This window comes from Coturnix japonica, chromosome 3 (genome assembly GCF_001577835.2).
Source record: "Coturnix japonica isolate 7356 chromosome 3, Coturnix japonica 2.1, whole genome shotgun sequence".
In the NCBI taxonomy this organism is placed as follows: Eukaryota; Metazoa; Chordata; class Aves; order Galliformes; family Phasianidae; genus Coturnix; species Coturnix japonica.
This window is the reverse complement of record NC_029518.1, coordinates 88,347,942-88,492,120: the sequence shown is the minus strand read 5'-3', so window position 1 is coordinate 88,492,120 and position 144,179 is coordinate 88,347,942. Positions and strand designations below refer to the sequence as shown.

General features: G+C 41.2%; 4 protein-coding genes across 6 annotated transcripts; 2 read left to right on the top strand and 2 right to left on the bottom strand.

The window, feature by feature from the left end:
• Positions 1-1,430: 1,430 nt before the first annotated feature.
• Positions 1,431-5,832, bottom strand: KCNF1 (potassium voltage-gated channel modifier subfamily F member 1). The gene has a single exon (XM_015859480.2). It carries the CDS (start codon positions 5,159-5,161, stop codon positions 3,698-3,700), a length of 1,464 nt encoding a protein of 487 aa, XP_015714966.1. The 5' UTR covers positions 5,162-5,832; the 3' UTR covers positions 1,431-3,697.
• A 53,108-nt stretch (positions 5,833-58,940) lies between these two features.
• PDIA6 (protein disulfide isomerase family A member 6) lies at positions 58,941-71,416 on the top strand. The gene is made up of 13 exons (XM_015859422.2): positions 58,941-59,066; positions 60,290-60,431; positions 61,755-61,812; positions 62,498-62,624; positions 63,108-63,214; positions 64,980-65,113; positions 65,525-65,639; positions 66,489-66,629; positions 67,593-67,677; positions 67,766-67,838; positions 68,227-68,385; positions 68,923-69,019; positions 69,807-71,416. The coding sequence occupies exons 1-13, from the start codon at positions 59,033-59,035 to the stop codon at positions 69,876-69,878; spliced, it is 1,344 nt and encodes a 447-aa protein (XP_015714908.1). The 5' UTR covers positions 58,941-59,032; the 3' UTR covers positions 69,879-71,416.
• ATP6V1C2 (ATPase H+ transporting V1 subunit C2) lies at positions 71,336-83,889 on the bottom strand. 3 transcript variants are annotated; one of them, XM_015859424.2, is made up of 13 exons: positions 83,811-83,889; positions 83,217-83,375; positions 81,631-81,698; positions 79,104-79,189; positions 76,040-76,134; positions 75,499-75,590; positions 75,078-75,176; positions 74,073-74,141; positions 73,585-73,677; positions 73,263-73,356; positions 72,868-72,965; positions 72,392-72,521; positions 71,336-71,700 (listed from the first exon to the last, which is right to left on the bottom strand). In XM_015859424.2, the coding sequence occupies exons 2-13, from the start codon at positions 83,343-83,345 to the stop codon at positions 71,605-71,607; spliced, it is 1,149 nt and encodes a 382-aa protein (XP_015714910.1). In that variant the 5' UTR covers positions 83,346-83,375; positions 83,811-83,889; the 3' UTR covers positions 71,336-71,604. The 3 variants fall into 3 exon arrangements, with proteins under 3 accessions (XP_015714910.1, XP_015714911.1, XP_015714909.1); XM_015859425.2 differs by lacking the exon at positions 83,811-83,889 and adding an exon at positions 83,466-83,625; XM_015859423.2 differs by lacking the exon at positions 83,811-83,889 and adding an exon at positions 83,489-83,625.
• Positions 83,890-87,204: 3,315 nt separating this feature from the next.
• Positions 87,205-133,574, top strand: NOL10 (nucleolar protein 10). Its single transcript, XM_015859421.2, has 21 exons — positions 87,205-87,338; positions 87,749-87,794; positions 88,855-88,953; positions 89,785-89,862; positions 91,378-91,415; positions 94,847-94,983; positions 95,507-95,572; positions 97,070-97,130; positions 97,644-97,729; positions 97,998-98,076; positions 99,290-99,439; positions 101,729-101,795; positions 105,311-105,363; positions 119,221-119,347; positions 120,156-120,235; positions 120,335-120,433; positions 120,786-120,875; positions 122,491-122,664; positions 123,032-123,279; positions 127,229-127,331; positions 129,637-133,574. Exons 1-21 carry the CDS (start codon positions 87,273-87,275, stop codon positions 129,754-129,756), a joined length of 2,067 nt encoding a protein of 688 aa, XP_015714907.1. The 5' UTR covers positions 87,205-87,272; the 3' UTR covers positions 129,757-133,574.
• The last annotated feature ends 10,605 nt before the right edge of the window (positions 133,575-144,179 follow it).

Here is a 144,179-nt window from a genome sequence, read left to right as displayed (position 1 = left end):
GGTAAAATGCTATGTGAAATCTGGTGTGGAAAGAAATGCTGATAGTCATAGAAATCATAGAATCACTGAGCTTGGAAAAGATGCCTAAGATCATCAAGTTCAACCACCAACCCATCCTCACTGTGCCCACCGACCAAGTCCCTCAGTGCCACATCATTCTTGAACAGCTCCAGGAACAGTGACTCCACCACCTCCTAATTTCCAACCTAAACCTCTCCTGGTGCAACCTGAGGCCATTATCTCTTGCCCTATCATGAGCATTTTGAGGCAAAACACAGTAATATTGGATGGACAGGCAGACAGATCTGCATGTCCCCAGTAACTTCATGTAGCAGTGTGGGCAGGAAACACTGGGGTTTGTCAGGGGTTGCAGCACTGATGGCCATGTTGGCAGATGAAGCACTTCTCCCAGCATAACTCATAAAGAATTCTGATCCATTTATTCTAACACATCTGAGAATGAAAATATAATGGTTTTGTGGTCCTTCCTCTTAGGCTTTTTGACCAGGGAGATTCAAGGACAACATGAGGTGTAAAGAAAGCTGCCTAAGGGTTGCTGAGGTTGCATCATTGTCACATTCAGCTAAAAGCCCAGCAACAAAACCCTTCCTGTAGGTGTTTTTTATCTGAGTGTCCCCAAAGCCAAGGTGGCATGTCAGCTGTGACGTGCCTCAGCACACAGCACACATTGGTTGCTCTGTGACTGCTACCTCCCTGAGATTAATGCCGTGTGTCACCAATCACTGCAGCCATCTCCCACACATCTGAAAGCAATTTCCACTCCATTAAGCTCTATCCCGTGTGATGCCCAGAAGGCTGGAAATAGGCTTCATTTTACCTACAGCCTTAAAAATTGCCACCAATCTACCGTAGGGTAGCTCATTAAGCTAAAACTATTGAATCAGATTCTGCTGGCAGCTAATCCCAAATTTACAGCTGAGGTTGGTGTTAGTTAGTTAGGAGATAAAAGCAATCCCTTCAAGGTTTCACTCTAGAGTTTATGTACAAGAAGGGGACTGATGGCAGCTAAAATCACAGTAGCTCTGCTTTCCACATTTCTGTTCACTGTTTTCTTTGGAGAGTTAATGTTTTCTCCCCAGCCCTCCCAGTTCCTTACAGAAAGGGTAGGCCATTTGCTTTGTCTACTGGGAGTCCAGAGCCTCTGGATGGTCCCAGGGCCAGCATGCCCTGTCCCTTGCCAACACCTTCATTTCCCCAAGGGCTCCTGCAGTGTGGGCAAGGCAAACAGGTAGAGATCTGTGCTGCCCATCCACATACATGTAAAATATGCATATGTCTTACCAATATATACCTTACATAATCAGCTCCCACCAATACAGTGCATGCAGCCTGGCTGAGATGCATCAAGGTCACCCCAAAGCTCTTCTCAGTCTTAGGCAGACCCCGGTGCTTAAAGGCATAATGCAATGGGGAAATACAGCAATACATTTATTTCTGATAAGAGAGGTTCTTTTTTTTATTTAATGTCACATTAAATAAATGGGAAAGCACAGCATTGAAGATTTGGTACTGAGAGTGCTAAACATATCACTTAGCATTTATACAGTGCTTTCCTCACTCAGGAAAGCACTTTCTCTAACTTAATTCACTCTCAGCCACCCTCTGCATGTCATGAGGGAAGTCAAGAAGATTTAATATCTCCATGACAGATGAAGCATACCACTAGGGCTGGCTCAACTCCCTTCCTCTTACTCGTCTCCCACCCTTGGTATCCCAACCAAGCTGACTTTTGGTGGCTGCAAACCACATCTATATCCTGGAATACCCCAGAGGTTGGACTAGATGATCCGAATGGTCTTCCCAACCTTGATGATTCTATGAGGGACAGGATTGTGCCCCTCTGGTGAGAGCCAGGGAGTGAAAAAGACTGGTGGTGGGATTCTGGTAGAGAAAGGGTTGCTTTGAGCAAGGTTGGGGTGTTTAAGACAGGACATGATGAAGAGATGGTTTAAAAGCAAGGTCATGGGAGGAAAAAGGTCTTGGGACTCTACCACTGCTCCAGAGGAGGGCTACAGGTAGATGCTAAGGACCAGCCAATGTCACCCTGCATGGTCCACCACTTGCCTTTGTGCCCTTGATGCCACTGGAGAGAGCAGCCATTGACAGCAGACAGGTTCTCCTTCACCAGAGCCCAGGGGTCAGCGAGGTGTTAGGAGAGGATGCAGAGCCCACCCTGCACCTCTGCACCCCTCCTGTTGCCACAGCCCCATCACATGCCCAGATACCAGGAGAAGAGTCTCAGGGGTCTGCGTGGGGTCTCAGGTATAAGCTGCTCAGGGACAGGTCATGGCTCACACTACTGTTTTCCACCTGAACACAGGGCTGCTTGACACAAAAGGGAAGAAATAAGGACAGCCACTTTCATCCTTTAATACTCTGGGATCTTACTTTCAGTGTACACAAACATCTGTACCCCTGGGTCTCCCCTCCCCTTTAAGCTAGCATCATTCCAATGGATTGATTTCAATTGATCTCTCTAGTAAAGAGCCATGTTTTGCATTCTTTATTCACGCCAAATGAATGCACACGTAGACAGCACCTGCTTTTGGGAAGGATAGTAGCTACACAGTGGTGTTGATTAATATGCTGATTAATGATTATAAAGGCACTGATTAGTGCCTACTACCTCTGTAAACTGACATTCACAAAACCATACAGTTACTGTAGGGATGGGACAGGTTGAGTTGATTATTTTCTTCCTTAATAACCTAGTAATATGCTCATTCAGATAGACAGTCCTGCCCTGAATCCTTTGGAGATGACACCATTTCCTGAAACTTCCCTTACACTTACTTTCAAAGACCTAAACTTTTTATTGAGCGGTTCCTTCTCATTCAACTTCTCTTGCTTTAATGGTGAAGTAAAAATATTGCAAAGTAACTTACATTTCTCAAACTGACTGGATTATAAAGCCTTCCTGAAAGATACCTGCAACTATCGACTGTAATGTTGTAATTAAGATAGAACAGATGTTTATTTCATTTGTTTCTTAAAATACATTTGATTCTGTTTTGCATCACTGCCCAAAAAATAGCTTCAGGTGCTATTTAAAGTAATATATTTCTCTTGAAAGAGGAACAGATACGTATCCAGAAAGTTAACCCCAAGGTACATAGTACAAAAATGAACCCATTCATTGCCTTTAATATTCAGCACAAGATACATGCTCATGCTTTCAATATCTTTAGGCTGAGAGTGTTTGCAACATTTTGCTATAAACCTGAATCCATGATGAGTGAAATATTGCTTTAATCTTTGAGAATGATTTTCCTAGCTGCAAAGCCACTGATCACAGCCTGGAAGACACACTCAGTGTGATGTTGCTCTTTATTGTTATAGGTACAGAGCTCTGATTTGGCAATGCTGCACACTCAGATCATCAAACATTTACGGGTCAGGAAGAACTTTTCAGTCTTTAACATGGTTACAAATGGTTGTTGTCTGAATGCAATCATTATAAGCAGTCTGATCTCAATGGAGTCCTATGGTTTTACTTTGGATAATAACAGCAAAGTCTTACCAACTGCTGATGGAGGTACCACGGGTTAGTTTATGTTCACGTTGGAAAAGCAAAGCAGTGCTCCCTCCCAGCACCGACAGATCCCTCATGTCCTTTCCAAAGCTGTTTGTCAGGTTGTCCCCATCTATAGGCTTAGCGCAGACAACAGCTCACAGTTTATTTGCAGCTTTGAAGCCTGGTCCTATAGTGTTTCTCTTCTGACAGGAGATGAATAAAGGTGTCACTGTGGGAGACTTTTAGCCGGCTGCTATAAAAAGGGCCCTCCTTGCCCTCACTTGCAAGGTCCCCTAGTTCACTCTTGGAGCTTGCAGCTTTCCCCTCAGCTGAGTTTAGTTCCATCAGCTCCAATTCGTGCTTGGCAGCCGTTTCTAAAACCCTCTGTTTGTTATAGTACCTGACAAAGTTGTTAATGATAGGGTGGATGGGAAGGGCAATAGCTATCACTCCGCAAAGAAAACTGATGGCAGCATTCAGTTTTCCTAGAGTTGTTTTGGGGTATATATCTCCATACCCAACTGTGGTCATGGTGATGATTGCCCACCAGAATGACTGAGGGATGCTTTTAAATAAGGTATCAGGGTGACTTTGCTCCATGGTATAACCCAGGGCAGAAAAGACAAAGATCCCAACAGCTAAGTACATGAGGAGCAGCCCCAGCTCCTTAAAGCTGCGTTTCAGAGCATAGGTCAGGGTCTGGAGCCCCGAGGAGTGCCGTGCAAGCTTGAAAATCCTCGCAATCCTCATGATGCGCAGTGCCTGGACCGCCTGCTGGACATTGCTCAGCTCCATCAGCTTGGCTCCCAGGTGAGTCAAGGTGAGGCTGACATAGAAAGGAAGTATAGCTAGTACATCGACTATGTTCATGAATGACAGGGCAAAGTGGAGTTTATTTGGAGAGGAGATGAGCCTCAGCACGTACTCCATGGTGAACCAGCCTATGCAGGCTGTCTCGATGCTGTCCAGGGTTGGGTGCTCCACACGGTTCCCCTCCGCATCTACCACCTGCATGTCTGGGATGGTCCCCACGCACATCACAACCGAGGAGATCAAAATAAACAAGAAAGACAGAACAGCAATCACTCGAGCTGGGTACGATGATTCTGGCTTCTCCAAGAATTTCCAGATGTACTTTTGACATCTTTTCCAGCGGCTTTCGGAGGCATCCACTCCCAAGTCATCTAGGATCAGTTGCACCCTTCGGGCTATTTCCTCCAGTTCCTCCTTTTTCTCACTCAGATGAGTTTTGCAGCAGTCATCCAAAAATTTAAGATCCACTTTCCAAAATTCCATCTCATTCTTGAAACAGATGGGGCATATTCCTTTCTTCATGTGAATTTCCCCAAAGTAGTACACATCAATAATGCATTTGAAAGCATCTGGATCTCTGTCAAAGTAAAACTCTCTCTTTCCAGGATCGTAGTCATCGCAGAGGGAGAATATGCTGTCGTATCCCCCTGACAAGCAGTTGAGCAGCTCTGCCAGCCGTGTTTCTGGGTACTGGTTCAGACTATCACTGTAGAACACCTGCCTCACCCCACCGACATTGACTACGATCTCAGTTTCTTCGTTTCTCTCTGTCATGTCAGTGTCCGCATCTGGAAACCTAAAGTCACCTGCCATTTTAATGGTATTGGATTCTAGCTGATTTTTAGGCTGCCGTTTGTTTTCAAAGCCTTGTGGATTTAGTTTCTCATGAAAGCAAATCGGCAGCAAATCAGCTCTGCTGCAAATGCCACCAGACCGCCTGTAGCGGTGGGGGAAAAGGCTACGGACACAGACCTGCACTCGGGGAAGCCTGGTGAGGGATGCAACAAGCTGCAGTGAAAAGACAAGTCATTGGGCTGCCGTGCCTGAAAGCAGGAGGTTAGAAAGCTCCAGCGGATCGGAAAGAGAAGAAGCCATTCAATAAAACTCACCCCTCTGCTCAGTGCTTGAGAGTCTTTTCGGGTCCCATTCTCTCTCTAAAGTGCTATTTATTCACAGGTTGGAAGTCACGGCCGAGAAATCAATCCTGTGCTCTGCTTACTGCAAAGTGGCTGACAGTTCTCGGGGAGGGCGAGCCCGCAGAAAACTGTTGCCGTTTCCCTCTTCGATGTTTCCCTAGAAAGATGCTTTTTGATTGGGCTTTCTCTTTCCGTTCTCTTTTTACTTTAAGGTCCTCCCGAGTTTCCCCGCTGACTCCCGCACACGGTCGGTGCGAGTGTGCAGAGCAGAAACTTGGGCTTGTTTTCCCGTCGCTGTTTCCCAACGCAATGGGGCTGAGCTCCTTTCCCAACCCTACCCTCTTCTGGCGAAACCCAGCAAAGCACCAGCTGCAGCTGCTCCCGGCTATTTATACACCCGCACGCCTGCAAGAGGAAGGCTTTCCAAGATGCCATGCACCTGAGTGATATTGTTTTTACATATATTAAACACAGTACACGATAATCTATAAAGGAGTTCAGAGCTGCAGTACAGTGCTTCTATGGGAAATACAGTCAGGCAATTTGTTTGGTGGCAGAAGTCAGAGGGGAAAAAAAACTGTTTTGGAATAAATACCCAATGTAAATCTTGCTGTGATGTGAGAGAAGAGTGATTCCCTGCCAGTACTTTGAGTTACTGTCAGCGTTGCAGAATCATAGAGTCATAGCATTATTTGAGTTGGAAGGGACCCTTAAAGGCCATCCAGCCCAGCTCCCCTGCAATGAACAGGGACACCCACAGCTCCATCAGGTGCTCAGAGTCCTGTCCAGCCTGATCTTGAATGTCTCGAGGGATGGGGACCTACCACCTCCCTAAGCAACCTGTGCCAGTGCCTCACCACCCTTACTGTAAAAGCTTTTTCCTTATACCCAATCTTAACCTCCAATCCTTCAGTTTGAAGCCATTTCCCCTCATCCTGTCACCACAGACCCTGCTAAAGAGTCTGTCCTTCCCTCTTACAGCCCCTCTTTAGATACTAAAAGGCCACTCTCAGGTCTCCCTGGAGCCTTCTGTTCTCCACATTGAACTACCCCAGCTCTCAGCCTGTCCCTGATTTGTACCCATGTTACTGAGAACCAAACAGAGACCACAAAGCTTTCACTGTAGCTGTAGAGAAAGACTTTTCCTGCACTCTGTGCACACTCCCCAAAGGTCTGTGCCTTCAATAAGTTCTGACCTCTTTCCATTCACTGTCCTCTGAAACTGGTAAGATGAGGAGAGCACTGAGGGGCAAATCAAGCAACAGCTTACTTCTCCAAACTCATGTTGGTCCTGGGACAGAAAAGAGGGCTTTGATCTGCTCACTGTCATCATATCACTCTGTGATAGGGGAGTCCAGGACACAACTTGCACCCCATTTCTACTGATGGGGGATGAATGAGACATTGTGCACCAGACCTCTTAGAATCATAGAATCCTAAAATCACAAGGTTGGAAAGGACCTACAAGATCATCTAGTCCAACCATTACCATTGTTACCACATGCTACTAAAACATGTCTCGTAGCTCCTCGTCCAGGCATGGAGAGTGCACATTGCCTAAGTTCTTTATGGTACCATGGAGATAAGTCATGACTCCCAGGGAAGCACAGGCCAGGATTTACATTGCTGCTCCGGGCCCTTTCAGAACTTGCAGTGACCATCCTTGTCCCTGAGCTCTCACATGAGGAAGGAGTGAGAACTTGCTGATGAAGAGATGGATTGAAGAAACCTGTGAAGCAGAGGAACACAGTCCTTTGTCTTTCACACATCCGTGCACCAATTTATAGAGCAAAGCCTAAAGCCAAGTGGAAGTGGGTTCTTGCTGCTCTGTTCTTGCCATTCAAAACCCAGTTACCCGGGGAGGAATAAGACATGAATGAACCACAGCTCTATCGCTTTCATTGAATGCCTGGCTTGGATCACTCATGTCCATGCTGCAGAATGGCAGAGGGCAAGGAGCAGTATAGCAGGGTTTGAACACCTTATTCAAGTGACAGCCCAGGAAACTGTAATACCCATCAGCTTGCACCTGAGCCACACCATCAGTCTTTGCAGGTCACTGCCACCTCTCGTGTTCCCCAGGGTATGACATAAGGTAGAAGTAAAACAAGATGTAACTTGAATTTTGTTCCACATATATATTTACTGAGACCTGCAAACTTTTTGAGACAAGAGAAATATCTGGTAGACCTGGAAAAAGATTAGAGGCTCAGCAATAAATATTTACCCATCTATCCATGCACTGAAATGAGACTTCTTTGCTTACCACCGTGAATGGCTATCTAGATTTTAGCAAAATAAATGTGAAGGTGCCAATACTACTGACATGCTTGCACAGATGACAGATGCAGTTGAGGTTACAGACAGCCAATTTGTTAAAAATAAATTTGAGACCTGAGATAGTTAATTTAAAACACTGACAGGCTGAATTAGTGCAAAGAAACGGGTTTCTGGGCTCTCAACCCCGTATCTGACTGCCTCAGACACCTACTCATTGATTCATTGCAGTGATCTTTTGGCTTTTCTCCAGGTAGCAGTACCAAATCAAGGTATCAGTCCAACACCACTGACCCAAAAAGCACCACCTGCACTTCCAAAAATTCTCTTTTCCCTGCCCTGTAATTTTGCAGAACAAAAAAAAAAAAAAAACTCCTGCAAGATTAGTATGCACATTGTTCAGTTTGAAAGGTGAAATCATTTCCTCTCAAATGAGAAATCTCAGCACATTCTCAAAAGGTTGGGAAGAAACTATTTTTGAAATGCCAGATTGGTCCTTATGAAGACTTTACTTATGCAGCTGCTAAAATCCTGGTGCTTTATTCTCCTGTCTTGCACCTTTTCAGAGCTCTTTACACCTTTCAGCCTGACTGTCAAATATCAGCGATCTGATTGCATTTTAAATCCACATGGACAAATGTAAATGATCCAGAGAGAGGGTCAAGGAAAATCATAACGTACTAAGATTTTGTTTCTTAGTAGCAAAGACTGAGACAACCTTACTTGACAATTATTTTTAGTCAGACTTATCGCACAGCAGCAAACGACAGCAGAATGAATTACAACTAATAATTTATTTCACTAATTTAATTCATTTTTCATCCATGAAAAGAGAGATTCTCTGATCTAATAATTTCAGTAGATAATTGGTGCCCTGCAACTCATTTAGGAGTAGTTTGCTGCAATTATTAAGGATTCAAAATTCAACTTCTGCTGATTTATTGGGACTGGACAAGCAGGTCAGGCTGGAAGCAAGGAGAGCTGGGAATGAACTCCTACAGATAATAAGAAACAGGGAGATAGCTTCTTTCAGCATCAAAGAACAACTCATACAGATGTGTTAAGTTTTGGCTGGGGTTCTGACTGGTTCCTTCAGGAAGGTGAAGGATGGTCATCTGGATCTCAAGCCTTACAGACTGATGGAAGGGCTCAGAAGAGCAACATCCTGGGTTGCTGGGATCTCCTGGAGGGCTTAGATCACCATGGGGTGGTCCACAAGGTGTAGCAGCACCTCTGGGATATACAAAGTGCTTGGAGTTGTGTCTGCACTCCCAAGTTCAAGAAAGATTAAGGCCCTCGCTATGACTGTCCAACAGAGAGAAAGTAGAATATGTCTAATGCCATCCAGTTGATGTGGATGATTTCCAACCCCTGTTTGGCACCCAGGAACCATTCCTAATAGGCAGGTTTCAGGCAGCTACCTATGCTGAACACTACAAAGGGTGTCCTAGACTACATGGAGACAAGTCACCAGTTGGCTTCGGTACCCAGAAGCACCCTTGGGCTGGTCTAGATCATACTGAGGTGAGCTGAGTCACCTGCTGCCATTGGTATCTTTTGCTAGCATCTACTTTTTAGTTCTTCTTATGATTTCCAAGTAGTTCTTATGATTTCCAAGCTAGATGCAATTGTGCAGCTCTCAGAGACTGCAGAACTAACAGTAGATTTGGATGACAGTGGATCCTAAACAATATAGCCCCCAGATATCTGCTCAGTATAACTGCTTTCTATTCAATACAACCACACATTTCTGCTTCATCACATAAGGCTTTTATGTGACACCCCCAAGACTGGAACTGTGATGGATCCAGCAAGAAATCTCAGCACCTAACATGCAACTTATTTTCAGACAGAATCATTTAGGTTGAAAAAGATAATTAATATCATCAAGTCAGTCCAGTCGCATAACACTAAAAGTCCACAGCTAAGCTCTATCCTTAGACACCAAATCCATACCTTTTAAATTCCTCTGAGTTTGGCATCATCTCCCTGAGCATCCCATTGCTCTGAGGAGACCTTATAGTGGCCTTCCAGTACCTGAAGGGGATGTACAGAAAGCTGGGGAGGGACTTCTTATAAGGGTGTGTAGAGACAGAATGAGGGGATGTGGATTAAAACTGGAAGGGGGTAGATTTAGACTAGACGTTAGGAAGAAGTTCTATACTGTGAAGGTGGTGAGACACTGGAATTGAAGCATGCCTACCACTAGCTGATATTTCTGGCTATAGGTGACTCTTTCCAGTCCCTTGATATGGAAAAAGAAGGGCTCACCCAAATGCAGATGTTGTGAAACTAAATTTCTACATTCTTTTGTACACCAGTCTGTATCTTTAGGATTGATATTTCATAAATAATAGGTTATGAAATGTCTGAACAAAGATGGGTATCTCAGAATAACTTCAATTTGTGAATCTGGTTCTATGTCTCTATCTGTGGCATACTCACGTATTTTCCCATGGCTATTATTTCAGAACAAGCCCCTTCCTAGTTTATTTTCACCACTCTTAGGCACATTGGCTCTTTTTTCAAGTTCAGAATTATACATAACCAGTCAATTTGTTCTAGAAGATCTTGTAATTAAATCCTTATTAAAAGATGGGTAATAACTTGTTATACATTTTAATTGGCCTTACTTTCCATTTGACATTAATGACTCTATTTTCCCATACAATTAAACCTGCTTTAAGTGGCCACTCAGGGGACAAGCCAAATCTCTGACTTAATGTAAATGGCTTGAAATAAATAGGATGTAGCCTCCACTGCAAAAACCTAACAGCTGGGTTCAAATTAAGCAGATTAGTGAATCATGACTAGGATGTGAGATGGAGATGCTGTAAAACTTTTTAAGACCCTGTCTTGTTTTCAGTCTCTCTGTTTTGAGAGAGGACTGGAAATCTGCTTTCTAATTCAACATGCAGCCCTCCACAGTGGTTGGAGTTGAAGTAGTGTTTAATAATACTCTGCCCAAGCTATGACTTAATTCTGTGCAAGAGCATGAGTAGAAGTTTAATTTGCGCTGTTTCACAATGGAAGGGTTTTAATATGAACTGGTATTTTTATTGTGGGCAACCAAAATAAAGGACATGATTAAATCATTCACATAAAACATAGTCAAAAGCACTCCTGTTTGTGCGTTATGAGAGCAAGGAAAAATAGGAAAGTATTTTCTGGTGTGAAAAGGCTGCAAAGGAAAGCAGTAATATAAATATATATATGTATGTGCCATCAATACGCCGTAATAAAAATAAAATACATTCATTTATCCTAGAAAATATTGCAGTGCTGAGGAAAATATAGGCTTCACCAGAGCTTCTGTTCTCACAGGCTCTTGTAAATATAATTTTCCATCTTTCAGTGAGCAGAGTGTGTTGTGGGACACAGAAGAGGAAGGTGTGTAGGCAGTTGTAGAGGTGCAGTTCATATCCTCACAAATATGAAATTAATCTTATGGCACCCATGGAGGATTCTATGAATGTTTCACTTCATTAAATCCCATAGGACTGAGAGATATTGCAGGAGGCCTTGAGCACTTTGTCGATGCTGTCCTGCTGCCAGTAGGCAAAGCAAAGAGGCAAAGCAAACTCGGTTTCGTATTGTACTCAGTGTCTGCATTGGAAGCTGTAGGGAAGCATTTATGTACTCTTGTTGCCTTTGAAATAAAATCCACAATAAAACTTACCCTGAAAAAGTGATTTTAGCATCTCCATTTTTTTCTCTTTAGCTTCAGTTAGCAAAACTTGTTAATTCAAGCCGGATTCTGAAGATGCATTAAGTCAATCAGAACTACAGTTTCTGAATGTAAATGATGTATCAGAAATAATTTTCTGGTCTTCCTCTGGACACTGGTGGTCAGACAAGTTATTTGCACATCATATTTCCTCACAGCTTGCAAAAACACTTCTAATTTGGCAAACATATTACAAATAAGTTTATACATTATCTGAATGGCTCTAAAGGCAACTCATGTTCCTGAGTGAGTTGTCTAGACAATGGGTGAGTCAAGCCTTTCATCCGTTCTGTTTTATACAACCATCAGTTCTGCTCAGTTAAGATTTCATTTTACTTTACTAAAAATGAATGTCTTTCATTACTACGTGCTCTTTAATTTAACATTTTGCATACTAACTCACTTTGTTCTGGATAGAGCCTGTTTGAACAATGTGATGCATACAATATGGGTTCATTGTGCGTACGCCCAGTGTCCTCAAAGACAAGATTATAGAATATCCCATTCAGAGGAAAAAAAAAAAGAAAGAAAGAAAGAAAAAGGCTAAGGAGATGAAAGGAAGTTCAGTGATGAATGGAAAATGCTGCTGCTCAGCCCTTTCTTTATTGCCATTCTGTGACATTTGCAATTGTTCTGTCTGGATGAGTAACGAAGAGTTCATTGCTTTTGCTCAGCTTCACTGTGAATTGCTGCTGCTGACACCACTTAATCTCAGGACAGCCAGAGTTTCTGGTTCTGGGAGTGGGTACATTTCAGCTGCCCTCTGTATCTACACTTCTCTTGGGTGTAAAAAAAAAAACCTCAATCCGCGATTTTCAGTCCTTTATCTCTGGATTCTCCCCACCGCCAAACCTGGTCGCAGGGTTTGCGCGTTATTTGCGTTCAAATATAATCAAGCAATCGGTTTCGCACTAGGGACAGAGCTGGGAGGGGGGAGGGAGGGAGAAGTGTAGATACACTTGAGAAAAGAGTCCCTGCCTGGCATCTACTACATGCTCTGGCCTCATTTTTTTTTTTTTCTCCACGTCCTTCAGCTTCTGTGCAATTAGTGAGACTGTAATACCAGAGCTGAGGAAGAATGACCCACCAGATCAGCCTGCCCCCTCTACGTTTTGCTGTAAATCACTGGACACATGCTACGTACAGACAGAAATTCTTGTGCTAATGGTAATTACACTGAATATAAGAGTCATAGCATCATCTAGGTTGGAAAAGTCCTTTACAATCATCAAGTCCATCTGCTAGCTTGACCTACTAAGTTTCATCACTCAAGAGTGTCTATTAGTGCCACAGCACATGGATTATCCTCCAGGAGTGAGGACTCCATCTGCTCCATTTCAGTGCTTGACCACAATCTCCATGAAGAAATCCTTCCTAAAATTCATCTACATTAGGATAGAAACAGCAATGCAACCTGCTTGTCAAAACTAAAATCTTAGCCTATTTGTGCTAAATACTCCAGTATTTATATGGTATTATTAAAATAATTGCTCAAATCTCTCAACAGTTTCCCCTGACTCCTTTTAGTTGGCAATAAGCATGGATGTTGTCACATTTGAAGACAGGTGCTAGTTGCAAACAACCCCACAAATGTGACAAACATGCATTATTATTGGTTCCCACACAACACAACAATATGGCAATTAATTACCTATGCCTAGAAATGGGCTTTACAGATTATGAATGAGATTTTAAAAGCAATTTTCAATGGCTCATCATGGAGGTTTGACCTTTGGTTCATTTGAGAACAGAGCAAGATACAGTTACACCACTATAAATATTCAAAATAATTTATTATTAATTATACAGGTCCAGTTTCTTCTCTTATCTTGTTTTTACACCAGTGTACTGAAGGCAGAATCAGATCCTACATGTTTTATACATTTTGCAATAAATTCCTAATGTACTCGAGGGCGGAAATAAATCAGATCTTTACACAGCTATGTCCTGGTTCCCCAGCTCCACATTCTGTTTGAGATTTCCATTTCAGAGCTTGTGACAAACCATTTACTGATCAACCATTCCGAGTTCCTACTTCACACAGTTCTTGAAGTACACTTCTTCCTTGTCAGGGCTGATAAGTATTAATTAATTGTAAAGAAAGCTATACAGAAAACAGAAATCTAGGAATTTTCAGTGTTCTGACAGTTCATTGAGATACACGAGACAGAAAAAGTAATCTGGATTGTAAAATTTTTGCTTATGTTGGCATGTCAAAGAAATCTAAATATCAAAAATTTCAGTTGGCAACACTGACATTTTACACTGTAAAAATACTTGTATTCCATATACTAGATATAGCATGCTAATATTGGGCTTTAAATACAACACGGTTCGTGCAGTACAGTTTATAAGTAAAAAGAATTAAACTGAAAACTGAAATTAAATGTTTTCTCTCCCATGATAAAAATATCATGGCACTATGAAAACAGTTTGTCTCCACATGAGGGTACGTCTCAATTAAGCGATTTTATTGTAAATCTTGGCAACTTTCAATTTCACTCAGATGTGTTTTCTGACATCAGTTTCCTCTGTCAAAATAATTATCAGTTCTATTTCCAGTGTGCGTCACCAGTAATTCTGATGCTGACGACATTCTTCACTTCTCTTTGCCAGACCCCTTCTTAGAAATTGGAAATGACAGATGGGAGTTGTAAGAGGAAAAGGATCTTTTCTGTACATACAGCCACGGGGCAAGAATAAAAGTCGACATCCTCTACATAGATATTTACTCACTGTCGCCTTTATTTACTCTGTAGCCCCCCTTGTCCTATTAAACCTGAATCCTCTGCAGTTGCTCTCCATGTGCACATTTTTCAAGAGGAAAGAATGTCCTTAACAAAAGCCCTGGGGTGTTTGTTAATGAAGTGCTCTTCACATCGATCAAAGAGTAACAAAGCTGATCCTATGTGTGGATGCAGATCTCCGGAGCAGCTCAAAGTCAATAAAACACCAGAGGAAATAATTTCTATTGTGTCAGTATATGAATGCAACAAAAATTCAAATCAGGATCTTAGGAAAAAATCTTCTTTTGGTTCTACCACAATCACTTTTCAACTGCAACGCTGCGATATTAGTACAGAAATCTATAGTATGTAACAGACAAAACAACAAGTCCAGTGATAGAGATACCTCACATGTGCCGTATCTCTATATTTTACAGATTTTTCTATGTTTGTTTGACTATTTGTTTGCTTGATTGATTGCTTTATTTTGCTTTGTTTTTATAGGAACACTTGAATTTCATCTACTGAAAACTAACTTCTGCAGAACTGTGGTTCCATTTGGGGCACAATGGCCCACCAACCCTGCATATCAGCTTAATAGCATGAATCAGATGTGAGGTGTATCATAAGCTCTATCTGTATTAATTCCATCATGTACACTTTGAGTACTAGCAATGGTACATCCAAATTATGCTGTTAATACCACATGTTTTTTGGGCAAGCAAAAAATATGTAATTACTGAACACACATATAGGAAAAAATTGTTTTCTGAGTCACTATTAAGTTACTAATGAACTTGACGTATTCTGATGGAATCCTGTATTGGGTTATTTACTGATAATCCTCGGCTGGTTTTCAAGTCCTCCCAAAGCATCAAAGCCAGTGTTTCATAAACTGAGTGTAGACAGAAAATACAAACACAAACATGTATCTACCATTCTGGCAGAGAAACACCCAGACTTGCTGGTAATGTTCTCTACCCTGTCTTCCATGAACTCACTACAAGGATGTCTTAGTTTAAAGGCATAAAATTATTGCAGTCGTTTTTCTTTTTGTCCCACTTGGAAATTGCTTGCAAGATGATCCTACTTTCCTTCAAATGTTTTCATTATCACTGCTTATTATTGATTGGTATTACAAATGTGCAGGTAGGTACCACTGGCCACTGCGAAATTATTCCATAAATGAGCAAAAAGCAATAAAGAATGAATAGCAATCAAGAACAAAGGCGGTACATCCATATGCTAATACTTTTTACCCACATAAACACATGCAATATTCTTTATGTGAATAAATATCTCTTCTTCCCACAATGAAGCAATGGGGATACCAATGGGTGATTCCAGTGGATCTTCAGAGTCAAGAACACGTGGACTTTTTTTAAGTGAAAGGACTGATGTTTACTGTCAGTTGTGGGATGTTTCAGTTGAATAGTGTAGGTTTTTTTTGGTCTAAATCTATAAATTAGTTTACCTATTATATAAAGAACATCGTGTATACTTTCTGTCATTCCAAAATAAGTGTATTTCTTCCCTTAGATGGAAAAATTTGTTCTATCTGAGATTACTCATCAATTTCCTATGGTGTGTGTGGTGTCTGGTGGAGAAAATCAGAAAATAAAGTTTGCTGAAATTTCTCTTGCTCCAGACTGAGCTTAAAGTTTTTCTCCCCTAAGAATATAAAACTATTTGTTTGGTAATTGCCTCAGTTATTTTTTTTCAGGTTTTCCATCTTGATCTTAGCAGCATATTGGAAGAAAACCTGATGGTACATTGACATCCACACAAAGCAAAGCTTTATCTCCTATATCCTCATAGAAAATTCAGGCTCTGTGGTCTCAGCATTTCCATAGAATTGCAAATTCCCCAAGAGCACCACAGGGTTTCATGTACCCTCTCCTTACCAGGAAAACAGCATTGAGACCTCAGTGTTGAGGGCAATCAAAAAGCAATTGGTGAGGCACTGAGTGCTAAACTTGTTTTGAGAAAGTACCGGGATGCTTTCAACTTCTTATACAGAATATTCTCTTTATACTGACACAATTGCAGACAGGGAGAAATAGTACTACCTTATTTCTATTTATTAATAGTGAAAGAAGATAAATTTCCTGAGTTGCTGATTATACCAGATCTTAATCCTAAAAAACACTGATGTCCGGTAATTAAATGTCTATAATGTTTTTAGAAAGTAACACAGTAGTGATTAAAAACCCTACTGTTGTGTGATGAAACCTCATTTTTATTTGAGGTGATTTGCGGTTTTCTCTCAAGTGCAGCTACTTTGATCCCAAATCAGCACTTAGGCAAAGCATCTATCTATCTGCTCACTATCCCTACCATAACATTCAACGTGTTAAATATGCTGAGTTCTTCTGAAGCACTTATGGAAGTTTCTCCTCTTGGTACTTTCCTACCTCCTGTTTCTGATGAACCACATCATCCCTTTTTTTCTCAGGCTTTCTCTCCCTTCCCTCTGCCATGATACGGGCACCATTTTTCTGCAAAGCTTCATCTTTGGCTCCTGTATCCTGTTTCATTTTTCATGAAGTGGCCAAATTTGCAGGCTTGAGGACTGAGCATAGAAAGTGATGATGAGGTGCCCAATCGTGCTTGTTCAGAGTCTTGGTGGAAGGCAGAGGATAGGAGAAGCAAAACAGCAAGAAACTGGCAGCTATCTGCAACTTTGCCACACCATTTCCACGGGGAAAAAAAAAAAAAAAAAAAAGCATTCATTTACCCCATTTTTTCTTTCAGAATCAGCTTTACAGTCTCCAGAAGCCAGTGGAAGAGATCAATGGACATTCGCTGACAAATGAGATTCTCTTAACTCACCAACAAATGGCTTTGTACTGAGATCACATCTTCATGCTGGTCTGTAGTCATAAAGGAAGAGGTCAGCATTCAGGAACTGCAACAGAAGGGTGCAATGAACAAAGACTATTTTCACCACACTGTTGGAAGGGACCATTCCATACAATAAAAAAAGATTTCCCAATTGTTTATCTGCAACTCTTATCCATTTGGATAGCACATGCCTTCTTATATTGGATGCAAATTTCCACTAATCCTACATTAGAAGGAAACTGCTAATAACTCACGGAAAACCCAAGCCCATGAGAAGTGTTGGTTACTTTTGTCCAAAGCATCTGACTATGGTCATGATAAACAGATTAGATTCCCAGCTGGAACGTGAGGGAAAAAGAAAAAAAACTCATCTCATGTTTTTAAACCATTCCCCTGATGAATGTGTCTCATCTCTTCTCTACTCAAAAATCTCATTCTAGACAAAAGAGCATGAAAACATATAGTTGTGTCAGATTCACAGTCAAGATACAAGCAATAAAATCTGATGAAAGCTTTTGAGACTCTGACCCAAAACACTGGGCCTGTTTCACTCAGCCATCCCTTAAAGCCATGCTTTGTGACTCTGTATTTTTCAGGCATCAGTCACTGTGATATGGTGGGCTGGCCAAAAACCAAAGGCAAGGAGCATTTGGTCTCGTTATTCCCATTAAAATGAAAAGTTGTTTTGTTTGTCATCCCAGCTGGCTCCTGCAGTCTTAGCAGGCTCCCTCATCTGTAATACCTCTGCTTTAATTCTGGGACTTTAGATACACTGAACATTATTATTATTATTATTATTATTATTATTATTATTATTATTATTATTATTATTATTATTATTATTATTATTTTGCTAGAATTTTCAGGTTCTGAGGCATGCTGCCATTTTCTGCACAAATACCTCTACAAAAACCTTGGTCACCAATCTCAACACTCCTCAGTTGCTTTAAGAGAACTTTCATTCCAAATTTCTGATTTCAGGTACTACACAAATCTGATGAATTATTCAGAACTATATGTAACCAATATACATGCTCTAGATGCTATCTAGTTTAACTGAGGATGAATCCCAACAGAAACTGCAATTAAAATGAGAGAAGTAAATAGGAAGAGTTAAACAACCTGTAAATTGGAGATAAATCTAAAAAATCTCTATCTTGCCCAACATTAATCAAAAAGCATTCGCTGCTGGCTATCACTTTATGGCTACCTGAATTCTTACTATTAATTCAGAACAGCCCATGTCACTACATGAGGAACTGATTTTTACAATGACAGAGAGAAGGGAGATGATAGTTAATGCACAGCTAGCTTGACAGAGCAGAAAAACCAGTGAGCTATTGTCTATCTGATGCATAATGATCCCTGTGGCATACAAAAGCTTGGAGTACCTGTCCTGGGATGTGTTCTCAGTACATTTGTGTTGGGATAAACCTACCCCAGGAAAATAGCAATGAGCCAAGACATGCATAGGCATCTGGATTTGGGTGACTGGGTCTCAGAAGGAATCCAACCACTTTTGGCAACATCAGGAAGAAATGCAGAACATTCCTCTGCAGCTGGTCAGGTCCAGGTTGAATATTTAGCTCCTGAAGCTGAAATCTCAAAGAAGGCTGAGAGGTACAGCTGCCTGCGAGGAACAACTATGAGGGCAATCATCAGAATATTCCTTGTACAAATAAAACATTTAACAGCTGTCATAAGCAGATGCTAGAAGCAGAATCTCTTCAAAAATGCAAAGCAAATGTTACCCACAGTATACTGACTGAAATGAAACATCCATTCATGAGCAATCTGTGGCTAAGTACTCCATAAGACAGAGTTGAGCAATCATGGAAAGCAGTTGTGCAGGAACATTCCCCTCTTACCTGTAATAAGATCTCCTCTGATTCCATTTCTAGGGTGGGATGTTAGCATGTGTGATGGCTTATTTGTTCAATTCCTGTACACTCAAAAGAAAACTTTTTCTTTTTTTTTTTTTTTAAAACTACTAGGTTAAATGTTCAGTTGTTCATACACATTTGGGTATGAAGGATTTGGCTTCTGGGAGTTTGATTCCTTTCCATGCAAGCAAACAGCTTTACCTCAGTGTGTAAATTTATGTAAGTACTAAGAGGTGAAAGAAAAACAAAGGTGCCAAGCTGATGATTAAAGAGTTAGTTGAGTAACATATCTATCCTGATAGCTTTTTAAAACCACATATGAACATTTCCCCTTCCAATTTTCCTATCTAAATTAGTATATTTATGTTTAAGAACAAGTATCTGCTTTTGTAAATACACATTCTCTCATCTTGTAGGAGGGCTAGAAATGCTCCCATACATCACAAAGAAATACAGTATGTGGGTGGTAATTTTCTCCAAACATTTTATCAGACAATTCTCAGACAGCTTGGATTACAGATTTTCTTGCCTAGTTAAAGAAGAATAACAATAGTGCTATTAAAGCTATTGAAAGATAATAGCTGATACCTACAGAGCTAGAGCAGGTTGGGAATGTGGGAGAAAAATGGTTCTTGTTTAGACGATGGAACCTAATCCTGTAATGTGCTGAGCTACCTCAATTCTTCTTTCAGCCAGTGGAAAGAGCTCAGCCTAGGCTACCTGCTGTAGGTAAATTTTGGTTTCTTGGTACCTGATCTGTGAAACATGGACGATTGAAAAACCTAGGGAATTCCAGATTAAGGATCTCCAAAACCCAGGCTTTAACTGCACAGTTAAGTCAAGGGAGGCCTGGTGGGCGCAGAAGGGTTGGAGATGATGGCTGCGCCCACAGATCTGCATCTCAGCAAGGTTGAATATGGAGCCAATCAGCTGCAGAGCCTGAAGCAAGCACAGCTACATTACCTCAATCAGCAAGCAGCTTCTATCTGGTGCACCTGCAGGGCACACAGCACAACATGAACCTGGCCTTTCAATGTAAGGCTCCACTACACTCACCCCTCATCTTGACCTACTGTCAGTTGTTGAAATACAGATAAAAATGGTTCACCCACAATGATAAAGGAAAGTAGTTGTGATCACCTAAGAAAGAATGAGATGAACTAGATCACTATCTCACAGTCTTTTGGCTTATCCAGGTGCTGTCCCTATTTCTAAAATGCTCGTGTTATGACCAATTAATAAAGATACCTAGTTATACCTAAGGAGTGAAAAAAAAAAGCATAAAATTGACAGTAAGTGTAGTATAAAAAAACAAATACATTCCTGTATACATTCCTTGTGATGATTTTCAAACATGTCACAATAATTTCCTACATTTTATTGTTAAAATAATGAACACTGCAGATCTAAGGAAGTAGAGGCATAAAGCGAGAAAAAGTATTACGAATAGAGCTTGATCAAGAGGGAAAGAAGAAGGTCCTGCATCAGGTCCTGCAGCTAATACAGCCATTATACACTTCAAACTAAAAGCAGTTTGCCTGTGTATTCTCAAATTCAACATTTCAAACTAGAACCTTCATGCAGTTCCTTGCATAAACGCATTTATGATTATGAGAAGACCAATGTGGTAATGACCTCTTCTTAAGCCTGTCCAGACGTACCTAAACATCATGTCTTGGTCACACCTACCAATACATGCATAGGTCTCAGACATCACTAGTCATCTTGCTAGGAGCCAGATGCCAAGGCCCGACAATAGAGGTAGCCCTAAGAATGGGCCTGATGAATTCTAATTCTAGCTCCACTACACACTTTCTCTGGGATCTGGTTGAACTCCTAAACTAATGCCTCTAAAGACAAACAGTTTCCCATAAACTTACATGGGAGCGATGATTTTTGAAGAAGAGTGTGTACGATGGGACTGAGCTACCCTGATTTAGATACCTTATCTGTGCCTGCAATTTAGATACTTAAATGAGGACTGAATCAGTCGTGCAGAAATCCAGGCAGACAGGATCTTCCTTTGAAGATATATCACTACTGACTGTATAGGAAATATCAGATCTTTTTTTAGGATGACTGGCTTGCTTTGGCATTTAAGATGTAGCACTTTAGATGTCTGCAGTTAGATAGACCGGATTTCATAGTTTACGTACCTCAGTGAATGTGAATTGTATAATTAAGTTCTAGCAAGGCTCACAGACTCTGTGGTATAGCTTGCTTGTGCATTTCTGGGCAGGCTATACATAACTATGGTAGTTGTGTGTCCATGTGTCTATCTCAGAAAATCCAGCCATTTGGCTGTGCAGAAACCAAGATTACAGTCTATCTGTCAGTGACTGGAATCTATGGTGGGCCACCAAAGTCCTTAACATTAAATTGCACAATCTGTTTAGCCGATATGATGACATCCACATGATTCAATTGCAAGATAAACAAATGTTTAGGAAGTATGCGGATATTAAGATGGAAAGTGAGCTGTTTTCTTTGAACTAATATTGTAATTTAAAAGCACCATCTGCATAACATCAAAATAATGTGGTTTTTTTTTTCTTTTATTGTCCTAATTCAGAAAAATGCTGTATGCTTCCATGTCTGACAGAAACAACATGAACTTTTCATCTTGCAAAAAGACCTGTTCATGAGCAAAGTGCAGACTGAGGGAATTCAGCCAAAATAACTCAGTGGATTACACCAAATAAATACACGGGAGAGAACCGCCATCTTCCTTCAGGAACATACAAAATCAATAGTGAACTGGTCTCCTCACTGCACTTGGAAGTCCAAAAAGGTACAAAGTAGAATCAGTAGTATCTCATGGAAAGATCCTCAAATGTAAGAAAAGATACGGGCATTTTATTCTCAGTCTTTCACTAAAAGTTGTTGTTCAGCGTATGCAAGTACAATGGTCTTCAAAATCTGTGAGTGGGATAGACCTCACCTAGCTTTAGATGTTTGCAGTGCTGACAGCTACATCTGAGCCCATTGCCTTTGGCTCACTTTGTAGTTAAAGAAGAGCAATAGGCAATCTAGGGTGCAATTCAGCTGTCCTATTTAGGAGGCCTAATTTTAGGTTAAGATGAATCACATTCCAGAAGTGTCTATGTCTCCCCATCAACTAGAAAGGGAGCTGAGATATGAGGTTTCTGCAGCTTATTTTTTCTCAGTGAACACTGCTTTAGAAATCCTGAATCTTAATGCTCACAGATATGGTTTTAAACTGTGTAAACAGAGAAAGAATAAGTTAAATATATATATATATATTCTTGAGGAGGCTGGAACAGCTTCAGAAGACTGAAGGCTACTTTGAAACTGGCCGGATCCAAAGCTAGGCTGGTGTTTAGAGTCACAGTGGCAGAAAAGAGAACTCCAACTAAAGAACCATCAAGAGGATTGGTTTACGCAAAGGCTTCTCACCTGGCTGGGAATCCCTTTCCATCCCCACACCCTTGATATCTGAGCTCCCAGCACTGCCAGCAGCAATTTCCGCTTCTCCCTTTGTGAGAGAAAACTATTTGGGGTGAGGCATCGTCTAATAGGAGAACAAAGGGCATAAGCAATCAAAGTATTTCAAGAGCTCTCCTTGCAAGCTTCATGTAAATCATTTTCTGATTCTTCAGTCTAATTTTATTGGCCCAATTTTTGTCCCCAAGTTGCTCCTATCTTAAATAGGAGGAAAACATGGCCTATTTTAAAGTTTTTCATGCATGAATTTTGCATTATATACTGGAAAAAATTCCAGTATCTTTCCCTTCTTTAGGTATACAGTAGAGGGGAAAATTGTAGTTAAATGAAAAGAGTTGAGTACGTTCTGTCCTGCAGAGGGCCAAGCATTGCCAGCAGCAGGCCAAGGGAGATGATTCTTCCCCTCTACTCAACACTGGTGAGACTGCAACTGGAGCAGTGTCGAGTTCTGGGCTCCCAAGTACAAGAGTGACTTGGACATACTGGAGTGAGTCCAGCAGAAGACCACCAAGATTGTGAAGGGTCTGAAGAGCCTCTTATATGGAGAGATGCTGAAGGAGCTGAGACTGCTCAGGTGGAGAATGTTCTAGGGATCTCATTAGTGTACATAAATATCTGAGAGTGCAGAGAGGATGGGGCCAGGACAAGAGGCAATGGGTACAAGTAAGAGCACGGAAGGTTAGTTAGCATGGGAGGTTACTTCTGGGCACCAGGAGCACTTCCATGCAATGCGTGTGATGGAGCACGGGCTACCCAGAGGCTTTGGAGATTTCCAAAAGCCCCTGGCCATGGTGCTGAGCACTGTGCTCTACGTGCGACTGTTGGAGCAAGGCTGGGCCTGATGGACACAGAGGGCACTGCCCACCTCATCGTCTGTAAAGAACACAAAAGTACTCTTAGGCTGTAAGGGGAACCAATGTCCTGCTGATGACTGATATGTTTTCAAGTGGCAGTTCTGCTCCTGTCGTTACCAGGCTATGTACTTTTCATGAGAAATGGGCAAATAAAATTGAGTTTTACAAACCCAGGGATGTGTTTACATCAGCTGTCAGTGTTGTAGTTCCAGATTTTTCAGCCTAGTAATGATGAATGTGAGGCCTGATGTGAAAAATGGATACTACAACCCTGCCAAAGTCAGGAGAACTGAGGCATGCACAGGAATAAGCCCAGAACCGCAAAGAAGCAATTTACAGTTTCTAAAAGAATTTGCTACATGTTTTTCGTTCTTCTGCAGTCAAACCAAACAGAAACTTTGTTCATCAGATACAGCAAATACCACTGTCAGTGACAAATGTCACTCCACTTACCTTGTTTTCATCTTATCTTCTAAATAGCCTATTATATTTTATGACCTTCCAATTACAAGTTCCTGTTATCATTTGAATTGCTGTAAAACTGAACAACCTCCGTATGCTCAGAGCAGCTTGTAATTAGTGTTCCTTGAACTTGGAAGATGAAGTCTATTAAAAACATGGAAATATTAAAGCATAGCATCCGGGAACTCGCATATGTTTGTCTCACTAGGTGGCCTACAGATGCCAGGGTCAAAAAGAGACTCTCAGCTATCAGATAGAAGAGTTTATGTGGTCACAATGAAGCTGTAGGATTTCAGAGAACTTTTATACTTTCTTGGGAACTGTTTCACGCTTAGCTTTTATTCTGTGTTTAGAGTAAGAACTAATATTAAAAAAAAAAAAGAAGAAAAAAAAAAAGAAATAAAAAATAAAAGAGCTAAAGGAAAAATCCCTAAGGTTTCTAAGTTATAGCCACTCACATTGAGTTTTCAATTAGGTTTATAGCCACAGCATCAATAAAACTATGAAAATATGAACATGAAAGCTTTAATCTGAACTCAAGATGTTTTTTACTATGCCAACTGTCTCATTTTGTGAAGACTCCATTATACTAAGGGGCCTGCTGGAGAGCCATTTCTGCTTAAACATGGTTTTGTTCCAACTCATAAGAAATATAAAGAGTTCTTGCAGGAAGAGAAGTAGAATAAAAGCTGGGGCTTATCTCTCTTCCAAAACTGAAGAGTCCTGAAGTGGACTACATCGTTTTCCTCTCTACATAGCTGTAAGACACAGGTTTCTGCTCTACCCAGATTCCCATTTGAACGAATATACTACACTAGCTAAGGGCTGTTTTCCACTTTAATAACAAATATTCTGTCAGTAACAATCTTGTATATGAAACAGGAGCTTTTGAGTATGTGTTACATGAACAAGAGTAATTGGAGCATAACAATTGCTGTTAACAAGTAGCAGCAGACCTGAAATGTTTTTTGGAGGTGGCACTTCTGAAGAAAAGAAATCTAAATGGCATGTACTGCTGCATACAGTGCTTATACACTGCACTGGGTAAGGCAACAAAGTGAGCCCAGTGCGTTCCTTGGCTACTGGAGGGGTGAGGTTGGCACAAAGCCTGGGATTCAACTCCATGTGTACAGCTCTACTTCAAGTAGAGCTATTCTACTTCAAGTCTAGGTGTTCAGAGGAAGGGCATGAGGTTAAGCAGTAGAGTCAGGTGGGATTTAAGATAGCTGCATCATGCCCATGGGCCTGGCAGATAAGGAAAATGAGCTGAGAGAGACATGCTCACGTCTGCAAGAGTTGCCAAGGCCAGGGGGATACACCAGGGCACCTCAAGCAACACTTACAGCCTATGTTTAAGCAAACAAATGCAGTTTCTTTGTCAAAACAGTCAGCAATTATACTGTAATAGTCATCATTCCACTGTGTTAGGCAAAACATAGACCCATAGTCCATTTTTCTTGTGATCATAAACACTGCTATAACAAGACCATTTGCTATGATGAAAGACCTCCAAAAGAGCGTAACAAGACCATTTGCTATGATGAAATACCTCCAAAAGAGTACTTTGTTTAACATGATTTTGAGCACTGGAGAGGATCAGCAAAACTTGCAAGATTTGTTACCTGCCATCTTGATTTGAATTATTTCCCCTGTACTGCATTCACTCTCCGATGGAGCTGACCCAATAAGAATGCATCTGGATGCCAAAACTTTACAGAAGGCCAAAGAAAGCTTGTTTTCTAAGGGGCTGGCAACAAAACTGGTTGGATCTCAGTGACTCTGCAATTTGCTGATTGCAAACAAGCAGCCTGAGTGGCAATGTGCCCTCTCCATACCCCATCTAACTTTGTAAAATCACTTTAGTCTTCCTTTGCAATCTTCAGCAATAATTCTCTGACGCTTCAGCTGAACTTTTTCCATGTCATAAATATATTGACAATATCCTTGAGTATCTCAGTCTCAGATCTTATCTAGATTTGTCTGTCATTTCCAGGGGTGTGTGGCTCATTTGCTTAAAATGAATGGGTTGTGTCCTTCCAATAACAGGAGTCATTAAAAACAGATACGATCAGAAAGCAAAGAGAAGGTAGAGAAAGAACATGAAAGACATGAATGAAGGGCCCCATCCAACCTGGTCTTGAAGGCCTCTAAGGACAGAGTATTCATAGCCTCTCTAGGCAGCCTGTTCCAGCACCCCACCACTCTCTCTGTAAAGAACTTCCATATGTTTAAGTATTGCATGTGGTTCAGGAAAAGCATGAGCACAATAACTGTTTCAGCAGAAAACAGGAGATAAAGCAGTAATGACACCTTCACAGGTGCACAGTGCTGGCTGATGTGCACGGTGTACCGCCTTAAGGATATAGATGTTTTTTTCTTCTTCACCCTATTTACTGTTACTACAGCCAGGGGCATGCCAAAGAACAAGGAAAATAAAACCCGTTTTGAAACAATCCTCTGGAGCCTGCAATCATCCACATCACTGACGAACAACTCATCTGGGAGCTCAAAACATTCCTGCTCCTTGCGGCACTGCTGTAGACACAGATGCAGCCTTTGCAATCTATTTGTTTTCCGGTATGGGGCTGTTGCTTTTTATCTGGCCAATGGCATTGCATTAAAGAAAATAAAAATGAATCTCCTTCTCGACTGATTGCTGAAAATATTACAGAGGACTACGTTTTGTGCTCACTTCTGTAGGGAACTATGTGAAAACAAATTTTTCTTCCTCTGGATTTTCTGCTACAGCTCTCGAGCTCCTCAGCAGAATAATGCAAAAATGTGCAAAGCTGACCCATTCCCAGAATAGGAAAGAGGGCATGATATAGAACAGAGCTCTGTATCCATGCTTTGACTCCTAGCTCTAAGACATGCACCAGCAAAAGTCATATTTACTTACTGCACTCTCTATTTATTCCCTCTGCCTCGTGTAACAAGGAGGGATTAGGGTGCTGTGCATCAAAGGGAATGAGAATATCTCTGGGGCCAGAGAGCAGATACTTTGTGCTCCTGCTCCATGCTATGACTGAAGCCTGAATGCAGATTACTGCAAGTGGTTTGCCATTGCCAGATATGGTGAACAAGCAGTGTCTGAGTTCCATGCCTGCTTTTAGCAGCCATGTTTAAGCAATTATAATATTAAGTGAAGACTATTCAATCCAATTAATTAAAGACTAAATATATATGCACATATGAATCCGTGACACCGGGTGTTGTGTGCTATTAGTAACTGCTTACTTCAGCTGGAAAACAGTTGATTGGAATAACCATTGATTGCAGTGGGAGGATTGTATTAATATCCCCAAGGAAAAAGAAATTGATACACTTGTAACCATGAGACTTTTGAAACTGGAAGAAATGAAACTAAAGGAATGTACAAAATTTTGGAGACAGAGACAAGCCTATGAGTTGATCTGAGCTATCTGAATTAAAGATATATATTTATGTTTACATATTGATCCAGGTGGAAAGAAATCACCTTTGACTATAAAATCCTTTCCTGTCTATCTCTGGCATGACTAAGGGATGGGTAATGATAGCTTCATACTCATGAGATGTGAAGACAAAAGGGGATGATGAAACGTGATGCACTAATTAAATACACTTGAAATTACAATGTAGTGGTCATATGGAGTCATATTTTATATCACTTTCTGAACAAAAACTATGTTATAGAAAGAAAAAATTATATAACCACAGGTTTATTTTTAAAATGTATTAAAATATAAAATAAATTATTATTGAAAACATGAACACCGTGTCCCAAGAAATTAATGACCAAAGAAAAAGTTTAAAAGAATGTCTTGAGTTGTTTTCATTTCATTATTGTGTGATTAAATAAGTCATAAATAAACATTACCTCACTGCAAATATAGATCAGAGACAATAACTGTCGAGCATTCGATGCATCATAAATACATGTTTGCACAGACTGTGACAAATGAGAGCACACTGTGTTACAGCCCAGAGAAAAACATTGGCCTTGGATACAATGCTATGGAAGGCTTCTGCAGGCAAACTAGCAAAACCATCTACATCCCAGCAATCAATATTTCTGTTTTTAGATCTCTGAATCAATTTAATTGTGCATTTGTTTAGCAAATCAATGCACTGCAATACAAATTCAATATATCTTGAATTGTAACAGCGGTCCAGCACTAGAGATAGTAGCCCAGTCTTTACAATATATATATAAGAATATCTTTGTTCATCTGAAAATCTGAATGGTATGTATGGAATTGGTTTTCTTATGAGCCTGAACTCTTCTATATATAAAAAAGTCAAACTGCAACAGTGCAACTTCCCAGAATTACTGTACTATTATAATTTATATTGCTATTGTTAAGGATGTGCTTCAGCTGCACTAGGTAAAACAAATATATGATTCATTGGAAAGAGAAAGAATTGGACTCAGAACTCTGCTGCTCCTACGGATGGCTGTGATCCAGTGCTGGACTGAGCAGCTCTGCTGGGGCAAGTGGCTGGATGCTGACCTGTTTCTTGCTTCCAGAACAAAAAAGTGCTGAGATCTACCCAGCTGCAAGTTCATGCAGCTGGTCCTAGGAACACCTGATCAAAGACATCTTCTCCCAGAGATACTTCCACGTTCTCCACAGAGAAATCAGTGGAGAGAGAGTATCAGGGCCCAGGCTCTTATACCTTCAAAGCCAGGTTGGATGGGGCCCTGGGCAGCCTGGTCTAGTACCAGATCTGGAGGTTGGTGACCATGCATGTGGTGCAGACTGGAACCTGATGATCACTGGGGTCACTTCCAACCCAAGTCATTCCATAATTCTGTTATTTCAAAAGCACAAAGCTGGGTTTGAGAAATCCCATCTCTAGCTTCACCAGCAAATCTAAATATTTTACAACTTCACACCAATGGTGAGACCACGTAAATGCTACTCCTTGGTGCAACATGAGTAACAGGTTTTAGCCTTCCCTTACAAACAAAACTATTGCTAAAACCTACGCACCTACAGAGATGCAAGATTCATTCATGTCATTACCACCATGACTGTTTTTAGTAGGAATGTGAGCTGGGCTGAGACAACGGTGGTTATTCAACTTTTTCTTTTTCAAAACATGCAAAACATGACATCCATTTCACAAGCCTGTGCGCAATAAATACTGTACTGTTAGAAAATTTTGCACTTAGGAATGCAAAAGTTGGTTGAAGGAGATTGTCACATGTGGGGCTTTGATTATAGTGTTTCATCGCTCAGCTGAACATCTAATGCTTAGCACAGTTGTTGGAGTGCTTCTTTTCATGTCATAACAAAGGTTGCCCTCAGAAAGGAAGGAAGGAAGGAAGGAAGGAAGGAAGGAAGGAAAGAGAAGGAAGGGAAGGAAGGAAGGAAGGAAGGAAGGAAGGAAGAAGGAAGGAAGGAAGGAAGGAAGGAAGGAAGGAAGGAAGGAAGGAAGAAGGAAGGAAGGAAGGAAGGAAGGGAAGGAAGGAAGGAAGGAAGAAGACGACAGGGGAAAAAGTAAGTCCCAAGGACTGCAAAAAAATCACAATAAAGTCAATGTCTCTGAAAAAGGAAGCAAAACCAATCTCAAGATGCAGTGCAAAAGAGATGTAGTGAAATTTGGATGCCCAGCCAGAAATACACTGGGAGCCAGTCCACCTCCTTTTCTTTGGGCTGCAGCTATGTCTTGAAATTAGGGTTTCAGATTTTGACCCATTCCTACAAGAATAAACAGGACTTCTCTTTCCTCTGGTGTTCCCATTTTATGATCTGAGCATTCCCACAGCAGTGAGGAATCTTGCTAATCTCTAAGCATTTGCCTGTTGTCCTGCAGATTCCTATCCCACCTCCAAGTGATGAACCAGACATCAGAAAGCTGGCTGGCTTGGAGGATTCTTAGTAACAATTAAACCAATCACTACTGACACAATTTCTGATCAAGATACTGTGAGTTTGGACAGAATAGATAAATCTGAGAAGAGAGAAGAGAAACGATATGTTTTATGGCTGTCCTTGTGCATGCTGAAATATCACAAGAGGTAATTCACCAGCACGGTTTATCTAATCCAACATGGAATGATAACCATTTAAATAAGTTTTATTATAGGGGTCATATTGATGGGGCTTTGCCAACAAGCTCAGCAGGCTTTGCAAGGTCTGTGCTGAAAAGCCCCACATACTTGCCCCTAGGCAAGTATTACTAATATTCCCAAACACCTGTAGGTTCTATTTCATGTCTGCAAGCCTCACCAATGTTTTAAAGTCACTCAAGTCCAAAGAAAGAGAGAAATTATTGCAAGCATGTTCTCCTTCCCATCAGAGATATAATTTCCAAAGCAGCAGTAGGGATTCGGGATTTGCTGTACTTCTGTCCCTTGAGTTCCACTCAGTCTCACAAAGAGCTTTACAGATATTATGGCTGAGGTACATCACCCCCAGCTGTAGGTGTTCAGCACAGTTACCTCAATGAGGAGAAAGCTGACCCTGGCTAACTCCGTACTCATAGAAAGAAGGTGGGAAAGCTGGAGACTGTACATATCATAGGGACTTGAGTCACCTCTGGTGCTGCCAGTCCCACCATGCCCTCACAAGGAAAGTGCTTTAGTGCCAGGATGGCATGGCTTGTCAAAAAAGAATTGATCGTGGATAAGGGCGTTATAGCAAGGAGCCAATTTCTAGAAGTCTAAACACTTAGTTTTCCCACCCTGTAGGCATAGAATCATTGAATCATCAGTGTTAGAAAAGACCCCCAAGATTATCAAGACCAGCCATCAAATGATCACCACCGTACCCTCTAAACTACTTCACTCTGTTGTGGTTTAAGCTATTAGACTACAAGCTATACTAGACTTCATCTATGCTAGACTATTCCCATAGTCTATGGGTCATCCCTGTAAACTGTCCATGGTGTTCATTTAGTTCATAACTTTGGGCTCCATCTGTCATAACAGTCCTTCAGTGCAGGAAGGATGATTCACAGTGTTGGGTTACTGCATGCAGAACCTAGTTCTGATTCCATCGGAGTTCATTCATCAGCTTGGATGACTGTTACTGTAACACTGCTAACAAAGCATATAAAACCATAGTAATTATGACATGTAGTATTATGTATTAATTGACGTCATACAACTTAAATTATTAGCTGTTCTCACCCAGAATCAAATCACCCTGAAGTACGTAACAGAGATTCCCATCCTATGTATCAACTGCACCATCGTATTACATTCACATCAAACAGAGCTGGAAGAGCTTTTGGGAACTCCAAATCTGTAGGACTACCAGCTCACCCTAAACCCCTTCAACATGAAAGCCCAACATGTTCCTTAATCAGTTTAAGCCTGTTAAGAGAAGTTTATTAGCAAATGGAAAACATCTCTCAGTTTATCTTCTAAAGCAGATAGGAATAAATTCCTGGGCTTATCTGTCACTTATCTCTGATAATACTGTAATACTTAGGAATTGCTCCCATTTCCCATAGCCATCACTGCTGGCTCTTGAAATGCTGCAGGGCCACTGTGTGCCATGCTTTGGAACACATTGCTGCTGGAGCTGTGGCAATGTGCAAAGCCCTTACCAGCCCACGGTGCTTTTGGAATTGCCTCCAGGCTTACATGAGGAGAGATTTATGGCCACAGGGCCTGGCACTCACTGAGGTCATTTAAAAAAAGAAGGAAAGAAGTCAGACTGGGACTGACAGCTGCACCTGCTCTCCCTGCTGCTTCTCTGTGCCATGTCTTTAGCCAGGTGGTGGAAACAGCTGAAAAGAAAGAAAACTCATCCCCTAAGCAAAGCAGTGCAGGCAAAGCAATCTCCCCCAGGGCTGCACATCACCCCTCAGAGGGCAGGCAGTCCTTGCAGTACCATGGCTCAGAAACCCCCCTCAAACCATCCCAATAACCCCAATGACACACGTTATCTGTAGCCCATCCATCATGCCACGCTGAGGTTTGATCTATATTTTCCCTCACACTGCCCTTTCCAGTGCCTTCTCTGGCCTTTGTCTCTCCCTCACAGCACAGGAGAGGTCACCAGCTCCTGGCAGAGCACTCCTGCTGATCCCTGTCAGCACTAACTTCCTCTGCTTCTCCTTAGGCAGTGATGACCTCATGACGTTGGAATCCTATGAGCACCTCTTCGTGCCTGAAATCCGTCTCCCCAGGCCATCAGCTCTGCTGTATTCAACGGGATCAACTTGTGGCTTTCACTACTAAAGGTATCCCAGTGAGGGATCAGGCAGATGCTTAACCTGATTTTAAAAGATCTGCAGCGGACTGAAGGAATTTCACTTTCAGAAGCAACACAGCAAGGATCCAACAGAACAACAGAAAGGCAATACTTTGCTGAAAGCAAACAACTGCTACTGTGAATTATGCTGTAAGTGCCAGACCTTTAATATGTTCCCTTTTCACTTCTGCACATAAAACTGTCTCTGGGTATTCCCAGGCTGTGGGCAGCCCTCACTTGACTTAGAAACACAGAATCATAGAATCTTTATGGTTGAAAAAGACCACTACGATCATCTAGTCAAACAGTTGACCCATCAACCATCAACTCATTCCACTTTTTTGAGGTAATCCTACAGGATATAGGCAACATCTCTGATTTCCAGCAGAAACAGAAGCCAAGATTGCAACCATCAGGGGTGTAAAAATGAACGTAACTCCTCAATGAAAAGTTTAAATTCTCCAGAGAGCCTCCTCAGTGCAGCAGTTGAGAGGCCCAGAGCTAAGGATGCTGCTGAACAAGAACACATTCTCATATGGTCCCATCTGCAGTTCTGGGGCCCATCTGCATCTCTGAGGCCCCCAGCACAAGGAGAACATGGACCTGTTGGAGTGGATCAGGGGCTGGAGCACCTCACCTATGAAAAAAGGCTGAGGAAGCTGGACTTGGTGAGCCTGTAGAAGAGAAGACTTTAAAATGGCCTTCAAGGAGTAATGGTTTTAAACCAAAAATGATAGTTGTAGATTAAACATTAGGAACAAATTCTTCACCATGAGAGTGGTGAGGCACTGGCACAGGCTGCCCTGAGAGGCTGTGGATGCCTCATCCCTGGAGGTGTTGGATGAGTGCTGGGCAGTCTGATATGGTGGGTTGTAGCTCTGCCCCTGGTAGGGGTGGGAACCAGTCAATCTTTGAGGTCTCTTCCAGCCAAAACCATTCCATCGCTCTATGAAAGGCTCTAGATTTAAAGCAGTTCTATAATGAATAGTGGGATATTTTGGTTTCCAAGTGCAGTGATGTCTGAACAGCAGTTACTGTGTGATCCAGCACTTTTCTTTGAGGCAGCTTAGCATAATATTTCCTGTTTGGGAAAATTAGACAAACTCAGAGGTTCTTCATCAATTTACAGGTCTTTAACTGACCAAAGGTGCTTCCTACAGACTTCTCATTCTGCAGTAGTGGTTCACAACTCCAGTGAATCTAGATGTGATGTCCTTCTAGGTGTATCATCTTGTAAAGAGCTATCCACTGGAAACTTGTCACATTTACAAAGCCATCATTCTCAGAGATCCTGGTGTATCTTCTCCTCCAGACTAAAGTGGTGAGTGAGGTTCGGGGTTAATAAGGCATCAACTGAAATTGCACTGAACCAGACACGCTGGTCACTGTGTTTGTAGCAGTCCAGCTTCAGCCCAGCATGGCTGTCCAGCATCTGTTAGTACTTGCCTTGGAATAACAGTGCTTCACTGGGTGAAAACTCAGACACACAGCAAGTCCACTCCAATGGGAAGAAGCAAGGAGTTCTGCTGCATTGTGTGACACAGCAAACACTCCTCAGACTGTCTCACCCTCTCATCCAGATTGTAAAAAATAGCATTAATTTTAACTCTACTGTTATGTTGCGCTTATTGAGGAGCTGGGACTTGTGGAACACTCTTTGTTCTGTTTATTCCCATTTTCTCATTAAAAATTGAAGCCAGGATGCACGCTAGAATTAAGCATGTTGCTCTGAAAGGCCACATCAAGCTCTGCTTTCTGGCAAGGACAAAATTCCCATTAGTTTTATTAGCACAGTACCGAGCCCTAAAACTAAAAGTAGCTCTATGAGTGACAGATCCATTGCATCGAAGATTAAATACTTTTCCTGATGCAGAGCTGGGCTTCTTTCTGTGCTGTCATTTGTGAAAAATAATGATGATCTCTGCAGACGTCATCCCTGGAGGTCTGTGCTGTCTCAAAAAAACCCTTTGTGACTTTGATTGCTTGGCCACCATCACAGACGTGCTGATAAGCTGACAGTGGCACATCCAAGCCACAGGCAGTCAGAGCTAGATGGGGAAGGAGGAGCTCAAGGTCATCCGAAATTCTGCCTGTGCAGGGAGAAGATATACAATGGAATCCTCCTATCAGGAGTCCTGGAACTGGAAGATTTTCCCTTTGAACTGAAAGATAGGAAGGTTTGCAGTGCATTTTTCTGGCTATTTCATGCATCTTTTCCTGCAAAAACAAGTTCATATACACAGATAGGGCTTGAGGACAGGAACTTTGTGGTGGTTTTTTGTTGCTTTTTTTTCATCTGGACCATTTAATTGGTATAAAAAGAAAAAATCATAACTCCATGACAACTCCTATGAGTTTGCCACGCACGCTGTAATTCAGCGTCTCTTAGAAGGACCCAGCTGACAAAACGCAGACACTGCTCTGTGCAGTCAGCCTGCACTTTTAAAGGAACATTTGGAGCTTCGTTTTTCAAATAAAATCTCTTGATTTGGGAGCTGCAGATGCACTTTTTGGTGCTGGTAAATCATCAACATGCAAATAAAGTAATCGCAGCATCTGCTTTTCAGTTGCATCGGCTCTCCATTATTTTGTAAAACTCTCTTTAGTAATCAACACTCATATATCAGTGTATTTCCTCCCTAGCAAATATGCAGACAGGATAACATGTACTGAAGTAGTAATCCAAAGGTTTGTGTTATGTACTGCATTTAGCTCTTGCAGAGCAGCTGGCTGGACAACAAGTCTTGGACAGCAAAGCCTGCTCCCCACCGATGCAGCTAATGTCTGTGAAGCTATTTTGATCCATTTCATGCTAAGGTTTTGGTGGCCTTAGCTCTTGGACCAGATGAGAGATAGAGCACTCAGAGCGTGTCTACCACATCACGGTACTGTATGTCCATACAACTTCTTTCTGTTTTATAGGATGTATCTCTGTGTTTTATGCCCATTGTTTTATCTCAGAGCTGGATTGCACAGCAGATCGATCTGTGGCCAAAGAAAGAGTGGCTTTTGCTAATGCTTCAGGGCATCTCCAGATGTGAAGGTGCAGCAGCAGAGCTAAGCTATTTCCCATCATCATCACATCTGCTGGTGCTGTCTCCTCCAGAGAAAGTCCCCACAGAAAAGTTCTCCCTGCAAAGTCCACTCTTTCCCTCTACTTTCCTCTCTTCCTGAAGGGAATCCCCTTTGTCCTTGCTTCTGTCAGCTTCAGTAGCAGGTGACAAAAGTTGGCAAACTTCTCTGCTGATAAAAATCTCCCTCTCTTGCCTTGCATGGGGCATTGATTGGGCTGCAAACTAACCAGCCAAGACTGAGCAAGGAAAGCCTATAGCCAACACCTCACTGGTGTGTGAAGGTTTATTTATACCACAGCTCTGTGCAGAGAACTGCTTGAAACCTACAGGTAAGCTCTAGCCCTGTAGTTTGCTTTCCAGTATCTAATTATCTCTTTTTCAACCTCCTTCTGAAATACTTTATTTCTAAATCAAGAACTGGTTTAATAACAGCTTTCAGCTTCATTAACTGTTTTCTATACCTGAAATTATGAAAGAAAGAAAAAAGTATTGATTAATTTCCCGGCAGCCCAGCCTAATGCAGCAGAGGATTTACACTGGTGTTAAATTTCTAAGAAATCAAATTTTACAGTGCAATGAAAGGCCTATATCAAGTCAGCATCTACTTTGCGAGGAGAGAGAATAAAAATCACATGTTGTTTTCCTCATGTTACTTCGTTTCTAAAAGCTTTAGAGTCGCAATTTTGTTCAAGGGTGCAGTGTTGATTTCAGTTGAAGGAGAACCTTTTAAAATTGTATGAAAATGGTAACCTTGAAGCAATGTATTTCAAACATATCTATTCCCAATCAGAATTTATCCTCACAGCCATTTAGCGTGTCTTCGTTTCAGCTGGGATGGAATTGTTTCCTGCAGAGTACCTGGTATGATGTTACATTATGGTTCTAGGAGATAACACTCCATTGTTTACAGTTGCTGCCAGGCAGCGTTGTACAGAGCCACAGTCAATCTCAGCTGAGAGCCCAAGGAAGTGAGAAGGAACAGAACTAGGACAGCTGACTTAAACTGGCCAAGGGGTTATCCCATACCATATGACATCACGCTGGAGATGTTTTGGAGGAGATGGGAGTTCATTTCTTTCTTTTGCTGCCCAGAGGACCAGCTGGGCTTTGGTCAGGGGGTAGTGAACAATCACTTGTACATCACTTGTTATATATATTCATATACGTATAATCATAGCTACTTAGATGATCTCTAAGGTCCCTTCCAACCCACACGAGACTATGATACTATGATACTATGATACCCTTTTGCTTTTCTCTATCTTAGTAAACAGCTTTATCTCAACCCATGAGTTCTGCTGGGTTAAACTAATAGCATATTGTTAGCTAACAATTCTTCCAATGTGGAAAGAACATTAGTTGAGTTGGCGTAGTGGCCACATAAGTGGCTTCTACAGATTCTTGTTACCACACATCACCTCTCCATTTTCAAGCGTTCAGTACAGCCTGGATTCCTTCTCAAGTAGTCTACACTACATGGATAAATCTGAATTTTTCACATTCCAAAGCCTCCCTCAACTCAACATGCATTTTGGTGCTTAAGGAATGGAAAATGAGCAATTTTTTCACTGCCATTTACCATATAGCCAGAATGACTGATCCCTTTCGGAGTAGGGCTGGCTTTTAAGGATGCTCAGCACAGTATTATTGTTGTGTGTGAACCACATCAGATTTTGTCACTTTCTTTGACAAGAAAATGAAGATAAGAGTAGCAAGACATCAAAATGCGTGAACAGTGCATTACAGTTTAATATTCCAGTGAAGCAATTGTGAATAAAGATAAGGGTGCCTGGCTGCTAAAAATAACCCCTTGTTTTTAGTGTTGATCTGCAGCTGTAATTAGTGTGTTCAGCAGTTCTCTAGTCTACTAGTTTTTAACTCTAGTAAGTTGGGTCAACTTCAGATGAGAAAGACTCACTCTGACTTTTAGACAGACTGTACTTTTTTCCTAACATAGTTCTGCTTGATTTTGGAACTAAGTATACTCCCCAGACCAAAAGCAGACCAAAGGCACACTGTCACCTTGGCATTAAGCAAAGTGTGAAATCACATTGCATTAAGGAGAGCCCCAGGGAGATAAAGCTGTGCTTAGCGTCACGACCACTTCAAACAGTTTGGGATAATCATCTCGCAGTATTATACAAGAAGTGGGCTTTCACAAGTAAACACTTGCTATGATTTAATTAATATTCCAGAGCATAATTCTGATTCATTCTCCCTGGCTTAATGAAGGATTAATTACACGGAAGCCAAAGGAATTACATTTATGTGACTGAACCCAAAATCAGGATATGTGCGTGGTTTAGGATGATTTGTAGGTTATGGGGGGGTTCATCAGAGCCAACCCTCCCAAATTCCTCTCTTCCTCCTCAGAAGTCCTGGCAACTTCCAAAGTGAGCTTAAAGTGAATGTAGCCATGGGCAAACAAGCACTTACACCCTGTAGGAGAGAGAGGGAGGCAGTTGACTCAGGAGCTACAAGCATAATGAACTCACATTTCTAAGATGGCACGGCCATTTCCTGAGTTTTCAGCACAAGGTGGAGTAGTTTTCAAATCACTTGTCACTGATATGCAGCCTGATTCAGAAGAGGTTTTAAAAATGAGAAAAATGATAGGCAATGAAATGAGAAAGAAGAATACCACTCAGAATGAAGCACAAGTAAAAGGAAGGGAATTGTTCTAGGGATATTTTGTTTGAATGACGACTAAACTTTACCACTCACCAGGAAGATGCAAGAAATTGACTCTTGCCAGTCTTATTTGTTCTTTCTGTTTGTTTGGTTGGGTTTTTTTTACACCTCACTTTTTCCTGCACCCATGCTGTAAATAAACAAGAGAAAATGACACAGAAATTAGCATGATATATATAATTATATTTAATTATACATAATATTGACAAGATTTAATTTCAAAACACAACAGTCTCAGAAGAAGAAATCCTCTTGTTCTCCAAATGACCAGTTCAAGATGATCAAGGTATGAAGACAGTCCAGAACATTCTGGAAAAATATATATTGTCCTATGATCAAAGGATCGCTTCTGTATCCAAAAAGCTGTTCACACCCACCAGGACCACAATTACAGCTCTGACAGAGATTTTTATGACCAATTGGAAATATTTCCAGGAATTAGGAATTTAAGGCACTTCAGGCTTCAAAGTGATCAACAAACACCTACAACAAAGCAAGTGAGGGAAGACTTTATCCTATTCTGCACATCTATAGCTGTATCTGCCCAAGAGTTTCAGCAGTCCTAGGGTGTCTCAAATCACATTAGATCCATAATTTTGGACAACTGAACCAACTCTAGATCTTCCTTGACTATAAGTGTTGTTTATGCACTTTAGACTCCTGTAAATATCTGTATGCAAACATGTAAAGATAGTTATCTCAGTCTTGAACTGAATCCTATCCCAACTCTGTTAACTCTGTACCTGGCTGACTTCTAGCACTAACATAAAGGTGAAAACCTACAGCTGATAGTTAAAAAAATAATCAACTTAGTTACAACTTGTTTTAACTTACTTTCAGCCTATTTACCTCAATTTATGGTCAAACAAGGACCTTCAAATAGCTGAAATGCATTGATAGTTTTACTAGGCACAAGTTTTGAGTACATCGCTGTAGCTTAAGCAATTGTTAGTCTAAACCATCCTCTGACATCTGTTACTAAATGCTCAATTTGCACCTGGATGAACCCCCCCATATGCTGTGCAGACCTCCCATTAATCCTGTTCTAGACCTTGTTGTGTTGTCTTGTCCATGCAGTTCAATGTTGAATGCTTCTGAACCTCATCTGGGGGTATCAAGCTCTACCCCTCTCAAAGTAGTGGCAAAAGCTTTTGGGTAGCTGTATTAAATATCTTTATATCACATCATACATTTATGACCCTACTGACTGCTAGAATGCAGCATAGTGTGCCATAGCTTAATGAAATGCTACATTGTGGATTTTTTTACATGTCTTGAAGGTTGTGAGACCTTTACGTGAGGTACTATTCAGTCACTGAAATGGTAGTAGTTGCTTAGTTGAAATGGAGGCACAATTTGTGTGGGTTTTCTGAGAAAAAGGCATACAAACCTCTCAGCTTTCATCACAGAAGGGCTAGAAAGGAGATCCAATGATGCTTGATAGGTGGCTTTGGGAACCACAGGCTTTGATTCCTTAAAACTTCTGTTGCCATTCAGCACACACTGCTGGGGGTCCTTTAGGGAAGGCACTGAGGTCATTTCACCCATCCAAATCACAACACTGGCACATAAATAGTGTTGGATAAGGTCTGGCATGTCCCACATACTCATAGCACAAACCATCTCTTGTCTGGACATAGGTGATCTGGACCACGTATGTAAGCAGTTGTCTTTACCGTTCACTTCTTGTTACTGCCACATTCTTAAAATACAGCTTTGCTGTTCTAAGTGAGCTAAGGAGCCTGCTTAGCCCTAAGCAAACCACTGTGTATTTCCCAGATGCAGAAAAGGTAAAACTGAGTGATTTCAAATCACCTACAGAAGCATCAGCAAAATATGAATTTCTTGTTATTGAAATGATTTACTTTAGCTGAATGTCATTTCCCCCCATGTTAATTTTGATGCAGCTGGGAAAGTGAGTGGTTATTGAGGCTATTAAGCAAACATTCCCCAAATCAAAATAATAGGCTAATTACTTCTAGAAGCACATGTTTTTTATTGTAAATGAATTAGTTACTAATTCACCCATTCTACATTTTAATATTCCGCTGGGAAGTGCAGTTTGGTTTTACAGGAATTTTATGCTTCACAAATGTGAAAACTTTGCCACTTACTGAAGGGTTCTAAACAGTAAATAAATGTTTCATGAGATTGTGGAAAAAGCATCTCTTTTCAGACATTTTTTAAGAAAACAGTTTATTGAGCAGTGGAATGAAATTGAGAAATGAACCATGTTATCCTCAAAACCAAACTGGAGCCTAGGGGTAAAATGAAAAAAGAGATCTTGCTTTACTACATAGTATAATTTGTTGGTGTCAGAAGTTGAAGAGCTGCAGAGCCTCAAGGCAACTAACTCTGATTGCTTTTCCCTGCAGAGAAGGGCATGCAGTCAGTGGTGACTCAGAGAGTACATGCCAAGGAAATGAGCCATGGTTGTAGCCAGGAGGAAGAGGAGGAGGAGGAGGAGGAGGAAAGGGAAGGAGGTTAAGGGGAATCCGGTCTTCTTCCATCTAGGGGAAGAAACCAAAGCTATGGGGCTGTGAAATTCCAAGAGAAAAGCTGGATCTGGTGAAGCAGGGGAGGGAATGACTTGGAACCGTAATCACCATTTGCTTTTACACAAAATACTGTGTTCAGTGCTAGAGATAAGCAGCTGTAAATCTTCTTACCCATGCCACATAGAAGTATGACAATAATACTAAGGGGCAGGAGATTAGTAGGCCCTGCCTTTTTGTATGGGGATGCGCTTCCCAAACTTCCTGCTGCAATCCACTGCAAAACAGGTAATTCCACAAACAGTTCAGCTACCACAGAAAAAAATGCAGCTGATCTTTCCAAGTGTAATTTCTGCAGGTCTGTTGTCCCTCCAAAGCTGCAGTCATGGGAGCTGTCCTGGACTTCCATTGCAAAGGAAGAAGAATGAGATAGCACAATGATTGCACAGTGGGGTGTTTAATGACATGCATCACTTTGCATACCTGCATTGTATGCTTAGAGCTGTGGAGCTGGTAAAGAATTTGCTGTATAAGGACCTCTCCCACCAAGTGTATGAGACAAGTCCTCCCATGAAAGAGCCAGCTTAGGAAAGTCCTGCCCAAACTCTAAGCGTGCCGTCCTGCCTACCCCTCCATCAGAGGTTACCCTGTGGTTGCACTGATGCAACACTTTGTGACCATGTTGTGGCTCACATCTATAGAACTACCTGGTCCTTTAGGATTATTTCTGGGTGATATCACCTCACAGATGTGGGCTGTGCAAAAGGTGGATATCCCTTAATACTTCTGCCCAAAAGCCAGAGATTTTGTGCCTGCTGAAGCCCCTCTCTAGTCAATGGAGAGAAATGACACCTCTGACTACATACTTAATGGGAAACATATGTGTGCTATTAAAATGAACACTTTAATCTCATAGTCTGGATTGTAGCCTGGTAGCTGAATGTAATGGTAAAGTTACAATGAAGTGCTTTGGCTTCTCATTGGAAATACTAGAGAAATTAGCTGGTTCCCATAGTCTAACTTTTGCAGTTAAGCTGCGTTTTTCATTGTGAGCTGGTTCTTCAAGAATCTCAGGCATTTTCATCTATGACAAAAGGCATATGTGGATCAGAGATGCTGCTGATGGTCCAAATTTCTCTCCTATATTAACACATTCCCTGTGCCAGATTGCATTTGAAGATAAACCTTTATTTCGCAATTTAAAACAATGGAGAAAACCTTCAGATTAAGTGAGATTATTTTAACACATGAACTGTTAGAAGATAGATTGACATGTTGTCAGAATGAAAAAGAGACCCAGAGAGTGAAAGCTAGGGCTGAAAATGTCAGGCTTAAAATAAATCGAGCCAGGCAAGTTGAATTTCAAATCGTTCCATAATGCTACAATGACATTCTGAGCAATAATTAAGTTCTCTATTGTTTGCATTCAGAGAAGAATCTTTTAATATCCTGCAATTTATCATTCTAAAACTGAATTGCAATATAATTCTCTCCTTTTTAAATAGAGCTGTAATTGTTAAAGGAATGATAAAATGCATTAGTAATTCACTCCGAGCTGCCAGCATCATTCATTCTTTGGACAGGGTTTGGTGATTTGTTGATGGGATTATGAGATTTCCACATTAGGAGGCAAAAACTGAAGGATCGTAAAACAAACTCTTCCTCGTGAGCAGAGCTGAGACTTTCAAGATTTCCATGAGGAGGTTTGGGACACAGGAATGGAACATAGCCTGCAGATCTTCAAGCACACCTTTCTGAGATCACAAGATCTCATCTTTCCATCCCCCAGCACAAGAAATCAAAGAGAGGAGGCAGGGTCTGTACAAGGCCTTTGACATTGTGCAGTCTTTATCTCTAAATGAGAGAAATGTGGATTTGAAGGCTGGACTGTTTGGCAGATAAAGAACTGGTTGGACAGCTGTATCCAGAGCAATGTTGTCCATGGCTCTGTGTCCGGGTGGAGGCCGGCCACAAGTGCTGTCGCTCAAGGGTCAGTCTTAGGAGCAGTGCTTTTTAACATCTTTATCAATGACATGGACGGAGTGATCAGGTGTACCTTCAGCAAGTTTGATGATGACACCAAGCTGAATAGTGCAGTTGATAGGACAGAAAGAAGGGATGCAAATCAGAGGGAACCAAACAGGCTTGAAAAGTGATTTAAGAGAACTGAATGAGGTTCAACAAGGCCAAGCGTGAGGTGCTGCACTTGGATCAGGGTACAGATGCACAAGTACAGGGTAGTTGTCCTCAATGGACTTGCCATAAATTCTGATTAATGATACCAGAAACCGATAATTATTGTTATTCTTTCTCATTATTGTGTCTTAAAATACGAAATACATTACTATTTTTTATGAATCTTCAGCTGTTCCTGGTTAACCACACAGTTTAAGGATGCAAACAGTAAAGGTGGAAGCATTTCCCCCCTACAGGTTTCTGCATCCCACATCCCAGTGCTAACAGAAACATGGCTTCAAAAGCTGATTTACATCTTGCTGAGAAAGGAAAGCAGCCTAGTTGAAAATGCAGAGTAATTTTCTGCTCTTATGATCCATCAAACCGCAGGAGCACTGGCTGTTATACTGACAGGGTAGTAACACAAGACTGACACCCTTCCAGATCCAAGGCCACTTGCTGCAATTCCATCAGCCTGGACACAAACAGGAACGTTGCCAGATGACATCTCCATGTTGCTCCCAAGGAGCAAAGAGTACCTTTAACTCAAGAGGCAAACAAAGAAATATTCAAAACTATCTTAGAAGTATCACAGAAACACAGAATGGCCTGGATTGAAAAGGACCGATTCTCTCAACCCTTCTTTATAGGAGAGGTGCTCCAGCCCTCTGATCATTCTAGTGGCCACAGTTAAGAAGTGATGGTGAAAAGGGAACTGCTTTTAGAGGCTAAAGGAAGGGAAATTTTTTTAATGAGTGACTTACAGAAATCCCTGGGGTGACTGTCTTTCCTAATGTTCCTCCATTCCAAGGGGACATCTGAAACAGATGCCATCATCACCTTCATCGTGGTTTCTGCACACTAAGAAACTGAATTGTGACACCACGGACTGTTAGTTGGTATTTAACATAGGTCACAACTGTGGTTATCCTTATGGCAAGCTAAGTGATGTGCCCTTGGATGTATGGCTCAAACCACAAATATATTTTTAACCAGGGCAATTTATGCCAGCTGACATATAATACTCAGCACTGTTTCTTGGTCTTTCCTCTTAATCTTCATTCCCAAGAGTGATCTTATAAAGATCCTTGCAAAATGGGATTTGACTTCTTAGACTTCATCTATATTCTTCATATATATATGATGAACTAAACAATTCTAGAGCCATTACCTACCCCTAAGGTCAATAGACACAGCTGTTTGGCATCAATACTGTTAGAAAACACACTGGGACAACATCCTAGTTGCCAAATGGGAGAAGTCCCTGGTTCACTATACCTTTCGGACCACACTCAGAAGTCCTCTAGGAGAATTCTAGCTGGGCTGGAATTAATCACACCTCATTTTTATTATTTTGCAATAAATTTAACAGTCTGGAAGTAGACTCCTGTAGTTGACACAGACCATATTTACTGCTCATACTCACTGAGAGCTTTGGGACAACAGCACTAAGACCTGTCCTGATAAGGGATTATTTGGTATTTCAGAATGCTTCAAACAATTTAAAACATGGATTATGAAACTCTTTGAGCTTCATGTTTTCAGCATGAGTCCCATCAAATCTGTAGCAGTTCCTCTGTCCCTTATTCTTAAATGAGCTAAGTGTGATGTAATGGTACTGGAGCCATCATCCTTCTGTGTGATGGGAAGCAGTTGAACACAGGGGTAACTTCTTTTCAAAAACCAGGTAATCAGTGTCTCTGCAGAATGGGGGCAATAGTCTCAGATGGCAACATGGCTTCTCTTTCTGTCACCTTTGGATTTAACTATTAAATATTATCGTGCATTCTCAAGGTTGTTTTCTGTAGTCGTTTTGAATGGAAAAATCAAGGGAGATATTCTGTAGATTTTTCTTGCCTTAGTTTCTTGCCGGATTTATGACATTTATTGGTTAATGCATAATATTCCCTGAATAGGTATGAAGGCACTATGGTGACAGCTGTGACATGGGACCATAGATAAGGAAAATGAATTTGAGGCTATGACAGATTGAAAGCTCTGTTCGTCTGCAGGAAAATGATATCCTTGCTGGAAGGATAAGATCATTCATACATGATCCTATTGGATAGTTAAAAACCTTCAGAGTAGACATCCTTCTCAGTTCAGCTTCAGACACAGATGGGCTCATTTTACAGATTCTGTTTGTCCATATGAGGCCATATGAGGTGTAATGCTGCAAAAGTTGGATGCTGCTCTCAGCCTTACTTCAGAGCATTAAAGTGCTAAGACTTCCATGGCTCATGTCTTGATTTCTGTGGTGATCTTCCCAAATTTATGAAGCAGCCCCAGACCTTTAATAGACTTAATAGGAATGTATCCACTAACGTTAATGGAGCCATTTTAGAGAACAATGCAATAAGCAAAAGTGAGGCTTCAAAGTCCGTATTTAATTTAGTGTCTTAATAACTTTGCTTTGCTGTGGAAGCCAAAGACAAAGATTCCAATCTATTGCATGAAATCTTTCCTTAGCACTTCTATGCTAAATCAGAATCAACCAGGCCTAGACCTTAGTGCTAGAAGTTTTCCACTGCAAAAATGCAATCTAACTACCATATAATCTATCAAGAAGCTTGGTATTAACTCCTGGAGCAGTACAAGAGCTCACTGCGTGCTGGCTTATATGGGATCTGAAACAAAACATAGTAGACTGGTGCCTGGTGTCACCAGAACCAGAACATGGAGTCTTTGGAGACGGGTAAGTCATTTTTCGTCTTCTTTGGGATGGAGACATTTAAGTGACCAGAGGGACGTGTTCTGAATCACCTGGGACACAGCTAACGTTATGATATGCATTTTGGAAACACTCCACTCATGAAACAAAACTCAGCAATATGCTGTAAAACCTTTTGCAGAAATCTTCACTCAACTTCCCAGGTCTCAAAAGAACGTTTGTCTTCAGCCCTGCCTCAGACTTCTTGCTCCAGCAAGCAGCTGGGTGTAATTGGAAGGGCAACCAGGAGGACACCTTGCAACCATGGGTTCTACCATAGGGATTACACCCAGCTCTCACACAAAGATGGAGGAGAAGCATTTCCACTTCTCTGCTTGCACAGCTGTTCAGGAATTTGCACATTTGGCCTCACATCTTGGAGCCCTTGTATCTGCATTGAAACCTTTTGCTCAAATCATAGGATCACAGGATGATTGGGTTGGAAGGGACCTCACAGCCCACCTACCCAACCCCTGCCATGGGCTGGCTGCCCCCCACCAGCTCAGGCCACCCAGGGCCCACCCAACCCAGCCCTGAGCACCTGTGGGGATGGGGCACCCACAGCTCTCTGGGCAGCCATGCCAGGGCCTCACCACCATCTATGAGATACGACAAAACACACATACCATAAAGTTTACCCATTTCATATGTCTTTCTACCATGTGATTGGCTCAAAGACTTGATAGGAAATAGAAGCGGAAAAAAACACAGGTACAAGACATATCTAAATAAGTCTCTATGAGGCAGAGAACAGCAACTAGATCATTGGCTAGAGAGAGCCTATTTTCAGCTGCCAGCTATAATTAAACAACTCACTTTCCTAAGGCAGAACATCCTCTACAGTGAAAGGTTTTTGTTTTTAATTAAGTTGCCAAGGAACTGCTCTCACAGACGAGTCTGAGAGATCTTCAGCTTGGGGGATCGGTGTGAGGCAGTTAAATACATCCATGTTTTGTGGGAAAAGCTATGAACTATAACAAAGATTTTAATGGGAAGCCTTTCAGCCATTTCATAGGGTCAAAGCATCTCTGAAGTGGGCAGGTATCTCTGGATCCATCCGGTCCAAACCCTGCTCCAGCAGGAACACCCAGAGCAAGGTGTTACAGTGCTTTCATACCTTACACAAGGAACAGGAGTGCTTGGACACCCCTAGACAATGAATACCACAAAGCAGGAGACAATCATGGTCTCTGTTAGTGACAGGATGAGGGGGAATGGCTTTAAACTAAAAGAGGGAGATTTAGTTTAGACATTAGGAGAAAATTCTTTGCTCAGAGGGTAGTGAGGCCCCAGCACAGCTGCCCAAAGAGCTGTGGGTGCCCCATCCCTGGAGGTGCCCAAGGCCAGGTTGGGTGGGCTCTGGGCATCCTGAGCTGGTGGGGCAACCAGCCCATGGCAGGGTTTGGGTGGGTTGGCTGTGAAGTCCCTTCTGACCCAGCCATTGTGATTCTGTTCTTTTATTCTGTAACCCATATTGCTGCACCTGAACATGGTGTCAGATGTAAACGGGGAGCAAGAAGGAAGATGTGAAGACAAATATGGCTGCATAAACCCATTGCTACGGGTGGCTGCCAGTGTAATGTTATTTTCGCTCCCTCCCTTCATTATTTATTCTGATTATATTTTTTAGGTCTCTAATTGCACTGTTCTCCAAAGCATTTGTCTAATAGTCATTAAGCCAAACAAAGCAGCACTATCACATTGTAGCGCTGTTGCCTTGAGCAAAGTTCTGCAGCAACTTTGGAGAAGATGGGTTCTTGTATGCCCCAGCAATTCTTCCTTTTCCAGTAATGTTTAAAGTATATAATTATGTGCCAGATAACAAGTTACCTCAGCTGACATTTGAGAAATGCCAGTGTTGTGCTCCTTTGTGCACTCCAAGGCAGGCAATGTTTTTGGAACAGAAATAGGTTGAGGGGAGCTCAGTGCTGGGAGCTGAGGGTGCCTGTAGGGGCTGCTCTGGCCTCTCCCACGCCGTGGGCATGGAGGAAGCTGGAAATGTGATGTAGAGTTGTGTGTAGGCTTTGGTAGGGGAGGGACATATGGAGAGACTCACGTGCTGAGGGAAGGTCAGCATGAAGGGTGGAGAGCACACACCTCAATGAAACCACGGCATTTCTGTTGGGAATTATTAATATTTCTTCTTTCTTTGTTATTTTTCCCTAAGAACAGACAACATAGTGCAGTTCCTGCAAGGACAGAAACAATTCCCCTACGCAGTTCTAAGAACTCCATTGTTTTTCCAAGGAAGCATACAATGTTCCCTGAAAACATGCTGTCCTGCAAATCCTAAATAAACCATTACTTTTCACTGTAATTCCACCAGTCCTTCTGCTTCTCTTTTCCCTCCCAGCTCTTTCCATGTCTCTTCCATTCCCCACCATTTTATAGGTGTGTTGTTTTTTTTTCAATAGCAGCCTGTACTCATATCCTATAAACAAAGCATTTCATAGCTTATGCTGACAATGTGCTTCCCTTTCGTTATTGCTCAACACCGTGGCCCTCCTGGGCAAGGAATTAATGGTGGAGCAGACAGCAGACCATGCCTGAGTAAGCTTTATACCTTTCTTATGTAAGGAAACATTACAGCAAAATGTACTCAGTACGAGAAAGCAGAATTGACACTGATGACCTCAAGTAAATATTTGTTATATGTGTATTGCATAAAAATGTGAGGAGTATTAATTCTGAATAATGTTTGGTAATTGATCATAGAATCTTAGAACCATAGAATCATTCAGGTTGGAAAGACTGATTAATCATCTAATCCAACTATCAGCCCATGCCTGCGTCCACTCAAGATCACATCACTCAATGCCACATCTACCCTTCTCCTGAACACCTCCAGGGATGGTAACTCCATCTGCCTGATCAATGTTACAGCTTCAGAAGGCAGTTATGCGAATGTAGGTGAATATAAAAAGACTAATGCCATAATTTACTTAATATATAGGGCTCCATTTACAAAAGCATTTGTGCTATACGTGTTTGTGTTTTAGTTCTGAGGTTGACACTGAGGCAGCAGGTTTCATTTCGGTTGGAAGTAAAATGCGCTTCTTTATCTTTTCCACAGTACTGCTCTATTCCATGAAGGTAAGTGCTGTAACATTTTAATCTAATTATAACTGATTATATTATTGAGATTCTCTACTAAGTGCTTCACTAGACATATATGCCTTAGGTGCAATTTGAGTGCCCAAATTACACAGAGCACTCAAAGACCACATTAAGCAATAGTTCCAGGCTTAATGACCTGAAAGTAATTGAGCAGTAGTCATTCCAGATGCCTGTACAGAAATGCCTCAGAACATTCTGATAAATAATATTCACCAGTGTTTCCTCTCATTCATACCCAGAACTTGTTGCATAAGCTCAACAGCAGCAAGCCCTTGCTAATTACTTTTGTCTTCTCCTTGTTGTTATGACAAAAGGATCACTGTGGTCTCTGAATTAATGGGTTTCAGCCATACCTTAGTATGGTGTGGAATTTAAACCCAGAGTATGATTTAATTTTCCTGTAGTACAAGAGTCAATTTTCATATTTTAAAAGCATAAGCTGTGTACGTCCAAAGGTATTTAGATGTTAATGGGGATGGCTCCTACACAACCTTCAGAGCACCCATCTGCCTTGTTAGGTACTTACATACCCATTAAAATTAGGCTGTAAAATTTTGCTAAAGACAAATTTGGCCCAGAACTTTTTCAGTCATTCAGTTCCTCATGATTAGTGTTGAGCTGACCATAAAGCTTCTAACTACTACTGAAACAGACCCTTTCCCTTTGAGTGCACGGGGACGGTTTGGGTCAGCAGTCAGGATGGGCAAACCAGGAGGCTGTGACTCATACCTGCAGGTGGATGTAGCATGATAGCTGATGGTGGACTTGGCGGTGATGGGCTGGTGGTTGGACTAGATGATCTTAATGGCCTTTTCTAACCTTCTGTGATTCTGTGATAAATGACTGTGTTGCAGCACTTGAACCCATTCCATGGCTCTTGTTATTTTAATTTGATCTACTCCTACAGTTATTCCTGAAGGGGAGCTTGTTCACAGGACAGCTGAGCTTCAGAATCAGTTTTGCTTTTGGTATGGAACTGTTTTCAGTAGCCATGCCTCCATGAAGTCATGCATAAATTTAAACACTGGGTGCTTAGTTGGCATCCTGAGCTTGACCTCTGGGGGGAAAATAAATAAATAAGTAAATAAATAAATAGAAATTAAATAAAAATAATAAAAACTCCACGCATCAGATCCTGTCGTTACCGCGCTAATCAAAGCCAGCGCTGTCGCAGGATCTGCTGAAAGAAGACCTATGCACACATCAGGCTTGCGCCAATTAAAAACTTGCTCATTGCCTAATTCATCAAACAGTGGGAAGCAGGAATGAAGCTTTAAATTTAGCAGAGATATTAGTGCTCATTATTAACCACAGTCTCTCATTAAGCAGTTGTCTGTCATTCTGATGAACAGTTAGAACAAAGAGGATGAAACATAATCTACTAATCAAACTGTAATGTAACCGTATCCAATCAAACAAGCATGTGGTCATTTTCTCAGAAGATCAACTGGTGGCTTTATCTCACAGTTGCTAATTAAGTGCAGACTTATTGCTCAAAAATAACACAAATTATTTCTGTATCACATTTCTTACTGTCACAAATAAGGAAGGAAGAGTGCACAGCACTTGAGCAAAAAGCACCGCAGTGGGATGTAGCTCAGTTTTCTATCTTTGTGCTCCTTCCTATGATAAAGGGCCTTTACCTTCACCAAAGCAAATCTTACTGTGTGGCCCTTGCTGACTCTGAGGGTGATTTTTGTGTACATTTTAGGCAATCCAGGACTCCATGTGCTGGCTTCAAGAGCAAATTAGAACCATTTTATCTGCCATACTCATCAAATATAAGAACAGATCAATACCCAATTGCCTGTAGGCGGGTAGGGAATTGTTTCAAATCACCTATCACGTTTACATTGAGATCTGTGGTCTCTGTGCATGATAAAATTGTAGAGGCGAGAGCTGCACTTGCAAACTTCAGGACTGTAACTGAAAGGAAAGTCTGCAGCTGTCGCCAAAACAAACTCCTGTCCAATAAATTGTACATTATAATGACTTCTTTTTTTCTCTGGATGACTTGAATCAAACTGGATTCAATGGATCAGCCCTCCCTGTGGGGAGGTTTAAGGTTTTCTACTTGGCTTTGCAGATCCTGAGTGGATACTGGAGAAAAGTTGCAGCTTTGAACTCTGGAATCCTGCCTTGGCTCAGCTAAGCTCAAGGGATTCCTAACAAAGGATATTTAAGTTTTGGCTTCAATCTGCAATTTTGTTGATGAGTGCTGCCTTTCTCTTAAATCCATTACCAGTTTGGAAATGAAATACAGAGTCCCAGTGTGACAAAGCATGTAAGAGTAAAAATTGTAGGATATACCTGTAGGTGTTTGAGCAAAAGGTGCCTATGTGTGAACTGCTCATCACCTGTCAATAGGTGTAGTATAATATTGACTGTCACTCGTCACAGTCAATAGGCAATTGCAGAGAGCAATTCATGGGACCCATGTATGCAGATATTTTTAACTTAGAGAACTTGCCTTCTGGAAGAGCTTGTTTATGTCCACTGACTGTAAACTGTCCCAGTGAATTAGTTTTCACTTGGATAGCCATCCTTCAGACAGGTAAGTAAGCAGAGATTAATACTGACTTGCTCCTATCACTCATGGCAGAAATAAATTCTCATCAATTTATATAATCTACAGGGCATAAAAAATCACAGGTCTGGATTTCAAGCCTGCAGGACTATTTTCCAGGCTTTCTCTGATTAGGATCTCAGCACTCTACAGGAATGGGCTTCATTCAATTGTCTGTTGCACTGCAGTACCAGAGGGATGCAGCAGTGTTGGAATCTGGGTTTCACAATATTATGGGATTGTAACAGACTGTTTGAAAAGAAGAAAAAAGGAAAAGAAAAAATAGCCCAGTATTTCCTGAAATTAATTAGAGGTTATTCTTTCTCTTTGCTCCAGAGCTTCATTTTTAGATAGATTAAAATATAAAATAATTTAAAAATAAAATTAAAAATGGCTAAAATAGCAACAAAGGTGCTTTTTTCCTAAGCATAATGTTAATTAATCTTCCCTTTTTCTATACTGGTTAGAAACTGCGCAGCTCTTTATACTAATTATACAGTTCTTAACCTGACATTTAGGTCTATGCCTTCAGCCAAACCTTCATCTTCCCTTGGCCTCCAGATCAGTCAAAGTCTTTCAGGCCTCTATCTCCCTCCCAGACCTGGCTGCAAGGAGGATCCTGAAAGTTTCCAAGAGCTGTCAGCATTTTCCCTTGTTACTGCCCTTCTCCTTTATTATCGATGAACTTCAAAGGTTTGTTATTAGTGCATCACCTTGATTTGTATTAGATTTTGTGACTGTCTAAGTGTCATAACAGCTTAGTACAAAGCTACCTAAAATGTATTCACCTTGTCAGAAAAGTACCATTCAGCTAAAGGACTTAAAACAAATGATTTTTTTCTTCAGTTACCTCTTACAGAAAGATTAATCGTGGCTGTTAAATTCCCAAATTAAGATATTCCTGCTCTAAGCAATTAGGAATACGAAAGGCCTTCTGGTCTGTTTCAATAAAAAGGAAAAATCAATTATAGAAGACAAATGTGATTCTGATCTATGGCAAAGGGTGCACACAAAGTCCAGTTTCTCGGAGCATGTTCCAAACAGCACAACACAGCACCCAGCACCTACCAGAGCCTTTCTGCAAAGGAAACCCTCCATGTCCATCTGTCAGGCTCTCACAGTTGATCCCTTTGCTGCATGCTGTCTCTATCTGACATGGCTGAGTCACATGTTCAAACCAGTTTCTCACCACAGAGATGAGAGTGGCAATGATTTAAATACATATTGTAAGCGTCTATGCTTGGCCAAAGGAACGCCTTGTAGAGTAATATCTACATTAATGACATAAGAAGCAGCAGGGCCCCTTTACCTGGTCTGCAGACAACTGGCAGGAGCAGACCAAAAAAATGTTCTCATAGCCTCCAGAAAGAGCTGGTGATATGCAAGCTGCCTAGTGGATATCCCTAGCTTGGGATAAGTGGTTTCAGGGATTGCTAGCTGGATGTGACCAAAATCCTGTTAGGGATATGCATGATAGTTGAGCTCCACTTACACGAGATGTAGGTTTGAAGTTCTTCAGGCAAAGCAGATGACAGAATCATAGACTCATAGAATCATTTATGTTGGAAGGAACCCTTACAGACCATCTAGTCCAACTCCTCTGCAATGAACAGGGACACCCACAGCTCCATCAGATGCTTAGAGCCCTGTCCAGCCTGACATTAAGTACCTCCAGGAATTGGACATCCACCGCCCTGCTGGGCAACCTGTGCCAGTGCTTCACTACCCTTATTGTAAAAAACTTTTTTTATTTTAAGATCTAAGACAACAGTATAAATAAATTTCCCATTTCCTATTTTGTTGCAGCTTGTGACCTACCCTGCTGGCTGGACTGAACTCTGTAGGGCATCTGTTAAATCTGCTGAACTACTGGATCTTGACAGGCCATGAGTGTGAGGCAAACACTGCACGGCTCCATTAAATCAAGGTTATTCCAGAGGGTACAGGAGGAGGAGGAGGACTCCAGGCAGTTGGTTGCACTGCTCAGACAGCTGAGCTACCCATAGAGCTCAAGCAACAGCATCTCTGGTAGCAATTCCATGGGAGTTGGGGGGATTTAGGTTGTTGATTCTGACCCACTGTTTTTAGCCAGAATGCTCTGAGTCCATTTATCCACTACAGAAAGTTTGATGTAGCTATCACATTCATTCCCCTCCTACATCTTGAACTCCCCTATTGACAGGAAAATTCACTTGTTCACACGTGCTCTAGAGTGACACTGATGTAAGCAAAACATTCATTACAACAAATGGTGTAACCATGTACTAATTTATGTTGCAGTTGAAAAAAACTTAGAGCTACCTCCCATGCTTTAAAAATAAAATAGGCTCTTTTGACATGAAGCCAGCTGTACTCTTATCTTAATGGGGATGCTCTGTCCGTGCAGTGAAATGTGGGAATGAAGCCAGGGACAGGATTCTGCATCCAATCCATTCCTGTCTTTGCACACGGTTTTTACAGCTTTGCTCTGAGTTTAAGAGCAGAAGCAATAGACCCAAAAGGCATCCCCTGCAGAACAGTCAGGATGTGAAGTAGGGCTGGATGAAGCTGCACTTCTGTTTGGTTTTACTGTCTTTTTCTGCATGGCATATTTTAAAAGACGTTTATTTCTTACGTGGGGTGGGTAAATCCTACTTTTGTTAAAGCACTGAGTTACTCAGCTTTTGTTCTGATACAGTTGGGCCGTATCACAGCTGTTTCATCTCCCAGATAAAGCAGATAGTGTGTTATGAAGCTGTGGCTTCATAATCATAAATGCCAAAGCCATCAGCCCTGCAGCAGGCACTGACACTGATACCAGGATGCTCAGTCCATCCATCCACACATCTGATCACTGTCTAGGAGAGCATCCCTCCCCTCTCCCACCTCGGCTGCACCGCTCACAGAGGAGGGACATGGCCAGAGAATAGTGTATGACCCTGCACCTGAAGCAGTGATCAAGTTCTGGGCTGCCCAAAAAGCACCACCGGACAGCTCCACTCACAAGATCTGTGTACCTTGTCATTCCTTTCTCTAGATGTTAGCACTCCTTTTTACCATCCTCGTACTTCCCTTTCTCTAGCCCAGTTTTCTCCCAATAAACTCATCCCTAAATGCTTTTTTCTCATTGTCTCAGTTCTGCTGTACCTAAATTTGATATTTTGATGCTGTTATCTAGGTCACCTTGGACTTCCATAGCACTACTGATGTGCTTCCCTAGGCACTGCTAATTTATTCCCCACAGGGTCCCCAGTATTCCCCAATACATCCATCCAAACATCTGTGAAGTTGGGCTATTTCTTTCCCAGTTCTCCAGCTCTCCTCACAGTGCAGTCCACAACTTCTGGCAGCTCTCACACTGCTGACTGTGTCATGCAGCAGTTATCACATCGTGTCTTGCTCAGGGAGCCTCAGTTCTGGCCTCAGTTCTAGTCTTAGAAGAGCACGTTGCTCACAGAAAGGTGAGTTCCTCTTGGGCCAGAAGCAACCGATAGTTATGTTTTGCATTATTTGTTATTCATTGTTGCTGCTGTGAAATTTCAAGGCTCTCTTTTCTAGGAAATAGTAATAGACACCTTAAAATCATGTGAAGGCCTTTGCAGATTCATAGGTGTCCTTCATCCCTGGAAGGACAACCTGTGCAATGGCCAAGGATGAAGGAGCTGGTAGCAATGTTATAAAAGATGCTTCATTGAAATTTGTACTTAGAGCAGAATTAAATCCCTTTAGTTCACGCTTCTATGACTACATTTTCTCTCTATATCTCTGTCAGTAACTCCTCAGGGAACTATTACATTGTCTGTATCATATTTTTAGAAAAATATTCCTCCGTTTATTGCCAGGGAACAATTAATTTCTCCAGCCTGGATTTTAGTCCCAGCTATAAGAAATCCATCTAATCACCTGCAGCCCAGCCTCCACGTGTCCTTAAGGTCACTTCTTCAAACCGAGATTAGCTTAAAACTCTCACACAAGAGTGGGCCTTCCTTATGTCAACCTGATGTAAATCCTAAACAATTTCTTTCTCCAATGGGAAAAGTTCAGGTTTGGGAATCATCTCTTTCTGGCAGAGCAGCAGGTTCACAACCTCTCTTTGAAACATTTCCTTTTACAGCAAGTTCTCCTGTGCTGCCTCCAGATTGGCATCAGGGGTGTAAGGAGGGGATAGATGGGATTCATCCCCTACCTCAGTAGACACAACCCATTTGCCCAATTACTGCAGGTACAGCCCAACATTTGCACTTAGCAGGCATGAAAAAGGAAAATAGGGCAGGCAGGGGGGGTGGAAGCAATGGCTGCCATGCTGCTGCTCCCAGGTTTACCTGTCCCCCTGCATGGCTCTTCACATCTCTTCACAGCATGAATAAGATGAAGTGGGGCTGAGGGACGGCTCTTTATTTTCCCATATGTAGAGTATGGGAGCATTAATGTAGAGCATTAATGAGATGTGCAGAGTAAAGTAAAGTTAATTATTATTTGGCACAAAACATGGGAGATGAATCACTGATGAATAAAGCAAGTTTAAAGTCTCTCTTTGCAAGGCTCGTGTAAACCAAAGGTGAAAGTAGCAGTCCCACAGCTCTGGTGGTGCTTGTGACAGCTCTGAGGAAGCAGAGGGAGATGTTTCCACCAATAGGAACCCACCTGCTCAAGCTTCATCTATAGGAAGGGTAGATATTGCATTCACCCAGGTTGTGGTGTCGTATGCTTTTGGAGTAAATGTGAGCCAGGCTTCAATCCACATGCAAGCAATCTTTTTCAGAATGTAAAGGGCTCTATAGTGTAGCAATGGAAGGCCAAAAGTAGATCCATATTCTGCTCAATCAGCAGAAGTTCAACAGCAGAACATCAGTGGCCCAATGATATGAATTCTATTCTTCCCTCAGCAGTTCTGCCATAGTTACATTGAATTCGATCATTTCGGTGGTGAAATGAGGAATCACTGCCTTATATGTTTAAGAATAAAAACACAATATGTAATTGACTGTAAATTATTCCTCTCTTTTTCTACCTTGTGAAATCTAATTTTCACATGTGGCAGTGTAAGGAAAACAACCTGATTTAACTGTAGTACCTCAGTTAGTTTACTGAGAGAGCAGAGAGCCAGATGGTAACTCCAGAGTTGCCCAGAATCAAGGGTTCATATATAGGTTTTAGCAATAGTGATACTTATACAAGTTATACAATGCCTCCTAATCAGGCATACTGGTACGTAGACCTTTCATCAGTCTCGCTGTCAGTGAGGTCACAAGGCTCTTTAAACCAAGGGGCTGCTGATAATTAGTTGGATTTTCTTCTCTGCTCTCTTGAAGGGCAATGTATTGGTGGCTGCCACCCTAAGAACTAGCTGTGAAGTTCCATCAACTCAAAAGCGAATACAGGCCAATAAGCACAAAATAAACACCAGAACTTCAGATTGCACAATAGCAATACATATCGGTTCTAGTAATTATGTGTCCATGAAACTTCCTACATGGGCAGTATTTCCTCTGAATTATGCAGAGATGTTCTGAAGCTGACAATTGCACCCAATTTCATCAGTCTTCTTTCCAAATCTCTCAGCATATATGCAGGGCCCTGCTCATAAAACAAATGTTCTTCCATATTCAAGTAACCACTTGTTACCAGTTTTAGCAATGTTGCAAAGGACGCGTTCTAACATTCGTTTTCATTATCACATTGTCAACCTCTTAAATTAACACTCAAGATTTGATTTCTTTTTCCTAAGGCTGAGCTGAGAGAACTTGTGGCTTTAAACTTGAAATATTAACCTTATCTCTGCAATTCCGTCAATTTCCCTAAGTTAGGTGAAAAGGAATATGTTGGCATTCATTCCTACCCTGCTACCTCCACTTCCCTTATACCCAGTGATACAATGCTAACATTTGCCTGTTGGTCAAGAGTCTCTGTGTACTGCTGACTGTGTGTGTGACATTGATGACGTTAAGACTTATAAGATAAATGTTAGGATGCGTCCTAGTGGACAAAAAGAAATGGAAATGTCTGGATACAGATGCACCAGAACACATGGAAGAAGGGGAATGGCATCTGTCAATGTCACCTCAATTAGAACATCATCACAGTCATAGCATGTCTACCGACAAACATCTTCTGCATACTTCACAGCCAGACCGAGGAAGGGAAAAAGGAGATTCTAAAACAAATCACAGCCTAAACAGGATTAAAACAAAGATTTGAGCCAATAAAAGACAATAATTAGAAGTGAGGAATGGGATCAAGATGTTAAGGACTGTGAGCATCATTTCTTTCTATTCTTCCCCATATCATTCCCCAGCATTATCTCCCCTGCATGAACAAACGAGCCCAGCTTTGCAGACCCCGCTGTCCCATGACAAGGTTTGCTGCACTGCAAAGGCAGACAACCATTGCAAAGGCAGCCAGCACCACCTCATGCTGCTTTGTGGCACTGCAAGGAGCTGCAATCCTGTGGCAGCAATGGGTGAGAAATGGTCATCCCCCACAACACTCCTCACTTCCCTATAATGTCCTGTATTAAATATACCTGCTTCTGTACCACTGAATCGTTTTGTGATTCAAAGCAATAAGTTTTGGAAGAGATGCACCAAACTATACTATATTTTTCATAATGTTTTCATTTGTTAGTTTGCAGCCTTGTGAACTCGGGTACAGCAAACATGTGGCAGAGCAAATGCCAGACTCCAGCAAGACCCAAACTCCAGCACAAAGAAAACACATTGCATATAAAAATGCTTCATACAGATTTCACATACTCCTTCTCCATACCCTTAGGGGCCATCAGTTTAGTCCAGACAGACACAGCGGCTGGTGTCGGGAGATAAGGCTTTTTGGTTTCTTACATGTCATTTGTTTGTCACTCAAATGAGAAAAAAGCAGAATCTAAACGACAACTGAATAAAGAGCTGAAAAATGAAGGGCATCGCTCCAGTGAAAGAACGGATGCCACCTGTTAAACCAGATGATAGAGGAAGAGGAGGGAGGACGCTAGGGCTGTTAGTCATATAAGATGTATTAATGAATATAGAAGAAACAGCAGCAAAAGATCACAGAATCACAGAATGACCCGGGTTGGAAGGGACCTCATGTAGTTCCAACCCCCCTGCCTGGCAGGGCCACCAAACATACACATTTACTAGATCAGGTTGCCCAGGGCCCCGTCCAACCTGGTCTTGAACACCTCCAAGGACGGGGCATCCACAACCTCCCTGGGCAGCCTGTTCCAGGGCCTAACCAAGATGCCCACAGACATTAGGGATAACCATGCTGATGAGCTGCTGGCTCATCGGACCCACAGCCTGGCCAGCTACAAGGCCAAAGGAACTACTGCATTCAGGAGGGCTCTGCATTCTCTGCCCCTTTTCAGCTGCCCCTTGTATGGCTCTTTTTGTGCTGTAGGAGTTCAAGTGAAACATTGCCTTTTCATTTTAGCATCTTTCCTGTAAATTTCTGTGTCTGTATACCTTGTCTTTGCCATAGCGTCAAACACAGGGTTGTTTTACACCATGTTGCACTGATTTCTTTGTACTAACCCATTCTCTTTATCAAGGATCTGCAGTTATGTCTCCTTTTCTTGTCCTGACTGGTGTAATAAATCTAGTAAAGGTGTATGTTTGGTGGCCCTGCCAGGCAGGGGGGTTGGAACTACATGATCCTCGAGGTCCCTTCCAACCCGGGTCATTCTGTGATTCTGTGTAATAAAGACAGATTGCAGAATGTGACCTTATCATCAAGTCAAATGTTATCCCTGTGCTTGAAATGCTATTTTGAGGCCCAAGGAAATTGCCATTGCCACACACTGATGAGCATAGCTATTTATTGCCTGATTCTTTTGGTATCACTCTGACTAAATAATAACTAAAGTCCTGTTCCCATCACTTTAACCCATAAGGCTTTTACCATTCAGTATTTCCCCTCAGTTGGAACATTTCCCCTCACGCTTCCTCAGAGCAGGGCTGAGTTTCCCCTCAGCAGGAAAAGCACGCTGTGCTCACAACAAGTCACAATCTGCTCCAAGGCCCTTCAGTACAACGGGTCAATCTACACGGGATGTGTTTCTTAACCCAAGACTGGAAATGCTCGTCATTCAAGTAGCTGCTGGGCACACCAAGCTCCGCCATTTAACCCTACCCGCCCACTCCCACCCCATAGCGCTTCTCCCCTCAGCCCAGCGGCCCTCACGCGGCCGCTCCGCATTGGTCCACCCCATTACGGCTGCGCCCCATCCACCAACGGGAGCCGGCCACGGCGGGGAACGTGGAGGTGGAGCCGGGCGGGCTGTGAGGAGCGGCGGCGGCAGAGGGAGGCTGCAGCCATGGGGGTGCGCGGAGCGGGCGGCCTGTGGTGGGGTAAGGGCCGCAATGAGGGTGTTTATGGGGTGGTGGTGGGGAATGGGGGGGCGGCAGGCCGTGCTTAGAGCTGAGCCGTGACCTCTTTGGTGGGGGAGGAAGCGCGAAGGGCCCGTTCTGCCCGTGAGGCCCAAGCGGGAGCAGCGGAGCTGGCTCTTAATAAGATTAAAATAGCTCGTCTCGTTTCTAGTAATCAGGGTGTTGGGGTTTTTTCACGTCCTGGTTGCGGCCAGGGGTGAATTAACGTATACAAAGGGCGGCGGGGGGAGACGGAGCTGTGAGGGGGTTGGTCCGATGAGGACAGCCTTCGTTAACCTAATTAACCTCGTTAACCTAGTTAACCTTGTTAACCTAGTTCAGTTTCACCGTATGCTTTCTTCTTTGGATTCTCTTTGGCAGATCTTTGAGAGCTTGAGCTTTTCAATTTGAAGTGTCTGAAATAGTTGAGTGAGCTCTGTTCGGTTGCTGAATGTTTGCCACAGATTTCTCTTGGGTGATGATAAAACGTGCTGGTTTCAATTCAGTCATTTCTTAACATCTTGGGAAGGGTTTCTAAGTAGAGATTGAGCCCTGATGGTGGGTTGGTGTGCTCTGAGGGGATACTGAAGGGGCAGGGTCAACCTAACATGGGAGTCTGGTGGTGGAACCCAGTGAGGATCACATTAAGAGAAGGGGCTGAGAGATGCTGGGAAGAGGGTGTTATGGGGTGGATAAGGTACTGGTTTGCAGTGTGGCAGTTCAGCCCTGACATCTGAGCACACAAAATATGTTACTTTCTGCTTCCCTCATTTGCAGAATATAATGAATATAATAATGTAATGAAACTTGACTTGCTGAGCAGGGCTGCTAATGCATAGGGTGTGCTGCACAGCCTGTGTACCACATGCTAGAGAATTTTTGCATCATTGAGCTGTATCTTTTTCTTGTATTCAGTCTTGAAGGAAGTGAATAGGCAGCTTGCTATGCAAATCAGAGCCACTTGCAGAAAAGCCAGCTATTTTTGCCTAGTTGCCAAGAGCTTTGTTGTCTGACCTCTTACTTCCCTTAACCTTCAGTGATGATTTGTTGTTATCATAAGTCATCTCTTAATTCTGACAAGGTAGAAGAAAGGGCTATGAGACTGTATGTGGGAAGTCTCAGATTAAAGTAAGATCTAGAAGTGACCAGAAGTATGAAATTCATTTTAACAGATGGTTACATCCTTGTTTTGATTTTTCTTCTAGGTACGGTGAGCTGCACGTTATTCCTGGCAGTGAATGGTTTGTATTCGGCCAGTGATGATGTGATAGAGCTAACGCCAACCAACTTCAACAAGGAGGTCATTCAGAGTGAGAGCCTGTGGCTCGTGGAGTTCTACGCCCCATGGTGAGCATTACAGTGGTGTAGTTGGTTCTTCTGCAAGATCAGAGCAAACAGATGAATCGGTTGCTGATCAGTCCAGGGTTTCATGGTCCACATGTCAGCTTGGTGGCATCACAACTAGGGAAGAGTTGAAGTTGAGATTCCTGTTTGAAGTACCTTCATCATGGGAAAAGGGGAGAAACTGTCAAATGCTGTAACAACAAAGCCTTATATGCCATTTTAATGCTTCAGTTTTTCAACTGAAATGAAAATGGAAAATGACTTATCAAATGCAATAGATAAGTTGGAAGGCTCTTCAGTTCTGTCTTAACTTCAGTCAGATGTAAAGCACAGAGCTGAATGCACACTTATGTTTATAAATACTGGCTTTGTGAATCTTAATTTACTTCCCTTTTCTCCCATGCAGCTTGTATTCAGAGCAGTTTCTTCATCCTGCCTGTAAAGTCTGATCGTGCATATTCCATCTTTGCACAAATCCTCTGCTCAAAGCTTTCACATAGAATCATAGAATTACTCAGGTTGGAAAAGACCTTGAAGATCAAGTCTAACTGCAGCCTAACCAGTACCCTAACTCTAAAAACCCTACACTAAATCATATCCCTGAGCACCACATCCAAACAGCTCTTAAACACAACTAGGGATGGCGATTCAGCCACTTCCCTGGGGAGCCTATTCCAGTAGTACCTAACTACCCTTTCTGTAAAGAAGTTCTTCCTAATATCCAACCTGATGAAGGGGCTTGAATTGCAACAGGCTGACAGTGTCTGAACTGGGCAGTTTATGAGACTTATCTACTGCCTCTTCTAGTGCTATTGCAGCTTTCCAGGCTAAACGATGGGAATCATGTAGTTTCAGTAAATGGACAGCTTCTCTTTCCCTGCAGACATACTGTGCTATGATTGTATGCTGGTTCCCAATCAGTTGTGGGTCTTCAGGAGATGTTTGTGGGAGATGATGTGCCAAAAACTCTTCTTAATTAAGGAGTTACCTCTAGAATCAATTTTTCAGTCCCCATCACTGAACCATTTAGCATTTTAGCAACTGAAGAGACTGTGCAAATCTGGATTTTGGTGCTTGATTTTACCTACGTGCTAGGAAGGCTTGTGTACATGTGTCTATAAAAAATACAGGGACATTTCTCTTCAGTTATCTGAGAGATGATATGATGTTGCATAGTCTCTTCCTCTCTTCATGGGTAGAACTCCTTTGGTTTGCAGTGTGCAGGTGTTCTGCAGTTTCAAACCCAACAAGGCTGTGAACTTCATGAGATACTTATGTGTGAATGTTAGTGTTATTCGTTGCTTTTTCTTTTCTTACTTTCAAAAGGTGTGGTCATTGTCAGAGACTGACCCCTGAGTGGAAGAAAGCTGCAACAGCATTAAAAGTAAGTTTGGCTTCTCACAAGGGCGCTTCTATGGTAGTGGAATAAAGTAACTGTTTGCCTTGGAAACACGAAAGCAGAATGGAAATCCCTCAAACTGTATCAGTTTAATTATGCTCCTCTGCTGCAGAAGCGGCCTATCCCAGGTGGTTAAAAGACCATTAAAAATATATAAGAAAGTCAGTTTTGTCCCAGTTAGTTTCCATTGCTGTTTTCCTAGTCTGCTTTGAACAGCACCACAAGACTGTAGAATCCAGCCATCCCCAAAATAGCATATTTCTCTTTTCTCCTTCTCACCATCATGTCCCTTCCTTTTGAAGTACAGGAACAGTATGAACTGAGTATTTGAGCACAGCTTTGTAAGCTGTTGGTGCAGAGTGCTTCTTTTATTGTAGAAAACTTGATCATGCAATGATTTGCTGAGCTGTCTCACAGAAAAGGGGAATGTAAAATATGTATTTCCTTCTGGGGAGTAAAACTGTAAAGCTTTCAGGTTGAAGAGAGAAATAGAGGTGTTCCTAGTTCAGTGCTTATTGGGGAACTGCATCTTTCATTTGGTGGCAGTTTTTTTACCTTACTAATAACTTCTCACCATACGTAGTATCTAAGATGTGTTACATCACTGTAGGAGGTTCGTCTTATTTGTTTTCGTTTCGTTTCTTATTCATTTTTGTTCTTATTTCCACAGGGTGTAGTGAAAGTAGGTGCAGTAGATGCAGATAAGCATCAGTCCTTGGGTGGACAGTATGGAGTCAGAGGTTTTCCAACTATCAAGATATTTGGAGCCAACAAAAACAAAGCAGAAGATTATCAGGGTAAGTGTGATATTCTTTCATGCCTATTAGCATCCCTGAATATAGTAATGATGCTAGCTGTTAGTGCTGGCTTGTGTGGCATTTTTTCTATGTCCGGTGGTACGGAAATGGAGAGAGACAGGTGGGTGAGATGTGTTTGACCAGCTGTATGTGTCCTGTCAGCAGCCTTTAGTTGATGGAGGTCGGTAAGCAGTTCCTGAAGATTACTCATTTCCTGCTGTTTACTGGGAGCTTGCCACAGTCATCTCCCCATCGGATAAAGTGCACATATGAAAATCAGAAAAGGAATCTTGTTGTGTTAGTTTTAAGTCAGTGTCCCACTGCTAGTGCTGTATTGCTCTCAGCACAGACCTGCTTTTCCTGAAGGATCCCAAGGGGGGAGACTTTGTTCCTTATACTTACGATTATAATTACGATTAATTCAATGACCTGCCTGAAAAGCAGTTTGGTGCTTTAATGATTCATTTTTTTGCTGCTTTGCAGGTGGCAGGACAAGTGAAGCCATTGTTGATGCTGCTCTGAGTGCTCTTCGGTCCCTGGTGAAAGACCGGCTCAGTGGCAGAAGTGGAGGATACAGTTCTGGGAGACAGGTACTGGACGAAGTGTGTTGTTATGTTTTTAGATGGCGGCTGTTCTGTGCAGAGGGGTACAGGCTTGTGTCCCATATTCTCTGAGTTGGAAGGGACTTCCTAATTTTATCTAGTCCAATCTCCTCCTTAATGGAGTGTCAGTTAGAGCACTTGCTTTGGGCTATGTCAAGGACATAGGGACTACAGAGACTGAAGTCTCTGGACAGCTGTTTCTGGTGTTTGACCACTGTTGTAGTAGGAACGTTTTCTTAGATGCTTAAATTGAATTCTTCTATTTCAGCTTGGACCCTTATTTTTGGTTCAGTCACTGGACACTGTAGAGAAGAGTCTGACTTTCCTTTACTCCCTTTCACCCTGGAATTTAAATACATGAGAAGGATTCTCACTGAGCCTTCTTTCTTGCAGGCTTAGCAATCTCAGCCTCTCCTCATATGTCAGATGCGTGAAGCCTTTAATCAGCTTTGCCCCCTGGCTGGACTTACCCCAGAGTGTGCATGCCTCTGTTACACTGGGGAGCCCAGAACTGGACCCAGCACTGCTTGTGTTTGTTCCCAACACTGAGCAGAAAAAAGATAACTTACCCAACCTTCTGGTAACTCCTGCCTAATGCTCCACAGGAGTGACTTAGTGGCTCAAGTACAACTTGTTCTCTACCAGGACCCTTTGCATGGAGTTATTCTTCTTCAGATGCACTGCGTTACCTCTCACTGTGTTGAACTTTGAGGTAGCTCCAGGTGGCAGCACGTTCATCTGGTGCATCAGGAATTTGCTGTGTGTGCATTCAGTCCCACTGTCCAGGTGGAGAAGATGCAGAACCAGTACTGTGCTTGTATTGGCCCTTGGAAAATAGCAGTAGTGACTTGGTGGTGATTAGATTGCAATCCTTCGAATACAGCAGTTCTGCAGTTCAACTCCCTGCTTATCAAACCTATGCTTTTATCAATTCCTGAATGAGGGTGTTAGGGAAAACAGTGTCAAAAACATCATGAAGTCAAGGTGGGTAGCATCCACTGCTGTCTCCTTATCCACCAAGCTGGTTATCTATCATACAGAGCAATCAGATCAGCATGTTTTCTCTTCAGTAAATCTTTGCTGACTACTCCTAATGACCTTTGTGTCCTTCGTTTTGTTGAAAATGCCTCCTGGAAGGCATTTGCTCTAGGACCATCCCTGAGATTAAGGGTCTTGAAGCATGCTTGGCACTGGGATGAGTTAGTTAGGTTTCCTTTAAATGTGGTAGTATTCTGCTGTAGTTGGTTTGCTACATTTCTCCCTGAAGTTGTATTGAAAAGCTTCTGACTCATACCACCATTTCAAAATCATGGAGCAAGTTTCTTGCATCCGCATTCTCCGGTTAGCAAGAACAGAAGCCCTTGTTAGACTGTGCCATGTAGCTTGTATCCCACAGGCATGTCTTGCATCGAAAGCAGGGCACAGAGGTGGGTGTGATGGGAAGTAGGGAGTACTTTGTTCTCAGACTGATCTGAGCATGAAGAGCTGGGTAAGTGTTCCTGCGTCTTCCTGTTAGTTAGTTTGATCTGAATGCTGTTTATGAGGAAAGGTTCACTTGCTGTTCTTTGACAGTGCTGTGGGAATAGGCTGCATACATTTGTTGTCAGCTCTAAAATGGGAAAGTTGTGTGACCTAACTCTCCCTGTTTCATATATTCAAATAAAGACCATTTGGTACAACACGACACGGAACAGCTCATGTGGGAAACCCATTTTGGTTGCCTCATATGTGAGGGTCTGTTTGTTTCTTACAGAGCCGAGAAAGCGGAGGTGGAGATAAGAAGGACGTGATTGAACTGACTGATGACAGCTTCGATAAGAATGTCATAAATAGTGACGATGTGTGGATGGTGGAGTTCTATGCCCCATGGTGTGGGCACTGCAAAAAGTAAACGAGTTCCTTTGTTGTTTTTTTGCTTTGTTGTTTGTATGCAGCACCCTTGATCCCTTGAAAAGGGGCTTTGGTTATATCAGAAGTTGTTTGGTTGGTTTTTTAATGTAAGGTGTTTAACCGAAAAGGTGTGGGCTTCTCCTGCTATGGGTACCTTGTTTTTGCTTTGGCTGCACTCCTCCTTGGCAGTAAAATTGCTGGTTACCAATGGAAATAAGATTCAGAAGTGGATTAACCTTTTCACTCCTTTAGATCCAGGGCATTCATTGGAATAATGTAGCTAGCTGTTATACCCTGCAGACTCTTTTTCTTTTCCCCCTGAGTGGAGCGTGCTGTGTAGTGTTGGGATGTGGTGTACTTTGCTGTAACTCTGAGGGAGCTCAGAGCACCGATCATTTTGTGTTTTAGCCTGGAGCCAGAATGGGCAGCTGCTGCCACTGAGGTGAAGGAACAAACCAAGGGAAAAGTCAAGCTGGCTGCGGTAGATGCAACAGTCAATCAGATGCTGGCGAGCAGATATGGGGTGAGTGTGCTTTGCAGTGATGGCATTTTCTTTCCTGTCCCTGGTATGCCAGATTTTCCTTCAACCTTAGTGATCTTAACCTGGCACTATTTGTGTTACACTAAGTGGCACATACAGTTTGTATGCAATTAATTCTTGAATGTCAGTAGCAACACAGGAGGGGTGAGGGGAAAGGAATGAATTTGAATGTTGCTGATGAGTAAAGCCGTTCATCATAACATCTTGAATAACTTTATCACCTGAAGTGAGAGATCTCCCTTCAGATGTGTATGTGTTTTAGAGATACTTGAAGGACGTGTATAGCCCTGAGCCACGTGTCAGGAGTTGCTCTGACAGTATTAACTGCCTTGCTCAGTTATGCTGTGTGCTCAAAGCAAACTGCTAGTCTTAGGGGTTTTTTTTAATACAATATGGGAGGGTTTACCGTAAGCTGCTTATTCTCCCTGTGAGTGAAGGTAGCTGGCAATCAGGAGCACTAAGCACATCGCATGTGAAGCGTAGCAGAGGGAGCTTATGGCCTGTTTGCCACCCTGTGGGCACTGCACTGTTTCTCCTGAGACTGATGGGAAAACCATTGCCCTAAGAAATAGGAAGCATACAGTGCTCCGTCAATGAGCTGAGGCTGAAGTCTTCCTGCTTGTCACTTGAAACACTGTTTCAGTGTGTTAACACTGCTTTGAGTTGTTACAGAAGCAACAAAATTGTTGAAGCTCCTTTGTAGCATGTTGTAAGGCTCACCTAGATGTTACATCTCTTCCCTTCCTCTTAATGAAGGGTACGTCAGACTAGTGGGTGCCATCCACCATAAACACTCATTTATTTAGCTGGTTATTTTAACTTGTTTTGCAGATTCGTGGATTTCCCACAATTAAGATATTCCAGAAAGGAGAAGACCCTGTTGATTATGATGGAGGGAGAACTAGATCTGATATCGTTGCTCGTGCTCTGGATCTATTTTCTGATAATGCACCACCACCTGAGCTTCTGGAGGTATCTCTGCTTCATTTCTTTATTTCCAAATTGCTTCCCTGTTATACCCTTTGTAGTTTTTATAGGATTGTAAATCAAACAGCCAAGTTGTGCTGCTTGTGCACTGTTTCATGGCAGAAATAGGCAAGAATAGCAAGTCTGATCACGCAGCTTTCTGTTATTTTGTTCTTAATGTGTATGTCCTGTTCCTTGAAGGGTTGAGAGCTGGTACAGTTGAGGTCACCAATGGCACTGGTGTCAGTATGTCTGAATTCTCTTAGCAAATGAGTGAAAAATTGAGTGAATGTCATGTCAAGAAAGTAGGATTTTAACATTTGCAATGATTATCTTCACCTCATTGGTTTTTTAACCTCTGTTTTGTACTTAATAGAATAGATTGGTATTGGTAGGTTAATAGCAGATGGACCCAATTAGTGTAAATATATTCAAGGCTGCACACTGATTGGTCCACAATCCCAAGTTTGTCGATCATTGGTCTAAGTAAATGGATTGACTCCCTTTTTAGGGTAATAGATGAGATAAAATTGAGATTGCTCCATCAGATAGCAATTACATTTCTTAGTCTTCAGCAAATGCTGCACCCTGCTGGCTCTCCTTATGCTAGCAACAGCATGAAAGAACTACAGGCACACGTGTAGGTCTGGGTGTGCTGTTTGCAGTAATAAGTAATTAGATAGTGGGTTGTTTTACACCACCCCTGATTCAAGGGCAGCTGTCTTAAGTAGAAGCCTTATGTGGTACTGCTTATATTCCTGTTGCTTCAGCTCTTAATAGAAGGTTTTATGCATTCTTTGTAGTTAGCCTTACCTTGAGGGATGAGTGAAGTATTCAGTGCCTTTAAGGGTTCTGTTTATTATCTCGTCGGATGGAGCTGATGAGCTGTTGGAGGGAACTGCATTCACAGCAGGATAACAGAAGTCTATTTTATCACTGATCTTTCTTTTTTCTTTGTCTTTCTTTTAGATAATTAGTGAAGATGTTCTGAAGACTACCTGTGATGCTCATCAGCTCTGCATCATTTCTGTCCTGCCTCATATTCTTGACACAGGTAGACATACAAGCAAGCAGTCTTCTCTGGGAATTTGTCCCTTTAAGCCCGTGGTTGTGTTTAACTTCTTTAATTGTCTGACAAACAGGAGCCTCGGGAAGGAATTCTTACCTGGATGTCATGTTAAAAATGGCTGAAAAATACAAAAAGAAGATGTGGGGGTAAGTGGCATCGTGGTCTGGTATTCTTGGATAAGGTATGCCCATCTTTAGAGGTGATGGGAGAGAATCTTGTATGGCAGTGATGTACCTGCATGCAGAGTTGTTCCTTGTTCTGAATTCTCTATCTTGATTGCTCACTGACTGGGCTGAGAGGTGCTTGCAGCTGCAGAATAAGCTGGATATTTTTTTTCCCTTATCTCTTAATGCACCTCTCAAATTGTGCCCATGCAGGCTATCTGTAAGCATTAATGCCATCAAGTATTCTTATTGTGAATGCTACAGTACTTTAGGGTGATATTTTGGATTCTTTGAGTCTTTTGCTGGCGAGTAATGGCTAATGACTAGCACCTTTCCCATTTCCATTTCCTATTTTTTTTCTTACCCTAAGGTGGCTGTGGACCGAAGCTGGTGCTCAGTCAGATCTTGAGAGCTCTTTGGGAATAGGAGGCTTTGGGTATCCAGCCATGGCAGCTGTTAATGCCCGGAAGATGAAATTTGCCCTCCTGAAAGGATCATTCAGCGAACAGGGGATTAATGAGTTTCTCAGGTAAGAAATCCTTCAAACTGAGGCTGTGGCTCAAAGCAAGGATAGAAAAAATGAATGGCTTCAGTAGAATTGCAGCTATTAAGCAGTACCTTTTTGTAGAGAGCAGATACAGCCAGTCAGCCATTTAGAATTTAATTGTGGTTTTGCTAAGACATTGGAAAGTAGTTTGAAAAACCAATAAGTAAACTTGAATCTTGGAAAACGGTTTATGTAGTAACCGAAGGAGTTCTTAGGATTTGGTATTCAGTGCTGTTCTACTGCAGGCCACCTTTCTGGTCCTGTTCTGTGTCTTATTTGCCCCTGAAAGAATGCAAAAGGATTAGCACTTTAGTTTATAGTGTTAGCTTTCTTCAGCAAGCCTAAGCAGTAGTTGCAGGATGGATGCCTTCAAGCAGGAGCTGGTTATCCTGAGCTCCTTGGAGACAGCAGGGGCTTAGAATCTGCTTAAAGAAACATTATCTCCAGCTTTTCAAAGTTAGAGTCGCATAAAATAGGTCACTCCCCAAACTAGAGTTACAGACTCTTCTCTCCTCTCAGGGAACTGTCTGTTGGCCGTGGTTCTACAGCACCAGTAGGAGGTGGAGCTTTCCCTAAAATTCACACAGTTGAACCTTGGGATGGCAAAGATGGTGAGGTAAGAAGTGCTCTGTGTCTACAAGTGCTGTTGTTCTGCAAAGTTCAGAAGCAAAGGGACAGTAACTAAAAACTGGCAGCGTGGTGAGTGGGGGAAAACTGTAGCAAGTCATTCTGATGGCCCAGTGGCAGAAATTAATTAACAGGAACATAGGCACTGGGTTCATTGTCTGACATTATGGGCAGGCACTCCTGCCTGTTAGAATGTTATAGGAAAGCTCAGTCCCTTGAGGCTGAAATAGTGCATTATTAAACAATGCTGAGTGAGGAAGCCTGTAGCGTATGCATCTAAGGCCCAAAATGGTGGAAGTTTTGTGATGTGCTGATTTTACTGAGTTGATAAGTTAAAGCCCACACAGTGATCTCAGTACGTTCTTGCTTAAAGTTCAACACTGCTGTAAAAGTCAGGTATCGCAGTCCTTGGGTCTACTTCATATGGAATGAAAATATGGCAACCTTGCACATAGCTGGGGGTTGAAACTAGATGATCACTGTGGTCCTTTTCAACCCAGGCCATTCTATAATTCTATGAATATGGTACTAGTTCTGTTGCCTTGTCTGTTTGCAATTGACTTTATGTGGGGTATATTTAACGAGTAAGTAGCAAACATCCTTCATCCAGTCTAAACACCAGTCAGTTGTCTCAGGCTTCAAGTGCTGTCAGTTCTTATCAGCCAGAAATGACAGGAGGGAACTTGGCTTTTTCTATGAAGGATCTTCCCAAGTCAGTGATGCTCTAGCGCTGTTTTGCTGACAAACGTTTGCTCAAAACTGTTGCTTTCTCACAGCTTCCCGTTGAAGATGATATCGACCTGAGCGACGTGGATCTGGATGATATCTGGGATAAAGATGAGCTGTGAGATCTTGAGGAAACTTCTTTTCTTGGGAGAGCTTGCGTAGCAGTTTACAACCCGGTTCACGTTCAGATGGATATTCCAGTGGCCTTTTTATGGAGCAACGGCACGTGACACGATGTGCTACGTGATGCACTGCAGCAGTGAACTGTACGCAACTCAAGAAAACATTGCAGAAATTCTATGAATTGTCACAAGCGGTAAACTTGATTGTATTCTGTGTAACAAATATTTTGAGGACAGCATCGATTTGTTTTTTATTTCTCTTTCGAAACATCCTGGGTTTGATTTTGTTGACGGTGTGTTGGAGTGTTACAGGAAGCTGTTAGTGTCACTGATTTTAAATGTGGGTTTTGTTTTTTGCTTTTCTGTGGAGGTGGAACCTGGTCAGCTTCTGTTTCAATTAAATAAAACAGAATATTTTTGACACACAGTGTTAGTCTTGTACGGAGAAATGGAGGTGCACACGTTAGAAGTTACTCTGGTTTGGATGAGTCTTCAGTAACAAACAGCAGAAGAGAGAGGCTGGTGAAGAGAGCTGTCCTGCTTTAACTGTGAAAGGTATCGATGGTTTGTGCTAAAGCTTGGCTAGAGCGGCAGTCTTAGCTTAAATGTTCTTCAGGCTTCCCTTTCCTATTCTCTCTCAGGGGTTTTCTCTTTCTTTGTGCCAGCCTCGATATGATCATTAATACTATGGAAGTTGGGTTGCTGCTGCAATGGGAGATGCCATCCAGTAGAAGACGCTGCTGAGCTGGGAGCTGCTGGTTTTTTTTCCCCCAGGAGTGACAGTGAAACTAATCCCCATTTTTAGGACATGAGTATATCTAGGTGCTAATAGTCAAAAGCCAAAGTGCTGTTTGGATCCAGTATTTCTCTTTCCATCTGGCATTGTTTTGATAGGAAATTGCAGTTTCCTTCGATGAGGAGGCAGGGTTTGGTGTGAACACAGTGCTCTTTTTAATAAGAAAACACCATGGCCTTTTGTTGCTCTCCGTGTCTTGTGTATCGGTGTCCAGTAGAATGACCCTCATGTGATCAGTTTGTTTCTAAGTAAGGAATGAAGGAACTGAAAGTTCCCATCCTTTCAAGGAAATAACTTGAAATGGAAGTACAGAATCTGCTGTTGGTCTGAGCTAGGAGCTGTGTAATAACTGCTGGCAGCCTGACCACTGATGCGGGGAAGGAAACCTTCAATTCTACATTGTCCCAGCTCTTCTAACAGACGTGTTCTAACTGATGTGTCTTGGCAAAGACTGAACTGTGAGCACTTGGAACCACAAGTCTTCCTCCAGTCAATCTTTGAGTCTCTTTCTTCTTAAGGCGTTTATGGAAACAAACAGAAGCCCTGAGGCTTTGCTCTGATGCTCTGTCCTTCCTTTTTTTTTCTTTCCTGGTTGAAGTTTGCTTTGTTACAAAACCAGTACTGTACAATTAGTAGAAACACGAGCCACCACACCAAAAAGTAGCCACAAAATGGTTTAATTTGAAGTCCGATAGATTCCATCTTTGTAACTTACCAAAAAATAATAAATATTACCATAGTACCGCCTGCCTCTGAAATATGTTTTTATAGCTCTATGAACTGGAGATGTTTGAAGCCACTTAAAAAATTACTGCAAGTGTTAGGAAAATCTTATTCATCAGCATTTCAATTTGACTTTCAACAGCTGAAGATTCTCTTCCTATAACATTTGGGTCTTGACAATTGATAGATGAAATGGTTGGTTTGTTCTTAACTGCCATCGAGAAGACTGAGGTCGATCTTGAAATAGACGTAAGGGTAGTATTCTTGATTACTCAATTGTAAACCAGGGATGTCTATGCCAGGCTGCAAAAGGAAACAACATGACTTCAGTATCAGTATAAGTCGTGCTGTTCCAAGCTGAAGCAGATTGCTTGCTTCACTGAGGTGGAATGGAGTCTTGTACTTGTTGTGCTTAACAGAATTGTCAGAGAATCTGCTGTTTGCTTGGTGGTTTTGGTAGGCTGCCTATCACAGTACTCATATTCCCTTTGTTCTCATTGGCTTGTGCACTGGGAATCTTTTGCTTGCCTGGTTTTAGGCAGTTGTAAACACCTGGTTCATCTATAAAGGTGTACTCAGGACCCGGGGAGCAAGTATTGCTGCCTGGTGCAGTGCTGGGTTGAGATGTTTTCTCAGTGACAGCCTTCTACAAAGGAGGGAGATCTCATAGTCCCAGCATTTGTTTTACATCAGTTCTGGTGTTGGCACTGAGCTGAATGCATAAAGCTTACCTGGAACAACTGCTATGAGTGAGCAGACCCGTTTCAGGCTGGTAACTGTAAGCATCACGTGCTTCAACAGAACTGTAAGCACACTCTGCAACTCTCCATGATAACCTGACCCTACCCGACCCTCTGATCCTTTCCATAACCACCAGGGATTAGAGCTGTACCCAAGGATCCTCACACTGCAAGATGTGATGAGGTGTTTGCTCCAACCCCTGGACTAAACTGGGACAAGCTCCATTACATGCAGTTGTATTCCAGATACATACATCCATTATACTTGCTGCTGCAACTTCATCTAGATGTTTGAAGGCCACATTTAGGACGTCTCTCAGGCGTTTCACCGACTTCCTATTTGGCTGCAGCAACATGGCTTGGAAATTCACTGGAAGGCCATACCTGCAAACACAGCAAAATACCCCATCGTTTTCCAGGGATCACCCCATTCCTTACCTGCTCTTCTCCCTCCTCGACCTTCTGGTGCATTCCCTAGTGGATGGTTTATGTAGTGCATGGTTCCAGTTGTGCTGTGCTGCCTTTTTCTCTATAAACACTTCCATTTGGAAGCCTTAGGGGGATTAAGCACCATTATTTTAGCTGTAAGTGGCCCCAAAGAACCATCTCATCAGCTTTACGTGTCATCTGTACCATCTCCTGTGATGTAAACCCCCTTCAGTGAAGTAAGTGAGCTGGTATTTGTTATGTTTGTCAGGAATCTGCCAGCACTGCCTCTGTCCCCACGTACCTCAGGACTGATTCAACAAAAACTCTCAAGGCTTTCACATGAATCCAAGCCACAAAAGCTTCACTGAAGTTCACTTTCAGCCAGCGCAGTAACGGGCCCTATAAGAACAGAAGTAACAGCGCTGATTCCCTCTTTGCTGCATGACATGGCTCTACTGCTAATGCCATTGAAGGCTGCTGAGTTAATTCTCAGGAAGGCCATTATGGCCCCCTGGTAGATCAGAAACTTGTGTGTCCTTGGACAAATGGTCTTATCTATCCCACACCTCAGTTTTCAGTGCTGGATGGAGCTCATAGGAATCTACTGGGATCAGGAAGCCACTTATAAGTGAGACCCCTACACACAGGTAGCAAAGGCTGTCAATATAGCGGCCAGCAACTTGATGTGCTACTTACATACTGCTGTTTCTTATCAGAAGCCAGCTTCATCAGCTCTTCCTTTTCACATTTCAGCTCCTTCTCATCAAAATAAAACTCTCGAACCATGAACCTACAATTGAATGACATTTGCTCTCACAAGCCATAGTCCAAGCAGTAAGCACAAATGTCTCTTTTTCCTCTGACGAAGCAAGATAAGGAAGTTTTGAAGATGCTGGTTCTTTTAAAGGATCTATAGGGTGGGAGTCAAAGTCACATCCAGAAAGCAGATGTCCTGTTGTCTGTTGCATGAGAGAAGGAAGAACAGTTGCTGGATCCCTTGCAAAGCGTGACTGCTTACCTGTTCTCTCTAGCTTTAGCCTTGAAGTCATCCATCACTTTTCTAAACAGGGTGACGGTAAAGAGTCCTCCCTCGGCATCCTCAGCAATCATTCTGTGAGAGGGAAACATCCCTGCTGTGAGTCGACACGGCCAATCTCTCACACTCGCTTCACCTTTCTCTTTTGCAATTCTTTCTTCCTCTCATTTATGAAGCTGAACAATACCTCGCTTTTCGAGGCAGATGTGGCTTACAGAGGGAGCAAAGGCTCTAATAGCACCAACCACGGTGTCTCTGATGCAGACAGCCTGCTTACACACATGCTTTTTTTCTTTCTGTTTCCTAATACGTTCCCCTGCTTACATGTTTTTAAGACAGGCAGTTGCACAAAGCTTTCCTCTCTCTGTGCTTTCCTGTGTATTAGTCAAGTGATTCTGGATCAACTTGAGTGATAGATACGGCAGGGATATCTGCAGCCAGCAGGGACCTTAATTTGGGATGTCACTTACTTGGTGGAGCGAGGCACTACCATATCAGACAGGGATTCATAGGTCTTCTGCCACTGTACGTAGCTTGATCTTTGAGCAACACAAAGGAAAGGAGAGTAAATAAATGCAATATACCATTAATTGACAATAGAGAATGTGTTGATAAAAATAATGAAGCTAATTGCCCAGAGTGGGAGCTCTTTGTGCTGGGCTGTGTGATGGCAAATCCTCTTCTGGCCTTTCCTCTCCTAAATGAGTAGCTAGAAAGAAGCTTCCCAATGTATCACCCTCAGTCCTCCCTCATTCTGGGTTCTGGGATGAGGAAGTGTGAAGCTGGAAGTGGAAAGATTGAGGCTTTTGGTTTCCATGTGTCCTGTGTTCTAGGAGCTCTACACAAGTGTGTCATGGTCCAGTGCTGATGTAGTGCAATACTGGGATCAGCACTGGAATAATGGGGCCAAGGGAGGGGTAAGTTTGCAAAAGTGGGATGTGTTTAGAGTGGGAACCCAAAAGGAGTTGGTAATAAATTCAATAAACTTACCTAGAATAGCTTTTTGTGACATGTTTTTCAGATGGAAAAGTGATGGCACTGTGTGTGCATGTCAGAACAGTGTTGTACTGAGAGGACAAGTTTTGTGTAGGCTTTCAGAAGGAAAGATACCTTGCACCTTCACAACTGATGGCAATGGCAATTATACTATATGCAGGCACTTATAAATACGTGACCAGCAGAGCCCTTGTGAGTTTGACAGGTCTGATTCCTTTTATAAACTGTCTCAGCTCCAGTACAAATCTGTTCTGCCGTGGTGTTGGGTTTATTTTAACTCCTACCAGGAGACTGAGAACCTGTTCTGTAACATTTACACACCTACATCCCACTTCTGTCCTGCTCTGAGCTTGGAGCAGTCTGTTCCTTTTGCTAATGGATCCACCTGCTCTCCAGACACAGCACAGATCAGCTGCCCGCATCCAGCACTCAGACCCGAAACTCAACATCGCATCAGTGTGCACATGCCATCGCCTTACTTTGGCACCACGACGAGCAGTGTGATAAGGTACTCAGAATTCAGAACAAAGTCTTCTTTATGCACAATGTCTGCGAGCGTCCGAGTCAGCAAGTTCCCCCTAAAGCAAACAAGACAAAAAAATGACATTAGCAGGAACCCAGTAGGAGCACACCAAGGGCACTGTGATGGAGATATGGTTGCCAGCAGTGCATGCTACAGACACAAGAGAAGAGGCCGAACCCCAGCTCACTACAACCTCCCTTCAGGAAGTTATAGAGAACAATGAGGTCTCCCCTGAGCTTCCTCCTCCCAAAGCCAGGCACTATGTGTGCACCCATAGCAGCACACACAGTTCACTGCACAGCAGTAGATGAGGCACGCACTGCTCTCACGTCAGCCATGCAGCATTCCAGAGCTCAACAGGCACACGCTGTACTTACACAGTTTTTTTCTCCAGGCTTTGCAGGTTTCCTTTAATGTTGTTGTACGCAGCAGATCGGGTCTTTAGGTCTGCTTCTATCTGAGTTACTTGCTAAAACAAAGTACACAAAGTGAACTGAGAAATTGCTTGAGGCATCGTCCTTGCCTTCCTCCTCCTACCTCTGCACTGCAGAGAGGTAACACAGCTGTCAGCCCCTCCTAAAACCATCTGAACGCAGCCAAGAGGGAGCCCACTTCAGTTTTAGCGGACTAAAACGTAGCATGTATCAATGTCGTCTAATAAATCTGATAAAGGTCCATGTATTTATGGAATGAATAGGCTTGGATATCTGTCTGTAGATACAGATATATGGATATATATCGGTGTTATTACAGTAGAAGTTAAAATGAATCAACTGCTGCAGTGCAGTGAGTTTCTGAACATGCTCCTGCCCAAACCACGGGCAGAGCTCTCACTGACCGCTGTGATAAAAGAGAGCCAAAACTGACAAAAGACACGATTTCCCATTCTGAGATCTTCCAACCTAGAGCACAGCTCACCTTTGCTAACGCTTCTGATATGTTCTTCAGTGGCTGCTTTATGGGATATTTGGCCATGTCCCATTCAAATCGGGTCAAGTAGCTAATCAGGTCAACTGGAAATACAAAGAAAAGTGTTACAGCAGACAGCTGACGCGATGGAAACTCAAGGCTGGGGTGGCAGCCCCCAGCTGAATCCTATGTAGAGCTTTGGTTGTCCCACCTCTGAATTCTCATAGAATTTTGATCTAGATCAAATGCGCACAAATCAAATGCTCAATCTAAACATCTCCAAATTAAAGAGTAGTTGAAATAGAGGCACTGTTTGCTGCACATGGGCTTCTTCCCAGATAGGTAGGACGGAGAATATGTGGGAAGCTGCCATGGGGCAGAACAAACAGGGAGCTAAGGAAAGGAGGGACAAGTGGGGCTGCTCAGTGCTCCTCACTGCCTGGTGCAGAGTTAACCACTCCCAAGGCAAGGGCTGAACAGTTCCTTGTGGGCTGCACACAGTGTGAGAAGCACTGTATGAACAGAGATGGATGGGAAGGAATGTGAAAAGTTGTTTAAGTTGTTAAGTTGTTTAAGTTGTTAAGTTGTTTAAGTGTACCACCCCGCCTTGTGTGACACCAAACACCCTGCCAGTGCAGCGCTATCCTTTCCATGGGCTTCTCTCACCTCACATCAGAGTCAGTTTACCCTATTAGATTTCTGAAGCATGGAAAGTCTTATGGAAGGAGGAAGACAACTTCTTATCAAAGGATGAACTGAACAGAAGGTAGAAAACACTGGCATGGCCATGTTCTCCCTCCCAATGAAAGCCACTGTGCAAAGCTCCCTCACATTCAATGCACAGGTTAAGCCCTTCCTGCCAGTGCATGACCAGGAAGCAGCAAACTCCAGCACAGGGAGCGTTTGGGAAGGAGGTAAAGCAGATATGAAGTTCAGGTCTTACAATTTTGATTCTGATTGCACGACCTTCAGTTTTAGGGTCTTTTTGCCATCCAAAAAGGGAGATAGAAGAATTCTGTGTTCATAGAATCATAGAATTACTCAGGTTGGAAAAGACCTTGAAGATCATCAAGTCCAACCACAGCCTAACCATAGTACCCTAACTCTAACATCCCTCTGCTAAATCATATCCCTGAGCACCACATCCAAACAGCTCTTAAACACATCCAGGGATGGACGTGTTGCTGCTGGTTGTGAGGAATGTTATTGGATCGTAACGGGGGAATCCTAAGTATATATATATATATATATCTTTATTTATTTTTAAAGATGCAATCAACAGTCTTGACAAAGTCATAGATATGACTCCTTTGGATGACCAAAGGACTGAAATTAGTAGCAGATACAAGAAACTTCCACATCCTTCTATTACAACACATGCGGAGTCGACAGGAAAGGAAAAGAGCGTAAAAAGAGGAAACAAAGGAAGTAAGTTCAACCTGTTGTTTCTCAAGTCATAGAGATATCGTGATCGAGCTACGAGGTTGTTACTTGAGAAATCCATCATAACATGATCACTGTATCTCTACAACAAGACCAAGACTTGTTTCTAGCACTACTACACCCAAATGCATGCTTGTAGCAACACTGCAATCAGCAATCCTCAACATACTTTTCAGACATTTCATTTTATCCTTTCGCCCTGTAACATAAATAAGTGGGATTATTGTACTTGGCCAGTAGCTGCACATGTAAAAAGCCAGTCTTATTTCATGCACAAAGGGAGTTTCTAAAAGGACTTTCTCCCCAACCTATGAAGATGGGGAAGAGTCTGGAGGTTGAGGTGTGCAAGGAGTGGCTGAGGCCCCTCAGTGTGCCCAGCCCAGAGCAGAGGAGCTGAGGGGGGCCTCATGATGGCTGCAGCTCCTCATAGGGAGTGCAGGGAAGCGCTGAGCTCTGCTCTCTGGGACAGCAAGAGGGCCTGAGAGAACGGCATGGAGCTGTGTTAGGGGAGGGGCAGCTGGGGGTTAGGGACAGGGTCTGCACCATAGGGTGGTAGGCACAGAACAGTCTGCCCAGGGCTGAAGGCAAGGCCCCAAGTGCCAGAGTTCAAGGAGCATCTGGACACTGCTCTCAGACACGGGTTGATTTTGGGTGGTCACGTGTGGAGCCCCATGACCCTTGTGGGTCCCTCCCAGATAGGAATGTTCTGTGTTCTAATAGTGAGCTCCAGTCACCTTTCACCTTCAGAAGTTGCCTGCTCTTCTCTTCTGCTATACAACAGCTGCCAGTCAGAGCAGAGGATCACAAGGGAAACCAAAGAGAAGTTATTTGTAATGGGAGCAACAGTGCACATCTCAACAGCCTCTGGCATGACCCTGTGAGTGCAGCCTGGCTCTCAAAGGAAGCAGCATATGGGCAGGGCAGTGACAAGGCCCTCCCCTTGCAATGGAGATCTCACATTCTGCTGATTGCACAAGCCTGCAAGACCTCACCGCCTACCTGCTGTAGAACAGCACCACAGTTCCACTAACAAAAAGTGCATAGGCCAAGTGGGAACAGGAAAGTCCTCAGGCTGTCATTGTTACTGCAACACTGATTGTAACACAGTATTTCTGGTCTTGATGCTCCCAACAACTCATAACTCCCCAGCAGTCTAAAACTGTTGCACCCAGCATCCACCTGTGATGTTAGAAATCCACAGCTGACAGAGAGCAAGTTCTATCCCAGCACTGCAGCAAGAAAAGTAAAACACTACTATAGTATTAATCAATTCCATGCAGACTTTTAGGACATGATTTAGCTGCCTGGAAGTGATCCAGCCCATGGAGGCCAGAAACAAGCTCTAGGTCATTTTAGGAACATCTCCTGGTTTCCTCTTCACTCCTCAGCTCTGGTGTTGGAAATATTTCTTCCACAAAAGACTATCAGATACTGAATATTGTCATGGAAGCAAAGCTGCAGCTGTATAGAGTTTCTATTAACTCTGTAATGTGGCTAGATGTGCTCTTGGAAAATATTCCTGATGGTTGTTTTCTCTAATGGGTGAGTGTTTCAATTCTGAATGCTCATATTCTGAAGCAAAATACGGGCAGCACCAATGCATTAACATGTCCACATTCACAGCACCTACCTCCATTAGCCAGAAGATTTTCCTGGACTTTATCTTTGGAGTCCTCCATAACTTCTCCTATATACTGGACTATTTTCTTAATTACGCTTGGGTGTAACAAGAGAAGCTTCATTAGTAAAGAAACAACACAAATATAAAACAGATACTACAATGATCTGATAAACACGGAGATACCCACACAAAACACTTCTGAAGCAAGGCAGGTAAATTTGCAACTAAAACGACAATAAACAGCCAGCTTAACTCTGGTTGAAGATCTGCTCATGGGATGCTAAATAAACCTTTGCAGTTGTTCTTATGACACCAGACAGGAACAGTTCAGACATCAGGCTTGATGCACTAGATAGAGCCATGAAAGTGTTACTGTGCCACTACTTAATTACAATTATTTTAGTTATAAAAGTCAAACACTCTTTAGGTAAAGCTGAATATTAACCATCACTCCCATTGGGGGCACAGAAAGCTGCAGGTAGTAGAACCCTGCAGTCTCCAGCCTCTGCACAACACCCTGCAGACATGGGATCCGGAAAGTGCTCAGGTAGGAGTGACGGATGGGAACGTCAGCTTTAAAAAGCACCACATTATCCCACAGCGACATGGAAAAACACTCCGCCTCCCTGTGTAAATAAATAATAAAAGTACATGGAAACAATAGATCCTGCAAACTCCTGCCCCTTCTCTGCTGTCCTGGCAGGAGGCAGCGCTGACAGGTTTGCGCTGCCTTTATTGGCAGTCCTGTTTATCTAGCAACAGTGCAGCAGGTAGCTACCTCAGAGGAGCAGGAATGTAAATGTTCAGGTCATTTGAACAGGCTTGAACTCTCCTGATGCTGTTTTCTTTGGCTAAGTACAAGCGTTTGGTATTTTAACCCTTGAATTTCAATTTACATACTCAAAATCTTGGGCATTTGTTTAACACAAAATGATGTCATAATTCCAATTCATTTTTCCTGATAATTCCTTGCTATTACCCTCCTTTAATCTATTTTTCTTGTTTTTAAACTCATTTTCCTTAGTTTGAAATCTCATTGGTCCTTCTTCATTATTAGCTTTACAAACAAAGAAGACAAACAGGAGGAGTCCATATCCAACAGCTCAATGTATAAAAACCTCTCTGACTCTTTTGCTCAGGGCATACACCATGTCACACAGTAAGTGCCACTGCTGGCACTAACAGGACAATTAGTGGAGTAAAGTGGCATTCAGCTTGAACAAGGAACTATGTGATACCTCGCTGAGTTAAAACAAAGGTAACAGTGGGAACAGGTCACCTAAAACTCCCCTCAGTGATCTTACTTGGAAGCTACAGCAGGCTCTACAGAAGTGGGAATTAGCCAAGCCCTTCCAAAAATCATTTCTGCATGATTCCTTTATCCTTCAAACTCAGATCGCTCTGTTGCTTGGCTAAGTAGCTTTCCTCAGCTGCTGCCCAAAGTAGCTTTCCAACTTTGCATTGGAATAGATAGATGGCATTGGCACTGTCTCATCCGAGATTTACTCCCATTACCTTTTCACTCCAGCATGAACAATCTGCTGTATGAACCAGATGCACAAACACATTTTCAAAGACATTGGGGCAGGTTTCCCTACCAGACAGGGAAAGTCACGATAGAGAAGGTCTTATTGATTAAATATTAAGATGCTCTGTGCTGTTAAATATTCTGAAAAAGCAAGTCTAAAAAGATTAACATTGTGTGCAACCCAGTGATCAAATGTAAATCTTATTTCAGCCCCACTGTGGTACCAGCAAAGTCAGAGAACTATGCTAGGGAGAAATGTATTCTGGCAGACTTAAGTTTACGCAAACTGCTTAACATTGGTTTGAACAGCTTATATTGGCACTTCTGTATGTATTTGCGCCCACCAAACAATCTATGAGAGCACAAAGCATATGCAGACAGGCAGCTCCTCACTAGGCCTGGCTAGGGGAGAAAAGGCAAAAAGCCCCACAGCTGTATGCGAGGTTTGCTTCCAAAGCAAGAAAAAGTTTCATCAATAAAGTCTATTTTGTGCCATAAAGTATCCTAAAACCTGGCACTTCCTTAACATTCCATTCTCTATTATCCTTTGTCCACCCAGGTCAGTTTGGCCTAAAAGGCAAACTTGGCAGAGATCAACAAGGAGATCATGTGAGTCTCCCTGCATAAATGGGTTTGACATAATGCCAGTCAATACTGTGGCTTTCCAGAAGTTAAAAAGACTGAGAAGAAGAGGACCCGATTTCATTCAGAAGAAATTATCCCTTATATCTCCTTATAACTCCTATATCTGGTTAAAAAAAAAAATCAAGAAAAATATGCTGGGAAAAAGAAAACTGGGGAGGGTTTCATATTCTCTAAATACTGCTTCATTAATTTGAGTTTCTAGATGGGGGGAAGTTGTTCTTCAAAAAGAATATAGAAAAAAAAAAACAAAACACAGCTGTTTAGTCTGGGTTAAACCAACTCTCAGGTGAATCCAAGGACACACCAACCCATACAAACAACGCCTCCTCTTCATTTGTAGGTAGTAAGAAAGAACTATTTTACCTTTCAGCAAAGGTATCGAGTTTTCCCAACTCATCTGACAGACCAACAAGAGCGTCCAGTGTCCCCACCTGTACAAAAGATGAGAAGCAGGTGAGAAATGCACGTGTCCAAGGCTTCTGTCAGCAGTCTTAGGGACTTTGATTTGTGAATTCAACAGTACTTCAGAACATTATTTACTCAGTGGATAATACAGCAATTCCCTTTCCAAGCCCCAGGCACAAAAAGCCTTTTCCAATAAAGGAAAAAGTGCATATGATGTCTCGAGATCAAGCACCCATGTCTTCCTTCCTGTTTTCATTCCTGAATCATTGAGTAGCGTGGACTTTTACCTAACAAAATAGGGAGTAGAAATGCACACAGCAAACACATAAAACAAATCTAATGTACTGAGAGAACCAAGGGAAGCAGAATGTATTCTCTGCATCCTTTCCTATTGCCAAAGACTAAGCCTTTCAGGACATCATTTTCCCCAGGACCAACATCTGCTTTTTGCATGACTCCGTGGCAGTCATAGTTCTATGTTTATGGTACTGCAATACATTGCCAAACCTTTACTTGTGACATTGCCAGCTCAGCATTACAATGGGTCAGGCTGAAGGAGAACAGAAGAAACAAGTCTTGCACAGAACAACAAGCAGAACACAAAGAGCTGGCTGTATGGTCTGATGATGTCAATACTTCACTTCCCCCAGTGTTAATGGACTCACACCAGCACTAACCAGGCTGGTGGCACACAGATAGGTAAAATCACAGCAATCTCAGGTGCATGTGTAAAAAGCAGCACGCGCAGTCTGCAGCACCCATGTGCTACTTCAGCAGGTTATCACTTGAGAAAAGGCCATGCTCCCCTTTCACTTGCATCTGTAAGTAACTGGAACAGCTCAAGCCATAACTTAATCTTTGTGGACTAAAGCCAGACCCTGGCTGCACCACGTGTAGCTTTGTAAGAGATGAGTGATGGTAGCTCCCCAAGGAACCAAGTACCACACTTATTGCAGCTCCACTGACTTCAACGAAACTTATTTAGACTTCTCATAGATGCAAATGAAATAAAAATAAAGTGCAGATCTTAGAAAAGAATCATTAAAGAAGACAAAGATGTATTTTAAAAAGAAGTCACAAATGCTCTTCCTATTGATACGAGGCTATAAAGCCAGTAATATAGCTGAATATACACACAGCCATCTCCTATAGAGTAATGTGCACTATATAGGGCTGTCTCCTCCGTCAGTGGTCTCACTGGAGTACTTCTAGATACTGAGCTGCTCCCCATGCATTAGCAATTTGAGTTGTACAATGCTGTGTGACTTTTGTGATTGCAAGCAAAGGGTACAGCAGATGCAATACATTGTATTTAACCAGTCACCTTCACTCCTCACACATGTATCCTTCCCACATGAAAGTCATCTTCAAGCAAAATGACTCTTGTCCCTCCCCAGTCAGTTTTCAGTAGCCTGAACACAGCTCACCCCCAGTCACAATCTTTTTCAGCTCTCTGAAATGATAAATCTCACGTTTATCCCAGAAATGCTTAGTCCTGGCTGGGGATGTTTTGTCACCCACACCCAAACCCCCTCCTCACTTACCTTTAAGTCTGGAATATGAAATTTGCTGTTGCTGGACAGGTTGGATTTGGATGTCACTGTGTTCATTCTCTCCCATGCCTGAAGGTTGGTTTTATCTCCCGGGGCAGAAATCAGCCAGAACTCCGACATGATCCAATACTTTCCCTTCACTCCTGATCACTGTAGAAACACAAAGCAGGTGAGAGGCTAAGAAAAGTACAGTGTAGAATGTGTTCTTCCCTAAGAACCAAAAGAGCTGGAGTCGATTACTGATCTTCTGGAGGCATAATTACAGTGAGTCACTCCAGTCTCAGCCTGAAGCGGAGCATGACCTTCTCCACAATGTCACACACACAGCGCAGCAGTTCCTCCTTTTCTCAGGGTTGTTCCATCCAGTTGCTGAATGAAGAACCAAAGCTCTCTCCTCCCCTTTCCCTCTCCTCCCCGTCCTTTTGCACTGCACCCAGTTCAGTCCCCATCGCCACTGCGGTCCCCATTGCCAGGCTGACTTCAGTCACAAGGATGTAATTAAGGACTTCTGTTTGATCAATATCAGCGCTCAAATATTTGGGCAAAAGCACAAGCGAGATGTATAAAGTCTTCTTCTGAACTTACAGGCTGCTGCACAGCGGGCAGCTCCCGGTGATGGGGCGGGGGGGGCCGCGCTCGGGGCGGTGCCCGGGGCAGGGCCGGGAGGGAGGCGGGAGGACAGCGGGTTTTCCTCTGGGTCTGCTCATATTTCTCTGTACCGAATGTAAATGAAGTTCTCGAGACATTAAAGAGAATGTCATTCCACCTGCACACACACACACACCACCACCCAAAAAGTGTCTTGAACTGAGAGGGTTTTAATTGCTGGATGGCATCTCCCCCTTCTGTACTATCAACTCAGCTTGGTGTTGGCTGCAAACTTGTTGAGGGTGCACTCAATCCCATCATCAATGCAATTAATAGATATTGAAGGATACCGGTCCCAAGACAGACCCCTGAGTGACACTACTTGTGACCAGCCTCCAGCTGGACTTTGGCCTTTGACTGCAACCCTTTGGCTTTGGCTCTCCAACCAATCATTCACTTAATAGTCCAGCCTTCAAATCCATATCGCTTCAACTTAGAGACAAGGATGTGGTGCGGGGCCACATCAAAAGCCTGCACAAGTCCAGGCAGATGATACAAGTTGCCTTTCCTTCATCCATCAGTGCCATCGCTCCATTTTAGAAGGCCACCAGATTGGTCAGGCATGGCCTGTCTTCATTGAAGCCATGCTGCCTATCTCAAATCTCTTGCTCATCCCTCCTGTGCCCTAACATGGGTGTTACCTGGTGTAGGGTGCTTTGGCAGGGGGTTTGGACTCGATGATCTCTAGAGATCCCTTCCAACCCCCACAATTCTGTGATTCTGTGAACATGTTTTCTAGGAAGATCTGTTCTATGGCCTTCCTAAGCACAGAGATGAGGCTCATGGGCCTGTAGTTCCTTGGGTCTTCCCTTTGAAAATGGGAGTGATGTTTCCCTTTTTCATGTCACCAGGAGCTTCAGCAGACAGCCATAACTTTGCAAATATAATAAACAGAGTCCTGTCAACTGCATCAGCCAGTTCCTTGAGGACCTTAGGATGCATGTCATCAGGCCCCAAAGTAGTAATGCTAGATTAAGTGTCTCCAGCATAAGGCTGAAGCAGCTGATGGGAGATGTCCTCAATAACAGCCTTGGACTTGGATAGTTGTTCCTGCATCATGTTGCTAATGGAAAGGTTAAGGTCTTAGACTGTTTTATGTTTTTATTCTAATCCTTTTTATTTTCCCCCCATCATACACTTTTAGGTCTGGATGAAGATGGGATGGAGGAGGGCAGGATCATGGAGCCCCTTGGATGGGATATGGTGGTGTGCTGCTGACTGGTGGTAACTCAGCTCCTGTGCCCCTGCTACTTCCTCAGCTGTACTGAGTGCTGCACCGTGTGATCACCAAGCTGCTTAATTCCCTTGTGATCACCACGTGTCTTCCCACTCCCTTTGATCTGTCATAGCAAGGAAGCTTGCTGTGGCTTTGCCTTTCCCTGTGTTTATGAGTACTCCTTCCTCTGTCACAGTAATGTGCAAAGCACAGCCTCCAAGCAGCCATTAAAAGCATTAATACCCCATCTGAAGTATCTCCCGAGGCAAATTGCTCTAACAAATAATCAGAGTTAATTACCTACACAATTATGACATTGACATTAATGGGAAAAGCTTGTTAGCTTGCAAAACAGCAACCTCAGAGCTGCAGTTCTCAATAAAACAATTTGTACAACTACTACATGACAAGCATTACCTGCTTAGTCTTCCATTAATGTGTGGTTTTTTCGCCTCCGCTTCAGAAGTATCTTTTAAAATCCCATTTCCTATTCATGCAAGTGTATTACTGCAGTAACACGTGTGGAAGTCTAAAATAGCTCAGCAAAGGAACTCGTAACATGACCTGATCATGGCTAATGATGATCCTTAAGGTCCCTTCCAATCCAAGCCATTCTGTGGTTCTATACATTATAGGTTCTATACAATATATCTCTGCTAGAATTCCTTAGCTGCATGTGTGTGTGTGTCTATGAATGGACGTTGTTTAGTACCATAAAAACAAGTAAAGATTACCCCCATTTTGCTTACCATCATGTTGTTTCAAAGCACTGTATCAATAGCAAATTTTCATGCTATAAAACGAGGAAAAGCAGGCAAAACTATGTGCTCCTTGTTGAAAATGTTCTTTATCACTCTTATTTGAAGTCAATACACCTAACCGCCCAACTCTATTCACCTGAACTGAAAGCCTAAAAGTGTTACTATTGCATGTAACAGATATTTGGGGCACATATAAAGCAAAAAGCTTTGTCAGAGCTTCAGTTACATCACTCAGATTCAGACTTGTAGACAGAGGTATTTTATTCCTTTTTGTCTGCTGTATGGTCACTGAAATATACCTAGAGTACTGAAGAAGGGATCAGGAATCCTTCCTCACCCAAAGTCATGTATCTCCTCAGTATTTCAGAACTTCATGGGTTTTAAACCTCTGGGAATTTTTCATTGTTTCAGTCCTCCTGACCTTGTTGAGGTGTCCTTGTGTCATATCAAACAATTGGGGAGGATGTCTGGGATTCCTTAAGAAGTCCTGAACTGCAAGAGGCACCTAATATGTGGGCAAATGGATTCAGCCTTTGTATGTCTGTTAACACCTAGCGACAGTCTTAGGAATGAGTTGGTAGAACTTAGAAACAGATTGAATTCACCCCGAAGTAGACACCAGGTGGATACTGTGCCACACTGCTCCTCAGGCTTCATTACTGGGATTAACTAGGTATGCAATTCAGCTGCCTGAGCTTCTAGTGCCATTTGAGATGTCTTCCAGCTCACGCCACATAGCACATGGGTTTTCCACAGGTCTTGTGTCACCCCATCTAGGTGTCCTGGATACCACGAGGCAGCTCAAATGCCACCAGACAATCTACATTTAGGTGAGTGAAGCCTTAGCTCCCTGAAATGGGAGCTTTGATATATCGTACCCATGTAGACACCTACATTTAGGTGTTCTGGTCTCAGCTATGGTCTCAATTCTAACGCAAAGCGGGAAGTGGTGATATTGGTATTATATTTGCTGAAATACATAATTAAAAGCATCAAGAAAGACATGGAGGCCCCAGAGAGTGCACAGAGAATGGGCAACAAAGCTGTGAAGACACTGGAGCATAAATCTTATGGAGAGCAGCTGAGGGAACTGGGATTGTAAAGTCTGGAGGTGGCTGAGGGGAAACATCGCTCTCTACAATCACCTGAACGGAGGTTGTGGTGAGGTGGATTTGGCCTCACCTTTCAGGTGACAGAAATAGGATGAGAGGTAATAGCTTCAAGTTGCACCAGGAGAGGTTCAGGTTGGATATATTGTTTTCCTCCTAACCCCCCAGCCTGGTGCCTGCCCACTTTCAGAGCCGGCCGGGAACGGGAAGCTCAGCCAGCAGCACCGCCCATCCACTACGGAGTGCTGCCGGGTCGGAGCCCAGCACGGCTTTCCGCTTCCCCTACGGCCCGGAAGAGGTGTGTGGGATCGCCATGCAGGTCTCCAGCCTCAACGAGGTGAAGATCTACAGCCTGAGCGCCGGCAGGAGCCTCCCGGAGGTGAGGGGGCAGCCCGAGCGGCACGGAGCCTTGAGGGGGGGCGGGACTGACGTGTGGGCTTCTCCGCAGCCCGCTCTGCGAACACTGATTCTCTACTTCTTTTCTCGTTGAATCTCATCACGTTTGGGTTGGAAGGGTCCTCAGAGCCCCTCCATCCCAACCCTCCTGCTGTGGGCTGGGTTCCCCCAGCAGATCAGGCTGCCCAGGGTCCGCTCAGTAAAGAATTGCCTCCCAGCAGTTTATGAGCTCCCTTTAGATACTGAAAAGTGGGATGATTATTCTTACTACTGGGATTTTTAATGTAATTAAGAAGAAAGAAGTGATCTTTCAGGCAGATCCTAAACTATAACAGTTCTCTGATTCTACTCATGTGCTATAATGTGGATACTGATGCCTGTATTTCCTTACAGTGGCTCTCAGACAGGAAGAAAAGAGCACTGCAGAAGAAAGATGTGGGTGAGTTTTCACATCGCAGCCCTCTGCAGAACAAGGCTGTACACATCTGATGTGCTAATCCAGGAGTAGGCAGTTTGCTGACTCAAGGAAATCGTGCACAACTTATTTTAATAAATACAAGTGTGGTGGATGCATCCCACAAATGTTTTATGATCAAATCTAGCTGTAGACTCCTGTGTATGTATTAAGCTCAGCATAGAGGGCAGCTCTGTGATTTTATCGTGTCATCATCATCATAGAATGGCTTGGGTTGAAAAGGACCACAATGATCATCCAGTTTCAAGCCCCGTGCCATGTGCAGGGTTGCCAACCACCAGACCAGGCTGTCCAGAGCCACATCCAGCCTGGCCTTGAATGCCTCCAGGGATGGGGCATCCACAGCCTCCCTGGGCAACCTGTTCCAGTGCATCACAACCCTCTGAGTGAAAAACTTCCTCCTAATATCCAACCTAACCCTCCCCTGTCTCAGTTTCAAACCATTCCCCACTGTCATATCACTGTCCACCTTCATAAGCAGTCATTCCCTCTTGTGTTTATATGCTCCCTTCAAGTACTAGAAGGCCACAATGAGGTCTCCCTGGAGCTTTCTCCAAGCTAAACAAGCCCAGTTCCCTCAACCTTTAAATTTTACTCTAAATTTGCAATATCAAAGGAGATGTTTACATACCATCATGAGCACTGTGTAAAGCAGCCAACTAAAAAAATATTCATGGAGGTAACAGCGTGATGGAATGTATTGTATATCTTTGTTGTGTAGAATGTGTGACTGTTTTGTGAATGTGAGGTATAATTTGTCACATGGTTAGCACCTCATTATAGACATCTATTTGGTATGGTGATAGCTGGCATCTCAGTGTTAGTGTACTGCATTGCTCTCCTGGCCTATGTAAAAGACAAAGATGTATCTTAACAAATATTCATTTTTATTCAGTGAACTCAACATACAAGAAATAAACATACAAGAAACTCAACATATAAGAAATGATTTCATTATTGGATTGATAATAGTACTAGCTTTACAAATAATCTGACTTTATATGTATTTCTTTTTCCTTTGTAGATATCCGTAGAAGAATTGAACTTATTCAAGACTTTGAAATGCCCACAATTAGCACCAAGATTAAGGTATCAAGAGATGGACAGTATATTATGGCAGTTGGTGAGTTAACTAAGGATCCCGTGGTAGCAGAGGCCAAAGTACTAATAATGTTTTATCACAGAATATGACAGGTAGAAGATAAAGGGTTTTTAGTTTTGTTTATTTAATGAAGCATTGAATGTAATTGTGGAATCCTACTCTTAAGATGTGATGCAATGAGTGTTTGAGTACTTAGGTTGAGAAACGCTTAATTTTCAGCTGTATTAGAAGAATACCAATCTTATGAAAACAACAACTTGTTTGTTTTTATAGTATGTTCATAGAATATAAATCGTAGAATCATAGAATGACAAGGTTGGAAAGGACCTACAAGATCATTTAGTCCAACCATCCTCCCATTACTGTAGCTACAGCAAATCATTAAACCACATCTTGTAGCTCCTCATCTAGATACCTCTTGAACACTGCCAGGGATGGCAACTCCACCACCTCCCTGGGCAGCCATTCCAGTGCCTGACCACTCTCTGAGAGATAAAGTTCCTTCTTATGTCTAGTATAAACCCCTTCTGGTACAAACTTCCTTTAAATGACTATTGAGTATCACTGAGTGTTTTTTTTTAAGGATAGAGGATAATGCTACATTTTGTAACTGTTAACTGTTAGAGTGAGATCCTAACATGATTACTTCAGTAGCCCTAATGTCACGAGGCTTGGTCTTTCAGTCTTACTGGAAGGTAATGTTAAGTTCTGTTACTAAGAGGCCTCTTTTTCGTTCACAGAAACATAGACGTAGTGAAGAATATATACGTAAAACATCATATATTTTTTATAAAAGGGTTAATGTTACCTTTTTGTTTAACGCTTTTATTAAAAATCAAATTCTTCTTTCAGGAACTTACAAACCAAGGATCCGCTGTTACGATACTTATCAGTTATCCCAGAAATTTGAAAGGTGCTTAGATTCTGAAGGTTAGTATAAGCTGTGGCTGTTAGTAAGAGAAATCTTCTGTCTACAGTTGCTGCTCTTTCTGGGGAGTGCTGTGTGAGTGCGTGATAGCAGGCAGTTCTCCCTTCTGTTCTCTTCCCACTGTGAAGCAGTGGGGTAGGAGAGTGCTCTGTGGTTGCTCAGTTGTTACTGAAATAAGTTCTTGTGTTTTCTCACTGTGGCTCAAGTCAGTTAAAGAGAATTCCTTGATTTGGTTTGTATTATTCTTAATTATTATTTTTAGACACAGGTGGTAGCAAAGGTAAGGCCCCGATTTCACATTGTTTGCTGTTCACATTGTTTGCATTGAGAACTGTTGTGATGAGAGCAAGGAGCCACCTAAGATCCGAGAAAGGGAGAATCTGCTGGAAATTAGACTGAAGGAGGAGATTTTAGGGTCTGTAGATTTGGGGAGGGTTATTTTGTTTTTGTTCTTAGGAGATTAATGGCAGAAGACAGATAGAGGTGAATGGAACTGAGGGGTTGAGAACAGAAAGCACAGAATAGTACAAGACCTGAATCATGAATGAGAAATGGAACTGGTCTGTTTTTGATATGTGATGTAAAAAAAAAAGAAAGGAAAAGGGAAAAAAAAAAAAAAAAGAGAGCTACTGAATTAGGTCAGGAAAAGGGAAATAGAAATTTTGTTATTTGATTCCTTAGTACTGCAAGGAATTTTGTGTGGTGCAGATAGAGACAGCACTACGAAGTAGTATGAGAAGGAAGAGTCAGGGAGGCTGGGGAGAGAAAGGTGTGGCATGAGAGAGACCCACTTGGAAAGAGTATGAGTCATCGTAACAATTAATGCTTGCTGTTAATTAGAGCTCAGTTTTTTGAACTGGCTTCTTACAAGACTTTAGAAGTATGTTTAGCTTGCATTGTATCATAGAGTCACCTTAAATGACCTACCTTGTTTAAATGGAAACAGTTTAGGTGAAGCAGCTACTCCCTAATGTTCCAGACTCACCTTATTTAAAGCTAGGTGAAGTTCTGTGTGTTGTGGTGTTCAGCAGAGACAGTAGCCTTTGCAGTTGTGATTATTGACCCCTCGAAGCTCAATCTCTGGAAGCTGACACCTTAGAAAGGCTGTGTCTGAAAACGTGTAGTACATTTGATCCCATGTTATTCTTATCATCTTTGATGGCTCACCAAAGATCTGTGGACCACCCACTCACTGAAAAGCATTTGATTAGACCTTCCTAAACACACGTTTGAGCACTACATTGAGGAGCATATCAAGTATACAAGAATGATAAAAAAGATTATTAGAAGCTTCATAAATTTCTAAAGCTTTCTTAAGTAACTTATTATTTTGCAAATAAGGTTGTCTAATTAAAGATTTTATCGCCATGTCTGCATTATGCATTGACACCTGTGGGGAATACTTACATGGCTAAAGGTTAGCATAAGAGTAAATATTATTTTCAGGCATTGTGCCAATGTTTGCAAATAAGTTTGCTTGCTTAGTTAACTTAAAATTCTCTTGTTCTCTCCTCTAGTGGTTACATTTGAGATTTTATCAGATGATTACTCAAAGGTATGTCTAATGTTTTCAATGTATAAATGAGAAAATTGTGTAATATGTACATTAAAATACATTTTCATATATAGTAAAGGCAGCCGATCAACAACTTTTGGAACAGATTGTTTAAAAAAACAAACAGGATAAACATTTTTTTTGTACCTTTAAAACATTGTTTTCTTTGCCTCTTTGTACTGTAATTTGCCTCACCACTTGTAAAGTCTTTTGTCTGCAGTAGAGAGCAGCTTCAGATAGTCAGCTACCCTATGATCAAACTAATGTGAAAAACATAATTAGCTGTTCTTGCTAGAGTAACGTTTGGTTATAATTACTGTGACAGTAGCCAACATGCACCTTCTTTGAGAAATGGGCTAGCTACAGCCGAATTAGGCTGATTTGCTATGGCAATGATAGCTAAGCTTATGAAGGAGGCAAAAAATGTGGAGAGAAGTAGCGTGTCTTGTTTATCACAGAATCACAGAATGACCCAGGTTGGAAGAGACCTCAAGGATCATGTAGTTCCAACCCCCCTGCCTGGCAGGGCCACCAAACATACACATTTACTAGATCAGGTTGCCCAGGGCCCCGTCCAACCTGGTCTTGAACACCTCCAAGGACGGGGCATCCACAACCTCCCTGGGAAGCCTGTTCCAGGGCCTAACCACTCTTCTAGTGAAGAACTTCCCCCTAACATCCAACCTAAATCTTCCCTCTTTTAACTTAAAACCATTATATGAACTGCTGTATTGGAGGAAACAGTTGAGTTATTACAACTGTGTGCCTTTTTTAGGCTCAGCACAATTATCACTCCCAATTCTGTTGAGGGCCATCAGAAATGTGCTCAAAATCTTGTATTTTCCAGCTGCAGCAGTTGGTGTGACAAAAGGTGTTGCCTGTTCCTAAATCTTTGCTGATTCATCAGAGTATTAAATCTAAAATGAAATATGGGTATTTAAGCACATCATTTTGCTGATCTAATTAGAGCACAGCGTGTTGATAGTTAAATTTTTACTGTATTTTTTTTTTTCTTCAGAGACTTTAGCATTACTGGTACAGGTTTGTCTTATATTTTCAGACACATCATCTAACCTTCTAGCTGTACGTTTTTCAAGTGAGTTTTCCAAGCATGTGTGAACTCAATGGAAGAAGGAAGTGACTGATTTAGTAGGGCAGCCTCCTGCTTCTGGTTGTAAAAACCAAGCAATTATTTGCAAGGCTGAGGAATTCTCATTGTTCACCCATCTCTGACTTCTCAAGCAAACAATAAGGCTTATGTGTGTTTCTGAACTGAAATTAGGACTGTATTTCAAACTGAACCTTGACAATCGTATCTTCATTTGTATTTTCCTAAAGCATCCTAAATTGTTGGAAAGAAAATTGATTTTAGGAAGTTAGGCCATTATAAATGTGACAAAAAGAGGGGATAGTATTTGAGAAATGGTTAGAATACAAGGAATGCACTTGAAATGGTTAGAATACAAGGAGACACCTAGGGTTCATTTCCTGCATGAAATAAGACCAATGCTCTGTGATCGCCTCCTAAAGAATAGTTCCTTCCCATCCTGCCTGCCCAGCCAAAGCTGAAATTTGCTACTGCAATGAGTTTGACTGTCCTTTTTGTAACTGCATTTCAGTTGTAGGCTGCTACTGGATTGTTTCGTAGTATCCTCACTGCCTAACTAACAAACTCGGATTCTTCCAGACTTTTCATCTAGGGCTTGTATTCTACCCCTTGTCTGGCTTGGCTTTGTTGAGGTCCTCTCCAGTCTGCTCCTACTAACCTTGTAAGGTATCATTTTGAGGCTCATTTGTGTTTTCACAGAGCATACTGTTCACTTTTGCTCACGTATTTGTATCTGTACAGTCAATTATGTTTCTGTGCTGTCTGGAGGTTTAGACTTGGACTAAGTTTTAGACTTAGGGGAGAGTGGTATCTCTTCTACTGTATTCTTTTCCAAAATGGCAAGTGTTTCCTCTGTCTTTTTTTGCCACACACCATTGGCTATTATTACAAAGGATAAACAAGTATGACTTCCAGTTGAGTTGTATCCTTTTCTAATAATACAGGAGGACATAATTGTCTTCAAGTTCCATGTTGTAGATACATCAGCTTCAGACATAAAATTGTTAGAGGTAACATAGTTGTTAGCAGAATATCTGCTTGTTTTTGTCAGCTACAAGAAAATAAAGTCTTTTTGGAGGTAGTAAAAGAGAACTCAGCAAACTGTATCTTCCCTATTCCTGATAGAAGGTTTCTTGATGGCTTACTGATAGTGAACTAACAAGGTGATATTTGTAATCTCAGTTAAATGTGGTTTAATTTTGTTAAAGAAATCACTATAAGAACACCTCTAAACTACACAAAGATACAGAGATTTCAGTATTGTCACAGCAAAACCAGAAAATACTTATCTTGTTAGCATTACAATGAAGAGCTTTGCTTGTTGTAAACCTGCAGTTAAAAACATAAAGAAGTTAAGCGCACAAAGGGTTGGTTGGGCTGTGTTTTGAAGACCATCATTGTGTAACATCAGCTGCGCAGCTGCATCTGTAATCTTGTATGAAATAGTAATTATACTTGTGAAGAGTGATACTTGACTTTCATTTTGGATCTCAAGAGTGAGCCCTTGAATAAAAGTTGAAACACTAGAGTTTCTGATACTAGAAAAATGGAAAGGACAGAGAGGTCTTAAATAGGCATAAAGTAGCCACCCAGGTCAGTACTTTGTACATACCTCATGCAAAGGGAAAATGTGTAGATAAACATGGCGGATTAAAAACAACTGTTGCACTTTGTCTTCCCTGAGCTGCTCACTATTAGTGTAGGTAGCAATGTAGTACAGCTGGGGGAAGTTTAAAGTCTTGAGGATTTAGTATTGTGTGATGATATACAGAGTACACACATTCTAAACTGGCACCTCTCTAGTCTAATCTAAAGAGAGTTGAGCCTCAGAGTCAGTTGTTGACCTGTAACTGTCTATATCACTTAATTGTTTGCCTTCACCATAGAGTGATTTTGGGCCAGTGATGATTAATGCATCCAGTAGTATCTGGGTAAGGTTTAAAGTACGGCACAAATGTGGTGGGAGTGGGAAGAATTCATGTATATATATGTGAGTTGTGCTATGTTATTTAGTCGTTTAGATCTAGCTTTCCAGTGATGCCTTACTGCAGGCTTAGAGGAGCAAGTAATTTGTCTAAACTTCAGTAAAAACTTCAAGTTATTACATATGCTACTGTAAGTATTCATCTTATCTTGAATAAAGAGATTGCTCTGGCTAATGAGAATAAAGAACAAATTCTATCATTCTAGTAGAAATTATTTAAGTGGGTTGTGACAAACCTATGTGAGCAGGAAAAAGTCGCTGGAGGTTTTTTTCTAAGGCCAGCTAAGGAGCTTCTGTTATCTTTTCTGTGTGTTTCAATTCTTTCTGTTTGATTTTCAGATTGTCTTCTTGCAGTGTGACAGATACGTGGAGTTCCATTCACAACATGGACATTACTACAGGATAAGAATACCAAAATTTGGTAGAGACTTCTCTTATCACTATCCGTCATGTGACCTGTATTTTGTGGGAGCAAGGTAGGGTTTGAATGGATTATTTTGTTTCACTTCTGTCAGGAATGTTTTCCAAGAGCTAAATTAATGTTAACTGAACATTTATAATGCTGTTGTATTGGAAAAGGCAGGAATTCCTTCCAGGTGGAGATTGCTTATAAAAGAGTGAAAAATGTGAAAGTCTAAAATTAATTCAGTTTCCTGCATTGAGACTTTTATTGTTTGATTCAGGTACTTACAAATTTGTTGTCAAAATTGCAATTCACTGTACTCTGTTTTAAAAGTGATGAACATCTTAGTAAGGAAACTGAAGTAGCTTTTTGTGGAGACTTTCAAGGCGAGGCTGGGGAAGGCCCTGGGCAACCTGATCTATCTGTGGTGTCCCTGTTCACTGCAGAGGAGTTGGACTAGATGATCTTCAGAGATCCTTTCCAACTCTAAGGATTCTGCGAATCTATTCTATGATCTTTGATGAACATACAAATTATCCTTTCTTCAGTGTACAGAAAAGAAGTAATTGTGATTTATGTATTTCTTTTCTTTGTAGTTCTGAAGTATACAGGCTAAATCTGGAACAAGGAAGGTTTCTGAACTCCCTGCAAACTGATGCTGCGTAAGTAACTGTAATGCATGATGTCTGTCTTCTGTCCACCAGGTGGAACCAAACTACTAACATGCTCACCATCAGAACTGTATCTGAACACTGCCCAAATACAGAGGAAAGTAGAACTGAAAAGCAACATATGCCTAGTTTCAACCTCATTTTATTTAACTTTATGTCCTGTCATTCTTTGTACCACTTTTTATTCTTTAAAATATCCACACAAAAAATAAAAATAAAAATCAATTAAAATTGCTTAATATAGACTTATTATAGTATTATATAACTTCGCCATTGCAACTCAATTTAGCCATCACATAGAGACCTGCCCACAGGGTATGTACTTTCCCAGAAATGTCTTTGTCCTTCTACTCTTGGAGTAGCCCAAAGAGTGTTGGGGTATTTTTTGTTTGATTGACTGATATTTTTATTTTTTTAAAGTTAATTAATTTATTTTAATATCACCAGCATGTGTTTGATTCTTTTGAAAACCATAGCAATAGCAGGAGCTGGGCTTCCTTCATGTGAGAAGAGGCAGATGAAAAGAACAGATTTGAGCAGATAAAGTCACTGGTTGGTGAGCACCAGGTGGGGCTTAGTGGGTTGGATAGCTTAAGGAGCATAGAGGTATTTGGGTGGGCACAACTATAGACATCTAGTAGCAGTGTGGAGGGAAAAAAAAAAGGGAAAATCATGGAGCAGCAGAGTTGAGTCCTGAGTGAAATCTGAATCAGGGAAATGAGAATTGAAGATTTGGAAAGCCTGCGAGGCAGGGGAACTGCATGAGTTATAGAATTATAGGTGGCATTCTTAGAATAGAAGTTGGGATGAGGGGTGTAAGGAGCAATATTTCTATTTTGGAAGAATTGTTGGAGAAGTGCAGGGCTCTGGCTTGAGCAGTTGAGAAATGTGGTTCTCACAAGAGGAAAGAGTAGTCAGGCTGCTCGTCAGAATATGCTGAAGATATAAGCTTCTGAACATGTAGTCAGGAAGACGTGTTGATGTAATTGAGTTAAGAATACAGAGGAGCAGAGCAATGCGACAACAGTTGGTGGTAGGTGGTGGGCTTTGACAGAAGATTATAAAATCACTGAGATTGGAGAGACCCTGAGTCCAGACTCCTGCTCAAGACTTGGCCAACACTGAATTCAGAAGACTTTTCCCAGGGGTTTTTGTAAACTCTGAGAATAGAAATTCCAAAGCTTCTTTTGGCAGCCAGTCCCAATGAGGAGGTACCCTCAGGGCATAAAAATATTATCCTTACATCCAGTTGGAACCTCACCCATCTCAAGATATCGGCACCGTCTCTGATTTTCTCTGATAGCTCCAAATTCTTAGTAAGCTCCTATTAAGTATGGGAAGCTGCTACTAGGTTGCCATCCACTTACACACCCTCCCCCCACTTACCACTTTTGCTTTTCCAGGCTAAACAACGGTGTATGTGATTACAGAATTCCTTTTAGTTACATTATTCTGAAGTCATTAAACTTGTTCTTTTTTCTGTTTTAGAGAGAATAATGTTTGTGACATAAATCCTGTACACTACTTATTTGCTACAGGGACAGCTGAGGTAAATGTTTGCATTCCTTCTATAAAAAGGGCAGCAGTGTTTGTATCTCTTTTGTATTAGTTTGCGTGAGGATAAGAAGGAATCATGACAGGAACTTAAGTAATTAATTTGATCTTGTTTGCTGTGTTAAGCATAGATCTGTTAAACAGGAAGACTTAGAGAGCAGTGCAGGTACAATTTCTGAAATATCTTGCTTGCTGAGATACATGAGATTTTGCAGATGAGAGAAATTATTGTTATCTTGCCTGAGAATGTAACTCTCAGTTGAAATCTGCAGGCCTGTGTGCCCACTTAATCTTGGGAAATCTAATGTTAACCATTTTGATTTAGAGCGCATTTGTTTTAAATACATGTGAAATGTGTGGAGCTTGTATTCCATTATTAGTACAAATCTTGTTGTAAGAAATTTGATTTATTATTAATAGATAAAAGAATTCATAATTTCATGTAAAGACTTTCATGGTATCTGATATTTGTTGCATGAGCTTAAAATATATTTTCTAAACTCTTTAGGGTAAAGTGGAATGCTGGGATCCTAGAACTAGAGATCGAGTTGGGCTGCTGGATTGTGCTTTAAGCAGTGTGACAGCAGACACAGAGTGAGTAAATGCTACCTATGCAAAGGGCATTCTTCTGGTCATTTTTGTTTGTTTGTTTTGAAGTTTTGCTTCTAAAAACAGTTCCCACTTGGCACTACAGTGCCTGCTGCTATCTCATTGCTAGTGTAAGGTTTTCTTAGTTATAAAGTACCTCTTTATGTGTGGTATGTCTGAATAATTCACGCTATTATTTTAGCTATTTTTAACATGTGAAAAACTTAGATCATTTAGAGAGAGAACATTTAACTCTAAGAATTGTGCTTTGCAGGGTGGATCGTTTGCCATCGATTTCAGCACTGAAATTTGATGGAGCTTTGAATATGGCTGTTGGAACATCTACTGGGCAGGTAGTCTTAACTTCTACAACACTTCTTAGGAGATCCTTTTGCAGTTGCCAGTGCAGGTCTATTGTGCACTGAGTGCACTAAATGTAATACACAATAATACAAGTATTTCTGAGACTGTAAATTACATATGTAGAGCAGTAACAGTCATTTTTAAGCTGCAAGTTGATTTTGTCATATGATCCTGATCTTCAGAATACCGAAGGGTTGGCTTAAGATCATCACAACCTCCGACCCGCATACTATAAAATTTCAATCTTTGTGGTTTTCTTAAGACTTAAGAACCAGTTATGTGAGGAAATTACTCCTTTTTGAGACTGTCTGTACTGGTTTCAGTGCAATACACATGTTCTACCGTACTTTCATGGAGGCTAAACAAGCAGAAGTGATTGTCTTTCAACTAATGTGTTGGGTTTTATTCATCCTATCTGACAAAGCATAATTTTGATTCATTTATTCGTTGTTTCCATGCTAGTCATCAAGTAGAGTATGAGGAAATTTTTGTCTGCCTTCAGTGATCTTTCATTGGGTTAAGAAAACTGCTTTTTGGAGACGGTTATAAGAATTGTGCTTGTAATAATGCTATTATATGTGTCATGCAAGCTTTACCAGAGATATATTTATAATCTGAACTAAACAAATGGATAATATTTTTTCCCTTGAATTATTAGTATTCATTCATATGAGAAATACAAGGTTTTTCAGAGATTCCATTAGAAATGTTGTAGATTAAAAAATGTATATTTCTGGAGGATGGCCTGTATTCACCACTTCTCTTAAAAAATAATTGCCTTCTCTGTTGTTTCTCTGAGTGAAAGGAATACTCAGTGAATGTGAAGGGCATCTGAGGGTTTAAACCTTTGGAGAAAGAATAGTGTACAAATGTGGAAGTGCAATATTAGTGATTTAATAATACAGAGAGAGCCTTGAAAATGTTTCAGTTTTTCAATTTTAATTTCAAAAGAAATGAAAAGGACTTTAGAAAGATTGCAAACTCTTGAATGCAGGTTTAATTTCTCTGGACTAAAACATTTTGTGGTTAAAATATATTGTCAGGATAAAATGGGCTTAATCATTTTCAGAGCTTGAAAGGATTTCTTTATGGAAAACAAACAAACAAAAATCTCACGTTGAGTTAAATCATTAATGAAGACCTAGTTTGACCACCTCTTAATCTTAAAATATTGAAAATTTGATCTGTCTTTTATTCCTCAAGGTTTTATTGTATGACCTTCGGTCTAGTAACCCGCTGCTAGTCAAAGATCACCAGTATGGCTTGCCTATTAAGTCAATTCAGTTCCAGCATCAGTTGGATTTAATAATCTCCGCAGATTCTAGAATCATCAAGATGTGGAACAAAGATACAGTAAGTGTTTTTCTGTTGCTGCGTTTGTATCATTTCCTTTATTTATCTATTTATTTTTAATTTAATGTGCAATTTGAGTAATAAAGTTGAAATTCAAAGTAGGAAGTTGAGTTTTTAATGTGTTGTAATTTACATAGCATTTTTTCCTTGTCTGGCTAAGCAACCCTGCATCTGGGAAGGTATTCAATAGCCTGTCAGGTATAAAAGTACAGTCTTGGTGTTTTTTTTTTTTTATCTGTTTGTGTATGTCTGCTGATGATTCTTTTTTCAGTAGAAGGATTTAAACACAAAAAGTGGTATCTTGGCCATTGCCTTGGTGTGTGTATTTCGGTTAAGTGCACTATGAACATCCAGTGCAGAGAAAAATTGGTCATTCCAGTTCTCTGCTTGAAGGATACCTTGTTTCAAGTGTAGATTTGTAGTGGTTTATGAAGTATGAAAATCAAGTGCTTCTTACTTTTACAGGAACTTGCGTGGATTTTGAGGCAGATATTATGCCAAGATCCAAGTAACAGTGTGCATTATGCCCTATTCATGGATTAAGTCGTAATAGGCGACATCTTTATCCCTGTCTTTTGCACCTGTAGGCAATGTTGTAATCTAATTACTATAAGACTTTCTTTTGTTACATTATGCTGTTTTTGTTTTCTTTTCCTTCCATTGATGCAGCTTGTACAAAATACATTATCCTGTAGATTCACTCTAATTCTACTGCAACTTGATTTGGTAAAAGGGTTGATCTGTAGTCATTGTATTCCTCCAAAAACAACTTGCTTTGTGCTGTATCTGTGATTTTGTGGCTTTGTAATGAAACATATCAAGAGCAGTTACAGTAGTTTAGAGGCACTTATTTTCTAACTATTTCAGGCAGCCATTTTTCTATTGTTGTATTTTTTCATGAACTTTCAACAGCCCTTTTTAATTTTTTTTTTCCTATGATTGCAAGCAATTTTTTTATGCTCTTCAGTTACTTTTTATTGTTTAAAAAGGCAAATAATTTACTGGCTATTATTTAAAACATCTGCAGTGGCCCTCCTCCATTTTTCCTAGGTACAGAGATTTTCCTTACTGAGAATGTAACAGTGCAAGGTTCGTCAGGTGGCCTCTGCAGTGGGAAAAGGGAGGGTTTCTTAGTGCTGGAAGGCAAAGATAGCTTTGGACTCTTTCCTAGAGTGTGTTCCAGCTGGCTCCACCTCTCCCAGATGTTGGTTCCTGACTATCTCTGGCTGGGAACCAACTGCAGAGGCAGACTGCGGGGTGGAGAGCATATGGCTTTGATACGAGAATAGCCCCATGCTGAGACGTGCCTTGGGGTGGGGAGCGTGAGGCTTTTGTCTGCTAAGACTGGGGTGGGGGAGGACTCTTATTAATCATCGGGGAGAGACCAGGGATGGGTGGGGTACCAGCATATAACTGGGTGGGAAAGGAAGGGCCCGGAAAGGTAGGTGGGATTGCTGCAGGGAAAGAGAAAAGAGGAATAGGATGAAAATTTGCTCTGTTCCTGTCGCTCATTTAGAACCATGTAGGCATGTACTCTCATGCTTTGTATTCTGTGGCCCAGTTCTTAGACACACTTCTTTAACTGGCTGTCTTGTGTCTTGGCTTACAAGAGCACCTGTATTTTGTCTGAATTTTTCAGACTGTTCCAGTTCTTAGTTTTTGAAGGTAAAAGTTTCCTACTTTTAACGTTTTATTAAATAACTTCATTACTGTGCTCAACTACATTACCTGTGGATAATTTTATTATTCTTATTTTGTGTTTAGACCGCTTTAATACTGAGTTTGTCACATACAAATAAAGTGCCAAGCAGTATTTCATTTTAAGTAGACATGGGCAAGCTGGAGGTACCAAGCTGCACAAATTCTTCTCCCAATCCATCATTTCAGCTAATACACTTAGCAGGATGAAAAGGTTTAAGATTACCACGTTCAGACTTGACCAAAATGAGGGTTACTCTAGCAGTATGCCAGGGACTTGTGGACTTCATCCTCTCTTTGCATAAAGTAAAATGAAGTGAAACTAACACATCTTTTCAGCACAGAACTGAACCAAGAAATCAGGAGTGCTGCTGTACACAGCGGTGTCCTCAGTCACCTGTAGGCTACACTTAGAAGACCTGATCAGAGGCAGAATACAGTTCTGAGTTTCTATTTTATGTTCAAATACTTTAGTAACATTTATTCTGTCATCCTTAGCTTCTACAAAGGCAAGTCATAATATCTAGATTTACCATATGTAACTGTGATGTTTGGATTTCCTTATAATACATTATATTCCTTCAATTACAGGGGAAGATATTTACTTCAATGGAGCCAGAATATGAAATCAATGATGTCTGTCTTTATCCAAATTCTGGTATGTCAGCTTTATTAATGCCTTATTGAATTCAAAAAGGAAAGTGTGTGTTAGTTCATTATGTTGCCTTTTTTTAATTTATATAAGTGATACAAATTAGGTCTACTTCCCTCCTTATTACACAGCTTGTAAAAAATGGTTGCTAGTTAAGGTCATTGTTTTCTCTGCATCTGCATTAAATCAAAGACTCTCAGCAGTTGGAATCTGCTGTGCTTTCAACTGAGTGACTGACTTTTGCCTTTTCGGGTGTCTTAAATATCTCATAAGAAGAAGAACTTTGTCCTTTTGTCTAAGCTAAGCTGCAGATAAGTCAGAGCATACTTTCTACAGCTAGGAAGAAAACTCTTTCGACAAATTTACAAACTTTTTACAAGTGTTTACAACCATTTGATCTTTCCCCTATTTAAGTTTGGTGCTCACCACGGCCTGCTGAAGACGGAGTACTTTTGTTTTTAAGCTTGGGGGTGTCCACAGGTTTGCATGCTTTTCGTAACTTCTCAAATTTGGTGTGTCTTATAACATTATGTTTCAAGGTCAAAAAAGGGCCACTTTTAACCCATTTCCAGATTCTATTTCATGGGAGAAAAAATATTTTACAGAATGGTGGTTGTATGTGCATATGTGCTTTAGATAGATTGCAGTTGACCTTAGTTTTTTCCTGTAGGTGCTTAGTTCTTAACTAGTGCATGATATATGCTTCCTGTTTAGAAAGCAGGACTGGAAAAGATGAAAGAAACATCATGGCCTGTAGGATGGCAGAGGACAAAGTTCTTGGTCAGAGAATGCCTGTGTTGCAAACTCTGCTATTATCTTAATTTTAGAGAGGTAGCAGTGAACACAGAACAACTTGGATTTTGAATCTTACCAACAGCTCAATTCAAGATTGTAGATAAGTGAGTTTGAGATTTCTAACGAGTTAAAACTTATCTTGTCTTTTCTGCCAGCTGCAGTTAAGAATCTTTTTCTTTTTTTTAAAGATGAACACTTGCATAGTGAGCTCTGCTGAAACGGCAGGCATTTTTGACTTTATGCAGCAACAACACTATGAGGTGTGCAGGATCCTGCTAATGAAAATATTAGCTCGTGGTCTTAATGTTCAGGATTCCGCCCCTCTGAAAGAGAGTAGTCTTCCAGTACTAGCAATTGGACTGGGTTTTCCTCAGTGTTAAAGAGGATGGCAGAATTTAGGATGCCTGGCGCTAATTCATAGCTACGTAGAATTTAAAGTAATGAACATTTGAAGGAAGTCCTTCCAGTCATGTCAGTCCTGCAGTTGTGGAAAGCCAGGAGAGGCAATGACACATAAATACCAGTATGGCTGTAGCTTGGCATTGTCATTGGGTTCCAGTTCTCTCAGGGCACATCTGGACATTCAGGAGCTGGAACAGCACAGGAAATCCCAAGACTTTTGCCCAGCCTATGTTCTTGTCTTATTTGAAATGACTGTTGAGAAAACCCATACTTTAACCCTTATCCTCTCTCATTCACTTAAAAAAGCTTTGCTGTTTGCTGTCATGTGAAACAAAACACTTTTTTCCCTATTTTATTTCACTGACATGGGCCAAAACTCAGAATTTCTGTCATGAGAAACTCACAGGTTTTGTTTTAGACTTAGAGAATAATATCAAAATGTCATGAGTGAGAAGTCATTGAAATTGATGCCTAGTATTTCTAGAGGTTTTACTTCTACCTTTTATATTTGTAATTTTATTCTACTACCGGCAATATTCAAGCTGTGTTTTAGGCCGTGGAATGTGGCAACACTTTCAATCATTCCAAATTATTATTGTTGTTTTTTTACAAGTAGAAACTGTAGGAACCTTTTCTAAAACTGCTTTTCCCATTTAGTCCAGCTTCGTATTCACATTTTCATTCAGTGATACCGTATAATTATCACTAAGGACAGTCACTGTCCTTTCTAAGGACGAGCTTAAAAAAAACTCCTTCTGTGAAAGCAGAGTTCTCATTTACTTCCCTTTTAAAGTGATCAAAGCAGAGTGCTGTGTAGCACGGTTGGGTGTGGTCCATCTTCTTACAAAAATTGGTTGGAATGAACAAGCTGAGATGATGAAAGTGCTCATAGATATCTTTCATGGAGTTGTTCCTTTTTGTTGTCTTCTTTCTGTTTCTGTATTTCCCCCTTAGTATACACCCATGTACTCTTCTAAAGACAGTTTCCCGCCTTTAATTATTAGTGGAAGACTCTCAAAGAGGAGGTTTTTTTCCTCTTTACTGTCATCTTTGAAGCACCTGTGGAATTAATTTCTTTTTATCTCTAGTGATTCATATTCAGGCAGTGGAGAAATGCTTTGCCTCCTATAGTAGCAGCGAACGTGCTGATATACCAACAGAGCACATCATCTGTGAAAAATATACCACAAATTCTTGCTTTTTCCTTCAATTGCCTGCAACTCTTTAAGTTAAGCCTTGATTTGCTGTCTGAGCTTTCACAAATGTCTTGCTTTGCCAGGAAAGCAAGCCCCCTTTTTTGTGATATTAAGAGTCCAGCTGCATTGTGTGTTTTTATTAAAAGGATTAGGTAGGAAGGATTACTCCACCCATGTTAATTGTGTTCCTGTAGTTGGGTGTAAATTATATTTCTGCCCTCCGGGTGTGTGGTAACTGCCCCATTTATTCAGAGTCTCAGTGGCATGTGTTACTTCAAGATCCTAATGTTATCTAACTCGATTGCTCTTTTGTTCTTCATGCTCTGTCTTCGTGTATTACATAGTGATCAGCTATGTCGGAACATCAAAACTGAAATAAACATACAAGTATATGCCAAATATCCTTACTCAACTCTTGTTGGGAGTATTTCTCATCTTCAATGTATCCAAATTCTTGTGACACATCCAGGTTTTTTTGTGGATTTTAATATTTTTACAGTAGTTTTTTTATCCTATTCACAGTGTTTACAACCCTTATTCTCAACATTCCTTAGGAAAATTCATTGAGATTTCAGATTTTGCTCTCCCCAACAGACTAACACCACTTTGATTTGAAGCAATAGTATCCTGTCTCTCCTGCTGACAATCTCCTGTTGATTTCCCAAGATGAAATATGAGTACAGCAGCAGACCTTAGTGTGATTTATGACTTCGGTTAGACTATAGATACATGTTTGAAAACAAAGCAAAACAAAAACCATCCCATTACTTGTGTTAGTTTGTGCCCAAAGCAGATTTTAAGTATAAGGCGAACTGAATTTGTTCTGAATGACATAACGAGATGAACTATTTCAATTTGTTAAGAAAATTGATAGTGGTTGTTAAAGCTTAGTGTTGCTTAGTGATGCTGGGGGAGGACAAAGGGCATTAGCATGTAGGAAATTATACTTGATTAATTGCACTGCTATCAGGCTATTCTTTCCTTAGTCCTGTGTACAAATCTACTTCTTATGAATAGAATACTTCAAGTGTATTTATGTATGTGAGTGTGTGTGTGTGTGTGTGTGTGTATAAAAGTAGTGCTATCCTCTTGTGATTAATGTTTTTTAATGTGGAAATATCTTTTTAGGAATGCTAATGACTGCCAATGAAGCCCCTCGAATGAATATCTATTATATCCCAGTAAGTAATACAAGTTGTTGCCGATACTGCTCTTGTAAATCTGTCAGTTGTTTGGAGCCATTCGTGTTTTCATGTCAGGAAAATGATTTCTGCAAATTCACGTCTACATTCTCTGTTTTCTCATGATAAAGTGCATTTAAGCTAACCCTAATTTATTTATATAGTATGTAGAATTAATTGAAAACAAAAAACCCACAACAAACAAACAAACAAACAAGCAAACAAAACAGCTTGTAATTTGTCTTTTCCTACCTATTCCAAAACTGGCAAGTGGTGGTAGGAAATGCAGGCAGAAAACAAAGTCAAGTGTTTTTGATAGCTAGTCAGAAGAGAGTTGCTAAGTAGGGACTGTGTAGCTTACATTTGAGGTGATAGTTTTGCTCTGTTGAAAAATATTTCATAAGCATCTTCAGTTTGTAGTATAAAGTGATATAGTCATGAATGTAAGTATTATTTGCTGTTCTGGCAAGGACATGTTATTGTGTGGTTTCATGTTTGGTTGTTTGCAGTAGCTTCTGTTCAGTGCCCAGTATTGAGCTCCTCTCTCAAAAGGCTCAACTGGTAACTACGTGTTTTTCTGCTGTGGGTTGGTTTCAGGGAGACTCAACAGCAGGTCTTTGGGCGTCTGCAAACTGCATCACGTTTCACTCTAGTTTTGTTGTTGATTCTACAGTACTATCACTAGGGTGTTCCTGGCCTGGCAGGAGATGAATAGGATGGTCTTATGTATGCTTATGTATATTATGTATGCTTCTCCATAAGTCACTTTCTTCACATTTTGGACAAACTATTAATCTTTAGAGATCAATTTTAATTTTTTTTTTCTTTTTTTTTTTTCTGTCCTTTAAGGTCTTGATTCGTATATTCATTAGGTTACTTTTTACATTATGGAACATATGCTACATACATGTTATGTATAAACGTGTAACCCCAATAGTATGCTCCTCTGAATTATTCTGTACACCACTTGTACCGAGCTGTGTTGTCAGATTTTCACATCTGAAGAAATGTAGAATTTTACACATAAGGTTTTTTCTTGTTTTGGGGGTGGTAAATTATCTGTTTCTTGAATTCTAACCACTTGATGTTCTGGAGCTGTTCCACGCTTTATGTAACAGGGGGCAGAGGGACAACAAATATTTTCTATTTTAGATGCCATATTACCAGTAGGTAGACAATGAACATCTGTGGTTCTATTATCTTCTCCTTTGTAAAGTTTCTGGAGTAGGTTGCCAAGCCTTTTTTATCTATCTGCCTTTTATTAAGTGGATTGGAGAAGGCAGACTCCCACATTTTCAGAGTCAGTTCAGTTTTTAAAACTTAGATTGACTGGTTGCTGCATCTAAATAATTCAGACCCATTCTTTGTCTAGCTAAGGCTTGGGTTCAGCTTCTCTCTGAAAACTGTTCATTGAGATTTCTGTTTCATCTTCAGGTGTGTATGATTGATAACAGTACCACAACAGCATGTTAGAGGTGCACATTCAGCCTTACCACTGAGCAAAGAAAAAGGTTCATTTCCTTGACTTGCCCCTAGCAATGGATGTTGTTAGAATTTGTTCTAACTATATTACTACTATTTGTTCTTGACTATAACAAAAAATAGTTTTTCTCTTTCAAAAAATATCACTTTCACAGAATCCTCTCTGAATGTTGTATTTATGTTTCTGAAATTGAATATGGAATTTTTAACTAAGAAGTATAAACGCTCTGTATTAGATCTAAGACTACGCTCAACAGACATCAACTGCAAACATAAATAGTGCCTAACACTGTCTAGTACTTTTTCAAGTTACAGGCTGTTCCAATGAAAATCAACATTAAGCCATTTTCCTTTTTCATTCTTTGATTAAGTCCACCTGAACTTGTTTGAATCATAACTTTTTAGGGGTTTTAGGTTCACCGTGACACATGAGCATGCAAATGGATCCAAGATTGGTTCCCAAATGGTGAATCTAAAGGATAAATATAAGAGGGGTTTTTCTGGTTCTTTTTTTGTTTTGGATGAGTATAAGAGCACTTAAAACTCATTTCAAAGGCCACCACCCAGGCTGTATTTGCTTTTTTGGATAGGGTAAACTTGTCCAGTTCATGTCTTCACATTTTGGAAGGCTGATGAAGGTACCATAACTATTGGCATGATTGTTTTATTCAGCAATCTCTAGTTCACCACAAGTGAATATTTTCAGATAGCGTAAAGCATACAAAATTCATTTGAGACAACAGAAGAGTTAAATGTAGAAGAAATCACTTTGATATTAAGGCAGAAGTTTCATACTTTGCTAACTTGCTCTCTGTCTTTTCACTGGCAAGAATAAAAGGGCTGGCACAAATCACAAATAGCGTGTTATAATTGAAGGGTTACTCGCCACATTTCCTAAAAATCGAGTATGTAGCTCACAAAAGCTGCTTTTGTTGGCTGTTCTTATTATTATTTGTTTAATCTTTTTAAATGAAGAAAATGAAGAAAATATAAAATGGAGAAGTCATGTCAGCCTCAGGGCTCCAGGGCATTTGTTATTAAGGAAAACTCAATGTTATTAATGTGTTCATGTTCTGCTTTTATTCCTTGATCTCTGAGGCTCATTATTTGAGCTCAGCAACACACACCTGTCCTTTGGTTTGTATGCATTGTATTATTAAGGCATGTCTTCTACCTGTACTTGGAACACTGATTAATTTCCTTTGTACAGACAAAGATGAGTTTGGTTGTGTGCATCTTTGGAGCAGAGCTTGAGAGGCCAAGAGATTTGCTGTTTTACCTGATCTCCTTTCATGGGAAAGTTTTCTGGCTTTTCATAGGAACTAAGATTCACTGGTTTGTTTTTTGTTTGCTTTCAGAGAATAGCTTAATTTTCTATTTATTTGTTGGCTTTGAGATAGTCATGAATAGAATTTAAGATGCATCCCCTCTTTTTGAGATGTTGACAAGAACAAAATTATAATTCTTCAATGCCACAGCAGAATAAACGCCCAAGGGAAAAACTACTGCCATGGAGGACAGTTGTGTTTCAGAGCTCTTGGAAGTACTTCTGTCTTTGATTGCCCCAGCTCTCATTGCCCGGTAGTGCTAGTAATTATTACTTTTTATTGAGGGTTGTTTTGATTTTTTTCAGTCTTCATTGGAGTAACTACAGGGGAGTACCGTGGATTCTTAAAATCTTGAATTTGATGGTGCTGAGCTCTAGTTTACAAAATATGAGAAAAAAGCCATTTTGGAAGAGGTGTGCAGAAGTCTTGCAGCACAGGAGCGTATTCCATGGATGAATGCACAGACCTAGAATCCCCTGTCCATGATTGGAGTTGGCGAGACAGCATAGGACTGTGCCCAACCTAATATACCCAGCCTCTCAGCAGGTTTTATTGGTGTGGGCACAGTGCTGTGCTAACATAGCTGTATGACTTCTGAACTGGAACTGGTTTGTGTCTGGCTAGCTTGGAATACGGTCTGACTGAGCTCATGTCTGAATGAATTATCTGTCTACATGTGCCCGTTCTCTCCATTGTTAATGCCAAAGCTCAATTTCCATTGCAAAAAAAAATGACTTGTCTCTTGAACTTCAGGGTTATGAAGGAGTTGACAACAGCTATCATAATATTGCCTGTAAGTGAAATGACGTATTTCAGGTTTTACTGCAGGATTTTCAGCATGATAGGTATGACATTTGAGACTTGGAATGTCTGAGAGAACTATATTTTTCTTTAAAAAAAAATAATCAGAGTAGTTGTTTCTTTTGTCTGCAAACTGTTAGTAAAGGCAAGGAGAGATTTGGGTTTACTAGAAAGATTTGGATTTAAATGGAAAGATGCCCTGTGCAGGTATGTGGTGCAAAGTGTGAGTAAAATCCCTTCTGAATCTGACCGTTAAAATGAAATGTTTGTTTTATATAGGGAACATCTTGAACACCTTTGCTTAGAGACTTTGTTTTTGTTTTATTTTGTTGGACTTTAATGAAGGCAAGTGCCTCTGACTGGAATCGGGCCATTTGCCAATAGTTTAATAGTTAACTTGCAGTTTATGCAAACACTTGGAACCCGCTTCTTGCCAGCTGGCTTCCTGGTACCTCGCTTTGATGTGTGCCTCGGGAAGACTGAAATGAGAGCAGTGTGCGCCTTGGGATACTATTCAGACTACTGACTCAGAAACGTAAGTTGAGTCAATAGTGCAACCTGGTTCTGTCCAAAGAAGTGAAGGGAGGAAAAAGCTCAACTGGCATATGTTAGTCCACTGGACCGGGATCTAAAATGAGTTGGATTCTCTTAAATTTAAGCTAAGCTGTCAGCTTCCATGACAAGTAATGTTCTCTTTTCAGATCCTACATATTAGCTTCTGGATGCTTTGGTTGGAAAGAAAGAAGCACATACATTATTTATTCGAAATGTTTACTACTGGTTACATGAACACATCTCATCTCAGTGCACATATTTCAAACCAGTCCTGTCTCCTTTGCTGGACTTGAAACTTTGGGCTGCATAGACATACTAAAACTGAGCTTGCTCTATCCATTAGGCTGCTAAAAGAAGAGAGCAATTAAGAGTTTAATTAATTGAGTGTAATATTCTGTGTTCTGGATGCTTTTTTTTTTTTTCTTTTCTTTTGTTTGTGTTTTACTTGCCTGCAGTCTTGGCAGAAAACTCCCTGTTGAGGCTAGAAGCAATGTACTTTTGGTGTAGGGAAGATATTAAGCTCTTTAAGAAGAAATAAATCCTGGAGCATCTCTGGCTTCTCTTCAGGTGGTTTTGAAAAGTCATTTGATATCCCGGTGCTCTCCTAGTTCAGGGCTGCTGGAGTTACAAAGTGGAAATGTTTCAAGGGCGAATATTTCTTGCCTACTCAATGATTCAGTTTGTCCAAGAATATCTTCATTTTGGGTCTGGATTCTAATACAGTTCCCTCTTTGGATGTATGAATCTTGTTGTTGCTAGAAATATTTATTGACTTTGTGCTCGTGAAATGAACTTCAAACCAGACACTCCTGGTGCTTCTTTCCTTTCATATGTGTTACTTTAAATTATTTTGGTTCTTCTTTTTTTTAGACTTTTTGCATGTCTGTATTAATTATTCTTTATCACTTTTTTTTTTTCCTACCACTCAAAAATGTACAACCTTTAAAAAAATAATTCTTAGTCTAAGGAGGACGTTTTGGTTGGACTGCAGGTTTTCAAGTTAGCTGCCACTTCTGACTGACCTGAGTGAAGAGTTGTCAGTCTGGTGACAGTGCCATTGACTAGTTCTGTACAAGGGGTTATAGCAATCAGAGATTTATGCTAAAGTTTTGTTGTTCCTCAGTTAAAGGTGTCAGAGATTCTTCATGTATGGCACTCTCCACACATAACTATGTAATATCCTTTCAGAACAGTCCTGTCAGTTTTTATCAGTCTAAGATTTTCTTTCTCATTCTTATTTTTTTTTTTTTGGAGATCTACTGTTGTCCTTTCTCTCTTGGATCTTCATATGGTGGGGATATGGTTAGAGGAAACACCTCTCCAAGGGTCGTCCTAAGACCAGTGTTGGGCATCATTAGCCAGCATTCAAGTGGTTGTTGGTGCCATTTGGCGTTATGAGTCCCATCCTCTAACCTGATGTTTGACTTCTGCGTGGCAAAAGCTATAAATTAAATAGTACAACGCTTTGTATTTCACAGAATCATAGAATCGTTAAGGTTGGAAGGACCACTAAGATCATCCAGTCCAATCATCAACCCATCACCACCATACCACTAAACCATATCACTCAGTTTTGGATCTACCCTATTCTTAAACACCTCCAGGGATGGTGACACCTCCCTGGGCAGCCTGTTTCAATGCCTGACCACTCTTTCTGAGAAGAGTTTTTTCCTGATATTCATCCTGAACCTCCTCTAGCAAGCTTAAAACTATTACCTCTTGTTCCTTTGCTGGTTACACAGAGAAAAAGGCCAACTCCTACCACACTAAGGTCTCCTTTCACAAAGTGGTAGTGACTGACACTTTGACAGTAGTGGAAAGGATTAGCAGTAGCCTGTGAGATTATGATTTCTTTTAGGATGTCTTCTGACTGGTATTATTAGGTCATCCCGAAATGCCTAAACTGTCTTCTTGAAGATGGTATGATGAGTCTGAATTGTTTTCAGAAGACAGTTGTTCATCGACGTCAATGCAGCTGTTACCTCAAGTCCGTTTTGGTGAGGTGGAAAGCAGCCCAGCCGTAGAACTGATTTGAGCCAAGAGATTTATTTATTTTTTTCACTATCCAGAAAACATTTCATTCCCTGGGAATAAAACATTGTAAAGCAAAAATGCAATAGTTATGACATAGACTGGGAAATATTGGTCTTAACTGTAGTTTTGCTTATTTCAGGATCTGTGAAATGACTATAAAGCAGGGATGTTACGTAGTAGCATATTACAATCACACTTCAGGATGGTGTTGAAAGAAAAAAACTTTCCATTAATAAAGAGACAGTTAAGTGCATCTTTGGCCTTCAAGCTGACTCTGAGCTTTGTATATCATTCTTCTAGAACTGTTTTCCGTTCAGAACATTCTAATCCTTTATACGTAGAATTGTGCAAACAGTATAACAAGATTGCCTGCTGAGTGATATATTACCCATCTCACAGTATTAACAAGCTTAGGAAAAAAATTGTTTATCTTGATAAACAGAAATGTGAACTTCCTCTTTTTAACCTAAACACTATCAAACTGAAAAATAACACACTAGGCTTATTCCCAACAAAGGATATCCTCTATTTCCCATGCACTGACTGAAAGAAGGTACTGCTTTTCACACATACACAGAAGAAAAACACTGAGCTGTGATAAGTGGGAAGCAATTTCTGATCTTCCTGAATTTGTTGTAGCTGGTGATGGTGCTGCTGATGTAGTAGTTTAACATCTGAAGAGTGAGTCCTGCTTACTGCCATTATGAGTGATAGTGATAGTGTGATAGACATCATTTGTCCTCCTTTTTCTTTAATGGGCAGCACCATCACAAGTAATTAAAAGATGTGATCATTGAGAAGGAATTTTTACACTGTCCTATGTTCTGTCAGCACGTGGGTTTTTAAGCTTTTTGTAATCAGAAAAGACAAAGGTCATGATAATTCTCTGTATAACTTCAACTGAAGATTGCATTGTATTTTTGAAAGTGGAGGATCTTATGGCTTATCTGTATTGTCATCTGTCTGCATTACCAGTGAATCAGATGTGCTGAATTATGACTTATTTACAAAAATAGTTCAAAGTTGTAAGGATTTAAGATTTCTATCCTACAAACCTGATAGATGAGCAGAGCTAATCAAATGTATGATTTAGAAACATTTAGAAAGATACTTCCTGCTCAGAGGAAATCATTTCCAAAGTTACATAAAACTTCATGCTGAAATTGTTCTCGGGAAAGAGTAGGTTGGTTTGTGTGAAGGTATCCTCATTACCAGTCTGGAGGAGATGCACATTCCTAGCAGGTAGCTGCTTTTCCTTTCTTATGTGTTGTCTGGCAGAAGTGCTATAAACATCAAGACCAGTTTGGTGCCAGATTTGCAAAGAGCGATTAAATTGCCACGATAGGGAGTTATCAGTGGCTTGTCTGTTACATAAAGTAGTACAGCTGCACTTGTCTGTAAAATGCAGGTCATGCTCTGAAATACAGTACAGTCTGTTTGGTTTTCATGAGCTTAAAGATAACGATGCTGTAAAATTGCTTGCCATCTGGCTTGTATTGCATGACCCCGGTTTCCAGGCACAGAAGAGAAAGGCAGGTCACCATGCAGGGTGATGGTTGGAAAGTTTCCTGTTCTATCAGAAATCGTGCATTTCTAGCTTATTCTTAGTTCTTGCTTGGTTGTAACGTAGGTTGCAATCAGGAACATAAAATCAATATAAGTGATAGTTTTGAAGTTTTGTCCATTGTTGGCCCATAGCCTAGTGACTATGCTGTTGTTGGCCCATAGACTAGTGACTGATGCTGTTTTGTTTTGTGATGCACATTTTTGACCATGTTGAAACAGGCAGAACTTGTGTGGAAGTTCTTTTCTGATACAGCTGATATACCCAGGGCAATTATGAATTCTCTCCTTATCTGTTTCCCTACCATCACGGCTGAAAATGAAGGGCGAGAGTGGTGGTGTACTTGGAAAGTTTGGGCGGCAGTTCTTGTTTAACACTAGAAAGATCTTAAAAGCAACATTTCCTTTAACACGCTCTCTAAAGGAGCAAAACCTCCAAGTGGTCATTTGACAGTTCCTATTGCACAATGAAAGGTAGAAAAACCAACCTCCCTCAGATTAATGAATCTACCAAAAATGTCTGGATGTACTGGAGTTAGAGTGAGAGAAAAAGCCAATTTGTTGTATAGTTCATTGAAATTTATGAGTGTATGGGCTTAAAACCAAATGCAATCTTGGTCATAGCTGTGCTCCAGTGAGCTGCTTGTTGGCCATGGAAGATAGTTGCTTTAAAAGTATCAAGTCTAATCCATATAATAATGTAATGTGAATGAAAATGTGAAATGAAAAATGAAAGCATATGGGTAATTCATATGGAGTATATTGTCAATAAAGAATTGTACTCACAAAGTAAGTGGGATTACTTATGAGATTGAAAGGGCACAACTGGAGTTGGTTGTAGAGTGTTCACAGGGAAAAGGTAGAATAGAAAGGAATGGCAGGATGATATTAAAAGTCATGAATTGTTTGGAGGACGTTGGTTGCTATGGGATAGGTACTGTGTATGGAAATGTAGATAGAGACATAACAAGGTAACGTCATCCCAGGGCTCTTCTCTAACACAGGCTCATCTCATGGCTTCCCTGAAGTATGTGGCCTGTGCATACTGAAACCCAAAGTGCAGAAATAAGAATGGAGAGATGGAGGTTTTCACATGTACAAGCTAGAAATAGTATATCTGGTTTTAGGGAGTTACCAATTATGGTTGATGTGACCATGAGGGGTAACAGAGTATAGCAAGGTATTGTTTTTCCTCTTACCATTTCAATGCCTATGATGGAAACTTTTCAAAATCATTACATATTGAGATCTGTCTGATGCTTAAAATTAGAGAACAAAACATTAAAAACAGTACTCTTAAAATGAATAGTAATTAATTACTCATGTAATTGCATTAATTAAACCTGGCTATGCAATTAGGGAGCTAATTACGTTGAAAACGCAATTGCACATTTCAATCACTGCCCACACCCTGGAGATCGCCCAGTTTCTTCTCCTTCCTTCATTAGACCTTCTCTAATCTTCCTCTCTTGTTGAATGGCATAACTGAAACTGAATTGAAACTGCGTGTGCACACGCAGATGTGCACTTGCTTTCTCCAGCAAATGGCTACACATTGAAAATGATTATGTATATATGTATGTGTCCTACAGGTAAGGTATTTATGTGAAAGCACTGAGTCGTATGTGTAAAGTATATTTAATCTGGAAAAGAGCTCTCTGTATTAAACTGCTTGAGGGCATTTTATTTTTTAATGAGAACAGTACAGTGGAGGTCTTCCTTGGGTCACAGTGGCCCAGGCTGTTTTATCACAGGCAGTCAGACTATCATCTTGTCCATAAATATGTCACATTTCATCTTAAAATCAGTTATTTGTTTCTTCCTATTATCTCCACACATTTTCTGGCGTTTAGCTAAGTTGGCAGTGTTACTGTGATAGCTTTGCATGTATTTGTTCTTATTGCTTCACAAATCATCCCTGGTGGCTTTTCACTGTCTGTGTTATACTTTGCATTCGTGTATCCTGAACATGATTACCTGAAGCTTTGCAAGATGTCTCTGCTGCATTATTATCCCTGTCCTATCCCAATACAGTGGCTTCGTGATTGTTCTATTGATCTGTGGTCAGATAGTGTCATTTTTGCCTGTTCTGTTCTTTGCATCTGGTAGTGATTGGCTGTAAATGTCATCCAATTTGCAGCTTTGTAGTTTGTCCTTTGCACAATTCTCAGGCATTTTCCCACTCCATGTGGCAGTCACTGGTGAAAATATTCAATAGCTTCACTTGTAACTTCCTTTCTGTACAGTAATTAGCATAAACTGTTTCTCATTAACCAGCCTGTATCCTGCCTTACAGTTATTAACATTACATCTAACGGGTAATTCTGCACAATACGCTGTGCCCAGAAATGTGCTGAGGACCTCAAAGATCGGCTATTTTTGTTGTAATTGACATTATTCAAGTGGAATGGCAGTGAATGCTGTCACTGCAGCTGAATATCTTTTCTGTCTCATGAAGGTCATACAGTCTGACTTCAACACCCATAAAGGATGGACGGACAATTTGAAGATTTTTGAAAGGAGGTTTTACTTTTATGTTATATCATGAAGGAACAGTGATTTATTTTCATACTTATTTGCAACTTTGTGATTGTATGTGTTCCTCTGGGTATAGCATGATAACAGCATCACAGTGCTAGTGTCTGTGAAGCTGTTTGGTGCTGCCCTGTAGAGCCAAGGCAGCTTGTGCCTCACCAGTGCATGGCAGAGGGGCAGGATCACCTCCCTCAACCTGCTGGCAGATCTTCAAGTGGATTCTTGTGTGCACACACATCAGTCTCTGCATTTGAAGTTGATTAATTTAAATCTCATGACATCTGACTATAGAAGCTGCTGAACATGCTGGACTGCCTTGAAGTTGAGTGAATTCCATGTTTAAAATGAGATAGATTTAGACCCTTTCTTTTGGTGTCAAATTATCACGTGGCATCTAAAAGTGTGCAAGTTCTGTCGGACTGAAGATAAGGAACATCTGCTGTGGGCTAAGGATAGCACCCAGTGTATCCGCATGTTCATTAATTGCAGGGATGATTCAGAATGATGCTCATGAACTAGACATAGCCCAAAGTACAGTACAGTGCTATGCAGAGCCACACCATGCAAGGTACATGGTGGTACAAGATGACTGAGTTGTCTTGTAAAATAGAGCCATGTTCTCTGAAGTTATTTTATAGTATTTTCAAAACGTTTGTCAACTTGTTTTTATCTTCCTGTTCTTGAGCAGTTTGGCCTTGCCATGGGACCAGCTTGTAAACTCAGATTATGCTGCATTAGTTGTCATAGTTTTTTTTTCTGTGTTTACACAGGAAAAAAAATAAAGACGTTTGACTGTATACTAATTTGGCATTAGATGGCATGGTACTAATAATATTAGTTAAAAGCTTGTATCTTTGCTTCACATGGTTTTGTATAACGCATCAAAGGCAAGTTACCTGTAGTACCCATGTTGAATGAGGGCTGTAGTGGGAAGTCTCTGTGGTCAGTGTGCCCTGCTCTGTGTCTCCTTCTCAGGAGAAGGGCCTTGCTCTTCAACAGAGGATTCCCAGGCCTTGATCACATCTTGTTTGGAATCCTTTCAGGAGGAAGGAGGGAAAGCAGGAAGCAGTCTGCCTGTGTCGCTGCCAGCTGGCTCAGCCCACGGCCTGGGCTGCTCTGTTAATAGGCGAAAATAGTTTCAGAGACAGTCTTCTTCACTTTCACTGGAAATCAGTGCAGATTGTTTCAAGAAGTGGTAATTCTGCTGAAAATGGAATAATAATGAACATAGCAAAGATATTGTTTTGATCACCCTTGGTGATGATGTCTGGTTTTCCTAGCCTAAGAAATACTTGAGCAAAAGCCAGGTTTAGATGTGCATTCGTTTAATGATTTTCCCATTAGCTGTATGCAACTTCTCTGGTACTCACAGAGAAACCTATCTGATATTTCATAAAACTGGAAAGATGAGGCCGTGCAGCCCAGCTTTTCCATGTGTCCTACTGCAATGGAATCCAGTGACCTGGTACAGGGAAAAGCTGCATTCCTGAATCTTAACGTAACCTGGTGCCCACAGTGTGCACACAGTTACACTGCTGTGGTTTTGTTTTATTTATTTACTGTTTCCCCCTGAAACATATACTGTACTGCACGCTTTGATGTTCCAGCTTTGGCTGGGGCTGTTCCAATACGGAGTGGAGTTGTAGCTGAAGAGTAGATAAACTTCTTTCTGTTATTTCTGAAACTTCTGCTTTAGTTCTTCTTTTAAGGATTTACACCAGTCAAAAGCACATCTGGGGATTACCCTAATTGGTTGCAGTTGTCTAAATTCTAATGAGTAATATGTGATGTGTAATGCTTGAGCAGATAGTGCCATGCAAATGGAAGTGATGAAAAAAGTTTATTGAAGTGATAGCGATCTTTACATAATGTGTCAGCAAGATGGAATGAAGGGAAACTCTTTGTTTAATTGGAGAGTCGAGGAGTCTCAGCTCTCACTAATAAAAATAATCAGCACAGAAACTTAGATTTGATTACAGAAGTCGTGTTTAGCGAGGTAAACTTTAAAGGAGATTTCCCTATTCTAGTCATGTTTTGATGATGTGGTAATGAAGAAATGACTGCTGGTTTATTCAGTGGCGTGAAAAATAGTGGAACATTTTCTATTTCTAGACTACTTTCTAATTTATATATTAAAAAAATAAAATAAAAACTGGCATTTATATTTAGAAGTAAATTTGAGAGGAAATAACTGAATGGAAAACCCACATGGACAGTCTGCAGTGCTGACATGAAACTGACCCGAAAGTTGTATGATGTTTAAGCTGTTACAAGGTCACAAGTGGGAGTTTGGTTAATACACTAAGGAGTGAAGACATCTTTGGGCTTTCCCTGGAAGCTCTTTATTAATTGGAATAAAATATGCAGCACTGTTTGATAAAAATAAATTTAAAAAGAATTGTCTGTTACAGTTCAGCCCTAAAGACATGCCAGATACAAAGACAAAGGTACTGAAGAGTATTATTATCCAGAGTGTTAGTCTAGAATATCAGTAGAATGGTATGGTCTAGAATACAAGGTTACATTTTTGTCTATAGTTATAAGCGAAGGTCGCTAGGTAGACTAGTAGTCTCTTACTAGCAGACGGCTACTACAGCGCATATTGTACATGTCTACTGACCACCTTCTCTTGTTAAACTGTTCATATTGTATATATGTGTGCATGTGTGGAGGTTTTCATGTGAATTTTTAGTAAACAAAATGGAAGTCTCATTCAGAGTCCCTCTCCAGCAGTTCACTGACTGCTTTGCGTTCTGAAATGCCAATGGATTTGCTCTGGAGATAAAAATGTAGTGTTGGATTTTTCCATTTGGCCAGCTCACCTACTAAAATAGTAATATTGGAACAGTTGAATATGTGTGTATCAAGATAGAGCGGAATTTCAATCAGAGCAGCGGGAGGGAAAAGTGAAAGGAGATAATGATTAACTTGGGAAGTTGAAGGAAGCATGTATGGAAAAGAAAGTTGACAGCGCAACATAATATTGTTCAAATAATTCCTTTGCCTCATGGTGGAAATATGCAAGTTTTGTTTTTCAATATTTCCCATTATTTTTTTTTCATGCAGTCTGAATTTTCCTTGAATAAAAGTACATTAAATATTTCTGTGGTGTTCTGACTTAATTAAAGTAAATAGGACAGAGTAGGATTTAACATGATTATGCAGTGAAGTAATGAGTTTACGATCCAGCTGTGCTTTGCAGATTAGCTGATACCTACTGCCCTTATTTAACTTAATTGTATTTATAACATTTAGCTCTGAGCTTTTAATAAATTACTTGGTCAGGCTAGGATCACTTCTAACACTTGAAGTCTCTGTATTGTTGATCTCAAATAAATGACCTGCATTAATGTAACACTTACATAATCGATTGTACTCCTTATCAATAATGCAAACAGTAGTTTTAATTGCTTTCTCTAGCTGCTGTTCTTAAGGTGCATTTGACTTCAGAGGGATTCATGTATTCTTCCATTACAGCAAAGTAGCTGAGAATGTAACTGTAGGCTTTTTACTTTTTTCTGTAAGAAAATACGCAATTTTGTGACTATTATATCTATAGGTTTTGGGACCTGCCCCAAAATGGTGTTCTTTCTTGGACAACTTGACTGAAGAACTGGAAGAGAACCCAGAGAGCACAGTTTATGATGACTACAAATTTGTAACCAAAAAAGACCTTGAAAATCTAGGTAAATCATTTGAATCTCCTTGTTAATTGACATCTTTGCTCAGGTTTTTTTTGTTTGCTTAGATTTGTTGGTTGTTTGTTTTCTTTTTCATTTATACATTTATAAGCTTGGTAGTTCAGATGTGACTTATCAGTGAGAAATGTTTGAGAACCATTCCAAATTCATTGGCAGTAGTTTCTTCCGGTCACCTTGGTTATTAATATAGCAGACTGATGACTTTTTGTTCCTTGGTTTGTTATAAAGGATTTCCTTTTTCTCACTTTTGAATTTCTAAGAAGATACGTGAAAGGAGAATTTGAGAACTCGTGAAGTATTTTGGTTCTTATTATTAGGTTAGGGCTGAGGGTGATAGTTTTATGATCTGTTATGGTACTGTATTTCTTTCACCATGTTGATTCTTCAAAGATAGTGACCTAAGGCAAAACTCTCTAAATCAAAACATCTCTATACCACAGTAAAAAAAAAGGAAGTGATCGTCAGACACATATAGACTGTCCATTAAAACATCTTAATTTTTCTTTGTGAAGTGCCTATGGTACTTTTGAAAGATGCTTGTAGGCATCTTTCAAAAGTGTAACATGTAAGAAAACATGATTTTGTTGCTCTGAAGTATCTTAGATTTCTTGCTGGTCTGATATTTTTGTTGTTGTTTAACTTAGTCTTGATGTACTGGGTGTGAATGTCAGAGACTGATGTGTCGTGTCAGCAGTGCTTGTTTGTCTTGAATCGAGTAAGTGAAGTGGCCAGTTCAGAATAGGAGTTCTTTATCTGTGAAAGCTCTTTGAAATCCTCTGTAATTTTTTCCCAGGCCTTGCTCATCTCATTGGATCATCACTCCTCAGAGCGTATATGCATGGCTTTTTCATGGACATAAGGCTTTACCATAAGGTAAAAGAGGAGGATGCTTGTAAACTTTGACTGTTAACATTAAAATGTGCTTCCCCCACCCGTATTAATGGTGTTCTTCTTACTTTTGCTTAATCAAAGGCAAAAATGATGGCCAACCCCTTTGCTTATGAAGAATACAGAAGAGAAAAAATAAGACAGAAAATAGAAGAAACGCGTGCACAGAGAGTTCAGCTTAAGGTAAATGCATATGCTTCCGAAAAAATTATTCATAAAGAGTGATATATACCTTAGAGGTGTAATTACCTAAGACTTGGTTCTGTTTATCATCAGAGAAAAAAAGTAAACTTAGCTTTAATTTATCAAACTTTTCGAATGAAGCCATAAAATTCTTATGCATGTGAAGCCCACAGATGAGTGACTCTGCTGCTTGAGCAGATAACCTGGTGATAAAATTCATTGTTTCTGCTTGTCTTTAACCTAAGTGTCTTACGCCATTAAAATGTGATTCTCTGAAAGGATTTGTATGAACACAATACTGTTTTTTATATCTGTATTCTATTAATACCAACATTCCACCTACGTTCTTTAGAAACTTCCCAAGGTCAATAAAGAGCTTGCCCTTAAACTGATCGAAGAAGAAGGAGAGGAACAACAGGCTACTAGAAAAAGGAAACAAAAGGTGAGCTTCTGTTTTAGACACTTCTCTAACGTGGAATGCAGTAGTGTTTACAGTTACTGACTTGTTGTTTTCTGGCTCAAAAGATTCAAAAATCCATTCTTTCTTCTCTCATAAATAACCTACTCTACTCAGTAAGATGAGCTTCTGTAGCTAGGGAACTAAAAAGGCCCAACGTCTGTTATCTATATTGCAAATTTTATATATTGAAATACCTGCTGGTGAAGATGATAATGAGTTTTGTAGGGGTCCAGAAGCTAGGTAAATGAAGAATCAATACCAAAGTTTTTCAATTAAAAAAATACATATATTTCAATTTTTATTTCAATTATTATTTTTTTTTCTTTTGTTAGTATTTTGCTGGTAACCATTGCAAGATAGATGTAATGGGTAGAAATGAGGAGCAGGAGGCTGCCTGAGGTTGTATTTCAATGTAATTGCCTTTCTTTATAAGATGTAGTTAACTGTATATGGAGTAGCTAAGGTAGCTGATTCTTATGCAACAGAAAATCTTACTGATGTTGAAGTAATCCATTTTTATCTTAGAATTAGTATAAGGGAAAAAAAATAATTGATGTTTACTTTCTAAGGGGAGCAGATGGCACAGCAGAAGTTTGTCTTATCAGCTTTTTTATATTAGCGGAGTCTGGGTTCCTTATATAGGCAGAGCTTTATAGGTGCTCATTCTCACAGGTGTGCATTCATAGAAGGCAGGTATTAGCTTCAGTGGCATCTAATGAAACCTTGTGTGATCAGTTGATGCAGTAGGAAGTATAAACTACTGAAAAAGTACATGGTAGTAAAACCTTAGACTCTAGCTTTCTAAGCCTGTGTTGAAATGAGTTCCTTATGTGGGGGGTGATTTACCCAGGAATACGTTGCATCTTTACATAGATTAAAAAAAGAGTACATAAAGATGCGTGTTCTGATCATTTGTTACTCTGGGACTGATTAAATTTTTAGCTTCCAAATGAAACTGCAGGTCAGGCTTTTGCAACAGCTTCCACATTTGAAACTTACACTTGTTTTCTCTGTCCTTTTTTCCCACTTAATTCTTAATTCAACTCATTTATACTGGATTCATATTTGTTTTCTTCAGCATGAATGAAATTGCCTTTTCCTTTCCATATGTGAGGGCAGTGAAGAAACTGTCATAAGACGTACAGAAACACTTTTATTTATTTACAGTAAAGCAGCAGTACCGTTGCATAACAAAGTGTTTACCCTGACAATTTGTTTTATGTGTTGTAGAATCATTCTCATCTAGGCAGAGTATTTGCCTCGGAGGTACTGCTGATTAGTCAATAGATGCCAGCGTGTCTCCAGACTATCTGGCTGAATGTATGAGAAACATTAATTCAGAAATACTAGTAATTGTGTGTCTGTAGTGTGCATAAAAGCCTGTCTTGCTTACAGGAAGCTTAGAATGATACTTATTTGATGTTTATGGAAGTAATAAAATATATAACAATATAACAATACATTTTAATTTATGTGACCTGGGAGGATAAAATAACACAAAGTTTTAGAACTTTGCTTAACTGAAAAAGTATTACATATTTTTACCAAATCCTGTTTTGGAATTTTATAACTAACTGATGCTTTATTTCTTTTCCAGAATCTGCCCAGCCTTCTCAAAGATGATCGTTTTAAGGTCATGTTTGAGAATCCTGATTTCCAGGTAGATGAGCAGAGTGAAGAATTTAGGCTACTTAACCCACTTGTTTCTAAGATAACTGAGAAAAGAAAGAAGAAACTGAAGCTCTTACAGGAACTGGAAGAGAGAGAACAGGTAAAATATTTTCTTTTTGGATGGAATAAACAGTATTTTTCTGTTTCACATTTTCAGATTTTTCATCCTGAAAGAAGGAAGCAATGCAAGTCTCTGTTTCCAGCTGCATTACTTAGATCTAATTTACAAGATTACCCTCATTTTCAGATATATGCCTACCTCAATTGTAGGTTTGAAAGACATACAATATGTAGGTGGAAATAATTTTATTATTTTTCATTGCTTCATTTGCTGATAGTACTTTCATTCAAATTGTGCATTTCTTCAACCGTATCTGTGTAAAATCTGTCACTTAGTCTAATTGCAGGGATGGTTTGAAAACAAAATTAGTCGATGATTTCTTATTTTATACTATTTTTGTCTGCAGGAAGAGGAGGAAGAACCAGAAGGAAAACCAAGTGATGCAGAAAGTTCTGAGAGTTCAGATGATGAAAAAGGTTGGGTTGAAGAGGTCAGGAAACAGCGCAAGCTTCTACGCCAAGAGGAAAAAGTAAAGCGACAGGAAAGGCTCAAGGAGGATCAGCAAACATTACTAAAACCTCAGTTTTTCGAGATTAAAGAAGGAGAGGAATTCAGAAGTTTCAAAGACTCTGCCAAAAAACAAAAGTTAATGAAGTAAGACAAATGTTCCTATTTTAATAGTGGAGGGTGGAAGATTCTCAAATATTTCTCTATGAAACAAGCCAGTGGCATTTTCATTAGTTAGCATGATAGCCTTGGAAGCACTCACTAATGAAGCCACATCTGGTGATTCAGGGATATGACTTAGGGGGACACAGTCGTTGAAAGCTTTGTTTTGTTCTTAAACAAATACAACATTTCAAGTATGCCAGAGAGACAATGCGAACGAGATGAGTAAGAGGTTAATATTCTGAGCCAGATTTGAGGATCCATTACTCATTGTTGGCAAACTGCTGCTCACACAAATAATAGCAGTGATGTCTCTGAGGCTGTTTGAATTTGTCTGCTGGTGTCAGTATGAAACTGACAGTCTGAATGAAATATGAAATATGAAATACTGCATATAGATTCCTCTGAAAGGCTGTGGAACAGTGCATGATTAGCCCCTATCTGGAGTAGGTTCCAGATGGTGAAAGAAAACACTGTACTGTATAAAGGGCACACTTATCTTTTAGATTCTCAAGGACTTGCCTTTGAGGTGCTTAATAATGCCTGTAAATCTCATTGATTTTTATTTTTTTCTCCAGAAGTGAGGTTAGGCCTTTGGAAGACAAGGTTTAATAGGCTTTTATTATTTAGGGAGCAGACACTAATATTAGAATACTGAGGGACAATAGCTTCAGAGTTCTTGCAGTGCATTGGATGCAGGGCACAATTTTGACTACTGTTGGAAACAAGCTGTTGGGTTAGATGGATCTTGTTATAGCCATTAATTTTTCTTTTTTACTTAGAATGAAATAATACATTCCAAGAAAAAAAAGAATAATATAAGGATACTTTTAAATGTCATTAATAACTGCCAGTGCAGCCTATTTGTGTTATGATAGCCGTTTTCTAGAGATACTTCAAGAAACATGTGATAAAAATACAGCCTTTCCCTTAAACATACACATTTTTAACTGTGAATTGTCACATAATGTGAAAAAGCGTACTGAAATTTAGGCAAGTAAGCCAAACAGCTTTAGAGAAGAGAAACGTTTAGAAATAAAATGGTTTTAAAAAGCCTGGCACAGAATGAGGTGAAATCTTTCATCTGTAGTTTAGGGGAAGAAAAATTGCTTCATCTAGGAAAAAATGAAATCAAACACCACAGCCTCGTCCAGGGGATGGAGGGATATCAGTGATGTTATAAACCATGGAAAGACTTAGAAAAGACTGCTTGAGGGATGAGAGAATCTGCCTTACAGGTCACTGTTAGTTCCATGCAAAGTATTTTTCAAGGGGTGACGTGTAATTAGGGTTGCTCAGGTTACATGCACTCACTGTAGTGGATTCACAGATGGGATGTACTTGACTTCTTTCCTTTTATTTTTGCCTAAGCAAAAAGTGAATCCATTTGTGCTCATTCAGGCATTGTTCTGACAGCATAAGCTCAATATTCCTCAAAGTCAAGGAGCAAACTTTAAAATTACAGCTGGCGTCCATTTGTTATTACTGATGTGATTACAGAATCGTGATGGTTTAATCTGTGTTGTGACCTAACTTGTTTGGTTAAGCATTTTCACCCAGCAGAATTTTATGAAAAGCACTTAAATATGTTTTCTGCTGGCCTTCTTCAGCGATAAGTAGTCAGCATAAAAATAATTAATTCAACTAGTGTGCTGGAAATTGGAAGGACTGCAGTGGCATGTACAATCTGGTGATGCTGGCATGTTTGTCTTTGATTTGATTTATTCAAGCTATGGAATGATGGTCTGTGACCAATATAATTAAGTGCCTTAATACCTTCACTACGCACTTAATGGCTAGGTGTTCTTTTTTCTCTAATCGTATAATGTTCTACCTGAGGAAACAGTTTATGACTTACATAAAACTGGGTGTTTCTTTTGACATGCTCCTGACTCAGCACGGCTCCAAGCCCAACTTCTGAAGTGGTGGTGCATACTATAAATTTCTTAACAGACCTGCAGTCTATGCAGCGCTCTGTGTAGGAAAGCTGGCAAGCTTATTTGCGATCATAACAAATAACCTCGTCTCAAATCTGTCTGCGTTTCTCTTCCCCCCTTTGTGTTCTTATGCTTACATATGAAAACCTGCTGAACGTATTAGTAAAGATGCAAAACTTTTCTTTGTTTAGTTAACGCATAATTTCCTTGCACAGCAACTTAAAAGGAATACATAAAAGGAGAGAGGGTTTTTTTGTTATCAGGGTCCGCAGAGCGCTTTTGATTTTCCTGATATCCCTTCAAAATGTTTGTCGTTGAAGTTGGAGCACACAAAAATGAAAACCTGAAGTAATCCTACTCAGTCAAGTGTAGATCAGTGCACATACAAGAAATTCAACAGAATCCAACAAACACAGCTGGCTTTCCTAAGTGTTGCTCGAGTACAACAGCAGGAAAAGTCCTGAGAGACTCTTCTCTGCTCTTTTGTAAGGAGGAAAAGAAGCACCTGGTCAGTTCTCACTTCTTTATTTCTTTCTCTGTTTAACCCGTAGGGCAGGGGAGGGTGCATTTGATAACACTGTTAATGTGTCAATTGAATCTGTTTGTTGAGGATGATTTTAAAAGGATCCAGGCAGTGCTGAGCTGCGCGTATCAGCTTGTGTGATTCACTGCCACTTGAGATCCATGCATTTTCCGATAAATACAGCCATATCTGTGCTTATCCAGTAAAATGGCAAAGTTAAAGCCTTTTCCTCCTTTCAGTTTTTCTCCTGACTGAAGCAGAGTCTGGGCAGTCATGCTAAATAATTGCTGGGTAGAAGCCATATTTCTTCAACTCACTTTCAAAGGGGAGAAAAGTGGAACTTTGCTTGGATGTAGAAATCCCACCACAATGTCGGTGACTGATCTTCTGCCATAGTTAGCTCTAAGGCTTAGCTTGTCTTCCTGATTCGCACAGACGGAACAAGTTTTTACATGTAGGCAATGAAAAATATACTACAGAAAAAGACATACAATCAAAGTACCTCGTCATGAGAAATAAAGTAATTCTCGACAGTAATTTTTCACTGCTAATCTGAAGAGTCTTTGTTACATAAATGGCTCATTAACCAAAACACTGCAGACTTCAGAGGCTCCGTGCGTAGAGCACACTGTGCGAGTCTTTCATCCATAGAAATTCCATTGACTTTGGTGGCTGCTCCTCGTGTGTATTTTTATGATGATTTATTTTCCACCTTCCACTTCAAGGGAAAAAGGTGCTGAAGAGTTGTACAAAAATATTTCTTAATAGAAATACTGGAGGTCAGTTCCTGAGAGCAGATAGCCCACAGCCGCTGGCTGATGAGCACCATGCAGGAGAGGTGTGTGGCACTCTGCTGTGGGGTCAGGTTCTCCCTTCAGTTCTGACCCACTTGCCTGTGGCGTTCACTTAGTTGCAAAACTATTCCAGTTATCCCGCTGTGGGACACAGTGTCTGAATAATCACTTCTAGTTGGACTCTGTAGCTGCTGATGGTGAAGTGTCGTTTCTTTCTTTGATTAATTTGAACATATATTCAACATTATTTCCTTCCTTCAGAAGAGTTTCTTAAGTTAGGAATTCTAAAATACCAGCTAGACTGGATCTATCTCGCCTTAAGTACTTTTGTGTGTGTGCTTTTATCTGTTACTGCAGCTGAATATACCTGACTGCTTCTAAAACGTCTTGGAAAAGTATAGCAGTACTGGGGTGTGGTTTCTTTCTCAGCTGGAGGCCTGATGCTTTTTTAGAAGTAAAGACAATGAGCTTTTCAGTAGAAACATTTTTTAAGTTTATGTAAGTAGTATCTGGAGGGAGCAATTGGAACTCGTGTTTCTTCTCTGTTTACTGATGATTTAATTTCTAGACGTGTGGCACTGAAAGGTTTCAGGGAAACTAAGATTCATTTTGACTGCATTATTGGAAGGTCTCGTGGTAAGATGGCAAGAATGGAGGCTAATGTTAATTGTTCTCTGCAGGAAAACTCTTGGAGATCGTTTGAAGCTTGAAGAAAAACTTGGCACACTGAATGTATCTGATACGACAGTGGGCAGCAAACAAGCTACGTTCAAATTAAAGAAGGTGAGCTATACATACATGCATATATATATATATATTTAAGAGATGCAGAAGTATCTTTAGGTTTAGTGTGAAGGGACAGGAACTTGAAAACAGTCAAACACATGTCCCTCTTCATTTCTTCATGTGCTGCCAACGCTTCTGCTTCTTGCCAAAAGAATGAAAGCCTCCGGTAGTGCTCTGTGTGTTTATACCCTTATAACCCAGGCAGCACTCATAAAACAATACGTTCCAGTGGAAAATACTGGCTTCCATATTTTAGTAGTTTATTTGCAGACATATATCATCAAAAGCTTGTGACCTTACCTGACATCAGTGACTAGTCAGATCTTGGTTGCGGGTCCTGGCATGATTGGGATGCTGTTGGTGACACGCTTTCTCCTGGTTGATAATATTGCTGGGTCACGGCATGATTAAAATCCACTTTTGTCATTGAACTTGTGTGACGTAGATCACAAGAATGAACTCTGGTCTTGTGCTTGCCAAATTCCATTTGAAATGTGTGGTTGAATGCTGCTCATCTACCTTTCCTAAAATGTTTTTAGTTCCCATTTTCTTCTTTCCAAATAGATTTCTTCTTAACAGCTGTCAAATATTCTTCTCATCAGTAAAACTACCGTCACCAAAAAAAAGATCAGATCACTTTGTGCCTGAATAAATTTTTAACAAGCCATACTTACTGAAATGTTTTTACATGACTTCCTTTACTTTTTCATTTACTCTTTCATCTGCTTTCGATTCTTGTATTTCTGGAATTTAAAGCCTGTTGATGGCTAAATAAGCCGCAGATTCCACTGTAGGATAACCATTCAGGGGATTTTACCAGCTGCTGTAACTGGTATGTCAGTGCCTTGCAGCTTTGTAAACAGGGCTTCCCAGGCCTTCTAAAACGCAGTATTTTCATAGCCACTTTAAATTAGGAAGTGCTGAGTCACGTCACTTCTTGCAATTGTTGGTAAACAAAAAAATTTGTGAGGATTTGGATTCGGTCAGACGTGCTGTAGCTTTGAGTTTTTTAATTTAGGGCTGATAATGTGTATCACCTGCTAACTAATGTGGCTTTAGTGAAATACAGAAGTTGTGCTCGTTTGCATTCGGAAGATTTTAAGAGTCTAATTAAGAGAAAATTAATTTATCTACATTAGGTTGGGGGATACATGGGGAGAGCTAGGGAGAAGTCCTTGCAGTGTGCTTTGATGCTCCTAGTTAGAGCATAGAATTCTATGATTCGGAGATAAAGAGAAGCCAAAAGAGAATTCCGCATTACTCTGATCATCAGCTTCTGGTTTGTGATGCCCTGACCTTAACTTGCAGGAGTACCCAGGAGTAAGTAGAAAGGTTTAGCAAGGAATAGAGTTGTGCTTCTATGAGACTGATAACATTTGGCCTTGTAAGTCAGTGGGATTGAGGCTGAGCTTGGCTGTTGTGCTGCAATCAAGCCCACAGATGTTCAGCAGCCACCGACAGATTCAGCAATGAAATTTTGCCATTGATATTTTGCAGTTTAGTTTTCAGGGGATTTTAGCGTGGTTCCTACACTGTGAAGTTCTGCCCTGTTTTGTTTTTTCAGTTTCAGTGTGCTCTGTCACTACAAATTAGTATTAAAGACAGGCATTCTAAACTGCTCAAGTATTTACAGGACACAAGGTTTTTGTTTTCTAATGGGACATTCAGGGAGAGATGGGCTGATGTTTGAGTGCTGTTAATTACAGAATTATTGATGCCGTGGGGATGCAGCTGTTTGAGTTACCGTAATTCTAGCGCTGTGAATGCAGTTAACCTGTGCTGCTGTTGAAATCACTCTAATTGCTGGAGAATTTTATAAGGTGGACACTTGCCTGAGCATGGATAGTTCAAGCCTGCTAGTTCCAGTTGTTCCTGCTTAATTTCAAGACAAGCACTCAGGATTCCCAATAAAATAGAACTTTATGGCCATATGGGCCATAAACAGAGGGCATTTTCCTCTGTTTGTCATACAAGTTAACTCCTTTTGGTGTATTTTAGATGAAGAGGAAAAACATTCACAGGTGCAGATATTTTTGTTTATTGCCATGTTGAAAACGTTTCTAGAATTGTCTCCAGCGTAGCAAATGCTTTCATGAAATTCTAAGATCACATGTTAGAAAACCTGTCTGTTTCAGTAATATCAGGTAAATGAGGATAGGATAATGTGGGACCAATTCTGGGAACGTTTCCAGGTTTCCCTCGGGGGTTTCTGACTTGATCTGTAAGTATTTGAACAGTGACGTGGTTCATAATTTTACAAGATCTTGAGGGTTTGTTTTCTTTTTATCTTTTAACATTCTAGTCCGAGCACCAGAAGAAACAGCAGGAGGCTGAGAAACAGCATCGTCAGGAGAGGAAAGCACTCAGGCGCCCTGCTAGTCACCTCAAGAGTAAACGTGGAAGAGGACAACAGTTTCATTGATTTATGTTATCTTTTTAAGAAACTTTTTTATTTTTCATTTGAAAAAAGGGCTTTGTGGTACTGATGTATTTGTATTTTGTTTCACTGATGAACAGAAACCAGAACTTGCTGAACTCTGGGTTAGTTAATGAAAAGTTTATGAAAGTGTAAGTATTGTCCAAGGGACCTGGTGTGTACGGTATGTTATAAACTTCAGAGCGAACTGTATTTGAGGAGAAATCACCAACAAGTGGTTATTGTGTAACCCTGTATGTTTTCTATACAAGAATTTATGTATACAATGAGGCTGACTGTCTTTAATTTAAGAGAAATATGATTTTGCTTTCTGAAGTCTTTATTTATGACTTTTTAGATACACAGTCGGGGGGAAATTATTTTGTTTAAAAACTTTGCTTTACAAGAACACAACAGTTTTTTATGCTGCTTCTTGTATGACATAACAACTGTGTTTTACAGAAACTGGCTTTGTCTTTTATGTTCGGGGTTGCCTGTATGTCCAAGAGAAGGTAAATGTACACGCTCATGTACAAAGGAGAATTTGAGAAGGACAACAGAGTTAAATTCTGTGGCCAGTGCATTTAATCAGAAATGTTTTGGTAAGCAAGCTGTTATTCAGGGTAGTTCAAATAGCGTATATTTACATGCAAAGCGTATTAAGGCCACACAAGTAACCTCCAGTCCTACAAAGTTAGTTTAGGTAACCAAGTTAAGAAACTAGGACATATGTTAAGAATATATTTTGTATGTCTTATTTTTGATTACCAACAGAATGCTTGTTGCTAAGCAGGGCAGAGCATTTCTTCTTGATGTTTTTTTATTATTATTTTTTTAATCTAGAAAACCCTTCATTCCTATATGTCATTCACCATTTCAGTACATAAGTTTACTTTTACCTTTGGTCTCAGGAGAGCTTTGTTTATAAACAGTTTTTAAGATAGCCTTTTCACTATATCCAAGGAACTGTGAACTTTGGATCCAGCAAAAATCAAGGAATCTACCTATGACTGGAAATCACGTTGACACTTGGAAGTAGTTAAGAGTTATGCTTTATAAACTGGAAAGATTGTTGATACATTTAGATCTTCTGGACAGTATTTATTGTACTCTTGAACCAAAAAGCTGCTTTTAAAACCCGATGCTTTTCTGAGTCAAGCTTGATTGTCTTTTAGATGTAGGATAATTGATGGTGGATTTGGACTTTTCGTCTCTCTGTTTTAACTGTACCTACTTTCATTTCTTGCTTCTGGTTTTAATTGTATTGTTTCGTTTAGTTTAAAAATGTATAGGTACAGTGAGGCTAACTAGAGATAGAAATGTGAATAATGGATGCCAGCCATTCTGGAGGGTAATCCTAGAAAACTGGTGGCCTCAGATAGTATTGGAGTTGACTCAAGCGTTCGAATGTTCATGGATGGCACGGATGGTTCAACAAACAGGACCCAAGGCAATGGCTGCAAGTTGTACCAGAAGAGGTTTAGACTAGGCATACGAAGGAACTTTTTCTCTCAGAGAGTGGTCAGGCACTGGAATGGCTGCCCAGGGAGGTAGTGGAGTCACCATCCCTGGCAGTGTTCAAGAGGCTCTGGATGAGGAGCTATGAGATAGAAATATGGCATATGGCATGTGTAGTCTGGTACCCAGTTACTTGGCTGTACTCTACCAGAGCAGGCTTTAAGTACAGCCAATGAAACCCTTGGCAAAGGAAGACGTAGCAGAGCCTGTTCATGTACTTAGGAATCTGGCACGAAGCATGTTCAGATTCTTGGGATCGATAAAAAGCATTGATAAAAGACTGATAGAAGGGCAAGATTTGAGAGCTTCAACAGAAGCTGACATACTAATTCCACATAACTGCAACTAATTAACTTCACAATGCAGCCAAAATGTCATCCTCCAGTTGACACAAAACTGGAGGTGAAAGTATCTACTGTTCTCCTCAACTCTTCTGTTAATGTCAGAACACTAGAGTGTAGAATGTATGTGCATGTTTTTATATGATCAGTTTATGTATAGACCTCCAAGTAGGTATGATTTGAAATTGCTAATTTCAGGAACAAGTGGTGAGGGGGTAATGGTGGCCAGCAGAACTCCCTGCTTCACTCTGTCACCATCTCCTTTCTCTCTGGGTGATGGGTGATGTGAAGCACTCTGTGCTGTGTCTCTTGGCCCAGGAGGTTATGAGGTTATTTCAGAAGTGACTTGATTATCTTGGGGATGCCACAGCATCATAGAACTTGCCTTCCCAGGCCCAAGATGGTGTGTTGGGTGGTGGCATGATTTACCAAACATGTTTCCAGCCACACGGTAGTTGGTTCTACCATGGTTAGTATGTAGTGCTTGCCCTGACAGGTTTGTGGTATTGGTCCAACATGGTCGTTCCATTAGGCCTCACCTTATCAGAATCTTTTCCACAGGCTGCTCCAATTGGATGTATTTTACCTCTACAAATAGGTTCAACTTGCCTTCAGTGCCTTCCTCATCTTGTCATGTTGGACTCCATACAGCAGCTTTCTACTTCTGATGGTTTCCCACAACAAGACAGGATCCAGCAGAGAACAAAACATACAATTTCTGTCTCTTCTGTTTTCGTAGTAGCTCTGCTTGAGAGCTCAGGGCATATTTTCATTCAAATATTCCATTGTTTTGTGTTTGGTTTTTTTTTTATGACTCTGCACTTCAGAGATGAAATTCAAAATCATCACAACCATGACAGGTATTTGTCCATGTCCTCCCACATACCTTGCCAACCATCACCATGCTGCCTTGGGGCAGATACCTGGTGATATTCTTAACTAATTGCTTAACCCTAGGAAGAGACAGAAACACATGGAGACCTAGTAATAGGAGTGCGTTGGTTTCATCAACAAAAAGAACTCCCCACACCAAAATCAACATAGCAACATGGACAATGTACACATACTCCACCCCTCATCCCATCACCACGTTACTACTTTGCATGTTCTTCACAACGATTACATCATAAATTCTTCACTGTTACATTCTTGGTCAATGTCCAGTCTGTGTTTTGCCCATTACTACTCTATCATTTTTATATTTAATACCTTTATTTGGGAGCACAGATTTTTCATATCAAGAGCTCTCCTCCTTCCCCTTTCCCACTTCCAGTGCTGAGCCATGGTATGGAATATTTCATTGCTTGGTTTAGGCCAGCTGCTCTGGCAGTGTCTTCTCACCTCTTGACTACCCTCGGCCTGCTGGCTTTTGGGGTGCTGGAAAGAGCCTTGATAATAGGCCAGGGCTGTGCAGCAGCAGCCAAACCATTGGTGTGATATCAACACTATTCTTGCTACAGCACAGGGCAATTGTGTGGAGAACATTAAATACAAGCCAACCAGACCCAGTTCTGAAGGAGTCAAAGTTTTCAAACTCTTCCATCTTCCTCTGTGTCAACCTTTTTTTTTCTTTTTTCAGTTTGCATTAGGTGGGAAAACGAATAACAGACTCGAGTTCAAGGAAGAAAGACTCAAAGGGCAAACTTCCAAGCTGGTCTGCAAGTAGCAGAACAGCTCGCCTGGGGAGTCTGTGTAGTGACCGCTTGAAGATTCACAATGTCAGATGAAACATCTGCAGGAACCCAGAGATAGAGATGAGCGTGCCTGAGGTAGAGGAATGGATATGTAAACCTGATAGGACCCTTCAAGCGTGGTGATAAGAGTTGGTTGTGGTGTGCAGGGAACAGGCATGCAGCAGTAACGACTGGAGTCATTTTTCCCTTTTGCTCCATCCTTCAGCTGAATTGCTCACTAGTTTTATCTTTGTATCTCTTTCATAAAGATTAAATACTTTTTTGGCTTGCATCCATAGCTAATATATTTTGTCTGATCTTGGGAAGTGTGGGTTTTATAAGATGAATGAAAGCGCGTAAATCTATTAATAACCTTCAGCTCTTGATCATTATCTCTGCGTTTCAAAGCCCATTTTGCTCAGTGACTGTCTCTTTGTGATCCTGAAGCAGCCGTCCAATCGCATCACCAAAATGAACAATTCCAGTGCAGCCTGCAGAAAATAATCAGATTCAGCCAAGCTTGCAGTTGACACAACCAGAGCAAAAAGAATCCTCATCCTTTAAGGACTTTGCAGATGGATAAAGGTAAACTTTGTGATGCTGTTCTTAAGTCATTCTAATTCCCATACCCATTCCCCAGAATAATTTTGGTGACTCTCTTTGGTGACTGTGCTCACGTTGGCTGTGTTCTACTGTAGGTTCCTTCCTCTTTGTTCAGACATATATCTTTGATCCATATGGGGCCCAGTGCATATTTCTGTTGCTAGAGCAGCACACGTTGTCCTGTTTGCACTGTAAGTGGCATTTCTGTATGAAAAACTTGTGAGCATCCTGTGTTACAGATTGGTCTGCACCCCGTATGAGCAGAGGTAAAGTAAGCAAATGTCCTCAGTACAAGTGAAGGAAAACTGCAGTGGCTGTGAATCATCTCTGCAGCTTTAAGTGTAAATTCAAAGCCTTATCTGTCTGTTGCCGACCTTGGTTTTTCAGGACCTCCTCTTCTGTTCTTCGCTTACTTGTTTTCAGACTGCAGCGTCCTTTCAAGGAGTGAAATTGACCCTGAACGCTGCTGCTGCTGCTCAGAACAGAATAATTTCTTTTTCACTGTTTGAAATAAACATTTCTGCTGCGTTTTCTTTGTTACATCCAACAATAGTTTAAATATAATTGCTTTGCAGCAAGTTCACGTATAAAATGTCACTGTTCCCAGTGTTGGCATATGTAAGTGACGTTTGGATTGGCTTACCTATGAAAGCAAATCCTTGTTTCCATTTAATCACTCTTTGAGTGGGGCAAAATTGAAAATCCTATTTCCTCATTAAAGAGAAAAGGAGGCAGTTGAAATGGGAAATACCAGCCCAGCCCTAATCAAAATTTATACTCCCAGTTCCTGGAACCACCCTTCCCTTCCCTACAGCAGTTTCTGCCAAAGCCATTCTGTCTCTCCTTCTTATTATCTCCCGTTTTAACATCTGGCTATTTCTTGTGAGGTGCCTGTATCGACACTACAGAATTTCTGTTGGTATCAGAATCTATAGTAAAAATATGTGCAGATACAGCACAGTGTTGAGAATGAGCACTAACGTGGAAATAGTAGATGGATTGCATGTAGGCTTATATTGAACAGAATGGATGTGGACAATCTCAGATGCAGAGTTCTGGGCTATCAGGGTGCATGGTGCGGGCTCAGAGCTGGCACGTTCTTTGTACAAGCTTTTTTAACAAAAGAAATCCCATTTGTACATCTCTATATGCTTCTGTGCCACTGTTACAGCCTTACTTTAGGAATGGTCTGGTTGTTTAGGGTGGAGTTAGTTTTGTGCTATGATTTTTCAGTGATTTCACTATTATATTGCTAGAAATGATCCCAGCTCAAGTGAAGCATATACTGTAGGGGCCATAGTAGACTGCCTGCTTCCCTGCAAGGATTTTATCTTCTCATGCAAATGACAATGTAGTGAAAAGTGATTATCTTGTCTGTTGCAGTTTCAAGGATGTTCTTTTACATGGAATGAAGAGTGAAGGTTGTGACGTTCCTATCATAACTACTCTGTTTTTCCCCTTTCCCACATAGATGTGGGGTTTCCCAACAGGACTGTTGCACTGAAAATATGAGGCAATATTTTTAAACAGATCTCCACAGCAAATAAATATCCTCTATCCGAGGCATTTTAGACAAGTTACAACGTATCTCTTTAGCACGATGCCATGGTAACTACATGACAGCAATTAAAAAATTAACAGAAGCAGAGTCTGGGTTGTGCTCCAGTGCTTCGTCCTGGGCCTGGCACTGTTTAGTTTACAAGCATAGGTGTGGGCAGAGAACACCGTGATTGGCATCCCAGTGTGCATGCAGCTGGGCACAGTATTGCTAAACAAACTGAGTTTAGTCAGTTAAAGATGAAATGAGAAGTGCTGGTAAGCTTAGAGAAAAGCATTTTATGCGGGCTGAAAGAAGAGAGTTCTTTATCTTCTTGTGCAGTCTTTCAAAGACGTGACAGGCTCCTGTAGAAACTAAACAAGTCGGATTCTCCTTCAGAGCAGAGATGAGGCACAGGGCTATTTTGGTTCTCCAGGAAGCTCTTGATCTCCCTGGGATGGTGAGAAGGAAAGCTGCTTTCAGTGGCAGCATTTGGGACTGCCTGTATTGGACCAAACAAGGTTGATTGTGCAAAGAGTTACAGCTCAATGTAACTGAGGATGGAATAACCAATGGGCCAGGAAGGCGGCTTGCTGGCTCCAGTTGTTCTTACCAAGGAGCTTTCCTAGCCCTCATTCTGTGAGTGCATGTGATGCCTACTGAAGCGATTTCTGGAGAGTAATGCCCAGAAATGGATGGGTTTCTGTGTCTGTAATGGTACTCGTGTTTCCTCTTAATCATGGAGAAGCAATAGACACATCACATCAGATAAGAAATTGAATTTCCACTTGCCTCTGAAGATCCTGGGAAGCAGAACAAAGAAGCCACCACTCCCCATGAAATTAGAGGAACTTCTCATAGAAAGTGATAAATGTGGAAAACGAGTAGCATAAGTAAAACAGCCAGTAAAACAGCTGGGAATGAAAAGAGAGAAGAGAGCTGGAAAACCCATTGGGATCTGGCCAAATGCTTTTTCTTGAAACACTTTCCAACAGAGAAGAGCTTATCAATGCAGCTGTCTGAGTTCCAAGAGCTGAAATTAATCTGTTCTGGTTTGGGGTTTTCAGTGAAGACTTTCTAGCTTTTACCACCCTTTTCTCCTAGAGGATAGAATCCTGTCCCAACCTGTTTGTTTTGGGGGTTGTTTTTTGCATTTCAATGTCTTTTAAAGTACAAAAACAACAACAAAGTCCCACTGGATTCCTCCAGCCAACGTGACAATGCTGTTAGAGCTGCTCAGAATGTGGTCTCCTTCAAACTTTTCCACTAATTTTGGTATTGTTTGGTTTTCCCACCTCAACTTGTGGAGTTGCTGGGGGGGGATAGCTAAGCTCTGTCTAACCATGAAGTCTCAGTCAGGGGATACCTGTGTGGAGCAGTAGTCTTGAGTGCCTGCAGTGTGACCACTCAAGTGCTGAGTTATCTGAACCCTTTCTACTTTTCCTTTTTTTCTGGTTAGGCATATTTTGACACTGACAGCATCAAGGCAGGTTCCCCAACCTTCTTTCAGCTGACCAAAAATGGTTCTAGTGAGTACTGTTCAAAGGGCAGAATCATTGCAGGAAGTTTGATAGACAACCTCTTTGTTTCTTCAAGATGCCTTTAGTTTCCAAGTCTTAACAGCAAACCAGTTTCTGCACTACATAGAAATACTGAGAAGGAAAATGATCATCGCTGATGTTTCATTCTGGTGTAGGTAGGCTTTGGTGGCGGTTGATGGGAACTAAGTGGAAATAATGTCTTGATCTCAGCATGTTTTGGAGCTTTTGACTTTGAGACAACCCTACTGCTGGCATTCCATGCATTACTTCATGTCTACACTGACTAATGCATTGCAGGGCATCCAGATGAATAAACCAGGCTAAAGAAACAGATGGGCCTAAGAATCTTTCATTATGTAAGGTACTCATCTGGCCAACAAACTTCTGTTGTTAGACTACAATTCCCATAGGTCAAAACTTCTGTCTCCTGGCTAACACATCTGCCCATTGGTCTGGCCTCCAGACTTGCTCAGAGTTCAGAAGTGTTTGAATCTAAAAGTGCAGGCATATCCCTGCTTTGACCACAGCTCTGAAGTCCTAGTTGAAGGCTGTCCGAAGAGCCTGACAACACCAGTACTTTTGGCCTTCCCTCTGCAGCAGTTCTCTGAGCAGTTATTCTGCTCTTGGAAAGTCTTCCATACATCTGTGAGACCAATCTGTCCAGATGTATCATGAGAGCTTCAGACATGTACCTCATGCTTCCTAAAGCAGTACTCCTCAACGCTGTGCTGAACAGCATTAAATCAGATCTGCCTGCAGTAGGTTTTGTTCTCCTCACCTAAGTACTGGGGATTCTGAGAGTAAGGAAAAGCTGATCACGGGGTTCAGAGAAGAGGAGAAGCCGGATACCATGAGAGCTTGCTCCATATCTGTACATTAGGCTCCCTGAACTACAGGTCTGTAAATTGGGTTGACTACCTTGTGGCAGTTGAGAAAGATGGACTTACTCTTTTCTCTGTTAAAAGTTTTTACTTGGTTGTGTAACTAGAGGTGCCCAAAGGCAAAGAATTAATTTGAACGACCAGTACCTAATTTGTATTGGCTCTAATGGATGCTGCTTACGTTAATTATAAGGATCCCATTGCAGAGGATGAACTATTACTGAATAATTTCTTGGATTCATTAAACATAAGCCGGCTTTCATCCCACATGCAGTGCCTTGAACTGCTCCTGCATAATTTCTCAATTGATTCTCTTCAGGCTTTGACTCCAGCTGCAGGTCTTTTCCACCTCCACAGCCCCAGACAACAGGATGAGCCCCGCTGTTTTGACACACGTTGTACCATCACTGACACTGGGGGAGTTCTGCCTGTGGTGGGATGGTGTTGTCTGCACGTTGTCTGCACTATTTGGCTTAGATTGCCAGTAGGTCTAGATGGTTATGGTAGGTGGGGTTGGGGGCAAAGAGTATATTGCAAAAGGAGGAGGGAAGATGGCTCCATTGGTGTGGTGAGCCCTAATGGCCACTGCCCTGTCCCTCAATGATGCTGGACTGTGAGGTAGAGGGTGCTGTCCATACTGTAGTTGCATCTAGCCTTAATCAAGCTATACATAAGGTAATTGCTTCCTGCATGACCACCTCCAGCGAAGCCTTCTTAACATGCTGCAGGGATTATTGCTAATGCAGCAAGGGCATTTTTTTTGGCCCTGAGCTGTTACTCATGCTATTCAACCGAAAATTTCTTGAGTTATTTATTAGCAGTTAAATGCAAATGGGCTCTGCCTTAACGCGGAAGGCAGAAAAAGGTACATTCCCTGCTCTCTGAAATTTGTGATCTAATTAGAGACAGTACTTGTCAAAACATCTCTGTGTCCTGGTTTCTGTTACCAAGGACTTAAACCAGAGACACCCTTTTCTCTGAGAAGATACAATCAAGGGTGAAAAAAAAAAAAAAGAAAGGGAGAATCTTTAAATATTTACAAACAAATAAAACAATCCACTGATTCCTTTTTCATCTGTTTCTACTTCCTAAAGGGAAATCAGCAAGGTCACCTTTTTTTGTACATTGTGCCCTGGAAACTCTGTGGTTTCCACTTGCAAAGGTACCACATTCAGGAACGGTTTAGGTATGAAATGCCCTTGTTGAGTAGGTTTTGTAAGTAGGTTTTGGCTTTGAATTTTACCCTGGAGAATAGGTTCGGTAACTGTAGGTGATTGCTTAGGTTTCTTACGTTGTTATAGGATTAGGCAAGGGCAGTAGGATTGCAAACTGCCAGAGCGCCTGGGGAGAGATGGAAATCCTACAAACATTTGCAGATCCAGGTGTTGGTACTTCAGGCTTACAGTGATCTTTCAAAGAGCAATTGCAAAACATTTATTTGAGTGGGATACAGTTCTGGTGCGGTTCACATTTGCTTAGGGATATGATAGTGGTTCCCACCTAACAGTCACACTGCTATCAGCAGTGTTTTTCCTGGGGACAAATTCCACTGGGTTTGGAGGCTGTGTCCTTGATGCCTTAGTGTCTGTGTGCTTGTCCAGCTTCCCCTTGAAGCCTGCAGACCTTTGGCATCCACATCTGTGACCACTGCACGATGAGCCCCTTCCTCATGCTGGTGCTGATCCTGATTTCTGCTGCCTTTGATTCAGCTTCACTCCAGGCTCTGACTTTGAGGAAAGTGAGGCACCTGTTTCACTGTAGTCCCCTCTGACAACACTCTTGGTCTTTAGATTTCTTTCACAAGTCTTCAAGTCATCTCTTTTCCAGGCCAAGGTCCTAAACTATTCAGTCAATCCTAGACAGAAGCTGCCCCGTATCTGAGATTTCTGTAAGTGAGCAGATAATTCAGTTGATTTTCCAAAAAGCTCTTAATAATGCATCCTCCCTTTGCTTGTATAGTAGGTTTGGTTTCTGCCAGTTGTTGTGGGAGTCAAAAAACGTCTGTTCCAGAACCCAGCACTCCTGTACCTCGGGAGCTAAGTATTAGTTCTGATGACCTGACTTGAAGAAAGGGTATGGTATGACTGAAGCGATTTTGTAAGAGACATTAAGAGCCTTCTTGCAAGTAAAGATTACATAATGTGGTACTCAGCAGCCTGGAAATGAAGACTGAGCAGACATACAATAGAAGTTCATAAAATAGATGGAATGGTGTGCAGATGATGAAGAACTGTTATGAAATATTCTTCATCAGGTAAAATCAAGGTGCCATCAAATGAAATTAGCAGGTAGCAGGTTCAAGATAAACACCTGGAGCATTTCTACCATAGAATCACAGGATGGTTGAGCTGAAAGGAACCTCACAGCCCACCCACCCAACCCCTGCCATGGGCTGGCTGCCCCCCACCAGCTCAGGCTGCCCATGGCCAACCCAACCCAGCCCTCAGCACCTCCAACACACCCACTACTTCTCTTTGCACGTCCAGTGTAAAGGCACATTGTGGAGTTGGTTATCTTAGGTTATTATGAAAGTCAAACATATTTGCCAGTCCTGGAAAGGCTGAGATATGCTTACAAGCAATAAGTCCTTTGAGACTTGATGTACATGAGATCCTGGTTGCCATCTCCAGCTCAAGAAAGCGGTGATTGCCTGAAGCTGGGAGCACGTATTCAGAAAAAGATCACTCTGTCCTTGTCCTGTACATTACCCGCTGCAGGGCAGGTAACTGGGCTGTGGGTTGTTGGGAGAAAGCTGAAGTGCTGCAGGAGTGCCAGGGAAGGCTATGAAACTTAGTGTAATCTTCCCACTGCTGCCATCACTGTGGGGGCTGAGGGTGCATTACACATCTGACGTACACCAGAGCAGACATGCTGAGATGTGACTCAAAAGCCACGCAAAGCCATGAGCCGGGCCGTAGGCGTTGGAGCTGAAGTAAGCTGTGTTGGTCTCCTGTGCTACCAGCAGCCTGCCTAATGGTAGAGGCAGCAGAGCCATGTTGCTTCAAGCCCTGGAAGCCGGTAACTGCAATCACTGAGCATGTAGGTGTGAGCTGTTGTTACAGGATCACAGCACAAATGGCCCAAATGAAGCGCCAGTTTTGCAATATGTGAGCCCTGATTGATTGTTCCACTGAAAAAAAGCAGAACAGGAGCGGGCTTACAAGGTAGATGGCAGCGTCATCCCTACATCTTATGTCTCTCTGCTTGGTATGGTTGTATCTCTGAACTGTGGCCAGATGCAGAGCTATAGCATGGAGAGATGCTGATGCATGTCAGAGCTCACGTGGGGAAGTTATTGTTGACCAAGTGTCCCTCTCTACCATAGAAACCAATCATTTTAGGTAGCTCAGAAAACAGACAGCAGTAGACAGGACTATACAATAGACTGTACTGGGAGAGAAAGCTTAAAAAACCATAACACCTAGAGTTAAGTCTTTGCAGTTACACAGAGTAACTAAGCTCCCAATATACTCAAACAGCATGGAGAGAACTGGCACTTGAAAGTCACTACCTGCGAGAAGGGGTACAAGCAAATTGCTGCATATTCCTCCATCTCCTGTCTAAAATCTAACCACAAATGCCAGAGCCTGGAAATCCCTCCGCAGAAGCAGAGCAGATTACAGCCCTAACTGGCTGTTGTTCAGAGACCTGGAGATGTCCCCGTGGCTGTGCCACACACGTCATGAGGCTCAGCAAGAAGTGCTTGCTGGCTCGTGCCCAATTTAACCTCACAGTGTCTGCTGTATGTGAAGTATGAGTAACATTCAGCCTTCGAACCACAAGCGAACCACTTCAGCGTGGTTCCATTAAGGTACATTCTACCAATGATAATTGCAAACAGCTCCCTGCGCTCTATAAATACGTTCCAGCTCCACAGTCTCCCTTCTTTTCCTATGGGGCAAGATCTTCCCCTTGAAACCAGAGCAACAAAATGAAAATATTTCCATCTTATTTTTAACCATTGCTGACAACCTCTGAGCTGATGGGAGAACAGTTTTGTTTGCTGGTTTGTTTGCTTTGTTGTTATTGCATTCATGAAATCTAGGCACAGCACACAACGCTGAAGCTTAAAGGATGCGAATAAAACCTGTTTGGCAGACTGCCGCTCTGCCTGCTGGTAGTCTTGAAGGTGGTGATTCTGTAATCCTGCTGGAAAACAGAGCACGGCAGAGCATAACGCACCTCTGCTGTTCCAAAGGTACATCTGCATTTAGCGCAGATAGACAAAGGGAACCATGTCTGGTTAAAGTAGCTGCATCCTGGAGCTATGGCACAATAGATGAAGGAGGGGGGTCGGTGTGGTGGTAGCCCGTTATTGTTTGCCTGTCCTTGTTAGCTACCAGCAGTAGGAGAATCAACGATTATCTTGCAACATCTAACGAGTGTTTAAAGGGAGCAAATGGTTTGTTAAGAAGTGTAATTTTGGCCTGTCTAAACTCTGATTTGAATTCCTTGTAGTTTTTAGTCTGGACTCTTGAAGAACTTAGGGCATCACTCACAAGTGGCAAGAAGGCTGGGACTCTGGCACAGGGTGGGAGGGCCGGGTGCCTTCTCTTCACCTCTGAGGAACAACTATAGAATCACAGAATGGCCTGGGTTGAAAAGGACCTTAAAGATAATCTATTTTCAACCCTCCCTGCTGTGGGCAGGGTTGACAACCACCAGACCAGGCTGCCCAGAGCCATATCCAGCCTGGAGTCCTCTATAACCTGCTGGTTAAAGCATTCCTCTGGGAGGTGTTGCTTGCTGTGTCCAAATACTGAAATATTTTGTGGATCTTAGCACACTGGTGTGAGGTGATGTTGGGATGACTCCACTCTGGGTGACATATGGAGGTGATCTGCAAACACAGCTCAGGGGGAGGTCTCAGTTCCCAGGTTTGCTCTGACGTAGCTCCACATCCAGCTTCCACCAAGCTTCCTTCATCAGCTCTGACAAACCTTTTGGGCAGGTACCCCCACCACTGGACTCAGTCAACAGTTTTCACTGCAGACAGACCTGGCCAAAACTGGTTTCCATTTTCCTGAAGTTAATTCAAATGAAGCATTTGCAGTTGGCCCACCTAAAATCGTTTACATTTGTTCTTCTGTTCAGCACTGCAAGCCCATCTCCTCTGCCCTCTCACCAGTAAAATTTGCATGTCCTTAATCCTAGGATTTACTTAAGCAACTACAGAGGATCCCGAAATGGCTTTTTTTCCAACTGCTTTGTCTCCAGCTGGAGCCAATTACTGATTTGTCCAATTCTCACCACATATATTATTAAGATCAAAGGCAGACCTCAAAACACTAACAACTAATTTCAGCATTATAGTCCTAATAAAATGAAAGCGGGCCACTATTAAGCAACATCTCTTTTGTATGTGGTAACTTCTTCATTGAATTCTGAGGCTTTCTTCCTTCCCAGATAGAATTAATCATAGCTGCAAGGATCTATGGAGTATTGCCACTTTTAAATTTGCAGTGGGGTGGCAGATGGGGATGATTTCAGTGCATCTCAGGCAGGAGCGTGGAGAGAGACAGAACAGTGTTAATTTGTTTTTTTCTTATTCTAATAGAATTCTGTATTCAGCGTCAGAGATTTTTGCAAGGGCCTCCTTTCATCACATGGCTCTGTAGCAGATGTCAATTTGTACCGTATCAGCACAGGCAAGGAAAAAAAGTGCCACGCTTCAGTATTCTGAAGAGAGGGTTTGGATAAATAAGGGGAGAACTGCCAGGTGTGATAACGAGGGGGTTCAGAATTAAGGATGGTGAGCACAGAAGGTGGAAAGGAATAAGGCTAGGGAGTGTTTTTCAATATAGGAGACGGGTAGTCGTAAATCATTTGCCCTCACTGAACTAGTAGATAAGACAAAGCTACTCTCTTTTGAAGTATTTCTGTGCTCAGGCTCTGCTTCCTAGAGCAAACATTTACCACTCCAGATTTAGTTCTGGTAAAGGAACTCAGTGGCCTTCAGATCTGAGCTGAGCAATTCTCTAAAGCCAAAATACTACTACTTGCTTGGAAGCTCTGATGATGATGAGGAAGGTCTGAAGCAGAGCTTGTATATACTACAGTATATATTTTATGAGAGCTGCTCCAAAAGTAATGCCTGCTATTTTATTATATTGGCTTACAGCATCAGAGGTGAATGTTGGTGGAATGGCAGTAGACATTGAACCTTCTCACCAATATCCCATTACATTTGCTTTTGTGTGACAGATGGCAGCAGAGGGGCACTCTGACACAATGGCGTCTGACGTGGAAGTGTGTATGAAGCAAAGGTGTGTCACTGAATTCCTCCATGCAGAAAAAAATGGCACCCATTGACATTGGCCAACTGAATGTTTGTA

Coding starts and splice junctions, on each gene's coding strand:
- KCNF1 (XM_015859480.2), bottom strand. CDS start 5,161: ATGGCAGGTGACTTTAGGTTTCCAGATGCGGACACTGACATGACAGAG.
- PDIA6 (XM_015859422.2), top strand. CDS start 59,033: ATGGGGGTGCGCGGAGCGGGCGGCCTGTGGTGGG. Junction 59,067..60,289: donor AGCGGGCGGCCTGTGGTGGG/GTAAGGGCCGCA, acceptor TTTTTCTTCTAG/GTACGGTGAGCTGCACGTTA. Junction 68,386..68,922: donor GGGATTAATGAGTTTCTCAG/GTAAGAAATCCT, acceptor CTCTCCTCTCAG/GGAACTGTCTGTTGGCCGTG.
- ATP6V1C2 (XM_015859424.2), bottom strand. CDS start 83,345: ATGTCGGAGTTCTGGCTGATTTCTGCCCCGGGAGATAAAACCAACCTT. Junction 76,135..79,103: donor AAATCTTCTGGCTAATGGAG/GTAGGTGCTGTG, acceptor TTGTATTTCCAG/TTGACCTGATTAGCTACTTG. Junction 73,678..74,072: donor GTAGTGCCTCGCTCCACCAA/GTAAGTGACATC, acceptor TCCCTCTCACAG/AATGATTGCTGAGGATGCCG.
- NOL10 (XM_015859421.2), top strand. CDS start 87,273: ATGCAGGTCTCCAGCCTCAACGAGGTGAAGATCTACAGCCTGAGCGCC. Junction 94,984..95,506: donor CTGTATTTTGTGGGAGCAAG/GTAGGGTTTGAA, acceptor TTTTCTTTGTAG/TTCTGAAGTATACAGGCTAA. Junction 97,131..97,643: donor TTGCTACAGGGACAGCTGAG/GTAAATGTTTGC, acceptor TAAACTCTTTAG/GGTAAAGTGGAATGCTGGGA.